At 41.0% G+C, this 121,908-nt stretch overlaps 2 protein-coding genes across 3 annotated transcripts; one reads left to right on the top strand and one right to left on the bottom strand.

The window, feature by feature from the left end:
• Positions 1-9,349: 9,349 nt before the first annotated feature.
• Positions 9,350-31,038, bottom strand: aimp1a (aminoacyl tRNA synthetase complex interacting multifunctional protein 1a). The gene is made up of 7 exons (XM_072677087.1): positions 30,966-31,038; positions 25,878-26,011; positions 25,582-25,695; positions 21,176-21,340; positions 17,406-17,611; positions 13,720-13,888; positions 9,350-9,665 (listed from the first exon to the last, which is right to left on the bottom strand). Coding segments are annotated over exons 1-7 (957 nt in total). The 5' UTR covers positions 30,968-31,038; the 3' UTR covers positions 9,350-9,498.
• Positions 31,039-32,671: 1,633 nt separating this feature from the next.
• tbck (TBC1 domain containing kinase) lies at positions 32,672-108,837 on the top strand. 2 transcript variants are annotated; one of them, XM_072677089.1, is made up of 26 exons: positions 32,672-32,784; positions 34,026-34,255; positions 36,505-36,577; positions 37,750-37,864; positions 39,603-39,676; positions 41,440-41,581; positions 41,761-41,821; positions 42,646-42,707; positions 42,845-42,906; positions 43,236-43,384; positions 44,403-44,541; positions 45,951-46,050; positions 46,156-46,205; positions 46,333-46,462; positions 48,375-48,473; positions 51,136-51,198; positions 51,532-51,658; positions 52,666-52,716; positions 52,833-52,916; positions 53,321-53,406; positions 59,629-59,665; positions 61,392-61,553; positions 84,499-84,698; positions 100,522-100,697; positions 105,823-105,982; positions 107,189-108,837. In XM_072677089.1, the coding sequence occupies exons 2-26, from the start codon at positions 34,063-34,065 to the stop codon at positions 107,297-107,299; spliced, it is 2,706 nt and encodes a 901-aa protein (XP_072533190.1). In that variant the 5' UTR covers positions 32,672-32,784; positions 34,026-34,062; the 3' UTR covers positions 107,300-108,837. The 2 variants fall into 2 exon arrangements, with proteins under 2 accessions (XP_072533190.1, XP_072533189.1); XM_072677088.1 differs by having other exon boundaries at positions 34,029-34,255.
• Positions 108,838-121,908: the final 13,071 nt, after the last annotated feature.

Raw genomic sequence — 121,908 nt, forward strand, 5'->3', positions numbered from 1 at the left:
TTTTACAGTTCTTTATTACATTTAGTTCTTTTTTTAGCTTATTATTCTTTATTCTATTTATTGTTAAGTGTATTTTTTATCTCTTAGTGTAATACCTGTTAACAGCTTGTTTGTTTGTTACATGTCATTCTTGTGTTGCTCACATCAAGTAAAATTCTTTGTATGTCTAACATACTTGGCGAAATAAAAAGATTCTGATTTTGATTCTGATTCTGACACACAAGGGAAGTTAGGTCAGGGGAAAGACAACACAAATATGATCAGTAAACAAGGTTGCACAGACTCAACAAACACTTCTCAAGTAAATCAGACAAGTCACTCTTCACTGAAATAATTCAACTGACCCAGATTTACTCATTAAATGCATTTGTAAGTTAGCCTCACATTTGTTAGCCTCACATATGTCCATTCTTTTCCTGAGTGTGCATTGTGCCTGTACAGGTAGTGAAATTCCTAACAATGACTAGCTAACAGGCTACCGTCTAAATTGTGTCTGGGAAATCTAGTCTATTTTCTCGTATCTGGTCCCTCAAAGTCTACTAACACGACCTGACCTTTAGGGTGTAAAGTTCTGTTGTTGTTCGGATATATTCTGATCTCAAATTAGATGTTGGCATGTAGTATCCACTCAGAGCACAAGCCATTCACTGAGATGTGAGGTGGAAAAGCCAGCAGTGAGAAATCCCCCTCAGGCCTATGTTGGTAAACCTTAAATTGCAGGGTTTGGCTGTGTGTGGGCAGTGCCTCAAACACAATGGCTGCACTGGCAATCGTCACCATTCAACGTCAACAAGAATGAGATGTTTCTCTTTAATTAACAATGTCATTGCACAACGGTCCCTTTTGTTATGCATGGATGATACAACGGAGATCATTTCAAGATTTGAGTTGTTGATGTCGTTATTCAGTTTGCGCTGTTGAAGTTGGAATGCTCAGGGCCTCGTTTCATTGAAGCTGAGAGTTTGAGGGCATGGAAATAATGTGGAATGCTGTTTCAGTTTTGATTTTGCTGCTTATTTTCCATTACATCAGGCAGACTCGTGTGGACTGTAGGGACAGCTGTGAAAACCAATGAAGGGCTCATGCACCTTCTACAGTCATAGCCTATAAAATCTGTATTTGTACTGCATATACAGAACTTCTTGTGTCATCTGTTGGCTGATATTGAGGATAATAAGTCATGGGAGTAAAATATAACAGTTAACAGCTCAATTACAGAATTCAGTCTAAAATCGAAAGATCAAGCTACAGCATCTCAATGGCAGATGTGCTGGAAGATATTGTTTCCTGCTGTTCCCTTCTTCAGGATGTACAAAAAAGACAACAACAAAGAATGGATCAGCACTAATTTGAGTAGGGGTTTCCCAAAACACCATGAACAAATTGAACAAAACAAGGCTGTCGTATTCATTTTGGCAGCTTGAGATTGTGGGCACCGGTAACTCTCCCTTTTGTTTATGGTTTAAGCAGCTGTTCCACCGGGCACAGTCACTGTAACGTAAGACAAAGCCGAATTTGCAGGACAAACTCCACCAATATCACTTACATTTGGCTGCATTATGGTAATTGGTGGCAAGCGCATTTAGAAATTACTTTCATATGAGAAGTCTATCTTCGGAAAGCCCCGTCCAGGAACTTCAAACGGATCCTGGGGAATGACAGACAGTGCAGCGGCGTAATTCGAATATCTTTTTCCCAGGTCCTCAATGATTTGCTGAGGTCGCCTGCGTACCGTCCCAGCCAAAATGCACTGGGCAAACCTGAGAATGCTTCAAGCAAACCAGCGGTGCAGTAACTGGCACTTTTGGTTGGAGTTCACACAAAAAGGCTGTTGAGACGGCTGAAACCTAAAACAGACCAAGGGTGTTAAAGTTAAGCCTTAATTTGTCCGAAAGCCATCTGTTTACCCCTTCAGTTGGGTTTTGGGTTTCACTCTGGAGATCTCTGTGGGACAGTGATGTCCTTGTCTTCTGCTAATTGTGGTCCTCACCTCAAAGTTTCCCCTCCGGGGACTTCCCCACCTTGGAGACTCAACACCTTTGCTGAATTCAGTCACAGAGGGCTTTGGGTGGAAAGAAGATTAGATACATACAGAACCCTCTGGCAGATAGTCGTGAAGCCTCATTCTGGAGCAGTGGAGAAGGTTGGAAATTCAACGAGCCAGAGCACAATACTTGATCCACCTGAAGGACATGGATGAAGGTGGAAGGTGGACATTGGAAAACTTTGTGCTTGCTGCAAATCTGCAAACGTCTGCATGAAGTTGAAATGAGACGATTATAAAAATGCACATGCTGAACACTTCATGTGCATCTTTATGTCTTTGGTGAAGAAATGTTGCACGAAACTGCGGCTTTGGATGGGCTTCAAACACAAGTGCAATAATTAATCTCGGCCCCAATAAAAAGACACTACTAGAAAGAACCACACTTGTCAGAGAAGATGTTTTTTTATTCGCCTGATTGATGTCCTTCATGATATGAGAGCCTTTCCTGCTTGAGACATCATTAATGGTAAGGTTCTGCCCTCCTGTGGTCATCCTGGCTACCCAGGTGTGCCTCAGTGTGGTTAAAAACACCACTGGTAACACCTACTGACTTGCCGTAACTGGATCTGCCAGGAGACGAACACTAAGCATGCAGAAGGCTGTAACAGCATGACTTACAACCCCTGTTAAGGACTAGTGATGAGTGGCTTGACTAATTGGTGCATGTTGGCTGGTTTTGTGGTGCTCTTGCACCGTGCAACCAGACAGGGAGGAATGACGACTGCTCGTGAGCTCCGTTAGCTCTGTTCTGCAGCTGTGTCATGCTGAATGGTGCATGGAGCTCATAAACAGGCCCCGCTGCAGTTGAGAAGCAAAGAGGCTTGATGAGTCTGTGTTTCATGCCACCCTGAATCACAGACCAATTCAAAAGGGATTATTTAGCTGTGTGACTCTGTGGTTGAGTCTGTCGATATGAATTTCATGTGGAGAGGGATTCAAAGCTGGGGTCACAACGACATGGTGGCTGAACTCTTGAGGCTCCATGTTTCTGCCAAATCCACATCACATAGAAACACAGAAGTTCTGAGGACTTTCTGCAAACATGCAAGCATGTGTAAGTGCTCGCTTTGCAAAGAGCTTGCTTCAGACGCCGCCTGAGATCTGAGACTTGGGTTTTCCTTATAGTTTGCTTTTGTCTTTAGCTTGTTACACTGACAAAATGATATTATGACATGAAAACTGTAGAAATTGAATTGGATTATTAAAAGCTTATCAAAAGGAAAAACCCAGTCACCAGGACAGATCAGCCTATGTTAAACACTGTAATGCAGCTCTGTATACTTTCCTAAGGCCAATAGGGGAAAAATGCCCATGTACTCTAACCCATCCAACCCTAACACTGTACTAATATTGAGAGTAAGGACTCCCTTCTCTCTAAACACCTCCAGGTCTGTGTGGCATGGATCCCAATAGATGTTGGAAACATTCCTTTGAGATTCCGATTCATGTTGACACGATTGCAACACACAAATTCCTGCAGATGTTTCAGCTCCTCTTTCAAGCTACAAATCTCCAGTTCCACCAAATCCCAAAGGTGTCTATTGGTTTCAGATCCAGTGACTGAACTCATTGTCACATTTATGAAACCAGTTTGACCCTGTTTACACCTGCTCACTTCATGCATCTTGAGAATCAGGATTATATCTGGATAAGGCCGAGCCACATAAAACTGCTACAGTAAACACACCCAAAAGGCATTTAAGCCAGATACAAATCACATCGCTCAAACCACTTCAGGAAGTGGTCTGAGATGTATTTGAGCCACATGTTTTAGCAGCGTAAACGCATCCATCTTTCCAAAACACATTCTACTACCAAGACCTCTCCCAGTACAATGAAACATCTCCCCTTGCAGAGCGTTGCTGGGCATGTGATCTGTGTCTGTGGGGAGGATAAGTATGGAGGATGATGTAAAATTGCGTATTTCAAAACACAGCAACTATCTTTAGTACAGCACAGAAAGGGCTGAACAGATAAACAACTGGTTGCAGTGAAATAAAGACATCTGCATAATCCGTCTCACAAAGGATTCGGGTTTCAGTCTGACTAACTGGAGACACATTTGACTACCCAATGTAAATACACGGCTAAAACCTTACCAGGATACAATCCGGATACTAGTCACATAAGCTGAGCAGGTATTAATAAGGTCAAATTGAGACACCTTTTAAATATGGGTAAACTGCGGCCATGAAGAGATGAACATGGTCAGCAACTGTACTCAAATAGGCTGTGACATTTAAGCCACGTTTTTTTTTTTTTGTTTTTTTTTCCTGCTGCAGCCTCAGCTTTCTGTACTTGGCTGACAGAGGTGGAACCTGACTTGGTTCTCTGCTGTTGTAGCCCATTCACCTCAAGGTAGGATGTGCTGTGCATTATGCTCTCCACAGTTCAACACGGTGGGTATCTGAGTTACTGTAGCCTTTCTGTCAGCTCCAAACAACATGGACATTCCCTGTTGAGCTCTCATCAACAAGGCTTTTCCATCTAAAATTGAGCTCAAGCCAGCCCTTCTGGCCCCAACAATCATGCTATACTCAATATGTTTTTCCTCATTCTGAACATGACCTGAAGCTGTTGTCCCATACCTGCATGATTTTACTGTTCTGCTGCAGCATGATTGGCTGATAACTGCATGAATGAGTAGATGTACAGGCCTTTTAAAAAAATGCATCTTCCTTATGCTAACATGGAAACTTGGTGGACAGTCCTATACATGAAGGACTTACATGATAAAACATTTTCCATAATGGACTGAAAACGTGTGAAACTGCAGGTAAAGCATCCGACAGCATGTTCGACATCTTCTTCCAAGGTCATATATGAATGACCTATTAGTTATACCCCAGTAAAGTAATTCCCCTGTTCCAAAACACTGAATTATTCATGGGAGGATTCATCTAATTCATTTCACTCAATTCCCGGAGAAGCCAATCATCGCTTGTCTTTGAAAGCACATTAGGATTAGCATTTTTGTAACGGTTTTTCATTTCTCCTCAAGTCAGTAACCTGAGAGATGCTGTATAATGACTGTAACAGTCCTCACACTGTGAGAGTAAAAGATACACATTGGAAAAGAGGCTTTTACACTGCACTGAAATGTGCCTTTTTCATTTTTAATTTAAGCTTCTTGTGAGCAGCTTTGTTTGATCTGGGCCAGACAAGTGGTAATAGGGCTAGTTCATTCAGAAAGGTTTAGTGGCCTTTTCTTATATTGAGGTGAGACATGATACCATACACACCCACCAGCATCTTAAAGCTTCCCATCAACTTGCCATAGACTTTCTTTCTCGACTCTTCCAGCATATATAACAAGGTTTCTCGACTGCAATCTGGAGGACCAGTATCTAACAGTTTTTGGTGTATTCTGTGCCAGACACCCATCATCTAGGATTGGATTTGATGACTCCTTGTACACAGAGTTGACTCACCTTGAGAACCTGTGAAGACCAGTTCCAGCAGACTCTGTTTACAAGCTGAAGCTGAATTTTAGGCTCTGTCGTCCAATGGTCTATCTCTGGTGTTTCCTAGTGCTCGTTTGGAGCTGAAGGTTTGGAGTATATCCTCTGGCAGGGCAGTAGAAGCCTGAATGATGTAATTATTCAGTGAGCCATTGTCTTGAGTAATTGATGTTTGGTCAGCAGTTCTGTTCCTTTGAAGAATTGCCTAAAAGGCTCCTTAGAGCTCACTGCCATGTATTATGTGTTTGTCAATCCCTCTGTGCGTATGCAAGAGTCCCAGTTATGCTTTGAAGGGATTTGTTTATATTGTAAAGCCTTTTTAAAATCAATCGCCCTTAAGAGCTCTGTTTTGTCAGCTAATTATTTCAATGTCACTGCGAAATAGGAATTCAAAACAAAAGCCGTGTTTGCCTTAGTTTAAAAGCGATATGGAAAATACTATCCTTCAAGGTTGTCACAACATTCAACCACATTAAGGCCCAGAAAATGTGTTGCAGGTTTTAGATCAGAGACAAACTGTAAATCAATAAGCGGTCATTATTGTCACTCACACTTTTTGAGGTCTTAAAAACCTCTGTTGTATTCTGTCGGAACCATTTTCCAAGTCATGCAACACCAAACCACTACATTTATTATTTTTTTTTTTTTTAAATACAATACAAACATTTAATGAATGAATACCTTTCATGTTCAAGAAAGTCATTTATTAACTAGGGGGAACAGATTCTTCAAGTATTTTCCATTAGCAAACTGTTAGGTACCTCAGCCACCAGCGAGGCAAAAAGTGGTTAATAGGTATTTTTGGGAAGCCACAGAAGAAGCTGCAGGCATTACCTGAAGAACCACATGTAGGAAAACTAACCTCTCCCCAGAGTAATCAACACATTAAGTGAAACACTTGATTCCTGGATGATGTGGAAGATGGGTTACAGTTTGAAAACACATTCATCACAGTGACATGGTATACACTCCCCCCACACATTCCTCAAGCGCTCCAGGCCGCAAAACCAAAACATACCCAATTTTGAATGATGCTGCACTGACATTGCAATCAAGCGAAAATTGTGCTCTAAACACTTCAGTACTCGCTGAGCTTGATCTGTTCTTGTAGACTATATATTGTTCAAATTGAACTGTCGCTACTGTATGTCTCCCCAGCAACACTTGAACTACTCGATGTGATATTGGTTGAGCTACGACCACAACTACAAGTGTTTAGAGGGTATTTTGTTCTGTTGACTAAACATTTCATGGTATAACTATAATAATCTATAGAGATATTATTCAATATATATTATTCAAATACTGTGTTGGACAGTTAAGCATGAAGCTTTACAGAAATTGTAGGATAAAGCACTGTGTAATTTGTGAGGCATTGTTCTGTCAATATGAGATCTATACACCTCATAATCAGCAGCTACATCATTGAGGAGCCAGTACCCGTGGATGCCATGTAAGCCTTGGCCCTAAATATTCACACCATGTTCTGGTGAGAGCATCGGCTATTTTGGGCACAAGACCTTTCTCCAGAACTCTCCAGATGTTTTAGGTAACTTGGCCATCTTGTTTTGTGGCTAACCAGTGATTTGCATCCTGCAGTAGCGTCTTGCAGCCTCTGTGTTTGAAGTCTTCTGTGGACAGCGGTCACTGACAAATTCACATCCAGCTCCTGAAGAGCATTTCTGATCTGTTAGTCAGGTTTTTGCTCTTTTTCATTATGGTGGCAATTCTTTGGTCATCAGCTGTGGAGGTCTTTCATGGTCTACCAGTCTCTTTATGGTTACCAATTTCACCAGTTCTCCTTCCTCCTGATAATGTTCCAAACAGTTGGTTTTGGTAAGCTACCTCTCACTTTCTTTTTCTTGTTTTTTTGCCCTCCAATGGTTTCTTTGGCTTCTATTGGCACAACTCGGGTGCTTGGAAGAAGAGGCCGGGTACCCACCTGTGCCGAACAGCATCACATTGAAGTGGTTTGGAGAAAGAGAGAGAGCCATAGACCCACTCGGAAACTGCAAGGCCAATTGTGCCCTATCGTGCTCCGGCTGCTGATGACAACTTGTCTAGTCTCTGTAGAGAAGTACTACCAATAGAATAGGACTCCCTGGATCAGATAAACAGGAACCTATTGGCCCCAAATGCCAGGCATGAGCCCTCAGGATTGAGCTGTGTAGCAGTGGAACTGCTGGAACGAAGGTGCACCATCCAATACTTTTTGGATGAGATGGGGTAGTGATCATCCAACATCCTGACCTGACTAATGCTTTTGTCACTGAATGCAATCAAATCCTCACAAAAAACCCTAACCCAGAAACTGGTAGAAAGCCTTCCCTGAACAGTAGAGACACTTACGCCAACAAAAGCAGAATACGCTCTAAACAAGCTTGATTTGGGAGGAAATAAGGAATGAACAGGCATCCCAATACTTTTGTCCAAGTGCGCATATAATGTTTCAAATATAATGGTCCCTAGAGATGGGGGAGAAAAGCCATGTATAAAAATCCATCTATCTATCTTTTTTTTCTTCTATATACATATTCTCTATGGCTCTAACTGTTGCATATCGTTCTTTAAAGACAAAGAAAATGGTTCTATATTGCCACAATAAAAGAAAAGGCTGAACAATAGTTACAAGTCAGAGAAGCCTTTTAGCTAGACTAGGCTTCATTTCAGGGTTTGGAAGACACTAGAAGACAGACGAAGATGTGTCCAAGCATGACACGTGGAGATGACTTTTTAATCTTCCCTAATCACAGTGCTTGTTTGGTGGCTAGAACTCGGCACGAGGCTGGCAATCACTCGCCCCCAATTACCGCTCACTTATGGCTCATCGCCGCCACATCCAGACATTCGTCTGCAAAGCTGCCTGGAGTCTAGCGCTGTCTCAGTACACTTATAGGTTTACTAAAGAACATCAAGAACATGCTGGCTAAGGCTGCAGGGTTTCCGAACGTCAAGGAAAATGTGAATTTGAAGCCAAACATTCATAATGGAAAGTCTGTAACTAGAAACTACATTGATTTATTATGGAAATCAGATATTTTGCAACTCTGCAACAATTCACTTTAAGTGTTTAAGGGTTCCCTTTAGGTTATATTCTCAGAAGTAATGCTGAGTCACAGCGAAGTGTTTTATTCCCCTGTTAGTTGACCCACTAACTCTTGGTGAGGTGGGCCCAACCCACCACGAATTAATGACCAGCTACACTAAAGCATGTGTTGCTTTATTGTTTTTATGATGAAAAGCTGCCTCCTAAAATCAACTATTGAAAAATGTATTACAAAGAGGGCTATTTATCGAACAGAGAGTATTTCACAGTGGAGACTGAGCAGAATATGAATGTGATCCTTGATATTACAAGGGCAACACTGTTTATCTTCTGAGGGGAAAAAAACATTGGTGGTCTCCTGAGGTGGACGGTGTCCAAACTAGGTCAGGTCTAATGAAGCGATGGTTATAAAACTGTAACAGGCCTCCGCTAAAAGGCCATAATTTGTATCAAAACAAGACACCAGCCATGTTCAACTCAGCACAACGCAGCTACAGATGTCGAGCTAAAATCATGGCCTTAATTACTGTTGACGTAATCGGGTTTGTAAGGAAATATAAATCCGTCATCTTAGAATGTTCAGCAGGGAGCGACACTTCCTGAGGGAAAACTCCACCATGTTCTTCTCAAAAGGACACTAAAGTGTTCGAAGCTTAGGATGGAGAAAATGAACCCATATAGTCTTCATAAGGACTTTGAGAAGATGCACTGAAACTCAAGGAAAATCAGTCAACCCCTTTATTGTTACCAGTACAATCTTCGTTTCCATTAAAGAGATAAAACTCTACTCTGGTATAACAATGTTCAAAAGCTTTATTATCATTTTCTCCTTCATCAGTGCCATTAGAAAGATCTACAGGGGTCACAGACTCAGTCCTGGTTAAATTCACCAAGCCTTGGTCAAATTCCTCTGGCAGACTGGAGCCAGTAATTGCTCAGGTGCTTTATTTGATACCACTGTTGCTCATGGTCTGAGCTTTGCAGACTCCTTTTCCATCTACCTCAAAGGCAGCCCCCTTGTAGGTGGCCACACACTGGCCATCGGTACGCAGATCGGGCTGCACCTGCTCCCACACCTTCTTCTTGGGGTTTAGCTCCTTGTCAGGCTCACCTGGATCAGACAGCAGAAAGACACAAGCATGATCCTCTTCGTAGAACAACAGTTGAAATGAGTCAATGTGTCACTCTATCCAAAATGAAAAGTGTATCTTTTGTTATCTCTTCAGTACAATTCCTATGAGATGTTTTTATGGGCTGCTGAATCAAAGATTTCTTGAGTGCATTAGGGTGGACCGCCAGTGTAGGTATGATGGGTATTGGAGTGAGGGAACATTGAAGGAATGAAATACAAAATCCAAATCCATGAAGTTGAAGAACACAATGTATACAGTAATGAAAAAAACATCCCATGAAGATCTATTTACCCATATGGACAGGGACATTTTAGCAACATTGAGAGATGGAGGTAATATAACTAAACACAAAAATGTCTTTTAGTGCCGTGACAACATCTTATGGTCTGCTCTTGGGCTGAACTTGCCAGGACTGCCTGACCTGGCCACATTGACAGTTCTTTTAAGTGTTCTTCACTTTTTAATTATTCTGTGGACAATGGAATTTGGGCAGTATAACCATACTATTTAAAAATGACAACTAAATCTCAAAATTGTAAGACGGTATTTCAAAATTATGAGTCTGATGTGTCAAATTTCTGTTCTGTGTCTATCTTGTACACAGCCAAAACAGCTCATTCATTCATGTGCATTTAAGAAGGTTACAGGGTGGCGGAGCTTTGCGTTGTTGTGAGTTTAGCGACTAGTTTGAATGAAAGGGAAAGCAAGTAAACCTGGAAGAACCAGTCTGCTAAATGTGCATGAAAACACCCCTAAGATCATTCACTCGACGTTGTGCTCTCAGATCTGAGGCTTTATCCCATAAACATGTTCGATTTAAGCTTCAGTTAGCTGGAACACAACCTGTGCTGTAGTGTTTAGCCTGTTAGCTTACATGTCTAAGCCTCGATGGCCGGCTATGAGTCCAAACGAGGCAGACCCTGCCACAACAACGGCAGTCGCTTGAAACTGCTCTCTCGGACACAGGTTATTATTGTCAAAACTTGTGTCGGTTAGTCAACAGCAGGTGCACCGAGCTGTCTGACACATGGTGTGTCTGTAGCTAGCCGATCTAGCAAAGCAAAGACTAGCTTAGTGAGTGGGCTACAGAACAGACATCACAGGGAAAGAAAGCTTTCAATTTCAGCGTTCTGTCCTTTCAACAGCAGCTGCTTGGTGCGGGTCATTCTCTGGGTCTCAGTCAGCCAGACCTGAATTTGTCCTGTGGTGAGCAGACAGTTAACCTGCTAACTAAGACTAACCAGCTTCTCTCTCCTGATTCACAGCAGTTTAACAATTGTAGCTGTTGTAAGACTGACAGTTTAACATTTATTGGATGACCTATTTAAATGTGTGCACTGTGTTCACTTAGTCTGTGACTCTGTGAGCAAACTGAACTTTGTATTTGGTCGTTTTTCAGTAGTACAATAACGCAGGATGAGAACAAATGGAAGCCACATAAACCTAAAATCACCTGCGCTACCCCTACCTCCGGTAACACTGTATACGGTCATAATATTTTGAGGTGGTATGATGGTATGGAAAAAAGTGGATATATCACAACCCTAGTTTTCAGACCCTTTTAACCCCCTTCTCAGACTCATCTGCATCTACAACCTTGTGTCTGAAGGCCCCCCATGCTGATGCATTCAGGTAATTGCAATTCTAATTCTAGCCATTTTAAGTAGTAATAAACGTAAAAATGCCCTAATATTGTCCTTACAATAAACCTGCATTTTTATTAATTACATTTTACAAACGTGTATTAATTACATCTGTACACCTAAGGAAATGTAAAGACATTTCTTCGGTTGTATGTGTTTAGTAATATTACTTCTACTATTATTAGTATTATTTACATAAATATTTACTAAATATTGTTAAAATATTAGGGACAAATGTGCACATGTCCAAAAAGGGTTTTCATGGAGTGTCCTCATGTTTTCATGAACGTACCATGACGTATATTAAAATGTACCTGCACACTACAATTTATTTATTTATCTATTTATTTTAATGCACAGGATGTAGACCTTAGTTAAAAACAACCGCTTTTCACGTCACACTGACGTAAAACTAAATTCTATCAGAAGGCATTTCTTTGCTTGTTACCCAACTTCAATGGAAACCCTAAGAGCTGTAAAACGGAGCAGCAGCATTTACAGAGGCGCACACTGTTTTGATGGGTAGCTTAGACATGCCTTTTGATTCGTAACATGCCACCAGGCACCAGCCAGTAAGTGGTGAAGTAACATGTAGTAAATTCCAGTTCCAACAACAATGCTGTGCAAGTTCAGCATGAACCTCATGTTACGATAGCACTCACTGAAGGCAGCCTCGAGATGATCACTGGTTTAGCTGGTGTATTTACTTTTTTTTTTTTTTTTTTGTTTATTACTTTTATAAAATATCCTCTGGGCTTTGCGTTGAGGTTTAAAAGATGTAGGGAAAGGACCCTGAAGATGATCTTGGACAGAAAAGGTTCTCACGTTCAACTCCGGACAGCAGCCACTGAGTTCATGCTCTTTGCACATTCAGCACATTCTCTTCTCAATCTGTCTCCCTAATCTCACGGATGGGCCCTGGCTTTTGTTCCCATCCAAAAATCTGACATGACACCTCGTAAAAACAGAGAACAAGGAAGAAAGCGGAGAATGAGACAAACACTGTTGTCCATTACTTTTCACAGTAAACATCCTGCTGATGGGGCCAGCTCTCGTTGTCTACTTGTTTAACGACCCTGCGGTCCGTGGAGCAGATGGGGAGAGGTGACGAAGACTACTCGCACCGCCTCACTTTGGACAGACCTGAGTGCCGATTCCATCCCAGTCATAAAAACGAGCTTTGCTGTTTGGCTGGCTCAAGATATGCCATAAAGCAACAGCTGGAAGAAGAGCCATGAAGGGGGAAAGGCAGGGAGATGAAAGCCCAGCTGAAGTGACAAGGGCCTGGTGGAGACCACGGGATGGAGTCCTGCTCCAGGCATAAGCAACTCCCTGGAAAACTCCCTGTTTAGTTATTGTGCATTTAATCAACCCCTGGGGGGGAAACCACCTTACTTTTTGCCGTTTTGTTTTGGAAAACTGTTCGAGGAAAGCAGCAGGACTATGCTAACAAAGGTGGAGCAGCCTTTTCTTAGCCAAGACTAATTTCAAAAGCACTCTCTGCCTGAGGCTGGCCGTTTGTTTTAGCAATAAAACGTATGCATTCTATGTTGACTCAGAGTCGGAAAGGCAAAGGGACCGTATGCTGTGCATATCTAGCCACCCTTTCCCCTCAGGCCACGGCTGGATACACACTGTCCTATCTCCCTGATTAGGCTGTCACCCAATTAGCAGCCACAGGCAATTTAGCCCTACCAATAAACAGTGTACATGAAGTTCCTGAGTAAACAAAATGGACTTTGTGATTACTCCCCATCAAAGGTGCGAGGAGCGCAGTCAGTGTTGTTCTTGGTCTAGGAATTCCCATTTTAATCCCTTTATTTCTGTGGTAAGTTTTGCCGGTAAGGAAAAACGTCAAACCGTGCTCGTTTGTCTGGGCAATTTACTCCTTTCTTGATGTGCTCGATGTTCAGTGGTAACAGGATAGTGGGACTCTCACACTTTGTTTAGGCAGTGAATTAGTCATTTACGTCACACTGATGAGATTTCAATGAGGGATGAAACGTGTGAATGAGTCCGAAATTAAGAGGGTCTTCAGTACATGTCCTGACAGTGAGTACTGAAGTGTTTGGATAAGCCCACCTTTCATCAGCAAGGCTGATGTGCCTTGTCTATAATTAATTAATGTATCAACTTAACAAGCCCTTATGCCTTCTGCACTTTCCTCCTGCTTTCTCATCAACTAATCAACTTTGTTGACGAATCATTCCAGCCTTCTTCAGCATTTCCTTGCTCAAACACACTGTCTGTTAATTGCCAGGTCTAGGAGGTGTGCTTGAATCAACAAGTTCCGCTGGACACTGGTCCTTCAGGACTGGAAAGATGAACCCTGGTCCACAGGCATTAAGTGTAGATGGAGTGTGGCACGGTTTTGCTGTTGGTGTTTTACCTGGAAAGCCCTGGAAGGTGACCCGGTCTCCTGGCGCTGCCCCACTGGGTGGGTCCAAGATTTCCACCTTGTCTGGGGAGCTGGCGCACATGACCATCGCTTGGGACACCACACCCCTCATCTTTGCTGGCTTCAGATTACACAGCAGTACTGCCATGCGATTTTGCATCTGTGGACACAACACTGACAGATTTATCAAAGTATCACCTGGATTATTCTGGTTATTCAAGAAAAGTCCCACACATTCTTTTCTGTTAAAGCAACATTACGCAACTTGTTATTATGAATTTATACGATGATTGTGATGCCCCACTGACTATAATAAGGAGAACAGTGTCTTGGTCTTGGCCACTTTAGATTCAGCATGCTGCTAACTGAACTATGCAACTTCACGCAAACTGTAACGCTGCTTAACTGGAGTCATATTAGTGTCAAATCTTAAAATTGAGGAACTGAGGGCTGGAGTCCAGCACAGTTTGCTGATTTCCTGCTCTAACACACAGACTAAACCTGGTAATTAAAATCAGAGTCGATTCAGGTGTGCTTGAGCAGAAAAACCACAAAACTGTGCAGGAATCCAGCCCTTCAGGACTGAAGTTTCCCACCCTGCTCTACTGTGTCAGCCCATATGCTTCTATCACTTTTTGTGATGGTTCTGGATCGCTCAGCTTGTCCAGCTTGTTCTTTAGGAGTATTTCAAATTTACACTTCCAGACTGTAGAGGGAGCCCAGGAGCAAAATTCTGAATTAATGAAGGCACACAACCAAGAAATTTATAATTTGTTTAAATTTATGAAATGTTCTGACATGGGCCCACGTTTCAAATCCCTTACTTTCATTCACCCCATTCCTCTCCAAAGCAAAATTCTGGTCTTATTAATTAAGTTCCTCCCAAGGTTCCTCAGGGAGTTTTTTTTCTTGCCACTGGTGCCTTTGTCTTGGCCACATGGGGTTCCATGTGTTTCTTACTTTAATTTGGTTCGTTATTTACAATTTCTGTAAATATGTTTTGCGACATCAGTTTTTAACAATTACTATTCAAATTAAGCTGGTTTTGAAAAACCGAATGAACCCTGAAATAAAGCTTTAACAGGCATCTGAAATCTCATTCTGTCTTTCTAAAACATTCTAAAAAAAAGATAGAAAAGCTAATTTACACTCTATATATAGATGGGCAGGCCTTTCAACTCCTTCCAAGCTAAAGCTAACCTTCAATCGCATTATAATTACACAATGACTACTTTTTAAGGACATGGAAAACAGCAGTTTTGCGCCGACCTCAAATTCAGATTGCGTTGTTTAAGAACGGTCGATTCTTTCCAACTCAGGCAAGCACTTCATTACTGCAATGAGAAGCCCTAGGAATTTATTTTTTTTTTACTTTGATGTTCATCTTCAGGATACAGTTTCTCAACAGGATGGTAAATGTTAAAACTGTCCCAGAAATTAGAGAGAGCACTTTAGGTAATTCCAGCTCTGCCATCTTGGAATAATGTTTGTTCTACAGCACTTTTAGGAAACTCTGCCCTGATGTTTGGAGAAGGAATGGGCAGAGCAGAGTAGCAGAACACTTTGTGATCAGGCATGGGTAACACTAAACCTGCAAGCTAACAAAATGAATTCCGCATTTCCATTCATCATTTCTTACTTCTGAAATAAAGATTATTTAATAAACAAGAAAGTTATGTTGTGGTCACAGTGTAATGATCAGTAGCATTTGGACAATACGCTACATGTTTACTTATGCATTTATGTAATCAAAACTTTTACCTTTTTTAGTAGTCATTTCCAATTTTCAGTCAGTAGTTAAACCTCCCATATCACACAATGTTACCACTGCTCTTCTTAGTCAAATGAAGGTTGACCGCTGCTAAAGCAACAAGGCTGGAGGAGAATGCTACCGCTGTCACACTGAGGGAGAGGGAGGGCCATTCTACCTAACCAGAGAGTGTGGACAACTGTGCTCTCTGGAACCCCTGGCCAAAGACGGGCGTGTCATCAGCAAGGATCGAACTGGTGATTTCGCAATTTTGCCAACGCTTCCTGCAAATTCCTGACCAAGGTAAACAATCATGAATCACTTTTTAATAGAAATTATAAAGAAATATAGCTTTACTCATGTTAGTTTATGTTCAGATAAGATGTGTTTCCGGGTACGACAAGCTTTCAGTTGACCACATTTTGTCAGGTATCAGATAAGCTAGCTTGCAAGCTAATGTTTAATTTATCATCAAATCCAGTTGGATAGGATTGGTGTTGCAGGGTATAACTAACAGTATTGATCAAGCTTTGTACTGACATATGTTGATGTTATGCCATGTGAGTTTGCAAGACAGGGAAGGTTTACAGTTACTTACAGCCTGAACAGTTTCTGTATGTTTTGTAACACGAGTCAAGGACATTCCCAGTGATTAGGGCTCTGAGCCAGGCTCGCCTCCTAAGCTTTGCTTATAAATGTAGGAATTCAGTCTATAGTAAATGCAGCATAAACAAATGTAGATGGTGTGCTGCAGACGTGCCATGTCAGGACAGGCTGAATTCTCTGTTCTTACAAACATATGTCAATAGTACAGTAACTGTGCTAGTCTCTTAAACGAATCGTAAATTAGAGGCGCTGGAAAGCGAAACATGAACCGGTTTAGTGAGAGCTTTGTGGAATAAGAGCGTAGACCACGGCGGAACACAGGATTTATTAGGTCTAATAAAACTAAAATATCCCCCCCTCGACCTGCTCTGACGTTTAGCACCCAAAACTCCCGCAACAAAACATTAATTTTTCTGAAAAACAAACAACTCCTGTAGCGATGATATATTGCTGTGCACAGCAATTTCATGACTTACTCCAAAGTAAACATCTGCAAATAAAACCATCTTGAGTCATGGCTTTGTGCAGAAAAAAAAAAAAAAAAGACTTGATTAAAGTTAAACTTTGCAGAGCTTTCTTCTCAAAGTGCATGATCACTAGAGTTCAGCCAGACAGCGAGGCAATGAGGCAGCTAGATGTGGCTCTATGAGCAATATAACAGTGTTTAACTGTGTGTCTAAGTCCTAAATCAACAAATGCCTATGGACGCTGGGCTGGCTGTACTTTTTTTGGCTGTGTTCTACACACAGCCCATCAAGAGTCTGGGGAGCTTAATATATTTTAACTTAATTTATAATTATTAACAGTATTTCTTAATGGGAAAATAAATTAGAAAAGGCTGCAAATATATATAATAAAACAACAACAATCCATTCTGCCGAAGTAGCCATTGCCTTTTTCTATATCAGAGCGGATATCAAGGTCATAGCTAGTAAAGTGCCGTGGCATGCAGAGGAGCACAGGCCACAGCCAGGAAAAGAACCTTTTGGAGGAGCACAGCCAGCAGCCATGGAAAGAGACCGTTCTAAAAAAGCACCAAAAAGCTAAACCCTAGCCAATCAGGTCAACTCTTTATTTCTGATCGTGTCGACAGGACAGCAACTCTATCTGGTAAAAATCAGAAATAATTGCTAACAATAATTTCAAGAAAAGAAGGCAAGAACCGTCTATAGCAGCACAGGCAACCTAGATGACCAGCCACAGCATCGTTTATCACCACTAAGGACTTTTAATATTCTGCCGTTCAGTTCACCCAAACGGCGAAGCACATTAACACCTTTTCAGTGCTGGGTCAGTAGAATGCCCAGGGCGGGGTCAGTACCTGCTCCAGCGGGACGTGTTTGACCAGGCCGCTGACCACCGTGCGTGGTGCTGCTTCACCCACATCCACCTGCTCCACATAGAGGGCGTCTGCGTCTGGGTGCTTCTCGGCTGAGATGATGCGTCCAACCCGCAGATCCAGCCGGGAAACGTCCACCTTGGCGTCCTCTTGAGGAGGAGCTGCACCCTTCTTCTCCTGCTTCTCTCCTGTGGGTACAGAGAGGGACAAGCTGCTTTAAACACTGAGCAACTTATAAAAGGAGTTAAGAACTGATGCAAACATTGAATCTGGTGGCAACAACAGCAACTGACAATAAGTATGTTCAGACCTAACGCCATTATCTCTATTGATTATAACTTCTCTAAAAATGAAGCATCTTAGCACAGAGACAATTCTTAAACTGTCAAGCGAGCATCACACAGACCACTCTCGTATCTGTTGAGAAGATCTTAACACCAAGATTCTTTGGGGGAAGATTCTGGGCCTCAGCTCAATCATTTAGGTGCCAAATTTACCATCAGGACCACCACATTCTAGCATGTCATTCTAGATTTTACTCCGGTGCCCACCAGGGGGAACCGGGCTTTTACTTTCCACAGTACTTTAACCCAGTGGAGCCTTATTTTTAGCGCTGTTCCCTCGCGATACGTTCCACGCTTCACACATGGAAACTATGCAGGCCCCATCGTCTCTGTTCTGATCCCAAGTCGTCTCACTCCCAGAGCAAAAGCAAATCTACCAACAACAGCCACCGCATGGCATTTCGCTCTAATCACTCCAGGCATTCCAAAATAGGACATTACTTTTCCACCGGCTCCAGACGCTCATGCCGGGGGACGATAAACTCAAAAAGCAGCCTTCAAGTCTTCAATCCACTTTCAAGTCTTGAAAACGTTAACTTTTAGCAGATTACTACACAAAGTTAAAAGCAGGAGAGTTATTTCGAGATGAGGACACACATCTGCAGCAAAAGCAGTACGACCGTAAAAGTAAAAACTACTTCAAATGTTCCCTCCCTCACTTTTATTGGTTTTCATTATTGTCTTAAGTATTTATCTGTAATTAGATTAATTAAAGTAGAAGTCCAACCCATTTCACTTTATTTTAAATAGTTTCTTATAATTAGAATAATTAGGATAATGAATCCACCCGGCCTTTAGAATAGTTTCTGCAGTACTTAACTGTTACTAGTTTCATTAAAGCAAATGTTTATTTTTTTATTTGTCCGTTTTAAAAGGAGATTAAACTACAGGGTGGTTCAACGATCTAATACACTACCACTATGGCCCCGGAGGCCCCAAGTTTGAATCCAGAGCCATGCCGCCTTGCCATCAGTGGCCAGAGTTCGAAAGAGCACAACTGGCTGCGCTCTCTCCGGGTGGGTAGATGGCACTCTCTCCCCTCATCGCTTATAAGCGATGTTGGTCAGCACTGGCGTCTGTTAGCTGGGGCAGGAGAGCAGAGGACCAGACACTTTCCTCCAAGTGTGTCGCATTAGACAAGGACGTAATAAAATATTAAATATATTTTATATTTAAATATATAAAAGCAGAATTCCCAAATACAGACAGTTGCTAGGCTGTTACTAAGTGGTCGCTAGAGTAGAACTGGTGGTAGGTGGTAACTATGGTACTCTGGTGGCTGCCAGGGTGTCACGGTGGTATTTCAGGTGGTTGCTCAGGTGTCCCAGGTGGTTGCTAAGGCATTGCTAAGTGGGTGCTAGGGTGGTTACGCAGGTATTTTAGGTCTTTGCTATGTAGGTGCCTAGTGCTTCCTTAGGATGTTACGAAGTGTTTGCTAAGCAGTTGCTATGGTATCCTGGTGGCTGATATATGATTGCTAGGTAGTTGTAAGGTGGGTTGCTCTGGTGTTAATAGTTGCATGCTATGGTATTCCAGGGGGATGTTAGGGTGCTGCCAGGTGGTTGCGATGGAATACAGAAAAAAAGTCACATTTCCCCTGGCCCTTTTTCTGTAGTTCTTATCTGTAATTAAATGAGACTCAGTTGGTGTGTAATGTTGGTTTGATGGCTGACGGACCAATCAGTAGTAACGTGTCTCTTGTGCTGAGTGATGGATGCCTGCAGTGTTTTTCACAGGTTTGAGCCAGAATTTCACGTTTAATCAAACATCATCTAGATCAGCGCAGATAAAACTGCCACATATTTGATATTTATAGCACAGTTTTTAGCACCAGGAACACAAACTCACTTAGACACAGAAACACCATCTAGCAGGTCATTTTTCAGCAAAACTAGCCCATCATAAATAAACCCTTATAAGTGGATCACCTGAGCAGATGGGTCATCTAAGCAGACGGATCCTGAGTTGGAAGAATCACTGAGATTTATGTTGAGAATAATATTCTTAATAAACAGCCGGGCACAGAGGTCTGCTGATTAATTCCGACAGCTGCAGTTTTACAATGAGGAAAAAAAAAAAAATAATAATAAAAAAAAATAAAATCAACACCATCTTGAGCACATGACACATCTGTAAAAAAAATTGCTCCGGCTTTAACTTGTTTCCCCCTGCTGAGAAGTGTCAACAAGACACAATCCATCGGCTGAAGTTTGCTTGCGGTCTCTGCTTTTTGTCAACACCTCCGGCTTACACTGCTGTCACTCAGTAAAGATTTAAGTGTGTTTATTAGAGTGTATGCATTCTGTTATGGCAAATACAAACAACAATGCAGGGAGGAGGGGTTGAATCAGATAGGTAATTTTATACCCTACATATTTTTTGTATTTCATATTTTTTTGCTGACATCAACTTTTATATAAAAGATAATTAGAACCGATTTTTATACGACTATTGTCCATCCCTTAGAACTAATCAGGTGGTTTCTGTTACTGGGCATATAAAATAAATGAGCTCTGTTCTGATTGGCTGTCCTGTATTGTGTCGCATTTAAAAAGAACTCCTGAGAACTGCAATGTGGATGATCTAAGATCATTAGAACAGCGATGGGCAGCCACCTCAATGCCCAGGCAGCATTTGGGTGTTGGGTGCCTTAATCATGGGAACCTCAGTGATACGTGCTAAGGGAAAAGAAACCATTGTTCCTGCTGCTGTTGTGACCTTCTGCTCAAGGTCAAGGCTGCCCTAGTAGGGCCACCAGTACTTTCAGGAGTACAGATAAACACTCTCCGAGGAGTACAAAAGAGCTGCAAAGCTGCATGCCCATGTAATTACATGCATGCCAACAGACACCACCCTTGGCAAATTAGTTACAGGACTGGAATACCAAAAGTAGTCCAGTACAGACTGATTCAGCTATCAAAAGCAGAAGAGCTGCTGTAGCGCTGAACCCAAGGAAGGAAATCTTTCTAATTTGTCAAACTGTGAATATTTAGAGATACACACACTTAGTCTTAGTATTTTATTAATTACTCATAAAATCGCTTTTAAATATCAGGATTGACACAAACTCTACCTAACCTATTGTATCAATGCATTGTTAACAGCTTTATCCAACAAAGGTGGACGATGGAGATGTTAACGAGTTGGTTCTGGTGATTTCAGAGAAACAGTAATTTTAGAACTGGCTATTTTTGCCAGACTGAAACTTTAAGTACATGTACGTATTACTTCAAACCTCTTTATTTAAGTAAAATGAGGGGAATGCACTTTCATGATATGGACCCTTTAAAAAAATAGTTTTTCTAAGTGAACACAATTATAACACAATCACATTATAATGCAATTTGTCTAAATCGTGGCGAGATTAACTAACATCGACTAACGTAAAAATAGGCATCAAAACCTCACCTTTTTTCTCTGCTTTCACTTTCTTCTTGGCCTCGTTGTTGCTAGGTGGAGCACCTTTAGTAGCGGGTGTTGGAGCAGGAGCTGCAGGTGCTGATGGCTGTGGCACAGAGGGCTTTGATGTACACTGGACAGAGGAGTCCGCCGAGGGCATGACCACTTCTCTCACTGTACATAAAAACACACATACACACTTATTTAAACCGCAGAGAACTTCTATGGGCTTACATGGGAAAACGGGCATTATAGAGAGAGTCTAGACTGAAGCGTCTACCTACCATTTAGCCATAACTGCTAAGGGCACAAATCACATCCATTACTGAATATATTTTATATAGCAGTCAGGGAAACTACAGGAGAATTACAGGAGAAAGAGAAACCTTCTTAACGGTCAATGGACTTCCACTTTCGTTTTGCGACAAGGGTTTCCACCTCCACACCTTCCACTAAAATGAAACTTGTTTGGTCACTTTCAGATGGTAGATGCTGTACTTTATCATCAACAAAACTAAATGTCATCACTGGATCTACATGTAGCTCTTCCCACAGTTGAAGAATTTCTAACGTATCTTGCAGTCTGCTTTTGGGCTGAGCTTGCTAGGGCGGGCTGACCTGGCCATGTCGGAAGCTGTTTTAAAAGGCTTCCAGTAGCAAATTAGTGGAGAGGAGTTGCTGATCTCTAATTAAATTCCTTTTCCAGACTCCTACACATCTACAACCTCTTTTGTGGCCATCTAGCCATCGCCTCAACTATCAACAGCAAACCAGACTACATGTAAATGAGGTTTAAAGAAAACAGGCTCTTCCAAAAACCTCTCTACCCATGTTGTAATCATCTGCGGCTGATGTGCTGCAACTAATTCTAATTCTAGCCATTTTAAGTAGTAATAAATGTGGAGTGAACAAATATTTGTAATTTCTAAATATCTGTAATTTCTTCAGTTTTTATGTGTTTAGTTATATCACCTCCATCTTCTAATACTGTTCAGATGAAAATTGACTGTACTGGCTCTTTATGGAAGTCTGCTAACAGGGGATTATGCTGCTTTACACCCTTTATATTCAGTTGTGTTTTTTTTATGTTTCTCTGTGATTGAGATTTCATTAGCATGCATGCTACAGACCCCTGTAGTAGGACACATTAAATCCACCCCTGACCGGAAAGGAAAGACATTGGGAAGGTGCGTAAGGGTAGTCAGGATAATGAACACCAGCTCCTCTTGGACTCTAGTCACATCCTACAGTTAATTACTTCGCCAAACCACAAGACCTCACATCAGGTCCCGTGCCAGCGCTTCAGCAAAGAATTAGGGAAACGTAACTTGATGGATCTTTGTTGTACGCTTAATGGAATTCAGCAGCATAAGTCAGCTAAATGACACACTGAGAGATTATTTATATACTCTAACGGAGGATTGGCCCCTAATCCAAATGAATTCAACAGGAAAAGTGGGCCCATGTGAACAGGGCAAAAAAAAAAAAAAAAGGGGAAAACAATCCTGTCATCCCAGACAGATAGGCCAAACCCTGAGAGTCCACTGTTGGGCAACAGTCTGATTGCATTGCACGGGTCAGGACTTCCTGAGAATGCTAAACACGGCTGATGCAGGGCAGGCTGTATTCTTTGTTAATTACGATAATTCTGTGTTTATGTACGTTAACAATAGGCTTGTGTTCCCAATATGTGTTAACCAGGCATTTGCTGAAGGCCTTTCGAATCAGGCTCTGCAAAGTGCAGAGAGGCAGTGCTTGCGGTTCTCTCCAGTGACTCAGCTCGCCTGCTTTCTTAGAAATGAAGAATAAAGAGCATGGCACGACGCCTGATCACAGCGCCATTTAAAGTTTCCACTTGATCTCTGATTAGGCTCTTATGCTCGCATTAAGCGGTGGAAAAAAATGTAAAACATAAACACCATAACAGGACAAATGGAAAAGCATAATCCTGCATTATTTAGATGCTCTCCATGTCCAAAAATAACAGGGAACAGTGAAGCCTTTTGAAGAAGGCTAAATTGCCTATTTGTACTAATCCTGCACATTTCCCACCTCAGTGCTCTGGAAAGCATTACTTAAGTGTTAATGATGGGAAGGCTGCTCTTACTTGTACGCTAATGCATGGCAGAGTAGTAGAACCCCAGTGTCTCGGTGGGGCAGTCACACAAACCAGCCATCCACCTCCATTAACACGCTCACTTCAGGGAATTCTCCACAGCCACAATTCCCACAGCATATGAAAGTAGGGCTGCAAATCATTATTTCTTTACCCTATTTGCTGTTATTTGATTAGTCAACTAAGCTAACTCTATTGTGCCTTCTGAGACAGCAGTGCTTCTTCTTTTATAGAACTGCACTGCGACAATTCCCATATCACCTCCTATCAGAGATGGCATATTGGTATTTGTATCAGAATTGGCAGATCAGCAGAAATGTTGATAACATGTAGCTTGAATTTGTAAATAATCACATTTGAAGCAGCAATATGTGATCTTTTTCTTTCACTTCTTGGCTCCCCCTAGAGTTGGGGAGAGTAATTAATTTTACACGACTGCTGTGTCTATAAATTGCGGTATGAGCTCCGGTATGTCCACCTCATGGACAGCTGTACATAGGCATTTGCTGACAAGCTGAGAGATCCAGAACCGGCATCTGGACTGAGGCGGTACAGTAATCTTACAAGATTTTACATTTTTCACAGTTCTGGCAAGAGGCCGCCACCAAAGCATCATAGTGTAGTAGCAGGACTCAGGCCTGGAATGATGACGACAGAGACGCCATTCTCACCTTGGATGTTACATAATCTTTTGATTTAAGTAAAGTGCATCAAATTATAATTGCAATTTGTTAGAATGACCATCAATATCATATGTTTGTTTGCCTTGGTAAGTATGTATTGTTTGTAGCAGTTCCTTCACATCTTCCTTCTCACTGGTGGAATCAGTTCAACCTGGTTGACCAACTGGAGGGACTGACGTCAAGATGAGATGTCAGGATGGCTGCCACATACCACTTATATATTTCAGACTGTGCTATGCTTCCTGCTAGACGTATTTTACATACATTTCTAAGATGGTTTGTATGTTGAAGACTACTGCCTTAGCCATTACAGAACTTGACTTTGCTGAGTCTGTAGCTTTAGGCCTTGGGAAACATGCAGTTTAGCCTGGGCATACCATTACATAGTACAACATCAGGAGCCCCTTGGTAAATACAGCAGGTATATGGGTGGGCCTTGCATATGTATATTTTGCTAGGATTTATTGTATTTATGCAAAATGTCTTTCATTTAGCTTTAGGTTGGTAAACTAGTAGCTCTTCAGGTTGCTAAATTTGTCTGCATGGTTTCTCTTGTCTAATGTAATGGAAAATACACTTGGTTTACGGCACAATATTGTCCGGTATCCTTAATTACCCTCTTCCTCTACTATCCCTTCCACACCTGCTGCATGTCACAATACAGACCGAGTGTTTGCTTTAAGTAAATTACACATCATCAACAACAAAACGCCATGTCAGTGTTTTTTTCCCCTCATGATTAAAGTCATTAGCTTTGTGACTAATTGTTGTAGGGCTGAGCTTGGATTAACAAGGGACAAGGGAAAAAAAAAAAAAAAAAAAAAAAAGCTGACAAAAGCTGATTGCAGACCTGTGATCTGACTCAGAGTCAGAAGTCCAGATGTACAGTATTATTGCTGTACAAATGACTCTCCAGTCTAATGATGGCTGATGTTCACGATCTGACAGGTTACTGAAGGTAACAAAGAAGCCATCAGAGCTTAATGCACAAAATGCTGAAACATGTCATAACTGACCAAATATAAAGGGAAAACTGTTTATTTAGGTATTTAAATTTTAAATCATTCATTTATATCTTATATAGAGTACATGGGGTACCACAGACAACCATGCACTCACACTAGTGCAATTCAGCATGGCCAATTAACCTCCCATGTGTGTGTTTTTCCTCTCCCTCTCCCTCTCCAATTTAGCTGAGCTTTAGCTACCCTGCCCTCCTTAATTTCCCCAATCACTTACAATGCTCCCTACGCTGGAAAGGTGAGGACAATCACGACACCTCCGATAAATGTGAAGTCTGCCACCGCCTCTGTTCAAACTGCTGCCAACGCAGCATCACTTGGAAGCTAACAAACTCGGAGGAAAGCACCAGATCCCCAGCTCTGATACATCATGTGCCAGCCAGCATCACAATGGGAGTGATGAGGAAAGAGAGTGCCATCTACCCACCCAGAGAGAGCATGGCTGACTGTGCTCTTCTAGACTCCGGCTGCTGATGGCGAAGCACACAGTGTCTGCCTTTTAGTCTGCTGTGGCCCTCACCTGCCATGTGTGTTTGTGGAGGCAAGACCCACAAATATGAGCAAATATGAGAGGTGCACTTGGCCATACTTTACCTCCTCTCCTTCTTTCCTTCTCGAGCAGTTGTTTCTTCAGATCCTCAATATCCTTCTTCAGCTTGGCATTCTCCACCATCAGCTTCTTTTCTTCTCTAACACTCGTCTGCACAACTTCATGTGAAAAAGACAACACAGACGTGTTCATTGGACATCAGTGACCATGAGAGGGATGCAAATGTGTGAATTTAACCTCAAGCTGCCAGGGTGATCTAGCTCTGATGTAACCTTGGACCTTGCATAGTGTTTTAATCAATAGCTCAGGAGGCTAGACCCCAGCCCCCACCCCAACTCACTGGCTTTCTCTTTCAGCAGCTGGACCTGCTGCTTGAGGTATTCAATGATCTGGTCAGCCTCTGCTGCCCTCTGTTCCAGCCTCGCAAGTGCGGGTGTGTGGCCTGACATCTTGATGAAGGAGCGCGCCAGGAACCTGAAAAACAAGCCAACAGCGAAGATCAAACTCAGCGGAAACTCTTAGTCACTTGTAAAGACGTCTTTAAAGGCAAACTCAACAGACCCTGGAAGACACTCTATCCGTGTTTGGAAATATGTCGTGATTCAAGCATAGAGAACCTGTGATGCAAATCTGTGGCGTTTTGGCAAAGATAGCCCTGGTCTCCAACTTGACATTTAGACTTATGTTGCCAGGCTCACCGTTTTGTCCCCATCACCTAAGCCATGGAGAGGCTTTCAAACTAAATGACCTGCACTCTGCAGCTGTCCAAACACTGGACCAGCTCCTCTCTAAATAACACACACGCACACATACACCTTGAATCTCCAAGGATAACCAACCATTGTTATATGCTAAATATGAATGATTAAAGCAGCTGATCCCATTTATAGTCACACTTCAAGGCCTTTGGCCTGAGAAGAGAAGGTTCTGAACACCAGCTGCTTGTGAAAACCTCAACTGGCTTGACAAGTTCCAGGTCAGGTTGGTCAAACCAAACTCTCAAATGACGGAGGAGGAGGGAAAGCAAACCATATGACATTTAAATGAAATAAGCTGTCTATCTTATTGCGTTCTCTTGTCCTCACTTTCTTCTAAGCAGAAATATTTAAACCGTAGGCCCGGCTAGGCTGCCTGCACACCAGCACTGATCTATGTGAGGTTACAATACTCTTCTTGGCTTCAAAGGGCCCGAGGAACAATACAGCACTGCTCCACCACAAAAGCTGCTAGTCAAATCCCATCATCCGCTCTTAGCAACAATGCAGACATGACAGATTTTGCTACAACTCATCTCCTGAAAAGGCAATCGGGGGGGGGATCGTAACAAGGCACAGGAAAGAAGAACAAAATGGCTTAACACATAGTACAGGGTGGTGCTGGAAAACAACAGCTGGCGATGGATGAAAACAAAAATCGCTCGGATGAGGAAATTAGAAACACAAAAAAGCTGGAGTTGATAATATCACGGATCAAAGTCTCTTGTTCTTTGGAGCCCTTGCATCGATTTAACCGGGCCTGTGGTGGAAGAATTTATGAGCGTCATGATAGCGCTGTTTTCATTTGCATAACCCCTGAAAACAGGCCTCAGGGGTTGTGCCGGTGCCTTGCGCTGCAGAGCTCCAAAAGCCGCAAACCTCTTTGCTCCACTGTGAAGTCCTGCAGGGGTCATCTCATCCCATTACAACCAGCAGGACAGTCGCAACATTACTTTGACCCGGGCTGGAGTCACAGCCAACCTGTAAGCAAGACATGTGCGGCTCTTTGGCAGGCGAGGTCTGAGAAAAAGCCATGCTGTCCTTTGAAGACGCTGAGAGCCAAAGCTGCATTTCGCTAAAGTGCAACTCATGGAGTAAAGGAGCCTGAACAGCTTGTGCTAATCTGGCAGACAGTAGCTGTCACACTCCCAGTTACTGGACCAAGAGTGTGCATGTGGGTAAAGCTAATGCTGGGTTTGGATGGAAGAAGAAACAACTGCTGCGTGAAAAACGACATTTCCAATACAGCCGTTTTCTTAGGCCCTGGAGATAATGCTGAAAGCCCTTTGAGGCTGATGCAAATGCAACAGCTTGCACCGAATATGGTTTTAATAATAAAACGAGGTTCATTACAATTACAATTACTGTCAACCATGGAGTGCCAACAGGACCACTGTGAAGCTATTTGAAGGAAAAGAATTTAAGTGGTTTTCCATATTTTCCCTCCGGAGTTCTTTGAGGGATGGAAGCCACTGGCGTGTACGAACGAGGGCATCTTTGCGGACTGCGGGCACCGTGTGAGGTTTCAGATCTGCAAAAGGCTTTTCTCTTACCACCAACTTGGTGGTATCGTGTGAACACTCATCAAGGCGCAACTGAACATGTCACTCTTTCAAACTGCTGTGAGTGTTTAAGTCACAGCGGCGAAGGCACGGGATGAAACACTCGCCTGCCAAGCCAAATGAAAACAGTATGGTCCACAGCTGGCACTGGGGATCTGGGTGTTTTACAGTCAAATATACCATCAAACTAGTGGGGAAGGTCCAGATTTATGACACTCAACAATGCTGAGGGTGAACTTTTGAAGATAATTTCCTCACATCAAGTGAATCATCAGTTTTATTAGCACAAAGGGCAGATTTTCAGAGTTTTTAACAGGCAGAAGCGGTGACAGAAGCTTTACAGTAGGGGTGCCAAGCTCTGGGGCACTGGAGGGCCTGGTACTGTGCATTTTAAGACTCAGCTTGGTCTCTAACCTTTCATTAATCTCACAGTTGAAGTGGGCAACTAATTTAATAGTCGACTGATTGGTGACCTCATTGCGCCCCCCCTCCCTCTAACTAACTAGGAGCATAACCATAACAGTGTGAAACAGAGTTTTACAGAGTTTTACTTCTTACAGTAGTAATCTCCTCAACCTCAACACAGAGCACGCACCGCTGCTATTATAGCTGCTACTCCTGTTCCATTATTACATTTCTTACAATTCTTTTCCTTTGTTTAGCAATTGTTTAAGCTTCTCTGTCATTTCTGAAGCTATTGCAATTTTATTAAATAATTAAATAAAGAAGGTTAACGTGTTTTGTTTCTACATAAGGTTTTGCTTTTCTTTTTTCTTCTTTTTAAATGTTGTCACTTCCTTCTATTCCCTGCAGGTTATTTTATTTTTTGTGCTTTATATATTATTTTAACCTTTTTAATGTATTTATTTAAAAAAAGGCAAAAAAAGCACACACACAAAAAAAAAAACCCAAAAAAACAACAAAACACTGGAGCTTCGAATATTCGCTACCAATCAGTGCCGAGGGGTCAAAAATCAGTAACCGGGCCAGCCCTAATTTTAGTTCATTAAAAAACAGAATTTCTGCATAAGGTGTTCATATTTATTCTCTTTACTGTTAATTAGCAAACATTAAATAAAACAAATAAATTATTTAATATTATTTATTATTTTACGTTAATTGGCGAAAATCTGCAAAATACACTTTCAAAGCACAATTTTGTACAATAATTAAAACTTTTTTGCACGGTTAAAATGTGGACATACACACCACCTCAGCTCCGCTGTACCTATTCACACCATGCTTGAGTTCAGGTTAGTGGCAGTGAGAGAAAGGCGAAAGAGCTCTGCTGTTTGGATACATTTAGGCATAAATCTTAACAAGACCACGTCCGTGAACCTTGCGCCCCACAGTGCCACGACAAGTCACTAAAACAAGTATTCTTATTTGATGGTGAAAAACAAGACCATTACAACCACGTTGATCCAGTCCAAGCACATTTTTGGACAAGGCCAGAACCTCCCTGCTACCACAAACAGTAGACAAACATGTCTTCTTGGCACACAAAATGAAGAGGGTGCAGTTCTCCCTGCAGTCAAATTCAGCTTGATTGCCATTTATAGACTAGTAATTTTAGAGTGGGTCTGTTTAAAGCAGTGGTTCCCAACCCCAGACCTGGAGGCCCTGGAGACCCTCTGCCCTGCACATTTTCTGTTCACGCTGCTCAAAACACCCACAAACCAGCTAATCAGCTAATTCACAAGCCCTTCCTGAGTTGAAGGTAATGTGTGAGAGCAAACAACCACCAAAATGTACAGGGCAGGGGGTCCTCCAGAGTCAGGATTGAGAACTACTAGTGCAGAGCAGGAGCCCGGCCCCCTTCCCTATGCACCGCCAGGTCTAGTTTTGATCACAGAGAGTTGTTTGTAAAGGTGCACGTATTTGTCACTGTACACTGTACAGCGAAATGTGTCCTCCGCATTTAACCCATCTGGTAGTGAACACACACTCACACACACATGTGTTAGGGGCAGTGAGTACACACACACACACCCAGAGCGGTGGGCAGCCAACTCCAGCGCCCGGGGAGCAGAGAGGGTAAAGGGCCTTGCTCAAGGGCCCAACAGTGGCAGCTTGCAGAGCCCGGGAATCGAACCCACAACCCTGTTATCAATATCCCGGCGCTCTAACCGCTGAGCCACCACTGCCCCTGTAATACCACTGTAATAAGAAAGCTTGAGGGACACTGTTACTATCAACGGTTCAGGATACTGCAGCTTATACAGTAACATGGTGAATAAACCATTACAACAACCTCCTAAACCAGTTTTAATCTGATGACAATCTGACAGAGAGCGTAATTAAGGTTATAAGGACAATCTTTATCCAAATAGATGAGAGATCCTGCTGGTACCGACTGCACAGGCCTAAACTACTCAACACTGTAGAAGGGCCAGACTCAGACTTTGACAGTAGCGGGTATCTATTTGACAGTATCTTTTGTAACTCGGCTGAATTGTTCAGTAAAGCGCGTGAGCCGAGGTCCTGTCAGACCAGACCAGCCTGGGTTTCTGTGTTTAAAGGGTCTCTACTCATCCAGGTAGAGAACAGAGAGACACACGGCACAGGTTTCTTCACCTGCAGGCTGGTCCTGGAGAATCAGCTTAATATCCTGCACTGAACATCTCACTATAATAATAATAATAATAATAATAATAATAATAAACAACATCATCATCATCATCATCATCATCACCCAGGGCTGTGCTCTATAGAGAACTGTGGAAACACTCCCACATTCCTGACTGGGTCTGTCTGTTTCTAAAAACAAGTGAAAGTGAAACCTGACACCTTCCTGTCCCATCGCTGCAGGACAGAGATCCTCCTGAGATTTATTAGAAAGCCTCTGAACATGAAGGACACATGAAAACCTCTCAGAAAAAGAACAGAGGTGATTTAGAGAAATCAGACAGACAGGCAGGCAGACAGACAGACAGACAGACAGGCAGACTGACAGTAAGACAGACAGACAGACACCTCGATCAACACGCGCACATCCACACTTACTCTAATATACCCGCGAACACTGAGCGAGACATACTCATATTAAACACACACACTAACACACACACTAACACACACACTAACACACACTCATACAGATCCACTCACATTAAAGTCGGTCAGAACCGGACAGCGAACACGCGCACAGCAGAGACCGCACAGGGTTGTCGCCGAGTGATGACGCGGCTGCAGCGTAGCGAAGATTGTCCTTTGGACTTTTATTATATTATATTATATTATATTATATTATATTATATTATAATCTATTATATTATATTATATTATATTATAATCTATTATATTATATTATATTATATTATATTATATTATATTATATTATATTATAATCTATTATATTATATTATATTATATTATATTATATTATATTATATTATATATTTATTATATTATATTATAATCTATTATATTATATTATATTATATTTTATTATATTATATTATAATCTATTATATTATATTATATTATATTATAATCTATTATATTATATTATATTATATAAAATTATATTATATTATAATCTATTATATTATATTATATTATATTATATTATATTATATTATAATCTATTATATTATATTATATTATATAAAATTATATTATTTTGTCCTTATTTACTTTTATTTTATAATTAATTCATAATTTAATTTTTTTAAGAATTATTATTTATGTATTTTTGTGCATACAAGTGCATACATGAATGTCAGAGTGGAAAGAGGTTAAAAAGACTGTAATAAGATCAAGCTTATTACAGCTGACTAGTGACAACAGAGACTAACATAACATTAAAAAGCCATAAAAAAGGAACAATTATTCTTCATGTCACATCTGTCTATTAAAGGCTTAATTTGTCAAATGAGGCTTTTGATTAAAATAAAAAAATTCTCAGTTTAATGAGATATCTCACCACCATTGTGTTTTAAATATAAGTATGCATCTGTAAATCTGATTCCCACAACTGTAGTTTGAAATAATGAATCTTATACATACAATTTTAGCTACACAAATCCAGGATTATGCCATTGACTATTCACTTCAGGCTGTGTTTCATCAATGTGGAAGTTGTTGCTGATTCTGTAAAAAAATTGCATGATAAAAATATGGACCTCTTGTTTTAATTAAATTATTTAATTAGTTGAATGATTAATAACTAAGAAAAAAACCTACCTTGTTACTTGTATTGTATATTGTATTATTATTATTATTATTATTACTACTACTATTAGTAGTAGTAGTATTAGTATGTGTTTTAATATAATATTACCCTTCACATTGTGTAATACATTTATTATAAATGGTCAAAAAAGGGCCAAAATACATACATTTATTCTAACATGTTTATTCAATGAATTCACTTGTTTGGTGTAAGGTTTTGTTCAGAGAGCAGCGGTACACTCGTAAGAAATGTACTTTTCTTATCATTTCTTTCTTATTTTTGATATCAGTGTATCTTTATATCTGCAAAATAAAAACAACAAAATAATAAAAACAGCATTTCAAAACTATTAAAACTATTAAAACTATAAAAAACAATAAAAATGGGACAAAAAATCAGAGACAAAACAAATGACAGGACAAACATGAAGAAATAAAGAAATACACTAGAGGGCGCTAAAAACTACATCTACATCGATTTGAGTTATAGACATCTAAATAAATGTATTATAAAATGACATTAAGAATGTATGAATGTTTATTAAAAGTGTGGTATTTTGGTTTTATAAACATTAAGAAGTGTTGTGTGTGTTGCGAGTGTTGTGTTTGTCGCTTAGTGATGACGCGCCCGTCACGTTCTCGTATGTGTTTTTGAGCGACTCCGGAAAAACCGTCCCGCTGTTTTACTGATGGAGGAGCAGAGAGATAGGAGTTACTATGAGGAGCTTCAGTAGCGAGGAATAAACAGCAGACGGTATGTGGCTGTGAGCTCTGCTGATATTCATTTCTCCTGGTCGTTTGGGTGATAATTATTAGAGAGAGAATCTGACTGGGCGAGTGTTCAGGCTGTTCATTCATCAGCTGACCAGCCCAGTCCTCAGCCTGCCAGACCTCTGTAGCCCTCTGTAGACCTCTGTAGCCCTCTGTAGCCCTCTGTAGACCTCTGTAGCCCTCTGTAGCCCTCTGTAGCCCTCTGTAGACCTCTGTAGATCTCTGTAGATCTCTGTAGCCCTCTGTAGCCCTCTGTAGATCTCTGTAGACCTCTGTAGATCTCTGTAGCCCTCTGTAGACCTCTGTAGACCTCTGTAGACCTCTGTAGCCCTCTGTAGACCTCTGTAGACCTCTGTAGATCTCTGTAGACCTCTGTAGACCTCTGTAGATCTCTGTAGATCTCTGTAGAACCTCTGTAGACCTCTGTAGACCTCTGTAGATCTCTGTAGACCTCTGTAGATCTCTGTAGCCCTCTGTAGACCTCTGTAGCCCACTGTAGACCTCTGTAGCCCTCTGTAGCCCTCTGTAGCCCCCTGTAGCCCCCTGTAGCCCCCTGTAGCCCCCTGTAGCCCCCTGTAGCCCTCTGTAGATCTCTGTAGACCTGTATTCCCTGAATGGCCTTTTATTGTTGATATTATAGTGATATTTATTGATTTGTAAAAATGTAAACAATATCAACACTCATTTCCATGAACTGTCAAGTTGAAGCTGCTTATTGTTATATGCGAAATATTAGTAATGCAAGGAATTTATTAGCTGCATGCTGTTTCCTACAGATCTTGGCTCTAAAACCCAGAGACAATACAATAAACACTGACTACTAAACAGAACCAGAGACAAGACAAAGTTAGCTAGTTCATATCAAGTGTTTTACAAAGTTATTCGTCAGTTGTCTCGGCTGAACAGTCCAGCTGAAGACCAGCTTTTCCTGGTAGCCAGTTTAAGATGGTCTTATCTGGTCTTTGATGACCAAGATGGTTGACTAGCCTGGTAATGTTGGTCTTTCTTTCTTTTTTTTTTTTTAGAGATTACTTGACCAAGCTGATAGAGTTTGTCATACTGGTTTTCTTGTTTGGTCAAGTTGGTCATACTGATGCACCAGCATTGCCAGGTCAAATTAGTCATGTTTGTAGACCAGCTAAACCATCAAACCTAACATTAACCATCGCTCTGTAAACACTACTCCCTGTATGGATTCCTCACTGTCTCATCTCTGTCCCTAAGCAGTGTGTGTGCCGACCAGGTGAAGGTGGGAAAGGCCATGCAGCCCCTGAGGGACGCTGAGCTTGGGGCGTTCACCTTCTTCGCTTCCCCTCTGCCTCATGATGTGTGTGGCAGTAATGGGCTCCCCCTGACCCCCAACTCCATCAAGATCCTGGGCCGCTTCCAAATCCTCAAGACCATCACCCACCCCAGACTGTGTCAGTATGTGGACATCTCTCGGGGGAAACATGGTAGGGTGGTTTTTGCCTGTTGTTTTCAGAATGGCACAGATTGTAATGCCATACCACACCCATCAGCCATAACATTAACACCACCTGACTTTCCTTTTGTGAACCACTGGCCAGGTTGTGTTTGTAGATACTGACCAGTGCATACTAGATAAACCTCTTGTCTAGCCATCGCAATTTCAGATTCTCTGATTTTTGTGCTTGCCCATTTTTCTGTCTTTCAACGCAAACATCACCTTCAAGAACTGACTGTTCACTTGCTGCCTGTAGATAATCAATGTGGTTCACTTCACTTGTCAGTGGTGTTAATGTTATGGCTGATCGTGTGTATGTTCTAGTTTGATAAGGTCTATGTATATTTAACACTAGCACTGCAATCTAAAAAATAGATGCTACAAACGGTCCCATAAAAGAACCACTTTGGGTTTCATTAAGAAGTATGTGTGAAATAGACATGTGTTAGTATGAAGAAAATTTTTTTATAGGCTCAATGAACATTCCCCTGATATAGAGGTTCTGTATAGTCTGTTCACACTGACAGATCTCTACAATATGGTTCTTTATGAATCCAAAACTGGTTCTTCTATGGCAGTATTTGTCAACCCTGGTCCTGGAGGCACCCTGCTGTGCACATTTCAGTGGATTCCCTTTGTTAACACACCCCCTGCTACTCTGAAAGAGCTTGAATCAGGTGTGTTGGGACCAGGGGCAGCACTAAAATGTGCAGGGTCGAGAAACACTGTTCTGTGGCATCACTCAAAGAACCATCCATAGCAGTCTAAAAGACCTGGGAAAAGTCCATTTGAGAGTTGTCCTTTTATCATGCAGTAAATGTTTGATCAGAAGAGTACTAGAAGTCCAGTGTTGTTTATAGTTTACAATATCTCAAATACCTAATCAGTGGTTTGCTAATCAGTGAGTCATTAACCCTTGTGTTGTCTTAGGGGTCAAAAATGACCCCCGCTGTGTTTAACAGCAGAGAAAATCCCCTAAATGATCTTTTTGCTTGAAATGTAAAAACATTCATAGTTTTTGTTTTGTGCTCCTTGAAATCTGTACCACCCGAGTACCACATAGATTATCTTTGGGTCATTTTAGACCCTTAGGACAAAGGTAAAGGTGCACGTAAACGTGTTCTCCGCATTTGACCCATCTGTGGTAGTGAACACACATACTAGTGAACTAGGAGCAGTGAGCACACACACACACCCAGAGTGGTGGGCAGCCAACTCCTACACATGGGGAGCAGAGAGGGTAAAGGGCCTTGCTCAAGGGCCCAACAGTGGCAACTTGCAGAGCCCAGGTATCGAACCCACATCCCTGTCATCAATAGCCCAGTGCTGTAACCGCTAAGCCACCACTGCCACTACTCCCCAGTATACTCCCCAAGGGGGAGGGGTTGAGCTGTTGGTGGATTTGCTATGCAGTGACTGGCCCACCTGATGATTTTTTTGGAGGACATGGATGACCTTCTGAAAACACACACCAGGTCATAACCTTATTAAGTTTGCAGAGAACAGTTGAGCTCCTGTGGGTTCTGTAGTGTAGTGGTCATCTGGTCTCACATGCATGGTTTGAATAGTACCTGGTTTGAAATGGGGTAGAAACAAGCCTTGTGTTTGGAGCTGCAGTTCAATTCCACAGTCCCTTTTCTACAAACTCGGTTTACTGAAAAACAAAATGCTTTAATCCCCACTTGAACTCAGTATTCCATCCGTTCTACACGTCTCTGAATAACTGAAGGCTCAAAATTATTACAGCTCCCTTTTTTTGGAGGCAAGGGAGAACTAAGATGCACAGCCTGTTTCACTTTATCCAAATATATTTCATCGTTTCCAGTCTGGTGATTGTTTCCCCAAAAGAGCTTCTCAAACAGCTAAAATAAATTGCTTTGTCCCAGTTTTAAATAATGTATTATTGAAAAATGGCCTGGGATGTAAGAGTGCAGCCGATGCATTGTGATGCATGACTATGAAGGTGATGTTTCGACTGCAGTGTTGTTACATTCAAGTCTGGTTTTGTTCTCAGTGTCTTTAACCTTACCATTTGATTCCAAAAGACTTAATGCACATTTGAACAGAGATAGGCCAATTCATTTATTATGCCAATTTAGATCATATTTTAGCAATTATGGTATTATCTGTTATGTAGTATCTTCAGTTGGACTCAACTACTACAGAGTCTTAGTCTTGTCACATGTCACTGACTCTTCACTGGTTTTTCATTATAAATCTGTTTATTGTTTTTTGCAGAAAGGCTGGTTGTAGTGGCTGAGCACTATGAACGCAACCTCAAGGACCTTCTCAAGCAAGACAAACCAATCAGGTAAAATATATATAAAAATACAGAAGCGTTATGCATCTTAATTCAGTAGCTTGTTGTGATAACTATCAGTTCCCTCAGTTGAACCTTCTTATTAAGAACCTAATGGCTCACAGGTGTACTGGTACTTTACCACTATCTAAACTGGTCCTCGCCTATTGATTCTATTGAGTCTATATTACTGAATCCAAATATCCTCATTGAATCAAAATGAGCTTCCTGTACATTTCTCTAATTCAAAACATAATACAGATTCAGATTACAAGTATAAATTTAAATTAAACATTGGGGAGATTGAACAGAACCTTGAGAGGGGTCAGGTAGAATAAAATGATAGATTTTGATGTTTTAGAAGCTTGTTATGATTTCTAGTGCAGTGTTCTCTTTGCTCAAGAGGGGTCCTGCCACTAACTAAAAATAATGTAAATCTATATAAATATACTTGGAACCGCCAAAGGTAATGGTAATTAGCAGCTTCCTTCTTTCAATTTTAACAGTTCATGTATAGCCAGCTGTTGAACCAAAGTGTTTTATGAGTATAACACTTAAAAAAGATGTTTAAATAATCATAGAACTATTGTAGTTCATATTAATAAATGCCATTTTAATTGTATTAAAACATTATTATTATACCATATTATGGTGGTGTCTCATAGTGTCTCATTTGTCATAATTTAGTACTAAATTTAATTATTAGGGTGGGTTATCATTTTTGGAGGAATTGTAAACCCCTATTGCCACCTCCTCATATTTGCACATATGGTACAGATGAAGTTTCATTTTATATTGATGCCAATTAGCAAGTGCATTCAGAGTGGAGCAAGTCTTTAATATTTTACATATTTTCAAATAATATGATTTGAGATTTAATAACCATAGTACATTGGTGTGAACATGGGCTGTGTGATATTGCTGGGCGATAGTGAGTTAATTTAGTACATTTACTAAATTAAACAATGTATTTATATTAAAACTTTACCGTACCTGACCTTTGAGGTTAAGGATCATAATAATGTTATGTTTAAATAAACAGTAATATATAGTCAATCTATTATTTATTTTTATTTGACAGAAATGGCTGCAAAATTTAAAGAGTCTTATCTATTGTTGTTGTTGACTAGCAGAATTAGCCACTTCTTCCTTCTTAAAGCTTGAGATGTTTGTCTGTGTTCTAGCTCGGACAGGGTGCTGCAGATTGCCTTTGAGGTTTTGGAGGGGCTGGTGTTTATGAACAGACATGGCCTGGTGCATCGAGCCCTCAGCCAACAGAATGTGCTCCTAGACTGTAAGGTACAGTAGACACCTGCTGAAATACTGGATTTTATAGTGTGTATTTCTTCTCATTGGCTACCTGTAAAACGGGATCAGTGTGTTAAAGCAACACTGTGCAGCATTTGTACCTTAAAATAGCAGCTTCCAAATCATTGCGATGCTCCACTGACTGTAATAGGGAGAATAATGCCTCTGTCATTGCTACTCTTAGCTCGGCCAGCTGCTAACTTCACTGTGTAACTCGGGTAAAGTGGGTAAGACAATGCGTAACCTGAATCATATTTGTGTAAAATCCTGTAATACTACTCACCATGCCAGTCCATATGCTTATTTACCTTATAGTGACAGTTCTGTGTCTATCAGTTTGTCCAGAAATGCATGTGTTCCCTTAGTGTCAATCTTCTCAGGCAGGGGTTATAATAGCCTTCTGAGATTACTGTCAATTTTAGTCTTTTAGGTCTTCCACAAACTGAGCTTACTTTCAGCTATAGTTTGTTTCTACCATTTCCAGCATCTCTCCTGCAGTTTTAGACTGAAAATTAAGATTGAAGTCTAAGTGTTCCGTCTTGCCTGTTGATCCAATCACACACACATTTGGATTTCCAATGCACCCTACAGTTGTCATACTGAATGTGAGTGTCAAGGCTGTGTTCTCCTTGGACAAAAACCATAGACTTTGTAGAAAAGTGGACTACATCAGACAGGAATCTTAAGAGATTGCCTTAATTCTTTCCTGGTTCCTACCTTTGTATTTATTTGTATTTACTGTACAAATAATGTAAAGACAGGCCACCTTAAAATGAAGCTCTCCTAACTCAGTTCTGTTTAGTTCTGCATCTCAGCTTGGTCAACACTACATTCTGAGTTGAGCATTATTGTTAATTCCCATCTGCAGGTTAGGACTCCCTCTATCACATGACACCCCCAGACTGGGAGGCTTTTGACAATTGAGTGCTGAACCCTTGCTGGGATTTAAACTTTTGATTTCCTCATACTTGATAAGCAAGCAGTTAGACTGTTGTGCCACTTTAGAGCTGTAAAATTACACTGCATAAAAACACAGGTATAATTGAACTGGCTAACTGCCTGCTTGTCAAGAGATGGGAGATCATACTTACTAATGTTTGTGTTGTCTCAACTTAAAGCAACATTATGTAGAATTTTACCTTCAAAAAAGCTTCAAAATCATTTTGATGCTTCACAGACCTTTAACAGAGAGACAGATTATTTATATTATTGTAAATCCAGACTCAGGACACTGCTAACTGCACTGTGTCCCGTAATAATGTCCTACCACATCGGCCCACATACTACTTTCACTTCAGAGGCCTGTTCTGTATCTCTCAGCTCGTCCAGAAATGCATGTGCAGTGTTCGTTCTTTGTGGCTCAAAGTGTGGCTCAAAGAATGATTTACACTTTCTGACAGTAGGGGGAACACAAGAGCAAGAAACTCCAATTCTCCTTAATGCTGCTTTAAAATGTATTTTTGACCAAACTGAGATGCAGAACTTTGAGTTAATGTAAATTAGGAGAACGTTTGACTAAACTAAGTTGAGTTAACTCCAAAAAAAGCTCTGAAATCAGTTACTTTATCATTATCAAGTTGGCCTGACTGTATAGTTTTTACTGTGTGGATAGCTCTTACCATACTCTTACCAGTGATGAGTTTCTTTAATGCAGTGCTCCCTGTTGTTCTGACGGTGTGGATATTGTTTTCATTGGACAGTATTTTTTTCTTTTTCACATTGTGAACAGGGCAAAGTTAAGCTGGCCAAGTTTGGTCTTTATCATATGACGGATCACGGAGCAGATGTGGATTTCCCTGTCGGGTAAGTAGTTTTCTATGCTATAATGCTTTTTCCCTTGTCCCACACTCGGGATGTATTCTGCAAAATTCAACCCGTATGATTTTTTTTAGTTGCTCGGAGGACACAGATTTTTTTATGGATGCAGATGGAATCCCATTCATATTCCCATTATGTAAAAAGCTCGAGGGAACCTTTAAACTCGGCATGGTTCTCGCTAAAGATGCATCATGGCTCTGATCTGAAACGTCAGCGTTTCATGAAAAGGAAAGATCAATGGCGTGTGCTGTGCTCCCATAATGAAACAAGATGAGCTAATATGAGATGTGTGTCATCATGGTCCATCTTCATTTTGATCAAAAACGTGTCTCAGATATCAAAGCAAACTTCCTCTTAGGCAGTCGTAAATAACAGGGCTATGCGGCAGGCCCTGCTCTCTGAGGGTTTGCCTCCTAATATCCGGCTGGAGATTGCCTTTTTCGGGCAGGATGATGGACGCACGGAGTGGATGCTTCTGACCCCGCATGTCCTTTCCTGTCGGCTTTTGCTGCACAGCCACATCTGCCCAGAAAATGTAATAAGCTTATCTGACTCTGACTTTGATGCCGCTGCAGTGATTCTCTGCGCTTGGCCTTATTGTGGACAGTTATGTGAACAATATGAGCTGGTTCTGATGGAATCAGTAAGGTATGTTTTCTCTGTTCCCTGCAAATACATATTTATTCATACACTATATGGACAAAAGTATTGGGACACTTCCTTATTCAAAAAATGAGCTTAAAAAAAAAACCTTCTGTACCTTAAATTGAAAGTCAAGGTTTTTTACTTGTTGCCATTTTGGCAATTCAAGGTTTTTGCATGACCGCTATGTCATGTTTCTTTTATTAGCAGTGTTGTTTTGGTGCAAAATGGTGCAAAATCACGGGTTTGAGCCACAGATTCTAAGATTCTAAAAGTCCTGTTTGGTAAAATATGACAACAAACAAGGAAAAACATACATCATAAATATTAAGCAAACAAAACATCAAGGGGGTGTTAAATGTAGCAATAACATCCACCTACTGTGGCAGGACAGAAAAAGTAAAAGTAAAAGCATCCAGATATATAGGCAGTTTCAGTGCTGGACACAAACTGTTTTGCTTCTAAGAGTTGATGATGATGATTATTTGAAATAATGCCAGAGTGCCAGAATTATCTCCCTATAATCAGTGAATGAGCCTCATTCAAGTCATTATGAAATATTGATGAGTGCATTCTGTATTAATGTGCTCCAGTTAATCGCAGCTACAGCTGTGATGTTTAAAATGCTGCCCAATCCATACAGACCAATTTCAGATCAAATCCGACTGCAAGAACTGATGTGTAATTCATAGCCATCACAGAATAAATAAACCTTTAGATTGATAACTGAAAAGTATACCTGCAGTTTAACTGGTTATCTGATTATTGGAAGTAATGGTATAGTTTGGTCTTGTCAGAATTGTAGAAAGAGTCATTGTCTAGTCCAGGGTTTAAACCTCCTGCCTGGAGGAGCATGGCACTCTGTGGAGTGACATTATCGCTGTTTTAACATCTCTGACTCAGCTCTTCAGCTAATAATCAGTCCTTCAGCATTACCAGACAAGCTGAGTCAGGGGGGAAAGCATTAAACTGCACTGGAGTTTTATGTCCTTAAACTAGATTAATCCACTGTAACCCTCTGTCCTTCTGTCTCCACTGAGTGTTTGATTGTGCTCTGTCCCTCATTTCTCTCTCTTTCTCTTTCTCTCTATATCTTCTCTCTACAGATACCCATCTTATCACGCTCCAGAGGTGATTGCACAGGGTTCGTTCCATTCCTCTGAAGGCTCTCTCGGGGAGCCCCCTCTGCCCTCTGGGCCTAAAGCAGACGTTTGGTCTCTGGGGGTGCTGCTTTTTGAGCTGTGTGCTGTATGTACTTTCATTTCTTGTAAGATGAAAGCCATAGCTGAGATAAATAGAAGGTTTTGTTTTTTGTTTTGTTGTGTGTATATATGATGTCACTGGCCTTAATCTTTACCACTAAGCTAAATATGTGAATGTAAAATGAGTAGAAATGCAGTAACTATGATGTTTGTTTTGTTCACCAGGGGAGACAACTTTTACAGAATATTGAGATCAGTGAGAGACTGAAGTTCATTATTACTTTAGGTGAGTTGAAATTGCAGTATGGAAATATATAGAAATAATAATAACAAAAAGTTATTATTTTTATATAAAAAGAGTTCCTCCAACTATTGAAAGGTGTCTAGGCCTTGAGGCAGAAAAAGCAACCCAAACCATGATTCTCCCTCCACCATACTTCACAGTTGGGGTGAGGTTTTGGTGTTTGTGTTCAATTTTCTTCCAAACATAGCTTTGTGTGTTTGGACTGAAAAGTTCCACTTTTGTCTCATCTGTCTGTTCAACATGTTCCTAGGAGCATTGTGAAACATCCAGCTTGACATGGCTCACAATTTATTTGACTGCAGTGTTTTCATGCTGTGCTTCTATTAGCATCATCAATGTACTATTAGAAGAAAGATTTTTGTAGCGTCTTCTGTAGGTATTTTACTGTTACCAATGGTTTCTTTCTCACCTCTTTCAGGGTTGCCTTTTTTGCTGTTGTAGTGATCTTAACAGGACACCTATGTAGACAATGTGTAGACATTTTAATTGTGGATTGATTGACACATGAGTTTTATGTTTTGAACACTTCTATAGCCTTTTCCAGCTGTAACACATTCAACACATCTCAGTCTTGAGAAGAGCTAAGAAGAGAAGATTTGTCAGTAATCAGTAATCACAAGTAATTATTTAATGGACAAAGCAGCTGTAAAACCTACACTTGCAATCTGATCTCTCCTTAATCTCTCCTTAATCTTAACCTTAAATGAAACTTTTGGCAATTAGCTCTTTTACACTGTTCAGAGTTCACTTACTTTTTCTAGCCTGCAGCGTCGAGTGAAATACAGTTATTTCTGTTTGTTCTGCAGGTTGTATGGATGACATAGTTACCGTCCTTGCCGAAGAACATGGGTGTCTGGACATTATTAAGGTGAACCTGTTGTAGCTGTGCCCCAGGCCTAGTGGAGTTCTTCAGTACCACACAGCATGTCTATACATGTTTCTTTATGTTGTCTATAGAGCAATAAATGACTGCGTTACTAATGTTATAATCCATGTGCATTACAGGAGCTTCCTGAGAATGTGCTGGCTTTATTGAGGAAATGCCTGACTTTTCTGCCCTCAAAAAGGTAACCAGCTCCATACAGTCCATCATTTCTTTATGGAATCATCTTCTATGTTACTAAAGCTCTATTCACCACGCTGTTCAGTGGGACAACCACTGTGTGTTATTGTTCTTGAGAGAAGCTACAGTATTTAAAAGAACCAGTCAGTAAAATGAAAGTTTTTTTTTTTAATCTTTAAGAGTAGGTCAGAATAGAATTGGCAGATTTTCAGAATGTTAAATATGTTATTTTATATTCAGAAACATACACAGAACCCCAAACATCAAGAATGTGAGTGACCGCGAACTGCTTAAAGCATAGTAGTAAAAAGTTGATATTACCCTCTGGCTCAGGCCCACACCAGCAGAGCTGCTGAAGGATGCAGTGTTTGAGGGTGTGTCCTGTCTCTACACGCCCTATCAGAGTCCAGTGAGTCTATTCTCCTCCTCACTGCGCTGTGCTCACCTGGAACTGCCTGAGGACATCAATGAACTCTGCAAAGGTCTCAGTACTACATCAATATAGTGTTATCTGTTTTTCTCTGTTTTATCATTTTATAATTATAAGTATTGAAATATTTCTGCATTTGTTGTGGTATTTCTGTTAATATGATTATACTGTTCGTTCCCTTAATCTGGTTTTAGTAACAGAGGATTTAACTGTAAACAGTGGGACAGTGCCCTTATAATGTAGACTTCTCTTACTATACATAATTCATTTAATTTTCTAAAAATATATATGTGAGTAAATTGTACTAGAAATATGCCAGTTATATTATATAGGGTTAAACATAATACACACAGACACAAAAATATTGTAATTACTGATTTTGAATATGTCAAAATATATACTACTATTCAAATGTTTGGAGATAGTGTTCACATTAATATAAACGCTGTATGGTTGCAGAAAATGTGTAGAATAATATCCAGAAGGGCTGGTCAATATGCCAATATTTTATTGTATTGTGATCTGCTACAGATGCATTTTGTCTGCAGGTCAAAACATCGCAATAAATATTGTGTATTATGAAAATGTCTCTAAATATTGTGATATAATATGATTTTTATAGTTCCCGTATTGCCCAGCACTAGTATTCAGTGATAAATAGAGCTGTAGCTAAAATGTTTCTAAAGTTCTAATATTAATATTGCTAATGCCTGTATTTCAGAAGTGATGGTCAAATCTCCCAGCAGATAGCTTGACAAAAATGTCCCCTCAGTAAATTAATACACCATATTATTCATCCTTGAATTTATGCTTGCAATGTTGACTGAAACATCCTAACATATATTTGGTTGTCCAGTGTAGAATATGTAAACATACAGTGTATATTAAAATAGAATAGTAAGTATGATATTAATAAGAATAATAAGAAATGTTAATATGTTAATATTCATAACTTATTATATTGTAGTTTACTATGAAGAAACCATTGCATGTATTTCCCAGCTCTAATAAAAAGAACGTATTTAATCATAAATCATCTTAACTTTAATGGCTCTTTATAATCTGTGCAGTTGATGGGGAGGACTTCCTGTCGGAGAGATCTGTGGATGAGGTCTACCACCTGTGGTGTCTGGCAGGTGGAGACTTGGAGAAAGAACTGACCAACAAAGGCATCATCCAGTCCAAACCTCCAGTCTGCACCCTGCCCAAGTACATACACACCCACACACCCAAACACACACAGTGTCAGAAATTCTGGACAAGAAAATGCATGATATTAGTTATATATCACTCACATTTTATTGTTCTCAGATCCAATCTGCACTCTAAATGAGCGAGAGCGTACGGAGTGTATAAGCCTCATTTTTTATACAGCAATAAAAAACATAGTTGCACACAAAGTTGATTCTGCTGGCTGATCTATTTTAAAATGTGCATAAGTAACATTCAGGCATTGTAATGTCTTTAGTGAAACATTTAAAGCAATGTTATGTAGCAGCTTTACTCAAAATAGCTTCAGAATCAAGTTGACTGACTGTAATAGGGAGAATTACGTCTCTGTCATTCTTACCCCAGGCCTTACCCCAGATCTGTAAATCCAGAACTGCATAGACTGTAGGGGGAGCCCAGAAGCAAAAAAAAAAAACAATACTAGTTCTCGAATAAAGCTGCTTTAAACCACAGTTTAGAAGAGTGGACTGGATGACAGTGGTTAAAAAGTGAATCCAAAACATCTCTCACGCCCTCTGGTGGCTGCCTGCAGTGCAACTTTTAAGCCCCCGCAATCCCATTTAAACAGAGCAGAAAGGAAGCTTTAATTCAAAATGACACTTCCAGTGTTTTAACCTGTGGTGTTGTCAATTCTGCAAGCTTCCCTCAATTGAATACCCGCTCAGTGTTTTTCTTCATAATTAACTCATTTATAGGAGTTATTTAGTGATGGTTAAATACAGAGGTTTGGCGATGGAGGTGAGCGAGTTGATACACAGCTAATACTGACCATATGATATTGTGAACACAGAGATATTTCAAGACAATTAGAGGCATAGTGGAGTGCAGTTGATTGAGTCTCCAGTGTGTAGTAATCGTGTTTGCTCATTTCTAATGAAAGTCAAGTTCAGTGGCTGTGCATGTCCCTGGTATAGAGACAGTGTGAGGCCTGCCACTTAGAAAAATGGGTGGGGTTTGTGCGCTACTCTACTGTGCAGTCTCTGGCTCCAGTTTTCCCCTACTGTGCATGCACAAACAAGATGCCAGCTTCCAATTTAGCCATAAAAGGTCAGAATGAAAGTTATATGTGACTCTTATACAGTGTATGCTTTAAACCAGCAAAAAAACAACAACAACAAATGGCCACAACAGGGCCTGCAAAAATAGACCATTAGACTGGACATTACAAAAACCTTTTTCATATTGAAATGAGACTAAGCTGGGTTCTTGGTGTATTGTTTTTGCAGATCACACACACACTCTGAAATATCATTGTTAGGTCACACAAACACAGCACAGCTCTTCTTTTTCAAATGTTCCCATTTTTCAAATATCGTCTGTGACCTGTATGTGTCTAGTGTAAATCTTGTTCCTGCTTTTGATAACTCTGAATATTTTCTTCTCTCTAGTTTCATTCTAGAAGATGGAGAGTCTTTTGGCCAAAGCAGGGACCGAAGCTTCCTCCTGGATGACACCACTGTGACACTCTCCCTTTGTCAGCTGAAAAATGTGAGTGTGACCATGTCTGCATGTGTGTGTGTGCTTGTGTCCTCATCAAATACTTTACCCTTGTAAAGTGTGGGTACTGAAACATTACTAACGCCCCCATCTCAGAGGCTGAAGGATGTGGCAGGAGAGGCGTACTACCCGCTGCTGGAGGATGAGTAAGAGCCGCTTTTCTTTTTCTCCTGAGCGTAATAATTGCCCAATCTCCCCTTATTGTAACACTGGAGAATTTGACACCAGTGAGTGTTGCTCCGATAGCAGACTGGAACCCTCTGTGTCCCGCAGGCAGAGCTCCCTGCCCCAGTCCAACAGCAATAACGAGCTGTCCGCTGCCGTCACCCTGCCGCTCATTATCCGCGAGAGAGACACCGAGTACCAGCTTACACGCATCGTTCTCTTCGACAGGCTGCTCAAGGTGAGGAACACACGCACACACAAAACCCCTTACATACACACATGAAGACCAAGAAACACACACTTTTTTTTAATGATAGCACAGATGCCATGTCCTTTTGCTGGCACACTTCATTGTTTATAAAGAAGGCTTTCCACCAATGTGAAGAACCCTTAAACCAGGGCAAAGAACCATTTTGCTGTGGTGGCTCAGTGGTCAGGATATTGGTCTCCTGGTTGTGTTCAATACCTAGCTTCACTATCTGCCATTGTTGGGTCCTTGAGCACAACTCTTAACACTCTCTGCTCTTAGGCTTTCTGACCCTGACTTTCTAAAGCTGGCATGTGCTGAGATATACATGAATCAGCCATAACATTAATACCACCTCCTTGTATTTACACTATTACATTCACATTTATGGCATTTAGCAGACGCTCTTATCCAGAGCGACAAACAAGGTTTTTCATATCACAGAGGTGGGCCAATGTAGTGTTAGGAGTCTGGCCGGGACTGAACCCGGAATTGAACCCTGGTCTCCCACATGGTGTTGTAACTCAGTGGCAGGTAGTGGTGTTATCTGTTGCACCACACCAACCACATTCATTTTGCCACTATAAAAATGTATTTGACCACTATTAACTATCATTATTCTCATTACTCTGGCCATCACTGCCATGACGGTTTGTAAGGTTATACTACACCATGATTAATATATTATGATTATGATCAGAGCAGTTCAACAGTATAGATGGTTTGGTAACTTTAATCAATAATTTCTAAATAGTTCTGACCAGAAAAGGATGGGGACCCTTGTGAGTCTTGGTTCCTCTCAAGGTTTCTTTCTCCAGCTCTGAGGGAGTTTTTCCTTGCCACTGTTGCTGTTGGCTGCTCATTGGGGGTCTTAGGTTTTTTAATGTCTTTTTATGCTATTTATTTTTCTTTTTTTCTATTTTTTACTAATTACTGATTGTGTAAAGCTACTTTATGACAACAGGTGTAAAAGGTGCTATGCAAAAACATTTGACTTGACTTGACACTCACTGTTCATTATACTACAGTTTGTAGTCCATCTGTTAAACTGCATACTTTGTTAGCCTTCTTTCACCCTGTTCTTCAAAGGCTAGGACCCTACAGGACCACCACAGAGCAGGTGTTATTTGGGTGGTGGGTCATTCTCAGTACTGCGATGACACTGATATGGTGGTGGTGTGTTAGGGTATTAGACACTCCTACCTAGTTGCACTCCACCCTCTAGATGCAAAATCTGTTGCTACATAGTTTGTGTTGGTCATCATCTAGTCCTTCATCAGTGCTCACAGGATGCTGTTGGCTGGCTATTTATGGTTAGTGGACTGTTCTCAGTCCAGCTGTGATGCTAAGGCTGTCTAAAAACTGATCTACTCGTACCACCAACACACACTACTAACACATCACCACCATGTCAGAGTCACTGCAGTGCTAAGAATGACCCACCACCCAAATAATACATGCTTTGTAGTGGTCAGTCCTGTGGGCTACTGACCATTAAAGAACAGGGTGAAATGAGGCTAACAGAGCATATAGAGAAACAGATGGACAACAGTCTGTAATTATAGAACTATACAGGGCTCTTGTATAGTATGTGGAGCTGATCAAATGGACAATGAGTGTAGAAACCAGGAGGTGGTGTAGATCTATACACTGCTACATACTAATGCTAATATTACCAATGTGTTAACAGAGGTATATATGTCACATGATTATGAATGTTGCTGTTATTGGCATTGGTATCTACCTTTTAAAGATCTTAAGAACCTTCACTTGATGTAAAAGTTTTTCACCAATTTAAAAGGTTCTTCACATTTACACATCTCCATCACGTCTCTATAGAATGTATTGGTTTGCCTTGCCTTTAAAGCTGAGCTGAATGTGATGATTGTATGCTGTTGTTCAGGCATATCCATACAAAAAGAACCAGGTGTGGAAGGAGGCCAGAGTGGACATCCCCCCACTGCTTAGGGGACTGGCCTGGGCCACTTTACTGGGAGTTGAGGTGAGTGAAAACATAATCTGGAACCAAACCATTTAAATTTCAGCAGATATCCGATATCAACTATGTCAGGGGTTAGCAGTTCCTGGCCTGGGGAGGGCAGATTTCTGCAGTTGTGTGCTTTTCCTGGTATTGTACATCCTACCTGTTAATGGCCAGATTTGCCTATGTTGTATGATGAGTTTAGGACCAAGGCTCGCACTTACTGGCTTTTTACTTTTTGTAATGGTTTTAAATGGTTTATTATGTACAGTACACCGCTGCTGTCCGTTTTTGGCTGTTTTCAGTTTTCTCCATTGTTTGAACCTTGTAGCAGCTCTGTACACTGTGCAAATAATTCTGAATGGACCAATAGGAATAATCTTATTGGAATCCTATTGGAAATGCTCCAAATAATTTTGAATGGTTCAGCATTGAATGTAACGAAAAGTATAACATACAGAAGTTTTTCTGCTGCCATTTTGGAGATAAAAACATTTGAAAGGAATTTTTAAAAAAGTAATTCAGAGCATTTATGCTGGTCCATTCATCATTCAACTTTGATACAATGTAAAAAAAAAAACTAAAACAAAAAACATTTGCCTGATCCACAGTATGTAAAAAGGTTAAAAACTGTAAAAATGAAGATCAGTGATAGATGATGATATGCAAATATCTCACATAACTAAGCTGCAGCAGTAGTATTAGATTTTGTTTTTAATGGGTGTGTCTAAATGTTTCAACTTTAGTCATTTGCAGGCAGTATTATTTTAATCAGGTTTTCAAAGACCCGGCTTTAGCTGTTAACAAGTTGGCAGTACAGTATTTGTACATTATTCCTAATCTTCACTGCCTTTCTGCCCTCAATGACCTCTCCACATCCTCACCATCTGCCAGCTTCTCTTTTTCAGAGCAGTATTTATATAGAGTATTGATTGGTACTTTGCTGGAACAGCAGTGTTATAACCATCAAGGAGTATCGACAATCCCATTTCCATCTTCAGTAACCTCGGACCGTAATAGCTGAGTTTGTTGTCGTTCTTTCTTCCCCTTAGCTGGATGTTTCAGTGCAGAGGTTACAGTTTCAGCAATATTCGATTGGCTCTTAAAGGGAACTGAAAGCAGATAGAACTTTCTTTAGGCTGTGTCTTACAAATTTGCCAATTAAAATGACCGTCCAGGGTTTACAGTAGCCGATATCTTTTTAGAGGCAATTTCCAGGTTATTGACTTTTGCTTTTGGGTTATTTGTGCAATATGTTATCTCAAAGTACTGCATTAAAACATTTGAGCTTTCCATTTGCTGTGCTCACTTGCATTCTGCTATCTTCAATATCACAGTGAAGAACGACAACATAAAGCTGGAGTGCTAGGTGTGGAAATGGCAGCAATGGGTCATATGTCATCATCAAGGCAATATTGATCTTTAACTGGCAAAGCGTATTTGCCCAGCGACTGAAGCAGATGAGGTTTAGATGGAACTGAGTAAAATAAAATGAAAGATTGGAGCTTTCAGAATGTTTGCATGGGGCTCGATACCATGCACAGTCAGGCAGAAGGGAATTAGCTAGTAGCTGGCTCTGGTACAAAGTATCCTGTCTCTTTTGAGAGTAATGTTTATTGTGCAGTGATACCTGGCAGACTTAACATAGTACATTTAACTAAAGCAATGTTGATCTAAACCAGTTTGACGCTTGAATCTAAACAAGGCTCTAATTTCGAGTCAGGTTTATTTGTCATTTACTCCATGTCAGGACATGCATGCATTGAACTGCTTGTGGTGAGGCTCAGGTAATTAATCTACAGCAGGACGGCACTAATATGCAGAACTAAATAGGCAAAATATACAGAAATGTGAAGGTCCTATGTATGGATCTTATTCCATTGTACTTTGCAAAGTACACTATATGTCTAAATGTCTAAAACCTCTTCTAACAAATGAATTCAGCTGCTTTAAGTTGCACCCATTGCTGACACAGATGGGCAAATGCACACACACAGCTTGCCTAGTCACTGTAGAAGTATTGCCGGACCCTCTGGAGCAGAAAATGACATGAACCTTTTAGGCCTTTTAGAATGAGGTGGGGTGGTGATCATCCAACATCCTGACCTGACTAATGCTCTTGTCACTAAATTCAATCCAGTCCTCACAGTGATGCTTCATTTTCTTGTAGAAAACTTTTCCTGAATAGGAGAGATGCTTTCTAAATCCAATTGATTTTGATACTTTAGTCTATGTAGTGGGTAAAGTGAACCACCTAGATTATCTTCATCTACAGTGGTATCTGTCTAGTTGTGGCTATATTAGGCAGCAAGTGACCCGTTTATATTTGGCAGCAAGGTAAGGTTTGTGTTAAAAGCAAGAAAAATGGTCAAGCATGAGACTCTGAGAAGGGTCAGATTGTGAAGGCTAGACGACTGGGTCAGAACATCTCCAAAACATCAGGCAGGTCTTGTGGGTCCAGAAAGGACAAGCAGTCAACCAACGCCCCACATCACAACTTACAGTACTTAAAGGTTCTGGTAGTGCCAGATACCAATTGGAGTCTCGAACAGTCAGATTTTAGGCGGGTGGTGCTAATGTTGTGGCTGATCATACTGATCGCACTGTGCTTTTTCTTTTTCATTTCTAGTTTAGGTTTTATAGATACTGAATTTGCTTTAACTTTTCATTCTTGTTCTTGTAGGGGGACATTCAGGCAAAGTATGATGCCATCGACAAAGACACCCCCATCCCCACAGACAGACAGGTATCGCCACTGTGTTTGTTGTTGTTGTGCCTGTTGTGATTGTTAGTCTTTATCGGTCACTTAACTGATTGAAAGTAATCAGAGGTCTTGTATTATTCATAGGACTGTTTAATTATTTATAGGGCTTAGTGTGATTGTCCAGCTTCTCTCTAACGCTGCCGGACATTGAATATCTAATGCTGAATAAAGTGTAGTGTGCATTACTGTAGATTTAGCTTTGCTGAAATCGAAAGAGATGTGAACTTCATCTTTGCTTTAAAGCTTGTCGGATCTCATTAAAAAGTATTCACTGTTTTTCTTTTTTTCCCCCTCCCGTTCCTCTCTTTCTATCAGATCGAAGTGGACATCCCCCGCTGTCACCAGTATGACGAACTTCTGTCTTCACCCCAGGGCCATATAAAGTTCCGAAGGGTTCTGAAAGCCTGGGTGGTGTCCCATCCAGATCTGGTGTACTGGCAGGGTGAGAACCTAGTGCAGCACACCACTAGGGGGCTCTCTAGCTTCACACAGTGTTTCTACTGTAGGTTGATGGATATCTGCAGGATCTGCTGAGGCAAAGATTTTCATTAATAAATGAAGGACCACGGACCAGATCTTTTACCCTTTAAGACCTAAGCCAGGATGGGGAGCTTCAGTCCTGGAGGGCCAGATTCCTAAAGAGTTTTGTCCAGGACTCCAACGTGGGCGCTGGAGTCCTGGACACTGGCCTTCAGAAACCTACCACTGACCTTAGCCTGCATGTGGACACCTGGACATATATATTTTTTTACAAAATCAAGGGTATTAACAAGAGTTTATTCTGTGTAACTGTCCAAGGAATTGCTGTGAGGATTTGATTGCATTCAGTGGCTAAAGTGTTACTGAGGTCAGGATTGTGCACAATCACCACTCTACCTCACCTCCATCTCCCCAACTTTTTCCAAAAAAATAAGACAGAGCAACCAACCATCATTCCAGAGAACACAGTTCCACTGCTCCACAGATCAATGCTGGTGGGCTTTATACCACTCTAGTCCACATCTGGCATTAAGCATGGTGCCAGTGAGTTCATGTTTGGGGTCATCTTCTCCAGATTCTCCTTTTCTATGGGCTAGACAAGCTGTGTGTGTGCATTTGCACATCTGTGCACAGTTTGCACAATGGGTACAACTTAAAGTATCTCAATGCATTTATTAGAAGGGGTGTCCACAAACATTTGGTAATGTAGTATATTTCTGATGTATTTTGTTATTATAGATATTAGGTTTTTTTATTAGACTTGACCACTGGCCATTGTTCTGTCCCTATCATGACCTAGTGGATATGTAATGCAGACGATTTTGCGGGTCTAGTGGAATTTGATGTTAAGTTACAGACATTGTGATGTTCACAATGTGACGACACATTCATTCTGAAATTGGTAAGAACTGTTTTTGTTCTCTTTAAATTTAGAAGGATAAAAGGTTTTTTAATTGGTTTTCTGTTCAGGCTTGGATTCGCTTTGTGCTCCTTTTCTGTACCTGAACTTCAACAACGAAGGTAGGACTTTGTTTCTTATAAAAGGAGAACTTCAGAACAAATACATAGCTCCTAAATGCATGATTTTTAAATGCATTCAATTAATCTGGGATGTTTGTGCCCCTCTCTCTCTACAGCACTCGCGTACGCCTGCATGTCTGCCTTTATCCCCAAATACCTCTACAACTTCTTTTTGAAGGATAACTCTCACGTCATTCAAGGTGAGGCTTCTGTCTCTGCACGCTAAAACGCACGTACCTGCTGTACTCTAAAACGTTCATGAACTCTGCTAGCCTCAGGCCGTTTTGTGTCATTTTAACACTTGCCAGTCAAAAGGGAGAGACGGTGTACGTATCCCACAGTTGGTGTTGTTGTGCTGTTGTGTGTGGCTGTCGTCTCCTTCGAGACTCTTCTTGAAGAGCTTTCACTGTTTGGTTTCTTTTTTTTGTATGGCTGGCCTCGTTTATTCTCCCAGCTGTCTGGCTGCCTAATGTCCACAAAAGGTTTCCCATTCGTTTTTGTCTGCTGACCCTGTTTGTACCTGTTTATACGACCCTGTTAAAGGAAATATTGAGTCCACTGCAACAATGCCAATACCCCTCCCTCTCCTACTCCCCTGTTTCAGAGTACCTGACCGTCTTCTCTCAGATGATAGCCTTCCACGACCCAGAGCTCAGCAACCACCTGAATGAGATCGGCTTCATACCAGATGTAAGTGCTTTCTGATTTGATAAATGTTTTAAAGCAGAGCTCCCCCGCCCCCCAGTTGTGAGACAACTTTAATAAGGATCAAGTGCTTTCTGAAAGGATTCCATTCTGAAGTTATGTTGGGTTAGTCCTGCGTTTCATGGGCATTTGCACTGTGATGAATAGGCAGCCTCTATTTAGTAAGGCTGCAGAATATGGACAGACTACTGCTTTCTAATGGAATTGCTACATATATTTAAACTAGAGCTGTCAGGTCATTTAATTATTATAATAGACAAATGTAATTGTAATCACAATTAGCTTATATTTGACCCTATTCCGAAAAAACAGCCTATTTTGCTGTTACTATACATATACTTTAGTTATTACATGGTTATTAATCTGTGTATGTGCAGAGTCTGATCAAACTTACTGTGTAAAAAATATACAGTTTCCAGTGTTCATCACTGTTGTCTGGTAAGAACGACAGTGGCTGCATGTTCAAACCAAATGACTGGATACTCCATATAGTTGATGGTTCAGTTTCTTCGCTGTTGTAGCATTTGTAGCCTCTTGCACTTGCTCTCGTTCATACAGCTTGTGGATTCTTGTTGCAGTGGAGGCTCTCGAGGGGAACTGGAGCTCCACTTTGCTTGTCCTTCTGTTAGTTTGATACTGGTTAATTTATTCATAGATCTTGCACAAGCGCTGTCCAGCGTAGTCTGCTGAGGGTGCTGAAAGTATCACTTTACATTTATGCAGTTAAATGGACTTGCTTGAAACTTTGTACTTTACTGAGAAAAGTCCCTAATTCATTTTACCCTTTTTACTTCATTAAAATTTTGTTACTCCTTTTGTATATGCTCTTTTCTTTTAGTGTTGCTGTTCTTCACATTTCACACTTTGGAGCTTTGGAGCATTTTATTTATTTTATTACTTCCATCCAGTATCAGATTCTTCAAGGGTTCTTCAGTAAAGTGATGGCAATTTTAAGAACTATGATAACGCAAAGAACTGGGAATAGCAGGGATTGAGATTCGTCAGGCCAAACTATGTTTTTTCATTCTTCAACTGTCCTGTTTTGGTGAGCCTACGCCCACTGCAGCCTCAGCTTTCTGTTCCTGGCTTACAGTACTTCTACTTGTGTTGTTGCAACCCTTAAAAAGAGGTTCTTTAGGGAATGCAGTGGTTATATAAATATCCATAACAACTCAAAGAACCATCTAAATGGTCAAATGTTCTTCTCTACATTTGTAAAAATGTGAATGCCTCAGCAAAAATTGAGATTCATCAGGACAAGCCACATTTCTAGTCTTCATTTGTCCTGTTTTGGTGAGCCTGTGCCCACTGCAGCCTCAGCCTTCTGTTCCAAACTGTTCAACATTACCTCCACTTAAGTTGTTTCTAACCCTTATTACAGCAATATCAATATTGACTTATAAACAACAAATCATTCAGCCCCAGTGCTTATAAAGTTCACTCTTTCACACTAGGATGCATCAGATGCGTTGTGCACTCCAGTCATTGGCAGACATTGTCACTGATGCGGCTCTCATACACAGCTGACCCTGAGATTCTGAGATTTCAGCGCCAGCCAAGTTTTCCCTCAGCAAACATCAGTACGCTCACACACACTCCACTCACAAGCTGGTAATTCATTTCAAGTGTAATGAAGACTGGGCTCATCTCATTCTGGGACTCCCCCATGAGCTTTCTGTCTGTCTGGGTCTTTCGTTTTCTCTCGCAACCTTTTCTTCTTTTTTTTTTTTTTTCCTACTCCCTCGTTCTGCCCTTCCTTCTTCCTCTGAGTCCTTCCAAGGTTAAAGCTTCTGAGACTTTAGCAGCCCAGCCTGTCCTACACTGATGGATGTGTGACCTCTACAGGTTGCCCCCTCAGGAGACCGTAGACTTAGTAACCCCGCTGGTTCCCAAAACCCTCATTGGAGCAAAAATGGCATAGATCCATGACCTTGCAGCCTTGTCCGGGGTCTGTCAAATCCAAGGAGCCGGTGAAAGGCCCTTTAAAAGATGAAGGGAGGGAATTAACAATGAATGATTGCCTGAAGAGGGACATTGAGCTGATGTTCTTTTCGGTCCCTGAACAGCCGTCATTGTCCTCAGCACAATGCGACTACGAAGCCAGGCTGTACTATATGAGCATGTGTAATGTGCTGGCTCTGTTGGCAGTATGCTCTTTTTCCCTCACTTGCCATGAATCTCACATAGATTTCAATTGATTCTTCCTTTCATTGTAAGAGAACGTCACCTTGGAGACGTTTGCGCCGTTCTGCTCGGGTTGCTCATCCCACTAGACACACAAGACGTGGTTTCAAAAACAACTGAAGCTTTATTATCATTGTCTGGCTTGGATAATATTTGATATAGTCATGTTCAGTCGCCGTCTCATTCAGTCGTTTATAAAGCATGAATGCATTCCGTCTGATCTTTTGAGTTCAGTGTTGTTTCACAAAGCACTGGTCTTTTTTGGCTGTGCAAATGCTAATACTCCCTGGGAGATGAGCTGCTTTTATGTGGTCTCGCTAACATTGGCCTTTATATCAAACTGTGATGGCCAATATTAACTACATTTATTTTATTTATTTATTTTTTTAGTTTTAGAGCTTCACAATGAACTTCTATTAAATACATTGCATCAAGCTGAGGCTTTGGGAATATTTTAGAAGCCTTGCAAGAGGTCATGAATTTCAGTGTGTCTTTATGGCTTCAGTCCATCATTACTTTTGGCCCGGCCGGTCTCAACTTACTGTAGTTGTTAAACCTCAGTTTTTGTTACTGATGCAGTGGAATGAGTTGGAATGGCGTCTAGTCGTCCAAAATCAGTGCTTGGCCTCACTAATGCAGATCCTCACAGCAGTGTCTGAACCTCTAGTGTAAAGTCTTCCCACACTGGAAGACTTGGAGGTGTTTACTGCAGGAAAGCCTTCTGTGAGCCTTCTCCCATTCTACCAAATACCAAAGCGGTCATATTAGATTCAGACCTAGTAACTTTTGGTGCTGTGACCTGGTGCTTTATCATGCTGAAGCTAGCCATTAGAAGATAGAGAGTAAAGAGTAAATTGTGGCCATGAAGGGCTGCACATGGTCAGCACAAGACTCTCTCAGACTGACATTCAAGCCATGATTGATTGGTATTAACAGACCACAAGGTGTGCCAAGAAACTATCATTCACGTCATTGCACTACCTCCACCAGTCTTTACTCTAATGTCCCTTCAACTGCTTGGTCCTCATGTTATAAATAGTGTGTAAATAAATCATGTGACCCACATAGCAGCCCTTTGTGGTGCTTTATAACACTGCATAGAACAGCTCTATATCACTACATACAAAAATTCTGTGTACATAAATCCATGTACAAACGGTTAACCATCCCCATGAAAACCATGCAGTGCACCCAAATGGTTCTTTAAGTTATCAGTGCTGTATACAGAACCATTGCCTTTACTTTTGCACTAAAGTGAAAAATCATTTTCTTTAAGAGTGCAGCACTTCATTTAGTTTCTCTGTAAAGTGTCTCATTTCTTTCCGTTTTCTTGTAAAACCGAGAGGTCTCCATCTCCACCTGATGGATAAGTTTCTCCTCATTAATTTGATGTGTTTTGATGAACAGCAGATGGCTTTACTGCAGTGTTTGTTGAGGTGGAATCAGCGTGATACCGCACAACGCATCAACAATACAAACAGGACATTCATCAGAAACACTGACGCTCATTGAGAGATTTAGACTGCCTTGGTTGCTTGTTGTTAGGACAAGGTTTATGGTAACAGTGGATTTTCTAAATCACGTACTAACAGGCTTGATGCACACTTGTATGTCCTTCCAACTAATCATTGAAAGTCGATGGAAAAATTGTATTCCAAGTAATTCTGGAGCTTTTCTATTGGTCCATCCGTCATATATTTGGCATGATGTACTGCCGGATTCAAAATATGTAAAATGACATTGGAAATTTCATTTAATACATTTGGCAATACAAGCTTTTTGCATGACTGTGACAATGTATTAGCCAATATCAAATAAATTACCCATGTATCGTTATAGCTGAGGTTGTGTTTTCCTCCACCCTTGCTTAGTTGTAGAGCAAGGGGTGTTCAGCATGGCATTTGGAGTCAAGTCAAGTCACGTTTATTTATATAGAGCTTTTACCAGTCACAAAGCAGCTTTACAGTGATCTGGGTCCGAACCCCAAGTGAGCAAGCCCCAGTGATGACAGTGGCAAGAAAAACTCCCGCAGAGCAAAGGAAGACCAAGACTCACAAGAGTGCATCTTCTGATTGGTCTTCTTAATTCTGATTAGCTTCTTCATTTGAAATTGGCCATTGCGGGCTAATCCCATCAGGGTGAGCCTCGTTAATAAAGCCATGTGCTGCTGTGGGATGGAGCTGGGCCGTGCTGAGCTGCTTTGGCCAGACTATAAAGGCTGCAGCTCTCTCTCTCATTACTCCCAGCCCTTCTGAGCCTAGCCGAGAGGAAACGGCCAGCTTCAACAACCACCAATTAACTGCTGGGACTGAATCCACCCCTGCCCCTGCCTCCTCTGCTGAAACAGCTGGAGCAAGGATGGTGTAAAGGAAAGATGCTGAGGAAAGACGTGGACCTCCCATGTTATAAAAGGGTAGTATTTTATTACCCTTTATTTATGTGCTGCAGGGTCACTGAGCCATCATGCTGTGTTTTGGGGCAAGGGTGAATGTTTTGCCTGGATGAACACAGAATTATAATCTTCATGTTCTGCATTATTATTTCTTGTATTTTAAATGATGACATACTGATGACAATAGGGAGAATAGTGTTTCTGTCATTGCAACTCTGAGCTTCTACTGGAACGCTGGTACTGCACTTTGTGACTCTGGTGAAGCAGCAGGAGAGCTCTAGCGATGGCGATGCAGAACCCAGTACATATTCATGTATGACCCTATAATAACACTCTGCTGCGTGAGTCCACATACTTCTTTCACTTTAGATGCAAATCCTGTATCAACTCAGCTTATTAAGAAATAAGCTCAGTGCATGATTTGTATTTACTGCAGTTCAAATGAATTATACTCACCAACTGTAGAGGGAGCCCTACCAATTCTTACATAAAACTGCTTTAAGTTCACATATAACATTTTGTGTTTTTTATAGTAATGTATTATCATTTTTCTACACTTTAGTTTTTAAGACAGGCTTACTTAAACAGTGCGGATCTGTCAGTCAGACTGACCACACACTTGCTCGTTTAATATCCATGTACTCGTTTATGTAATTTTAAAGATATAAACATGAAAAGTTAGCTGTGTGATTATCTTGCAGCATTAAATGCATATTCCACCTTAAAATAGCGCTACATTTACGTGCAGAAGCCCCGTCTTCCGCACCATTTAAGCTAGGGTGGAATATTATGTCTTTAAAAACTATATTCTCAAGCATTTTCTATCAACGCTTCCCTAGTCCGATCCATTGAATACACGAGCCACAGTCATGAGGTATAAGATAACTGCTGTATTAATAAAAATGATTAATAAATCGTTTGCAAAATTACTGCCTGCTGATTTCCCACACCGCTCTACACATCTGAACTCCCCACCCTCCGCTCATGCCAAAAGAACTCACTCTGCGGACCGTCACAGACAGCCGTGACGTGTGGAATGACGCCGCTTATTGTGCTGCGGTTAAAGTGTTTCCAGCTATTTAACATGGCCTCCATCATGCAGCTATGCAACATTTAATTATGAATTATTATTTATTTATGCTTTTTTTTATTTATAAACTAAAGTAAGTCTATATATTATATCATAACCACGTCAGTTTGTCTATACAAAACAAATGTATGATCTGGATGCATTTTGAGTGGGTTGAGATACGATTTCGAGCCTGTATTTACAAAAAAATTTACAAAATATGGAAAGTGGTTCTGTTTCCTGTGACAGCAGCGCTTTAATTGTGTGGCAGAAGGGGGCGACGCCAGTGTGCAGTGGAAGAAGCTTGAATGTGTAGCCTTTCATTTCTGGGTTAATATCTTTGGTACCCAGCCTGGATTCCGGTCCCTAGCTACAGAGCCTTAATTGACTGCCACTCTGACTGATGAAGCCCTTAGAAACTGCCTTTTCCAAACACCAGAATTTGCATGTACAACTTGTTTCAGTTTGCAGCTGCTTGCATGCATTTATTTGCACCTTCTGATGTTATATTTAGAGTTGAAGCATTTCTACACCTAATCAAATTCTTCATTTGTTTCTGCAGCTTTACGCCATTCCTTGGTTCCTCACCATGTTCACTCGTAAGTATGCTTGTCCATGCCCTCAGCACTACAAGTCTCAAATAGTAATGAGTTGCTTTTGTTTATGGCCTCTTATTCATATTAGAATGAAAGTCAGGCGAAATACAATTTCTATTAAAATGCATAACTTTAACTCTCAGATTTGAGCTGTTGAAATATTTAGAACGCAAATATGGAGCTCAGTTATCTAGTTATGAGCTACAAAACTTCGTTTCTATGTTTGATAGTTATGATTTTTTAATGCCTCCTCTGTGTTTATAATTCTGGGAACCAAACTAAGCCTATTAAGTCGTTTTTGTCTATATGGAAAGTAAAGTTGTAGAAAGCTAAGAAAGCTCTTAGGACTTTTGAAAAGCTGCTCTGGTAATCGGAACGTCTTGCTTTATCCCCCCATTCATTTGATGTGTGAAATGTTGCTTGATATGTTTGATGAAAAGAGGATAACTAGGTCCATATCTTGTCTCTGCGTGTTGCAGTCGGCAGTAATAAGATGTTGTGAGATCTTTTTTTGTATGAAGTGCTTCTGAGAATGTGTATTTCCAAAACAATCCTCGCTAATGGGCCATTATGACCAATTGTTTCATCAGGCGTAGTTTCCATTATGCTGAAAATTGTTAAATAGCAATTTACACCCATGACCATGTAGTGTGAAAAAAATCTATTTCAGGCCCTCATTGATTTTTGAAATGTCTCATTCAGTGAGAAAAAATGTCGTCTAATCTCTTTCGATTGGGTTCTGTGACCAGCCTCTATTGGATGTCTCAGTGAAATTGTGGAATAACACCCTCCTTACATTGCATTTCGTGAGGGGAATGAGAAAAGTGCCAGCTTATTACTCTCCCTTCTAGGCCTCATGGTGTGAAACGTCACCCTCTGACCCCTGCTTTCCACTCTGTGTGGGGCCGAATGCCCCCGAGACTCCCCTGACTGATCCGGCTCTGCAGTCCAGTGAAACAGCTCTCAGCTTACTTTATAGACTTCAGCTTTCCCTTTTCATTTACAGACCCATGGGTTTTCAGCAACAGCCCATGAAGTTTAGCTTTAACGTCAGACCCACACAAACACACCCCACTGCGTTGCTCTCCTTTCCTGGACCATGAACCTTGAAAAGCACCTGGACGTCTTGCTGTGGAATGGAAGTGTAATTACTTTCTATTAGAGTCAGGCAAATGGACACAGTTGCACCCTCACCTAAATGTAATCAGTCAGCCCAGACGTGTGTATCCATCAGCTACTGTGTTCTGTTTGGCACTAATTCCTGAAGATGATGTTACACACTTCCGCTGCACAGTGTAAACCTGTAGTCTCCATCAAAGTGCATGCTGCATACGAAAACAGGATTCAAACATTTATTAGCTGACTTTAGAGCAGTTTTGACAGGCCTAACCTGCAGCTACACACGGCTGTAGCGCTAACCGTGCAGAGACGGACTGGCGGAGTGGTCAGCGGCCTCTATAAGGAAAGCTGAAGTTGCTCTCCCAGTTCATCCCCAAACTCCATAGCAACACAGAGTTCTGGTAGGCTGGACATAAGGCCAAACACACTCCTACTACATCATCATTGGGGGAGGGGGGGCCTTCCCTGTTGTCCTTTATAGATAACCAACTTATTTACGTCATCCAAGTGTGTGTGTGTGTTTTTTTTTTTTTTTGGCATATTTTACAGTGCTGCAGGATCTGAGTTTACATGGGTGACACGAAGGCTACATTTTCTGTTTTCCCTACAGATGTGTTTCCCCTGCATAAAATCTTTCACCTTTGGGACACTCTGTTGTTGGGGAACTCCTCTTTTCCTTTCTGTATTGGAGTGGCTATTCTGCAGCAACTGCGCGACAGGCTTCTTGCCAATGGCTTCAATGAGTGCATTCTGCTCTTCTCTGACCTGCCAGGTAAAATACTTTTTTTATATTCCGCTGAAAGACACCTATTAAAAACACTCAGTCGGCTTTTTGGCTCTGTCAGTGATGCAGTAGCTCTCTGCAAGTGTGTTTTCAAAAGCCTTGCCAAAGGTGTGACAGAATGCTTCCCAGCTAGTGAATCTGTAAGTACTTTGCTGATGGTGATGCTTTAACTGAGGGTGTAAATCTCTGAGCTTGCGATGTAATTGCATTGCAAATTTTTTAATAAACAATTCACTGCATCGTAAAATATCAAATTACACTGACAACTCAACTTTATTATAAGGAATTATATTTAAGAATTATATTTAGGATTTATATTTTAAGTGCCCCGAATGTGGTCTGATCATTATCTAAGTCACAATTACAGACAAACACAATCTAGCTAAATTAATAACATACACTTTGGCACACAGTACTGTTTATGTTTTTGTTGAGCACTTTGAGGAAACATGTACAGTGCAGGCTAGAAAAAGTAAGTGAACCCTTGAATTGAATAACCTGTAGATCCCCTTTAACAGAAATCACCTCCCCCAATCATTTCCATTCCCAAATAAGATTTGCACAACATTGAGGAGAATTTGTGGATCATTTCTCCCTGCAAATGTGTTCTAATTGCATCAACCAACATACGTTCCAAAATCAATGCAGTTGACAATCTGACTGACTGTTTTAACACTGATGAATCAATGCATTTTTAGAGCCATTTGTACACACAAGTACACTCTGATACTTTACAGATGCCATTTTACAGACTATCCACTACAACCACATTTTAGCATGTCATAATGTGGCTTGGCCCAGTTTTACAGCACTGCAAAAAAGTCAAAGTCAGGCCAACTTAAAATGACACAGTAACTGATTACACAGGCTTTTGTTTTTAGTTAACTCAACTTGGTTTAGTCAAAAATCCGCCTAACTCACATTTTTCACATTGTTCTGTATTTCAATACATGTGGAGTTGAGCCCCAAATAGGGCTGGGCGATATGGTAAAAATATTATATCACAATATTATAAGTCATTTTCTCTGTACACTATATTAATCGTGATACACAACTCAGACCAAATCCATCAATAGCACCAGATTCTTATAATATATAAATATATATAAATATATATATATATACAGTGAGTCCAAGAAGTATTTGATCCCTTGCTGATTTTCTTTGTTTGCCCACTAATAAAGACACTATCCTTCTGCACTTTTAATGGTAGATATATTCTAACATGGAGAGACAGAATATCAAGACAAAAATCCAGAATATAATTTTAAAGAATATATTTTAATTAATTTGTATTTCAATGAGGAAAATAAGTATTTGATCCCTCTTGCCAAACACACTCAATACTTAGTGGCAAAGCCTTTGTTTGCAAGCACAGCGGTGAGACGTTTGTTGTAGTTAACCACAAGTTTAGCACACACACCAGGGGGAATTTTGGCCCACTCTTCTTTGCAGATCCTCTCTAAATCATGAAGGTTGGTGGGCTGTCGCTTGGCAACTCTGACCTTCAGCTCCCTCCATAGATTTTCGATCGGATTGAGGTCTGGCGACTGGCTGGGCCACTCCATGACCTTAATGTGATTTTTCTTGAGCCAATCCTTTGTTGCCTTTGCTGTATGTTTAGGGTCGTTATCATGTTGGAAGACCCAACCACGGCCCATTTTCAGATCCCTGGCAGAGGGGAGGAGGTTGTCCCTCAGGATTGTGCGGTACATGGCTCCATCCATCTTCCCAGTGATGCGGTGAAGTAGCCCTGTACCCTTGGCAGAGAAACACCCCCAAAACATTATGCTTCCACCTCCATGCTTGACGGTGGGCACAGTGTTCTTGGGGTCATAGGCAGCATTTTTCTTCCTCCACACATGGCGGGTGGAGTTGAGGCCAAAAAGTTCAATTTTGGTCTCGTCTGACCACAAAACCTTCTCCCAATAACTTGGTTCATCTTTCAAATGATCATTGGCATACTTGAGGCGCGCCTCCACATGTGCTCTCTTCAGCAGGGGTACCTTTCGGGCACTGCAGGATGTGAATCCATTGTTGCGCAAAGTGTTGCCAATTGTTTCCTTGCAAACTGTGGTCCCAGTTGCCTTCAGGTCATTTGCTAACTCCTGCCGAGTGGTTGCAGGACGATTTCTGACTGTTCTCAGCATCATTGCCACCCCACGAGGCGAAATCTTCTTTGGAGCACCGGGCCGAGGTCTGTTGATTGTCATGTTATACTCTTTAAACTTTCTGATAATTGCACCAATAGTTGTTACTTTCACATCCAACACCTTACTAATCTTTTTGTAGCCCATTCCAGCTTTGTGAAGGTCAACAATTCTGACTCTGAGGTCCTGTGACAGCTCTTTGGTTTTACCCATGTTGGAGACTTGAAATCTGTGTGATCTGTCTGATTCTGTGGACAGGTGTTTTTCACACAAGTGATTAGTGAGAACAGGTGGCTTCAGGTCAGGTAACAAGTTGATTGGGAGTGTCTAACTGGTCTGTAAAAGCCAGAACTGCTAATGAATACTAAGGGATCAAATACTTATTTCACTCCATGAAATACAAATCAATTAATATATATTCCTTAGATTTATTTTCTGGATTTTCTTTTTAATATTCTGTCTCTCCATGTAAGAATACATCTACCATTAAAAGTATAGAATGATCATGTCTTTATTAGTGGGCCAACGAAGAAAATCAGCAAGGGATCAAATACTTCTTGGACTCACTGTATATATATATATATATATATATATATATATATATATATATATATATATTTTTTTTTTTTTATATTGTTGTTTTTTTCAATAAGACATAGAATAAACAAACACAATGACACACCACAATGAGACTGAGAGAAAAAAAAATAATTAGTATTTAAATAAATAAGAATACATTAAATGAGAGTGAGATTTAAAAAAAAAACTACTATTCAAATACTCTCCCATACTTAATACAGTTATTTATTTTCAATACCTGCTGCATTGCACCCAATTAAAAGAGACTAATGACACTGTTCGTAATATAAAATGCAGTTAATCAGTGCCCTTTAAACACTGGCGATACCCTCAATATGCTTAGACAAGCATATTGTTCACCACAATATCAAAATGTATAATTTATATTCATAGATATATTATGATTTATAACTTTGTAAGATTGTTTGCCTGTGTCTCTCCCTTTTCACGATGGAGCGCTGAGCCCTTGCTGGGATTTGAGCGTACAGTCTCGTTACACTTGATAAGCCGGCAGTTAGACTGCTGTGCCACTCGATAGCTGTGAAATGACACTATGTTAAAGCGCAGTGCTGAATAAACCTTTCTGTTCTTTCTTAGCTAGAGATGTGTACATGATCTTACAGCTCTAAAGTGGTACAACTGCCTAAACTGCCTACTTGCCTTCATGTTCGGGGGTCTGAGCATAGGAAGGCCTCCCCCCTATAATTCTTCTAACCTACTGGTTGGAATAAACTGTAAACAAATTGAGGACAAGGAAAACAGACTAAACATCTTACACAACATTTAATCAATTTCAACTACAGCTTGTTTACTAATGAGGCTAATGTTCATCAGCTACTTTATCATTTAAAGTTGGACTGCCTTTTTACAGTGTGTGACACAATAGTTCATATGTATGTGCTATCTGTACTATATGTACATAGCACAGGCATGTTCAGAAGATTTCCTAAGCTGTAAGCCATGCACTAGATAGAAATTGTCTTTGTCCAGCTGCAGGCTAGTGATTAAAAGCTGACACAACTCCGAAATAGACATGTGGGCACAAACATATGTTTTGATCAAGTACTGCTGGAGCTTCTGCAATATGAGGGGGCAGATTGTCCATTATTACTTGTTTGTAATGGTTATTACTAAGGGAGTGAAGGATCTTTGTGTGTGTGTGAGAAGGCAATTTTTCTTCACAAGAGGCCTCAGAGCTGGTGTGTGGATGGCAACAGTGGCTTGAGTTGTGATGGGGATGTAATTCAAAGTGAAGGAGAGTGGCCATCCTGCTGACTGATTGTGTGCAGGGTTCTGATTGCTGTGGCTGGGTGGTGCTGCTCATTCTGCTCGCTTGGCCAGTGATCCCCACTAGCTTTATTTAGGTTTTATTGGGATATAAGATTTTACTGGGATGTGAAAGGCTTAGATTTGCATTTGTGGCATTTGGCAGACAGATAAAGCCATGATACAGAGGTAGTCGCATGTAATATGAGCAGTCAGTGAAGAGCGACGTTATTGGTGGAGAATTGAACCTCAGTCTGCCACCTAGAGAGCAGTACTGTTATCCGGTACGCTTTACAAGCCTATACCACATAATAGATATTAATTAATAGATATAATAATAGATATATAATAGATATAATTGATAATAGTAATATCTATTTCTCTGGTTCCTTACATGCAGTTCGAGGTGCTTCAGTGTGAAAATAGACCATAATCATGAATAGAAAATCTTCACCAGAATTTGATTATGGTACACATACTCAGAGCTAGAGCTGGGCAATATGACATTATTTTATTGTATTGTGATAAATGTTGTTATCGTGATACAGAATATACTTTCGAAGCATATCGAGGATATTGTCAGTGCTTAACGAACACTGATCAATATTTCATGGCAATGATCAAAAGCCGGTCCGCACCGAGAGCCCTTCCAGCTTCAAGTACGGCCTGGCTTGACCCGCCATCCCTGAAAATCCACGAAAGACAAGCGCCCAGGCCTTTTCTGTCCTGCCACCAAAGTGGTGGAACGAACATCCCCTGGGTGTCCGAACGGCAGAGTCACACGCTTTCTTTAAACCCAGACTGAAGACCCACCTCTTCAGAGAGTACTTGGGTGAATAGTAGAGTACTATGGTCTCCATATTGACTTGTGTTTAGTAATGTCTATAGTCTATAGTCTTAGTCTATATTTAAATTAGCTGAGATTATTCTTGAGTAAATAGCGAGGAACTTTTGTAAGCCGCTCTGGATAAGAGTGTCTGCTGAATGCCGTAAATGTAGTATTTTTACCATATCACCCAGCCCTCATCAAGACCAACTTCAAACCAAAAAAACATTTTGACCTTATTTAAATCTGGTTGTAGTTTTTGTTTATGATGAATGCTCCAGAAGGACTTTGAAAAAAACTAAACATCAAAATGAACTTAACTTTCTTGAGAGGGAGACATTTCATAGTTCTTTAATGTGTAATGAATTTGAATGAATAATTAATTTCTGTAGCATTTTCTGTTCAAATAATCAGCTTTTAAATCATGATGATGCTCTTCTGACTGTAACAGGGAGAGTAGTGCCTCTGGCATAGGTACTTAAGGCTTCATGCCAAAAACTGCACATTATTGCTTTGGCAACTTGGGCAGGACCATGCAGGCGAGAACTGCTGCATAGCCCGAGTCTTGCTCATGTAAAATCCGGTAAACTTACTCTCCCGCGTTGGTCCAAATGCTTCTTTCATTTCAGATGCCGGTTCTGTATCTGCTCATATTGTTAAGTAATAGCTCAAATCGCAAATTCCACTTCCCATCTGGTAGAGCCAGAAATGCCAATTCTCGCATAATGCTTCTTTAAATGTGGTACATTTTGCATCATTTAGAACCTTTTATATGGACCTGGTTGAATGTCTCTTACTGGTACTCTGATGGATTGATTGTCTACAGTTATTGAAATGAATGCGATTAAGTGCCTCAAATTAGCATTTTCAGGAGAAAATGGAACATCTGCTTGTCTTTGCACATGATTCTTGGCGACCGTAGACAATAAACAACACATTTGTAAAATATCAGATTTTTTTAATTATCAAAACTATACCCACATTGTTTGGGTGTAGAAACCATGACTGTTATGATGTAGTGCACCATATAGGATTTAGGGAGCCATTTGAGGCACGTCTCACAGAAGGGATACATGATGAAATATTCAGTTATATTTTCGGAAAAGTGAAAAGAGAACAGACAGTTTCATTAAACTTTATGAGCACTCTTGAGCAAAGATCTGATGTCTGTAACTCAGTTTGAACTGCCTTTGAGGTGCTTGCACTATAGACACTTTCATGACACAAAAGCCATGCAATCGGTGGCAGTCTAGCAAAACTAGGCTTGCCTAGGATTGTCTTGCTGAAAATACATGAAAAGCTTAAATGCAACTGGTTGCATAGTAGTGGAATATAGACCTTTGAACATGTTGTACCCAGTCTTTTTTTATTTATACACATGAATATTGCCTGGACATTTGATTTTGACCAACAAAGTAGTGTATAATTTGTATTATTCAAATTAATTATAATCTGCACTGATATTCCAAGATTAATGCTCTTACACTGCTTTATTCATCACTATGCATTGATTCATATTAAACCCCCCTAATACTGAAAGTCATAAAAAGACAACCTAATAGAAAGCTGAGGTTTTGGGCTGTCAGCAGATGGTGTCTGATGGATCTTGGAAAAACACTCCTGATCTTAAAAGCCTACTAAAATAAAAGCTGCTTTATTTTTTACTCCAGGAACATCCAGCAAGGCAGTGTTTGTGACCTTAAGACCTTAGCATGTCATCGAACTTTAAGGCATTAAATCGGCTCAGTTCTGTCTATGGCTTGAAAGAGACTGCCTCAGTCCCCCTGATATTTAGAAGGCCAAACCGACCATCATCTGTCTATCAGCGAGTGGGTGCGGCTTTTCCACCACTCAACTCTGGTGCCCGAGGAACTCTCCTCAGTCTAAGGGTCAGCTTGTCTACATAATTAAAATATAAGCTCAGGGTCTGCTCTTCCTCACGGGGGTCCACCAGGGCTATTCTGTCTGTGTATTTGATAGGCCAGTTCATTGCTGCTGCTTGTTGCTCCCTGGTACGCATGAAGAAGGAGGGGCACAGCCTCAGGACACCTCTGAGGAACTGATGTCTTCTTTACGAGAGCTGAAAGGTTTCAAGAATGTAAGGAAGAAATGTGTGAATGGGGGCTAGGGCTGCTATTGTGTTTTAGGTTTGTAGACCAGAGGCTGAATTTACAAAAGCTTTCCATAAAAGAATGATAAATTATCTTGAGAAAAAAGGTTTAGGCATTTTTTAATTTGCGCAGCCTCAAATGTTGGTAACCGATAATGTGCTCAAGTGCTCGAGCTGAGTCACTGTGTTTATTTCCCATTTACAGAACCATGGCTGAGTAGGAACACCACACTTTTTTTCAGCACACAAACAGGCCAGAAAGTTATTGAATTGAAATTGTCTACAGTGCCTTTAGCTGTTTTGAGGTAATTAAAAAAAAACGTATGTAGCCTACTCTAAACAAACATTTCTTGATATGATAATTGCTAGTTGGCATTAATATAAAAAAACATATATTTTATTGAGTATTTGTGTATTTAATGTGTTATATGTTGTTGTTGTGCTATAAAAGAACAAGTAAGGGGGTTGTAGGACATCCACATGTTGGATGTTGGAGATGTTCAAATGTTTGTGGACACCTCTTCTAATGAATGCATTCAGCTTCTTAAAGTTGCACACACTGCTGGCACAGATGTGCAAATGCACACTTACAGATTGTCTAGACTCTGTAGAGAAGTATTCCCTATAGAATAGGACTCTCTGGAGCAGATAAACATGGACCTGTTCACACTATGCCTAATACCAGGCATGGGCATTGAGCCGTGGAGCTGTGGCACTGTGTTCTCTGGAATGATGGATGGTGCTTCATTCAATATTTTTGGGATGAGTTTGGGAGTTATGGGTGAAATGGGGTGGTCATCATCCCACATCCTGACCTCACTAACGCTCTTGTAATGCTGAGTGCAATCAAATCCCCACCGCAATGTCTCTGAATCTATTAGATAGCCTTCCCTGGGCAGTAGAGACTCAACAAACTCAAACTCTTACTCAAGCAAAAGCAGGATAAACTTTTTTTAATAGCCTTGATTTAGGAAGAAACAATGAATAAGCAGATGTCAGCAAAGGTCAGCCTTTCTAGACCGGACTAATAGAATGGCTACAGTGTCAGACGTTTTCAATGATGGTTGTGTGAGGGTGTGTGGTACAACACACATTTTGGCGCCCCCTGCTGCGTCAGTCGGTGTACTCATGCTAACTGCTATTGACTATCGGAAGCACCTACAGTGGACACATGAGTGTCGGTACTAGATCTTGGAGCAATGGAAGGTCACCTTGTCAGAATCCTGTGTCCAACATACAGTGCTCATGCACCTACAGTGGACACATGAGTGTCGGTACTAGATCTTGGAGTAATGGAAGGTCACCTTGTCAGAATCCTGTGTCCAACATACAGTACTCATGCTAACTGCTATTGACTATCGGAAGCACCTACAGTGGACACATGAGTGTCGGTACTAGATCTTGGAGCAATGGAAGGTCACCTTGTCAGAATCCTGTGTTACAACATACAGTGCGGTGCCCCCTGTCAGAAGCACCTACAATGGGCACATGAGTGTCGGAACTGGACCTTGAAGCAGTAGAAGAAGGACCTCTGCTCAGATGAGTCCTTTTTAATAATGGCTATGTAAGTAATGTGTTGCAACACATGACGTGGTGCCCCTGCTGCATAAGGGACAGTATAGCTGCAACCCAGCCAGAGTGCCCATGCTAACTCCTGTCAACCATGTGTCAAATCACACAAGTGTCGGAAATGGAAGGAGGTCATCTGCTTTGACGAGTCCTGTATTTTTGTACATCACTGCTAGCTTACCTGTGGGTCTCCAGCTTAACACTAGAGCACTAGAATAATAGAACACAAGACGTTAGTAGGAACAGGAGAACTTGCTAACATTTTGGTGTCGCAAGTTCTAAAGCTGTTTTGGTGGAAATTAGGCCAACTGCATATTAGTCATAATGTTTTGGCTCATCGTGGTACCTGTGTGTATATGTTTATTCTGTATTTTATCAAATAGTGATCGGAAGTCCTTTTTGTTTACATTATTGCCACTATGTGTGAGTGCCTGCTTAGCCATGCACCTCTATTCCATACCTCTCATACTCTAGGTTGCAGCCATGAAGTTATTTTCCTATTGTGACGGCACGCAATCCAGCTGCAACCGTCCGTGACGGCCCCAGCAGCCGTTACAAAACAGCCTCTGTGAAGGGATGAGCGGTGCAGTAGCTTTCTTCCTGATGTCCTTAAAGCTGACTGTCAGACTCTCTCTCAGCATCTGAGCGTTTGATCCCTCTGAAGAAGCTGAAGCTCTGCGCTGGTGCGGGCTTCGGGCCGCATGGCAGTGAGCACAGCCTGTGAGACTGTGAGTGACGGGACTGAAGGCGGCGTCTTCAGCGCACGCTGAGAGCGGCAGCTGGCAGTGTCATGGGCAGGCGAGTGGTAGCTGGCTGGAGGTCCGCCAGACCCAGCCAAACACCCCACCCCCTCCGTGATTCACACAGGTGGCTGTCAGCACGGTGTATTAGCATGCAGTTAGAGCCACGACTGAAGAGATGGATGATGATTGAGCCTAATGCGGGGGAATTAACTGGGAGAATGCAGGACTGTAGGGCAGCTCTGACGGAGTGTATGCTTGGGGAGAAGAGGGGAAAAGACGACATTGTGTTGCTGTGGCAGTTCAAGCGGGAGCTTTCAGCGCTGAGGCATAAGCCTAAACATAGCTGTAAATACGCTTTTATAAGGGTGTCATCTTGATTGCTAATTCTACGTTAATATATCTTCTCTAGAATTCAAACAAAGTGAAGGAGTAGATCATCACGACTGCAGTGCCTGATCAGAACTGTGACCACTCGGTGAGCTGCAGCCATATAAACAAATTCATAAGATCCACCACATTACACAAACATCATTGCTTGCTAAATTGCTAAATTAGATGCCACACTTAAATGGTGCTACAGGGAACTAGGGGATGCCATCAGCCCAGTCCAACGAAAAAAATGCCTTTGCATTTCATTAGTTATGCTGTGGAATGATTGGAACGACCCGCCGCCAGGGTATATAACACTTTATTTATATGAGATTACTTGTCACATTTTAATTATGTAGATTCAAAGTGACATTTCTGTCAGTGTATTAGCATTGTATTAGCTGCCACGCACCATCAGTGTTCCCCTCATTTTTAAAATATCTGCTACACCTCTGCGGCTACCATCATAACTGATGTTCTGACTCTGCGTTCACACCAGCAGCAAAAAGACAAGACAAAGAAACCTATAGTCATTCGTTTTCACCGAAAGCCAGCAATTTAAGGTGAACATTAGCAATGCAAAGTAGGAGTAGATGTCATGACTAGGAATGTCCCGATCCAATCCAGTGGTTTGGGAAAGGGGCCGAGCCAGGTTTTTTTTAATGGATTATGTATCGGCTATTTTAATCCTAATCCAGTACCAGGTATTTCTTTCAACCATAGTGTTCAGAGCATGGTGGTGGCAGCAGTGTGGATGCTCTCCTCAGTTTGAATCGCCAATTACCCAACCCAAGGTGAGGACCGAAACCCGGCCCTGATGCAGCGGCTAGCAGACGCTAGTGTTGCCTAGCATTGCACTGGAGTGATGTTGGGGGAGAGTGCCATCTACCATCCCTGAAGAAAACAAGGCCAATTGTGCACTCTCTGGGCCCCGGCTGCCGATGGCTAGCAGCATGACCCAGATTCGAACCAGCAATCCTCTGGTCGTAGTAACTGCACATTTATTTCCGCTAGACTACTTCGGGCACTCCCTTTTTAAACCAGTCCAAAAGGGTGCAATCAGAGCCTTGTGGAGGCTAACGCTAATGCTAATACACACATGCTATAGAAACCTCAATCACACACCGCACATTCACCATAGCATTTTTGCTTTAGAAAAACAGCTTTAAAATCATTGAGATGCGCCACTGACCATGATTGGAAGAATAGCATCTCTGTTGTTGCTACTCTGGACTCGCCAAGCTGACGACTGCACTACGTAACTCTGGTGAAGCAGACTCTATGCTCTAGAGGCTCTACTTTACTTAATCTGCCGGTTTCTCTTCAGGATTTGTATTTCACATTAAAAATGTATGTGGTTTGTTTTTTGTACACAGTCTGCTACAACTATTGCCAGTAAAGTTTTGTTTTTTTTTTTTTTTGTTTTTTTTTTTTGGCCTCAGTGAAACCATAGTAACCGATACTCAGCTTGAGTTAGGAAAAACTCGGAGGCAATGAGCAACCAATGATCTGGGCGACGAGAGGCGAACAGTTGCTGCCGGTGTGAATGCAGAGTAAGTGCTGTGAAGAAGCACTAATGAAAGATCGAGCAGTACTGAGCGCTCTTACAGTTTTCATGAGGATGAAAGATATCTGTGCTGGGAGTCTAAAAGGGGAATAAGAAATTAAGACTCTCTTAAGAATCTGAGCTTAAAACCTCATTATGCATCAGTGTTCAAATACGTTTGATAAATTGAAATAAATGAATAATCAGATCAGAATCATTCTTCTTTTTCCAATCCAGAATTTTCCACTGATCCACTGAGTCCAGAGCCGATACCCATCGATACCTATATATCTTGTGTGGTGTGGCATACTCACTGGAACTCAATCAGGCAAAGAGTAGTGGATGAAAAATGAGTCCTGCTCAACTCAAATCCAGCAGGGGAAGCATAAACACAGCGGTTTCTCAAACGAAATGCAGACTTTGCTCTTGCAAATGCTCTGCAGCTAATGACAAAAAACATCTTTTGGAAATAAGTTAACAGGCTCTTTAAGTCCAAAAATGAATTTTCATAACTCGTTTTCATAAATCAAAACGCTTTTATTATATCATGGCTATAGACAAATGTTTGATAAGCAAAAAGGCTTTTTTAAGTGTGCATATGCATCTGAGAGGGGGAGAGAGACGGAGAGAGACACAGAGATAAAAAATGACCATCAGAGCAAAGTGACAGATCTTAATCTCCCCATTCCGTTTGATTTATTAAGCAATAGATCTACGTCCTGGTTTGAACTGCAGTGAGGCAGCAGACGAGATTGCAGCTTGTTGTCCCTCATTCTTACTCCCATTACTTCTCTCAGACCCTGTCAGTGGAGTAAAAGACAAACACTCTGGTCCTTCCCGGTTTAACCACTTCAGCCAGAGTTCAATTCAGTTCTTACTCATAACTACATAATGTGTATTAACTTTATCATAATAATTAGTCAGTCATATGTAGTAGATGCTGAATAGTAAGATTAATAACTAATAAGCATGCAGATTAAGGTGTAACTTTTTCAACAGTAAGGCCTCATACTTCTGTTCATCACTCCCCTCATTATAGAATTTTACAGATTAATTTCATAGTAGTTACTGGATGAAGCCATACGATTATTAACAGAATAATTAACTAAAAATTAGTTGAGTTATTATTATAGATTTTAGGTCCATTACATCTTGAACATGTAGTTTTATAAACTGCAGTTATAAAAAAAATTAAATACACTACAGAATTGCTTGTAAAAATAGATTGGTGTCATTGTATTAATAATTAATAACAATAATTGTATTGTATTAATAATTTGTATATTTAAATATTTTTTTTAAATCTGAATCTGTATAATAAATAAATAATACACTGACATTCTAAATGTATAATTAATTGCCTAATTAATAACCTTTCAGAAGCTTCTTTTGCCGCATGTTTTATGAGAAAATACAAAATGGACAAAAATATTGGGACACCCTCATATTTATTGTTTTTTCTGAAGTCCGAGTTTATTCTGCTTTTGTTGGAATAACTGTCTCCACTCTATTCTGAGCTTAGAGGTATCTTTTAGATCATAGCCAATCCAAAACAAACTGGCTAATAGTATTTTCTGAGTAAACAGTAAAGCACTTTTGTAAGTTGCCCTGGATGAGAGTGTCTACTAAATGTCTTAAATGTGAAATGTACGGTTTTGGAGCATTGCTGTGAAGATTTGATTGGATTTAGTGGATGCAATCAATGATGATCACCACCCCACCTCATCCTTAACTCCTCAACTCATCCCAAAAGTATAGGATGGATCCCCAGAAAACACAGTTCCACTGCTCCACAGCTCAATACTGAGGGGCTTCATACCCCTCTAACCCACGCCTAGCATTAGGCATGGTGCCAACAGGTGCTCCAGAGATCCACTTCTCTACAGGGATTAGACAAGCTCTATTTATGTGTGTGTGTGCATTTGCACATCTGTGTCAGCACTGGGTGCAATTTAAAGTAGCCGAAAGCATTTATTAGATGAGGTGTCCACAAACATTTGGACATATAGTGTATTTTTATTCAGTGTAAAACTATAAATATTGTGGTTATACATGTAGTTATGCTGTATAGTCTGTCTTCATATTTAATTAGATAGTATCTGATTTTGCTGTGGTTCATTTTAATGTCCATTGTTTGTCTTATTGTTTGCACTCTTATTCCAGCATACGTAACTCACAGATTAGCTTAGTTTCAGATTCCCAATCATTTAGAATAGTTACAGGATAATACACTTAAAAATGAGTCAATAAATAATAACCCTACAGTGTAAAAGGTCACCTCCCTTTAACCCTGCAGTCTTTGTGCATTTCTGAAATCCAGTGTAGTAGCAGTAGTAGAATATGAGCCATGCTTGCACTGTGTGGTGAAACATACAGAGGTCATAAAAGATCCTTCTTATGTTCTCAGCTCTTCGTCGTCTTGCCTCTGGCTGTCACGGCACTAAATGGTAATATGTGCAGTGTTTTAGCTTAGGAGCTGAAGGACAGATGACTTTGTTTGCGTTTTATGCTCGAGCTCTCTGACCTGAACGCTCTGTAGGGGCGACCGGCGTCTTCCATGGCCTGTCAGCTTGGCGGCCTCCCCACACTGTGAGTGCTGTAATTGACTCCACGGGAGGCTGCCGTCTGGGGGGAAACGCAGGAGAAGATGCACTTGTGTGTCTGAGAGGCCCTGGCTGTCTTCTCATATACCACACACAGAGTCATTCTTGAACGGCCCCTGGTGCGTATTTCGGATTCCTCCACAGCTCCCCCCTCTCCTCTTCCCTCTCCTCGCTGCTGGGTCGCCCTGTTGCACCGCGCTTGCTTCAGCAGAGTATCACTGACAGCAGGCTTAAGGGACATCCATAATATATGGCCATTATCTGCCATCTGGGGAATGTTTCAATCGCTTGCTGTTTAAATCCCCCTTCTCCAAGCCTTCCCAAACAACTATTACCCTTTCATGGGGAGGGGGGGGTGAGTTTCGTTAAAGTTTCAGAACATGAGCAGATGGTGGTGCTGCGTCCAAATGGGGGCGCTGCTCTGCAGTTGGTGTCTAGGCAGTGAACATTTGTGTTATTTTTGCTGGTGAAGTTCAGCAGGACTGCAGAGAGAGAGAGAGAGAGAACTCCTTATAAAGGTAAAATATGTTTGCTTGGTGGTTGTGCACTCCCACTCATTCTCCTTCTCTTCTTCTCTCTCTCTCTCTGTCGCGCACACACACAAGCATACAAAGTTGTTTAAGAGAACTGGCATAGTTCTTTTTTCTATACCTCGCTTCTCCAACGATTGTCTTGATTGCTTGCTAGATTAGATCTGCTGAGATGCTGTTCAGTGTACACAGTGTACTAACACAGTAAACCACAGGTGGCGAGACTTTGGCCCCCTTAACTCTGTTTACATGAGTCTGAGGCTTCTCCAGTATTGCAGAAAAACAAATACAATATCTCAATGTTTTTAAAAATAAGAGTCTGGTGTAGCATCTAAACAATATTCAGGCCTCAAAATGTACCATTAATGCCCCAGTCCATTCACTTCATATATGGAGGCTAAGCTGCAAAAACATCCCCTCCAAAAGCCATCGAATGTATTGTTTTTTATTGAGTATTTATTGTTATTGCACAAAAAATGAATAATTTGCATACAGTGCCAGTCAAAAGTTTGGACTCATCTGGTTGAATGTCTGCTGATCATCATTTAAAAAAAAAACCCCATTTGATTCAGATGCTAGATTATAAAAGAGGACACTGAGGCCACGCGTGGGTATCCACCGTAGTTAAAATGTCAAGGCTTTGGTGTTTCAAGTAGGCCTAATTTGGCAGTGTGTGTGTGTGTGAAGGTGGGAATACCTCCCAAACCATGCAGCTGCAGTATGTTAATGTAAATGAATGTAGAAGCATTTATTCCTGTACCATGACCAGTAAATCACCTTCAGCCCACAGCTGAATAGTCACAGTTAGTTATGAGTTGGGGGTTCAGCTCAGCCTGCTTTTTGAATGAGCCTTTTGCCATGGCTCTCACAGTCCCTCACAACCTAAACATCATCAATAATCTTAAGATAGGCCTTCAAGGGGCTCAGAGGTCTAATGCGCTACCACCCTGGCCTGGGGGTCGCAAGTTCAATTCCCGAGCCATGCTGCTTTGCCATCAGGGTCCAAAAGAGTCCAATTTGGCGTGTTATCTCTCGGGGGGGTAGATGGCGCTCTCTCCCTTCATCACTCTTAAGCAGTGTCGGCGTATGTTAGCTAATGTGGTGGAGCCGGGGACCCAGCGTTTTCCGAAGGTGTCAGCTGCCCGACAGTGCTGCATCGGTGGCAGTTCGGAAAGAGGAGGTGGCTGGCTTTGCAAGTCCTTGCCCTCCTACTGTCGGGAGCTTTGCTAGTGCTAGATATGAGGGGGAGATACAAATGGGTGGGTTATTCCTCAGAACCAAATTGGGAGAAAAAGAGAAAATATGAACAAAAAAGATTAAATAAACAAATAAATAAATAAATATAATCAATCTGTGGGAAGAACTCAAAAGAACAGTGTAGCAAGACGATCCAAGAATCTCACAGAACTAAAAACCCATTGCAAGGAAAAAATTCCCCAGAACTGAAAGCTGCTACAAAAAGCGATTACAAGCTGTGATACTGGCCAAAGGGGGGTGGTGTTAAGCACTGACCATGCAAGGTGCCCAAGGCTTTTGTCTTTTTGTTATTTTATAATAATAAAAAGATGGAAATATGTAGAAATGTTGCTCTAATCTTTAACTGTATGCCTTTCACTCATGTCACTGTTCACAGTGTTATTATTGTCTTTTATTTAATTTTTGACTCGCTTTTTGCGTGCGTGTGTCTTCGTGTGAGAATATCATGCAGAGATGTTAAACTCATGTGCACAAACTTCTAAAGTGTTCTAGCTCCAGGTGGCATTCTTATCATCTGATGCTGCATGTGCCAAGTAAATCTCATCAACTCCAAGCAAATGCTCCGTGCTTGCCAATAGCAATTACCCTAGCTGTTTTTTCCCCATTTCCCTCAGGTTACCGATTTAATTGTGAAAGCTGGATGGATCCCAGTCAGTATAGGTATTTTAGGGCAGAAACTATTTTGTTGACTCCTTGCATTATCCTTTCTGTTTATTCATTCTGTTTAAAGTGTTAGTTTTGGTTAAATGAATTCACATAGTGTTCCCTTTCCTCACAGTGCTGTCAGTCAGCCAGGATAGGTTTACTGTTAGTTAGTTTTGCACTGGAACCTCAAGCAGGACTCATGCAGGTAAGAACAAAATGTAAAGTTTACGTACACATATCATGGACATACTCTATATGGACAAAAGTATTGGGACACCTGCTCATTCATTGTTTTTTTCTGAAAGCCAGGGTATTAAAGAGTTTGCAATAAACCAATCAAATATGAATAGTTTAAATAGCTTAACACAACTGATTACAAGTGATTTCTATAGATTCAGCACAAACAAAACCACAACAACTGCAGTCTTGTAATTATTCAACCCTTTCATGATACTAATTTTTAGAACTTAGAAGAGCACGCTTTTGGTGTTATGACCTGCTGCAAATGTGATGCATAGTCAGACATTAGCTTTGGGCAGCGTTCTTGACGAGTCTTAGCCTTTTCCCCGTGAACAGTGGCCTCTAGTTCATTAACATTCTTGGTTTTGATGCTGCTGTCGCCTCTTCAAATCCCTCAAATCTTTTCAAATAAAGATTTTCTATGGAGTTCAAGTCAGGCGACTGTGACAACCACTTCAGAATCTTCCAGGACTTCTTCTGAAACCAAACCTTGGTGGACTTTGAGGTGTGCTTGGGATCATTGTCCTGTTGGAAGGTGCAGTGATGCCCAAGCTTGGGTTTCCTCACAGAAGGCATTAGGTTTACTCTCCGAATCTCCTAATACTTGCATGAATCCATCTTGCCCTCCTCAAGCTGCAGGTTTACAGTGCCAGAAGAACCAAAGCAGCCTCAGAGTGTCTAATAGCTACTGCCATGCTTCACTGCTTTGCAGGGATCCAGAAGCCTGAAAAGGTCCAAGGTTTCATCGCTCCACATCGCTCTGCCTTTGGCTGTTAAAATGCTATAATTACCAAATAATTATGTGCAAGCATGAGACCCTTCCCACCATACAAGATTCAACGTCTGATGCTCAAACTTGAATCCCACTGTAGTTCACACTTCTGCTTCTGCTTCATAGACTGACCGCATCCTTTAGGGTGTAAAATCGGAACCATTGAGAGAAGGTTTAGCTCACCATTTCCCTGAACCGAGCCCGTTTTCTTCTTTTCTTCCCCTAAGACGAGATTTACTGCCTGAAAATGATAGCAGCGAATAGACGGCTGAGATGAAGCCATGAAGCCGTTTTTTTCTTAAATGACCCAGGCACTTTTTTCTCCTTTTTGGCCTCCTTTTTCCTTATGCTTTGTGAACTAGAATGGAAGCACTGACGTTAATCCCCACTGACAAGCCTATTACAGTCAGACCTCAGGTAGGGAACTCTTGGGGCAACGGGAGTGCACCTGCTCATGCAAATGCGAGTCCTCTGTCAGGAACGATGCTCATAGGAAAATGGACTCCGGCCACAGATGCAACCTAAGCAGGCAACCCACATACTGAGCCGCTCCTTCTGTCTGGTTCAGGGTGGTCCAGCTTCAGCCACAGTTCAGTTTGTGCAGTTTGTTGGTTTCCCTGCTCAGACTCATACCAGGGCTTGATAATTATCTGATTCATTGAAATATGTATTAAAGCAGGAAGATCCCCAGCGCCTGATTTGCACTCCAGACTAGCAATTTTATGCCTAATCGACTACACTGTGAGTTTACAGTGTCATTAATCGACTGTAGGTTTCATCACACATATTAAGAAGCAGATAATCTTGCTGTGATTTTGATAATGTGGCGTCTTATCACACTCGTTTTGCTGTTGTTCAGTCTCTCAGTCTTCAAGATTGCTTCCCTTTGAGTCTTGATTCCTCTCAAGGTTTCGTCCTCATCTCCATCTGAGGGAGTTTTTCTACCACTGTCGCCACTGTTTTGCCTAAAAGAGGTTTGGACCTGAATTTCTGTAAAGCTGCTTTGTAAAAACATCTATTGTGAGAATGCTGTATAAATAAATCTGAATTATCCCGAATTAAATGTTGCATATATCTGCCAGTTCTCCTCTGCATGTTTGGAGGCGTCAACTATCAAATAGTTTTAGCAGCATATCCTCTTCATTCCTTTAGCGATAGAGCAGGAGAAAATGGACTGGCAGCGATTTTCAAGGCTGCATACCCTTTTCAACTGCTCTTCTTGACGTACAGGGCAACCCACCAGGAGGATATGACAGTATCCCAAAACTGATCTGATAAGAGCAAAAAATACCTAAAAGAAAATCCTTTCATCTCAAGCTTTTCAAGTTTTAGCCAGTACTGTTAGAAGGTAGAAGCATGTGGATGCCTTCCTAAGAATGCCCTGACCCTGACAAGAATGCCATAGTGTGGGAATCTAGAAAGTACCAGCACCTCTGCATTACACTTACTTTGTAAACACCATTCGTCAGGAGTATATGCAGTAGGTGCTACAGTTTTGGCACCAGAAACACACTGCCATGGTAAGAAGTTCGGATCTGGGCCCTATGGCGATTGACCACATTCTCTCCTGTTTGTGCTCCAAATGAAGAGGAGTGTTTTCTCTGGCCAATCAGTCCACAGATTTTTGTAGGTTACTTTATTTAAGATGAGTCTCTCTAGGAAAGAGACACTTTTTCTTTAGGTAACTTAAACTGTGATTTAGGAAATTAGTCATCATAAAGGCTGGTTGGGATCTAAGAATAGCTATCTTTTGTTAAAAAAAATATATAATAATAAAATAAAACACCATTTGGAAATTATAAACAGACAACAGTGATAGTGGGGGGGCACCAAATAGATTTGGGCTGGAACTAATTTTACACACTAGGAATCCTGCTTAGTATAACAAAGGACAGGAGGTAACCATTTGGATTTCAGGTTAACTTAAAAAAAGAGTTCATTTAAACTGTCATAAAGATTAAACAGCATCGCAGTAACACTTTTGTAGCTTATTCATACACAAGAATTACTGCAATTTTCACTGTTTGTGTGATATCTGGCTTTACTGACCATTTTTGTTCTTTTCCCCACATTTAGTTGTGCAAATGACCAGTTTTCTCAATGACAGTCTCTGTTCTTCAGTATAGCATCAATTACGCTGTCATTTGTGTGGTGAATTGCTGTGGGTTGCAGTGTATTATTTTATTCCATTTACACAGCTTAGCCTCTTGATTTTAGGCCGCCATTGCCTCTTTCGGCTGCCCAGCACCTCCAGCTTTAATGGCTAGCCTTGTGCCTGGAGCTGCAGTGTGTTTGGTGTTTGCCGATGATTCAGTGGCACTTGCCTTCATGCACCATTTAGCTTCAGACAGAGTGGAATTCTGCTGCAGCTCTCAGGTTTATGTAAACGCTGTAGAGAGTGGAGCTGTGCCCAGTGCCCCACTGGCATCTGATGGTGAGATGTTTGTTTTTGGGAAGAAGTCAGATCATCCCCTGATGATTAATGAAATGGTGGAGCTTGTATCTTTTAATCTGTTGGCCAAAATGAACGTTAGATCAGCTTTGATACCTTCCTTTAAAGTGTCATTTACTGTATGCTCAGGCTGCAATGATAAGTCAACCGTTAGTTGGTTAGTTAGGGATGATGAACAAAGTAATATCACTTATAGAAACACTAGAAGCATCTATAATATTCATATGATTGTGATACACTGGAAATTCTTATATGGCTAATATAAGCAATACTGTCACAGTAGAAATGTAAGAGGAAATAGCAAAATGGTTATTAATATGGAATTTAATAGGTTGATAAGTCAATGAGCCAGGTAGCAGTCAATAGATGAATATGTCATATCTTGCGTAGTTGGTTAAATTAAATAATAAAAAAAGACTGACAGTAGGGAACACCAAGTAAACGGACTTCTGTGGGCTAAATAGATTAGAACTGATGCTAATTTTAAATAATAGGATGAATTCTGCTAAGGATAACTGGGAACATGAAATAACCATTCTCAGGATTTCAGGATAACTTTAAAACATACTGGACCAGATGAATAAAACTGACATTTAGAGCAAATAGAATTGTGCTCACGTTTATTTTTGCTGAAAAACTCTTCCTCATAAATTGCTGCAATTAACAGTAGATCGGCTTTGACACATCTAGACCACGGTTTCATTTCACTACCTGGAAAAGAACACCACCCTATACTAATAAGAGTGTCTTAGGTAAACCTCCTAACTCTACATTCTTCTCATAGTAACACGATTAAATTACATGTTGCTCTGAACAAGAACGTCATGAAAGTAATTTTATGTAAAATACCTTTAAAATAGAGCTGCTTTAGATCAATCTTAGTACTCTCCCCTTTATCATTACATGTATAGCTGCCAACAATGGTATGGTGAGGACTGACACCTGCCTCCTCTGACACAACGTCAGCAGGCAACCATCACTCTCGGAGGAAAGTACAGAGCGGCCACCTCTGATGATCAACTTGCAGGCACCTATGCCGACCAGCGTCACACTGAAGTGATGTAGGAAGAGAGAGCATGATGGCAGGCAGCATGACCCGGGATTCAAACCAGTGATCCACGGGTCAGAGTGCCTCATTATTCTGTGATGGAAAGCAAAGCAGTACAAACAGACCTAACAAAATCCCTCTCCCAGTGTCACTATATATATATCCAGGAATGAGGCTAAAATATATGAATATATGAAATGGCTGCTTATCTGGGCAGTGGAAGTTCATTTACTTGGTAAAACACATTCCTACAGAAAGTCGCGGTTTTCCATAGCTGTGTTCATTTGAACATCTCCAAAGCTCTTCTCATTGGAGTATTATTTACAATTATCATCCAATACCTGGTTTGGTAAATCAGTGCTTAATGATGTTAAATCAGGTGAGCTGGTAAAGCTAGCTTATAAGATCTCAACTGCTTTCTTCAAAATGGGAAATTCTTGTCATTTCTGACTGTATTTACACTTGCTTTCATCTGTTTTAATGTGATCTGGAGTTTTTACAGATCTTACTGATAAGAGAAATGCTTTAAAATAATGTGTTTAGGTGCCTAAAGCTTCTGCCCAGTATTGTATAGGTCTAAAAAACGTAGGTGTTCCCAATCTTTTGCCATGGAGTGTATTTATAATTCCTCTTAGTTTTCTCTGTAGCTGCTTCAGACTCTAGCTGCTTTTCCCAAAAGCCTCGTATCGCAGAGATCATTGAGACGTCGGGAAACAGAGTGTGACTTTGAGCGCTCTCTATAATCATTATGATTGTAAGACTATGATGCTTTTGGGACCCCAGTTCTTGGCTGGGACGTTTTTGCTTGGCACTTGGGTCATCATTCCCGGCCCTAACCGATGGTGCGAGAGGAATTTAGTAGTCTGTCAGAAAACAAATTCTTCGTATGCAGTTTTTTCCCCTTTCTATCCATTCTACCGGTTTCAGCTCGGCAGTGACAGCCTCTGACTAATGTCTCAAACTAATACCATTTAACAGACTCATTTTTAATCTGACGTGGGATGCATAGCTGGATCTGTGGGCTGATTGGATGGCATCTGTTGGAGCTGCATTGGCAGCGCTGGTGCGGCGGGCCGGGGAGAGTGATTGCATGCAACATTCATGAGTCAGGGGAGTCGGAATGTCTTCTTCGGTCTCCACTCGCTCTCTTCTCGACACTTTTATGTCTCTGTCTCAGCGACACTCTACCCTGTTGTCATTCTCACTTTCTCTCTCTCTTTCTCTCCACCCCCTCTCGAGCCAGGGATGCATTCCTTCTCACGTTCCGTCCATCTATTTTTTCCTTTACAGAAGAAAGTGATGCTGGAAGTGAAGTCCGGTGTGACCAAATAACTGAACCCGTCTCTTCGCAAAGTCCCTTGAACAAATTGAATGGCTTGAGCGGCTGAATTGCTGGTATAATTTGAATACCGGTCGAGTCATGCTGAAGCAACTCATTAGACATACTTGTCATTAACTGGGGAGAAAGCGAATGAATCAGAGTGTCTGAGAAGGATTGGAATTCCTATTTTGTTTATATCCGCTGCTAATCCAATGAATCTCTTTATTCTAAGCCACCGTTTAAAGCGCATGACTTGTGAGAGGTCATGATGTATTTGGAGGAAGCAGCTAATCTCCCCCTGTCCCGTATAATCCCCCATTGTAAGAGCGTGTAAGTGTTGCTGACTGTGAGCTTTTACCAACGTCTCTTTTCAAAAAAAAAAAAAAAAAGCAGTCTTCAAACTGTTGGGATTGAGAATTGCGAAGAATGCTTTCCGCAGGTCATGCAGAGGTAATTGGCAGCACCACCACATATTTTCTCTGCAGTGACACCCACTTTGTGCATGGTGCTTTTAAGATGGTAATTAAAACATAAATAAACTTTTTAATGTATTCTCCTTTTCACCCGGTTTAACAAGAGACAGTCTGTCGCTGCATCTTTCCAGCTCCACCAGTCGCACAGTGCTGCCAATTGTCTGGGCAATCTTGGAGGAAAGTGTGAGGCACTTCAACACAGACAGTACTGCTTTATGGGCTTTTTATTATTGATTCTCCACTGGGGATCCTGCTTTATGAAACGCAAACACAGAACGTTGTGTTTTTATTTATTTGTTTCTGTAAATAAAACTTGCTGGATCATAAGGAAACTTTTGGGTCCTCATACAGTTGGTCTTACAGTTTTCTTGGAGAAGAAACTTTCACTAATTTCTTTTATGCTTGTTTGCTTTTTTCTTCTTTTTGCCCTCTAGAGATTGATATAGAGCGTTGTGTCCGAGAATCCATCAACCTGTTCTGCTGGACCCCTAAGAGCGCTACGTATCGGCAGCATGCCCAACCCCCAAAACCTGCAGGTGACAGCAGCAGCAGCAGCAGCAGCAGCAGCAGCAGCTTTGGAAAATTCGCCACCTACTACTCATCAGAGTACCAGGACCTGCCTAACACAGACCTGGTGAGTCTGCTTAGTATGTGTGCTGAGTGCATAGCTCTCAACTGGGAACCAGTTCTAAGAGAAAAACTTTAAAGGGGATATACACTTTATGCCCAAATGTGGACTAGAGGAGTATAATGCCCCCCAGCATTGAGCTGTGGAGCAGTGGAACTCCAGTGTTCTCTGGAATAATGGTAGTAATCTAATACTTTTGGGATGACTTTTTTTCCTGATCTCACTGATGCTCTAGTCACTAAATGCATTAAGATTCCCATAGCAAAGCCTTTTCTGGACAGTAGAGACCCCAACAAAAGCAGGATAAACTTGTTTAATACCTTTAATACCAATAAATAAGCAGGTGTCCTAATACTTTTGTCCATGATGAATGTAAAATGAAAAAATCTCTTTTTAGTGGACATACATTATCTATCGCATCTGGAGTGCCCACCAACCCACAAACTGTGGAATAAAACGAACCTGTCAGCTTTCTGTGGGCTGCCCAGGTCCTAATATTTTGCTTCAAAACTCCATTTATATTTGGTTCAGTTTTTTCTTTACATTTCAGAATCATACCACCCTCTCTCTGATATCTGACTTTTTTAAGGATGTTTAGCATTAGCTAATTAGCTGAGGTAATATGTATAGGTAGTTCTAGTTTTTTTGTTGAATGTCAGACCAGCTGAAGTTGGCTTATTGCTTTAATAATAATAAGGCTTGTTATGCGGATCTTGTTGATATAAGAAGTAAATCCTCTAAGACAAACACTGCATTTATAAGAAAGTCCAAAGTCCAAATCTTGTGTAAAAAAAAAAAAAAAAAAAGGCATAGGAAGTTCTCTGAAGAATGTTGGTTATGTTGTAAATAAGGCTGATGTTATTGTAGGAGTAAGAAATTCCTCCAAATCCCATTCCGCATTGAATTGACATGGTGTCCAAGGGCTTATTTTTTTTTTACCTTTTTACAGGTTCTGTGTTGTTATTTTATTTATGTCTGGATAATTTAAGTGGGTTCAGTTTAAAATTACAGGCTATTGTGTCTTCTGTCTTTCACCAAACAGCATCACACTGATCATTTTAGTCCAGTCTTGAGGCATCTTACATCTGATTTTCCAGGGAAACACTGCTTGATTTAATTTTATTGCAGATTGTCCTAATAGAACTTTTGATGTAATTGCCCCTCTGTTTATAAAGTTTGTCTTAATAGAAAAGAAAAAAAACCCTAAATAACCATTTATGTAACTTTTTTTTTAAGTTACTGCTGGAGTTGTTGCTTTTGCCACTTTCATGAGTTCTCATATGGCCAGTGAGAAGAAACACTTTACTAGGGCTCTTTGATGGACTGGCCACCATAGCACCACAAAAAAAAATGGGTTGGTATGTAGCACCATCACTTAGACCACCTCTTTGGCTCCAGCTCCATACTGCGAGTGTAAAGCGTATTAAGGAGTTTACGCTTGAGTTTATTGTGGACCTTGTTAAGAGGTTTAATAAAAGGCTTATTGAGGCTATTACCCACAGTCAATAAAAGCCTGGGTTTCTGGACACAAATTAAGACTAGTGCTCAACTAAATTGCCATCCTACTCACTCAAGTTCACAGTAGAAAATCTAATTTAGCCCATGACTGCGCTCTATCGGTGTCTGGAGAACCGTCACTAAGAGATCTGCATGAAATTTGCAATTATAAAAGTGTTATCAGCCAGTGGTAAACCATGCTCCTTAATATGTCCACAGGGATCATCTGAACCACACACTTTCAATATTCTGACTTAAGAATCAAACCTTTACCCCTACAGGTTAATAACAACAGGCTGCAGTACTTGTACTTGCAGACTGTGAGGCTGAAATCTTACATATGGGAAAAATATATACAGTCAAGTGAATAATTAGGACACCCCATTAAAAGCTTTGTTTTACATATTTAAACATGGACTAATTGTTCTGGGCTGTTTTAATTCCCCTTCAACAACCTTCTTTCTAAAGGCTTTAGAGAACTTGGATCTGGCCATGGTGATCTTCACCACTCACTTCAGCAATCAAGGGCAAACCAGACGAAATGTCTCAGGTTTAAATAGGACAGGCTCCTCCAGAATCTTCTCTAACAGCTGATGTGCAGCACATGATTTGACGTTTAGGCATAGTAGTCTTAAAGGTGGGACTTTTTCTTTACAAGAAAATCACATTTACACATTTATAATTACAGTAATTACAGAATTACAGAAATAATAATTATTTTAATTAAAAAATAAAATAAAACATTTAAGCAGTTTTATGTGATCTATTACATCCACAATTATTTGTACAGTTGTCCCATCTGTTCATCGCCACCCATTCAAAGCCAGCCACCGTCTCTTTTTAAACCACGTTTTCTATGTGACACTGCGAGGGCAGCCGAAACGCTTGCAGCAAAGTGTCAGGTCCCCAGCTCTGCCACACCAGCTTACAGACACTTGTGCCAACCAGCATCGCTTAAGAGTGTTGAGGTGAGAAAGCACACAATTGAGCTCTTTCAGACTGGTGGCATAGCTCGGGAATCAAACTTGCAACCCCCAGGCCATAGAGGCAGCACATTAAAAAAAAGTTTTGGCATTGTAAAGTACAGACTGTGTGCTCAAATTTGGCTTGACAGCCAGGATCAGCCCTGGCAAACAGGTCAGATGCAAATCACTCACAAATCTGTAGCTTCTATTTTTCTTCAACCTACAGTTTAAGAACTTTGTGATCTTTCTGTGATCTTTCTGAGAGTTTGGTAGGAGGTTTCTGCAGGTTACAGCCATGTATGTAGGTTAAATAGAAATTTTTTAAAGAAGTTCTTTTCAAAGAAATGTTATTGAGTATTTTTGTAGAGCCGGTTCAGGTTGGATTTGGATTTCATCGTTTAATATTTCTCTGAACCAAAAGCAGACCTGTGAATTACTAATGTGTTTGCACAACCTTGATGTGGTTCAAAGGTAATTACTGATCCAACTATGACCCTTGTGGAACACCATCCGGTTCTTGCTAATGAAATCTTATGCCAAGTGCATCTGTTAATGAGGTGTGACTTCTGAGAACTACATGGGGGTCGGCATGGTCAAACCAAGCCGTGCTTCACACCAATAAATCTCAGCTCAAACTTTCTTGGGTAAGTAAAAGAGGTGGAAGCCATACTGTGCTTACAGTTCTCAGTGTCAGACTAGCCTTGGTGTTATTACACGCCGAAGTCAGAGCCTTTTCCAGTGCCGGTGATCTTTGCTGCTCTTTAGCAGAAGGTGCTATATTTTTTCAGTGCTGTTTAGCCTCAGTGCGCTAGACTGCCGCCATTAATCTGCTGGTGAAAGTCTAAATTTATGGTGGAGTTGGAGGAGGCTTCCAGATGGAAGCAGGGCTCAGAGGCTTGTTAACGTTTACACTGGGGGCTTAGGCCTCCCTCATAAACATGTCCAGTTTCTCGTCGCCTACCCAACCTCCATCATGTCTGTCTGGCAGACTCTACTCAGACTGTCTACCCAACTCTGCCCACCCCTAATCAAACTTTGCCCAGAGTCTACTAAAAGCTTTGCTCAAACTTTTAGTTTTAGTTGAAATTTAGCAGAGATTACACTACTTGAACCCCACCCAAACTCTGCCCTGACTTGGCCATGGTCGTCTAGACAGAATCTGCATTTAGAAACATGTTAAAATTCACACAAGGGCATAAGATCTTCCTCATGAACATGTCAAGCTTCTCAGTTCTTAACCAGCCTCTACTACGACTGTCTGTCTGACTATACCCAGACTCCCTATACTCAGACACTAATTAAACTCTGCCCAAAATCTACTGAAACTTGAACCAAACTCTGCCCAAACTATGCCAAGATCTGCTCAAACCCCTATTAAAATCTACCCAACCTCTACTAAACCCTGCCCAAAGCCGTCCCTGCCTAAACTCTACTGAAACACTATTTAAACTCTACTCTAGACTCTAGGCCAAGTTCTGCTCAGATTCCACCTAAAATCTACCAAACATCTACCAACTTCTGACCAAACTGTTCTCAAACTCTTTTGAAAGCCCACTCAAACTCTACCCTGACTCTTCCAAACTTTGGTCAAACTGTCCTCAAACTCTACTGAAACCCAGTTAAACTCTACTTAAACTCAAGATTCTGCCCAAACTCTACCAAACCTTACTCAAACTCCGCACTTAAACTGCTCATATATTTCCCCCAACTGTGCTAAAATGCTACTCCTCAAAATCTTACATACTTTTATTTCAGTAAATCTTCAGTAATCTTTTAACACGTTCGCATGGGCTCAACAGTTCTTACGACTTAATGGTATTCAGTGATACATAATACTAGCGATGCACCAATCCGATATTAGGATCGGATATCGATCCCGATATTAACACAATTAGCGGGTATCGGATAATTAGGCTGATCCTTTCACTTTAATTTGTTGGTGTGAGGCTGCACTTAAATGTTTACATGTTCACAATTTTTGATTGCTGGTTGTATGTTTGACCAAGTTACTTACCTGTTCTCAGGTTCAGCTGCTATATTTTATTTTGAATTATGCTAAATATTTAAAAATAAGATTCTGATTACTGATTACTGTGTGTTTGACAAAGTGAAGCTACTCATTTTCAGTTTTGTCTGATACATTTTATGTATTTTAATATATTTTGTTTTGACTTATTTTGAATTTGAATGCTGTGTCATGGTCCTGCACCATTGTTTATTTTAGTGACAAATAAACAGCAATTTAGTACATTTATATCTATATGTTAATTTGTTATATTTTGTTGTACAAAGTTAGTAAAGTAATGTTTAAGTCAGTCCTGATGCCTTAAGTCTCTCCCACATGGTGAGGTTAACTGTTTATTAGTTCAAGAATGGTATTGGATCAGTATTGAGACTGAAAAAGCCGGATCAGCGCATCCCTACATAATACCTTGTTCTGATCCTTGTTTCATATGTTGTACATATTGTAGTGCCTTACATACAGCAGTACCGTCATATTTGTTGTATTTTTAAGTGAGGCCTTTTGTCTCTGGTCCATATGGTTTTCTCAGTACTATAGAACTCAGTTGACCAAGTTGTAGAACTTGGTGAAGTTGTTGAACAGTGGTTGTGTGTGGATGTGTAAGTAGGGTCTCCAGCATTACTGTCTACCCTATTTACTTACTTTTAAAGGACCGTGTCCTTACCTCTTGCTATGCTGTACCCCAAATACTAATCCAACTAAACTATTTGGTGAAGTCTGTTCCATTTTTACCTTTTTACAAGAAACCAGCTCTGAAAGTTGCTGTATCTAGTTACAGGAGATCTATACTGGGAGAATGTGACTCCAATTTCCAGACTCATTTGATGTTCCAGAGACAGAGAATGCTTTTATGTCTGGCAGGTTTGCAGGGCTGCTGTTTGCCTTCCATAGGAGGCTGCCCCAACCTCACTCTGCACTGCACAAACACTCTTGTCTGCTCATCTAATGTGTGCTGAAGTGATTGGCCTAATCTTCTGCCATTCTGCGGCTGAACACAGCCTGATGGCTGGAATTGCACTGCGGCAGTCATCCATGGCCACTTCCATCTTTTGGAGAGCTGTAAAATGTCAGTCAGATGGAGGAGATTTGTCTCACACTATACCACAAACTCAACTGCTCTGAAGTGCACATTCATAGCACTAGTGCTTGAACCCTAAAAGATCATGCTTATCAAACTTACCAGAGTAGGACTGCTTTGCATTTTACATCCTAATGGACACAGTAACATGGATTAAGGCTGGGCGGTATATTGTTTGTTATTAGTTATCACAATATTGGCCTTGTGAATTTTGCAGAATGGCTTCTGACTCTTGACGTCTCTATATGACTTTCCAAAGAAGCCAGGGTTGCCGCTTCAGGGTGGTGGTGGCAATGGAGCAAGCACAGCAATTTCCACCAGCTCCTGCTGGGGGATCCCCAAGCGCTTCCAGGCAAGCCGGGAGATATTATCCTTCCAGCGGGTCCTGGGTCTTCCCCTAGGTCTCCTCCCAGTTGGGATCCTTACAAGATGCCTTAACCACCTCAGCTGGCTTCTGTCAGTGTAAAGTGCAGTGGTTCTGCTTCGAGCCTCCCCTGGATAGCTGTGCTCTTCACTCTATTACAAAGAGTGAGCCCAGCCACCTGACGAAGAAAACTAATTTCAGCCACTTGTATCCGTGACCTAGTTTTTTCAGTCAGTACCCACACTTTCTGACCATAGGTGAGGGTGGGAATGTAGATCTACTTGGTCAATTCGAGAGCTATGTGTTTTGGCATGGGGTGAACCTGGATCCACCTGGATGGAGCATGCCATCCTTTTCTGGGATGCTACCATGGCCCAGTGTAGGTTATCATACTGACCGCTTCACACTCCAGGGTCAGTACCTTCTTAATAATTTCACCAGCGCACACTGGCACATTGGGTTGCAATAGGCCGACCTTAAGGATGTTACTCATTAAAGATTCATTGATGTGGTTCCATGGTGGTTAGAGTGGTTATTGATTAGAGGGTTGTTGGTTCAATATGCAGATCTGCTAAGCTAAGCTGCCGCTGTGGGGCCCTTGAGCAAGGCCTTTAACTCTCTCTTCTCCAGGACATCAAGATGAATAGAGGAGACATGCCCCTTGGGAAGTGCTGACTCATGGACCCTGCACTTATATAAATCAATTACTCACACCATGGCTTCTTCCAAGTTCTGAGGAGCACAAAGTGACGTCTTTGCAGGCTTGAGGACTGTTTCGTGTGCCATCGTCTGACTATCAGAAAAAAGAAGAATTTCATTCTACTGTACAAAGTGCAGAAGTATAATGACAATAAAGGCACAATCACCACTCTGTGCCACACACCCTACTCTAATATACAGTTCTGTCTCAACCAAAAAGGCCAGATGTGAAAGGTACCTCGGCTCACCATTCGGACCAATGGCCCAAAATGTGGGTCGCCAAAAAGGGGTGATCTTGGTCCAGACTGAACTGAATCATGTTTCGGTTTGTTTGCAGTGTGAAAACTTGGATGAATCTTGGATGGTTCTGACTTTCAAGCCAATGACAGGAAGTTGAGGCAGGCTATCACCATCCTTTAAAAACCATAGAAGTAGAAAAAGAACCAGTGAAGAAGTAGAAATGGACGGCGGGAGCACACAGATGCGATTCTGTCTGTCAGTGATGATATGATGGTTGCACAATGAGCAATCATATGGTGAATCAGAACTGGCTGTGAAATGAATCGTCTGTTCATTCATTTTATCTGAGAAAGGCGACATCAGACGCATGCCCTTCTACAAACCAATCAGTTGTAAGTATAGGGAGACAGTACATGATGACGGTGGTGACGATGGGTATCATTAAAAGTTCTTTAGTGCACTCGCTAAATTACAGATCAGATGTACACAATGTAACAAAAACATGAACCTTGGTGTAAAAAAAAAAAAAAAAAACACTTTTAAGCTCAGGGTTGTCAAGTCAAGATTTATTTGTATAGCTTTTTACAACTGTTGTCGTCACAAAGCAGCTTTACATAATTAGTGATTAATAAAAGACAGAGACAAAGAAGAGGAAAGAAAATAACATAAGACACAATGGATCAAAGACCCCCAGTGAGCAAGCCAACAGCGACAGTGGCAAGTAAAAACTCCCTCAGAGCTGGAGGAAGAAACCTTGGGAGGAACCAAGACTCACAAGGGGGACCCATCCTCCTCTCGTCAGAACTATTTAAATATTAATGATAAAAATTACCAAAAAAGGTATGAGATAGTTAAAAACATGGTTTTAACATGGTCACTAAACAGGTAGCAGTGGTAGGCGGGTGAGCCGCTGATCTGCTATGGGTGGTGGTGGGTGGAGGGCCTGCTGGTTGGACCGGTAGGTGGCAGCTGGTTTAATGCAGGTAGAGGGGACCTCAGCGGGCAGTCTTCCAGCAGGTTGGGCCGGGTGGCCATTTACTCGGAGAAGGTAAAAAGAGAGGGTTAGTTCTGAGAGGAATTTTATGGAGAGCAGAGAATGTTGGGCAGTATCAGATTGTGTCTGACTTCTCCGGCAGGTCTGACTATAACAGCCTAATTAAAAGGAGAAAGCCAGAAGGTAACACAGACACGGGAGTACCCTGGAAACACCAGCATCTGCTCCACCGTCAACAAACCTGAGTGATCGCGCGTAAGCAGCGAGACAACAACTCCAGCATCTTATTGTACTACAATTCCCTGGGTCCGTGAACCCCTGGACCTGCAACCTTTATCTAAGGGGAAACATTAATTACCAAAAGCTAAACTAAACATATGAGTTTTCAGCTTAGATTTAAAGATTGAGACTGTGTCTGAGTCCCGAACATTATCTGGAAGGTTATTCCAGAGTTGGGGGACTTTATAGGAAAAGGCTCTTCCCCCTGCTGAGGTTTTCTGAATTTTGGGAACGAGTAGGAGTCCAGCACCCAGTAGTCTTGATGGTTCGTAATATGTAATAAGATCCCGCAGGTACTCAGGAGCGAGGCCATGTAGGGCTTTATATGTTAATAGAAGAATGTTGTAATCAATACAGGATTTAACTGGGAGCCAATGAAGTGCTGATAGAACTGGACTGATATGGTCAAATTTTCTAGTTTTAGTAAGGACCCTGGCTGCAGCATTTTGAACCAGCTGAAGTTTATTGAGGTTCCTGCTGGAACAACCTGACAGTAGTGCATTACAGTAATCTAGCCTTGAGGTAATAAAAGCGTGTACTAGCTTTTCTGCATCTTGTAGTGATAGGGAGTTTCTTAGTTTGGAGATGTTCCTAAGCTGCATAAAGGCTGTCTTACTAATATTGGCTATATGCTGCTCAAATGATAAATCTGAGTCGAATGTGACGCCAAGATTTTTAGCTGCTAAACCAGGAATGATGGAAGAATCAGCCAAGTCTAACATTAAGTCTGATAGTTTATTTCTAGTGTCTTTTGGACCTAAAAGGAGAACCTCGGTTTTGTCACTGTTGAGGAGAAGGAAGTTATGTGACATCCAGAGTTTTATATCCTTTACACAGTCCTCCATTTTCTGTAATCTAAATTTATCGTCAGGTTTGGCTGATATATAGAGCTGTGTGTCATCTGCATAGAAATGGAATTTAACGCCATGTCTGCTTATAACTGAGCCCAGTGGTAACATGCATAATGTAAATAGTAGCGGTCCTAAAATAGAGCCTTGAGGAACTCCATATCGTACTTCTGTGTAATTTGAAGATAGATCTTTTATCTTTACGAACTGATAGCGTCCCGTTAGATATGATTGGAACCATGATAGGGCTGTGTGGGGCCTGTGATTTCAAACATTTTCTCTAATCTTTCTAGTAATATTGTATGATCTATTGTATCAAAGGCTGCACTAAGGTCTAGTAGGGCTAATAAAGATACATAGCCTTGATCAGAGGCATCATTTGTAATCTTCACTAGGGCTGTCTCTGTGCTGTGATTGAGTCTAAATCCAGACTGGAATTTCTCATACATGTCATTCTTACTCAGGTATAAGCAGAGTTGTTGGGCCACAGCTTTTTCTAATATCTTGGATACGAATGTTAAGTTGGAGATGGGTCTGTAATTAGATAATACACTGGGGTCTTGATTAAAGGTTTTATGACTGCTAATTTAAGGGTTTGGGGTACATGCCCAAGGCTAAGGGATGAATTTAGAATTGTTAAAAGAGGGCTGATTATAATTGGGAGTATTTCTTTTAGCAATTTAGAGGGAATTAGGTTGAGTGGACAGGTTGTACAATTTGATGAGGAAATAATTTTTTCTAGTTCAGGCTGTGGAAGTGGGTAGAAGGCTTCCAGCCTTTGTTCTACAACTAAGTTATGTTCTAAAGCAGCTCCACCAGGTGACGGCCATGTTTGATTTAATAAGCAGGGTTGGATTTGTTGTCTTATATTTTCTATTTTATTATTAAAATAGGGAAATATTAAAATATTATTAAAACCAGGGTCTACTGTTGGACCCTTAGAGAAGGCCCTTAAACCCCGGCCCTCTTCTCCAGAGGCACTGTAGTGTGACTGAGCCTGTCCTCTGACCCCAGCTTTCTAAGCTGGGATATGTGAAGAAAAGGCTTTCCTTCTTCTGTACAAGGTTAGAAGTATAATGACAATAAAGGCATATTAATCATCAGACTCCATATTGTGCGACATGAATATGGACTCTTACTGACAAAATCAGTTCATAATTGAGTTCATAAAAGTCCAGTGCTAAGAATACGTCCTCTTAACTGAGTGAGTGACATGGGCTCTGTGTCATACAGGGCAGCAAAGGCATTTTGTGTTAAACAGGATCTTAATTAGAGGAAGTGTTCGTTTTCTTTTGGTCAGAGCATAGCACACTAAACAGTCCTCAAAGCCTGTAAAGAAGTCAGTCTTTGGAAACCTGCCTGTTGATCAGAATTGCAGCCATGGTGTGAGTAATTGATTTATATTAGAGGTCCATGAGTCAGCACTTCCCAAGGGGCATGTCTCCTCTATTCATCTTGATATCCTGACTAACGTTCTGATATCCGCTGAGGCGTCTCCAGCAGGGCGGCAGGGAGGAGGGGGAACGGGAGGATTAGGAACTGCTCATGTCCAATTAGATGACAAGTTTATTGACCAGCGGCAAGGGTGGAAATTATGCAAGTCATTTGCACAGATGTTTTAATATTTCACAGATGGCCATGAATACCGTCAAAGAGAGACTGGTTCAGATGTTCAGTGTCCTGTAAAGTACAAGAAATGTTATGTTTACATGAATGTGTTGCTTCCTTGATGATTGATATTATCATATTTGTTGATATACAAACGTGTGTGTGTGTGTGTGTGTGTGTGTGTGTGTGTGTGTGTGTGTGTGTGTGTGTTATGTACTGTATGCAGGTATGTATACAGTATATTCAAAACTCGGACATCTGAACACAATGAGTTTATTTGTTAATAACAAACACAGAGAGAGAAAAGGCAGTACATTGTAAGGAGTGATGTGTGTGTGTGTGTGTGTGTGTGTGTGTGTGTGTGTGTGTGTGTGTGTGTGTGTGTGTGTGTGTGTGTGTGTGTGTGGATGCTACTTAAAACAAGAGGCCCAGTATTTGATTCCCATCCAGTACCCAGTTTATCAAATCAGTCCTTCATGAAGAGTAAATCAGGTGTGCTGCTGGTGGAACTGCAATAAATCTGTGTAGTGGCAAGAGTTCACAGAGATGATCAGCACCCAAACCTGTGTTCTTCTCACTGTGCTTCTTACTGTGTACTTCTTATCACATATTATTAATGCCATATAGAAATATAATTGGATATGTTTATTTATTTTATGTCGTTATGCTCTTAACTGTGTGGAAGTGTCCTCTCTGTAGAGAACGTAAACGTATTTGCAATTATTTTTCCAGATCAATGGCACAGGGGTGCCCAAACTTTTGCCCATACTTTTGTTTTAGATACCTAAAAGTGTGTGTGTATGAATATGTATGTATGTATATATGTGAAATGCAGATTAAATCTCATAACTCTCATTCTCTTACTCTCTCTCTCTCTTTCTCTTTCTCTCTCTCTCTCACACCCACTCACTTACTCACTCATGCACACACACCATGCAGATTCCTCTAACCTGTTTATTAGAAATGTATTTGTTGTGCATCCAAAAATTCACTTGTGATTAATCCTAATTAATCACAGAATATTGTTGTGATTAATACCATTAAAGTTTTTATGCAGCTCTAACAGCAGGTTTGGAACTCGGCAGTTGTTGAGTCAGCAGAGCACCAGAAACTTTTATGCACTATGCGCCTCAGCACTTGGCAACCCCGCTTGAGTGTGTGTGTTTGTGTGTGTGTGTGTGTGTGTGTGTGTATACAGACAATTGTGCTGGTCTTAGATTAATACATTTAAAAACTACAAAATAAATACTTCTTTCAATAAGAGGTTCAGTTTAAACCTTTTGAAAACCTTTCATCTCCATTTCTGCATGAATTTAATAACCTAAAATGATGACTTTCTAAACCATATTGAAAATAGTTGTATTCAACAAAGTCGAGATTAATAGAAAATAGTATCTTGCAGATCTTATGATAAGAGGGTAATTCCACAGTTTTGGCTACATACTCTCGCAAAATTATTGTTCAAGTGGGCTGTGTGGCTCAATTAAAATCTATTGTTGAGGACCTTAAAAGAAAAGGTTGTTACAGCCAAGACGTTTACAAACGGAAGACACTCTGCACCACCGCTACTCTCCTTACGAGTGGGCGTCCTGCAAAGATCAGTGCAAGGACACACTGTCGAATCTTCAAATAAGCGTCAGTAAACCCTGGGGTGACAGCTAAGCATATAGGCATCTTTTATCATTTATTATCTCGCCTGATGTGTGCGTTTATACAGCTCCCACAAGACAAACACTGAACATGAGAGGTTACCCTAGAGGCAAGCACTGCTTTCCTCAAAAGAAAAAAAAAAAACTGTGATACCGGTCTCTGACTACCTGGATTATTTTTTGCAGTGCTACTGGAAGTCTGTGGGTAGATGAGACGAGACATTTTTGTCAATGTACACAGAGTTATGTTCAGAGAAAAAAACGTTACACTAAAATCTCATCTATGAAACCTGGTGGAGGTAGTTTAATGTTTGGGGCAGTTTTGCCTCTGCCTCAGGGCTTAAGTAGCTTACAGTCGCTGAGGAACCAATGAAATTCTGCAGGAGAATATCAATGTCTGTGCACTTTTGTTATACAACATGATAGTGGTCCAAAATACAGAAGCAAAATAATGAAAAATTGTGGGATTAGGCTCTTGACCTTATTTGCACTGAAATGCTGTAGCACGACTGTAGCATCCAAGAATATAGGTTATTTGATGCTAAGTAATGCCTGAAGATGCCAAGCAGGCGTACAGGGTTGACTACAGCTTTATAAAGCATTTGTTTGAGGTTACTGCCAAAAGCAAAAGTTACTAGTTACTACATCTAGAAACTACTAAGAGTTGGCTCATTCAATCAGTGACTATAATTTATAATAGTATTTGTTTAACTAACAACTTTTATTTTATTTACTTTTTATTTTTGTATTACACTTTTTCCTGACCCTTAAACCTCTGATCCCTCTAAAGCTGCACATATTCAGTGTAAAGGCATCTCCTGTAATGAAAAGAGATCTCACTAGCACACTGAAAAACCTAACACTGCACTGCACTACTTACTGAATTAATTAAGTTAACATAAATACTACAGAAACCTGGGATCACTTCAGCTGATTAAGTCAAACTAACAAAAATGAATAGTTAAGATACACCATTTTAGTAATTTATATACGATCATTTTGGGCATATTTTGAGTTAATGAATTTGTTTAGTTGAGTTATACTGACTGAGTGAACTGAGTGGTTTCAATGAAATATGGTGACCTTTAGCATGTGCCTTATGTTTGGCCAGTGCAACCTCGATGAGTAAACTCACACCTTTCACATTGGCTCCTGTCGCCATCTGTTTGCATACTGGCTGTATCTCCTTCCCCCTACATTCACTCACCATCACTGTGTAGTGTTTCCCCCAGGCTACAACTCCATTCATTTACTTACCTACATATAACACTTAACGAGTGCATTGTTTGTACTAGTTGTTATTATAGTTTGTACTAAATTATTATATATAGAGTCATTAAACTGAAATGTTTTAAAGCAATCACTTTCCTCAGACCGTTTGAGTTCAGATAAGTTCAGGTGTATGTTAACCTTTCTGTATATAAAATGCACTCCTTTAGAGCAGTGTGAGGGTCAGTCCACTGCCCTGCTGCCCTGAATATTCAGCATTTCCTTCAGGTAGTGGAGTTTGCAGGTGATGTGATGCATGATGTGAACAAGCTGCTTCATGTTTCTGAGCTTTTCATTTTCCTTCTGGAGCACCTTCTCTCCTTCCTGCTGGCTGACATCATCCAGCTCGCTGATGATGCAGTGTGTGGCGTGGCTATAAATCCACCTGTCCCCTACCCAGCCAGCCCTGAGACACAATTACACCCTGCACGTCCATCTCTCTCTCTCTCTCTCTCTTTCTCTCTCTCTCTCGTTCTCCTTCTCTCTATCTCTCTCGTTCTCCTTCTCTCTCTCTCTCTCTCGTTCTCTTTCTCTCTCTCGCTCTCTCTCTCGTTCTCCTTCTCTCTTTCTCTTTCTCTCTCTCGCTCTCTCGTTCTCCTTCTCTCTTTCGTTCTCCTTCTCTCGCTCTCTCTCCTTCTCTCTCTCTCTCTCTCTCTCGTTCTCTCTCTCGTTCTCCTTCTCTCGCTCTCTCTCCTCTCTCTCTCTTTCTCTCGCTCTCTCGCTCTCCTTCTCTCTCTCTCTCTCTCTCCTTCTCTCTCTGTTTCCTCTCCTTTTCCTAACTCTCACGTCTCATTTTCTTTTATATCTTCTATCTATATCGTGTATGTTTTGGAATATAACTATATTACAGTCCTGTGAAAATGTTAGCACACCCCATGAAAACCTTAGTCTTTTTAAACCCATTTAAACATTTGATCTTTATTTGAACAATATTGAGAAATGAAGGTACTTTAACTAAACACACAGAACTGAAGAAATGAACACCCCCACATTTATTACTACTTAAAATCCCTAAAAATAGAAAACATTGGTGTCCTTTAAGGATGTGTTAGCTAGCATTTTAAGAATATTGTTGTGATTAACGGTATTAAACACTTTTAAATACATTGACACCACTATATCCTGTAGTATTTTTCTCAGGCTTTACAGTGCATTGAACACAGCAGTGGAGCTGGGACAGGTGTTCAGTAACAGAGTTCAGATTCCAGTGCTAAAGAGAGTGCACACCTGTCCCTGCTGCCCTCTGGGTCCTTTCTCTCAGGCTACCGTGGTGTTGGCCAACTGTGGGCATTGTTGGCTCTCAAATAAACACCATTAGGCAGCCAACAGTCTCCTGCAAGCAAGCCCCACTGGCCTGTCTCAGCGGTACCTGCTGGCCTTCTCACGCTGTATCACTCCGTATTGGGTGTTGTTGCACAGAACGTGGAGATTCTGATAGCAAGTTGGAATTGGTGTTGTTTCATAGCCAAAATCCTAACTGTCTTCTCAATATGAAGAAAGTCACAGTGTGTTTAAGGGGGTGTGCAGGTAGGGGGGGGGGGGGATTGGGTAGGGGTGTAATGATTTTGCTTGATGTTGATTATTGTGTTGTACTGTGCAGTTAATCATTATTTATCAGTAGTAACTGATGTAAATGACATCTTTGCTTGTTTTTGTGTTCTGAATTGATCTGATTTGATTGTTTTTCAGTCTGTTCCTTCAACCGGTTTAATCATTTAGTATGTCCCTTCAGTAAGCTAGCTCTCTCACTCTCTCTACATATATACCTCTCTATCTTTTTTTCACTCTCTCTATATATATCTCTTTATCTCTCTCACTCTGAATCTATCTCACTCTCTCACGCTCTCTCTCTCTCACGCAAACTGTCTCTCACTCTCTTTCTCTCTCACTCTCTCTCACTCTCTCATTGCATCCTTCAATCTCACTCAAATTATCGCTCTTGCTCTCTCACTCGCATTTTCTATCACTCTCATTCTCTCGCTGTCTCACTCTCTTATTCACTCATTTTCACTCTTTTACTGTCTGACTCGCTTTTACTCTCGCGCTTTTACTTTTACTTTCCCACTGTTACTCTCTCACCCTTGCTGTCTTTGTATCTCTTTTGCTCTCTCAATGGATCACTTTCTCTATTTCACTCACTCTGTCACACTGTCAGTGTCACGCCATCTCTCGCTGTCTCACTCTGTCTTTCACTCTCTTGCCATCTGACTCACTCTCACTCTTTATCTATCTCTTTCATTCTCATTCTCTTTCGCTTTCTCAGTTTTTTACTTTCTCACTCTTACTCTTCCAATTTTTTCTGTCTCTCTCTATCAGTCTCGTGAGCCACTGAAGCTGTCTGAGCTGAAGGCCGAGGTTTCTCCACGTATCTCCGCTGAGGATCTGATTGACCTGTGTGAGCTGACCGGACCTGCTCCTTTTAAGACTCCTGTAAAGAGGCCTAAACCGGTCAAAACCAAGATTGTGGCTGTCGACATTCGGAGCTCTGAGGAGTATCCTTTAAGCACCACTGCTGAAAATTCCAGTTTCGGTCTGACTTTTACTGTTTCTTCTTTTAATATGTAATATACACATATCAGTATAGCTTTGTATAATGCTAGTTAATGCTCGTATGACACACATTTGTTCTGACAGATTGCAGTTCACTACAGGAAGCCCAGGGGGCGATAAGGCTTCTGTTCTTATATCGCACAATGAAAGGAGAAATTACTTTTGCATAATGGGGACAAAGTGGGAGGAAAGCTCAGAGTGGTTTAATTAGTAAGACAGTCAAATAATAGTTAATTGAAAAATCACTCATATGAATAATCATTAGTTCAGCTTTAGTATAAATTGATGTAATCAGAGATTTGAATCTGGACACTGGTGCTCCTACAAATATACCCCTGTCAACACAGAACTCCAGCCACCACCATAACAACTAACTTCAAACTCAAGCGTTTGTTTTAAGTGAGAAGCTGAAGACATGGCTCTTCCCTGGAGAATGGGCTTGAACAGATCAGACAGAAGCCAGTGGGCCGTGAGATATGTGTTACTGCCGTCATGCACCACTAGCTTTCTTAGCTTCACCTGAAGGAGGTATGGAAGGACCTGGCTTCTACGCAAAACACCTACACAGCAGCTTACTTACTCTGCTGGACAGTGCCGCTGGACAGCGCACCATACGTCATGCTCGTTATTATGCAGCTATGTCTTTCAATGTGAGGACCAGCAACGAATAGCCTAATTAATTATGTCCTCACATTTTTTCCTACAGTCAGTTGCGGAAGTTCAGACACCTCTGGACAAGTGACATGTTTTGCGTTGCAGGGCAAGACCAGCATTTCTAATGCTGTGATAGTGACACTGTGGAATGCTGTTTACGGAATAATCTCTGACTGTTATGTTGCTTAGAGACATAAGCCTCTCATTAACAAATTACATGGGAAAATATCTGAAATTCACAGCCAGTGGCTTGTAACTATCACTTGCTTATACGAGCAGATGTCGTCGCCACCTTTCGTTTTTACTCTCTGTTGCCTAGGAACGAAACTCACAAATAGAGCTAGGCGATATGATGATATTTTATCATATTGTGATCAGTTTTGTTATCGTGATAACAGTTTTCCTTTCGAAGCATATCAAATATAAGATAAGATAATTGTGATAAATATTGTGTATTGCGAAAAAAAGTCTATTTTTACCATATCACCCAGCCCTACTTACAGTGCATTTTCTGCAACCCAGTTCTTGGTATTTGCTTGGTGAAATTACTTGATAATTTTCATTGTTTATTGTGTAAATAAAACACACTCATAGTATTTCCTTGTTCCAGTTTAGTATAATTACATTAGTTTTGTTCAATCAATCATTCATACTGTTCGCTAGGACGTAGAGCACGACAATGAGCCTCCCCTCTTTGAAAGACCAGCAGCCGTCACTGCACCATGCCCAATGCCATTTGGTACATAAAGGGGGTTAAAGGCCCGCAGCACTGGGCTGTGGAGCAGTGCAACTGACTTCTCTAGAGTGCTGGAGCTCCAGCTAATACCCCTGGAATTCGTTTGAGTGACATTTCTGATCTATAACTAATCATTCATTATCAATACCTGACCTCACTAATGCATAACCATATAATCTCATAGCCAAATACCATCAAATCCTCACAGCAATGTTCCGAAATGCAGTGCAAGGCATTTGCAGAAGAGTCGAGTCTGTTACTGCAGCAAGGAGAAAACATATTATTGACTCCATATTATTGCCCTCGATTTCAACAGCAGGTCTAGAGTGTCTGGAGGATCAGGTGTCTGCAAACATTTGGACATGTAATGTACATTCTGCTACCTTAATTGGGTGGACAGGTCTGTAGAAAGTGCACTAACCCTCTGAATCAAGACTTTTCTGCTATGAAACATGCCCTTTCATTTTTTGCTCATTAATCTTAGCCTGTAGTTTAATGTGATTTAATAATCTAAAAGCTTTAAGGTGTTAGACAAGGCTCTGCCTTTGTGCTTTATATGTGTGCAATAATGTGATTGTGAGATCTTCGTGCTTCTGAGTGAGCGACTGCAGCTCTCTGAGAAGTCACTTCATGACGCCTTTGTTAATGGATGTAGTAGAAATTGCTAGTGATTACAGCTCTTCTGCGGAGACAAGGGAGTTAAAATGAAGGATTATTCAGGTATATCAGGCTCGCTCTCTTTCTCCCTCTCTTTCTCTCAACACTTTTTTGAGTGATTCAGCACGTTGCTCTGCTGCTCTTCTCCTCTCCTGTCTTTAGGATGGCTCCCTTATTATGTCAGATTTTGCACAATCCCGTCCTGGCTGCTGCTCCCTCGTCCCAAGAGGCCATGTTATTGCTTTCATTTGTCTCCATCTTGGTTTCCCGCTGTCCTCCATGCATTCATTCCCATGCCACCGTTACTTTACAGTGGAGCTGGAAACTTTCCGGAAGCTCTGTCAGTCTGTCAGGAGGCTGACGTTTTTCTGTAGACGTTTTCACACACAGTCAGGAGACCGTAAGGCGTGTGGTGTGCTTACCTCAGTGCCATTTTTAATAGGCTAAACAGGTGCAAATGAGCTGAGGCACAAACTGCAGTCACAAGCAGTATGTATAATTAGGCAGTAATACACAAGAGGTCGTGCTATACTGTGAGACATTGGCACTGGTGTGCTGTGGTTGTGGGCCCGAAGGCCAGTGGATCAGCAGTGGTCAAGGGAGATTATACTACATACTACTGGGACTTCGATCCAAACTGGACCTTTGCAGACAGAGGCATGTAGAGACAGACCTTCACCTGTCATTGCCACTCACTTGGTTTTGCTGTATGAGTAAATTGAGTTCCCGTGAGTCTCTGTTTTTTTACAGGCTCCTTACCTGTGGCTCATTACAATTTAACCCTTTTGCAAGTGAGTTCACGCTGTCTGAGTTCTTGTATTTGACTGTTACTTATCAACTCAGCTCTACGTCATTTCTGGGGGAATCAACAGGCAGTAACCGTATAGAGCTCCGGGCATCGATAACAGGGTTGTGGGTTTGATTCCCGGGCTTGGCAAGCTGCCACTGTTCGGCCCTTGAGCAAGGCCCTTTATCCTCTCTGCTCCCCGGGCACTGGAGTTGGCTGCCTACCACACTGGGTGTTTGTGTACTCACTGCCCCTAGTTCACTAGTGTGTGTGTGTGTGTGTGTGTGTGTGTGTGTGTGTGTGTGTGTGTGTGTGTTCACTACCACAGATGGGTTAAATGCGGAGGACACATTTCGCTGTACAGTGTACAGTGATAAATATGTGCACCTTTACCTTTAGATCATGAATACTGTTTTTTACTGTTATAGCCATTTTTGCCTATTTTTATACAGTAGTTTCACTTCATGACTTCGTTTCATGTATTCACTGGATCTGACTAATATATAAAAAATTTGAAATGATCATTTTAAAGATATAAACAGTGCAAAGTGTCTCGCATTTGCCTAATCTTGCAGCCTGAATCTGATTTTCCACCTTAAAACAGTGCCACAGTTACATTCTGTTAAGGTGGAATTAAAGATAAAAGCTAGAGAATAACTCCAGCCTTGTAAAGGCAGCCGTGTTTGAGTTCAGTGTCATAAATCGGCCCTATTTTTGCGCTGTTATAGGATACAACAATAGAAACGCATCAATTCAGAGTATCTTGAGCACTACGTTTAAATGACACAGAGCTTAAAACGAGGAAGTGTGTGAGCAGTATGACTGGCAAACTTATGTTGATTAGCTCAGGTGTCGCTGTGTTTCGGCAGTGTTGTAGAGACACGCTGTGCGCTGGGGGAAGCAGGTTAGATGAACTTGTGGATTTAAAGGCTATGGTTGCGTGATGACCACACCAACCAGGGACCAGCCACGGTAAATCCTACTGGTGGCACCGTACCAACCAGTGACCAGCCACTGCAAATCCAAGTGGAGTGACCGTGCTTGCTAAAGGGTTAAACAGCTTGCTGGCCAGTTCTAGGCGGACTGATATTCACATAGATGAGTTTGGAGTGCCGTTATTGTGAGATATTGTTTCCGTTTACGGCATTTAGCAGACGGTCTTATCCAAAAGTGCTTTAATGTCCATTATGGGAATAAATCCTAGCCAGTACAAAATAGGTTGGAGTCCAAACTACCCTTAATCTCAGACACTGCCTGAAACAAAACACAGTGCTGCTACCTAGAGCGATAGTTACACACATCATGCCTATAGAAAAGAACACACATCAGAAGTGCAACACTCATACAGTACATCTCCGCCAATCACATTGCTAGGATGTTGTAACTTAATGTGGTATGATTCAGCTTAAGACCTTACATCACATCAACACATCAAACAAAGTGGACAGAATGTCTTTAAGGGCAAAAATAAATTCTTTTCTCCTTATAAAACAGGTGAACACACACACTGGGAAGGCTTCTGGTGTTCTGGTGGTAAAGCGGCAGAAGGCTGTGCCTGAATGGTTAAATGAAGCCTGCCCTGTGGACCTGTATGCTATTAGGGTGCAGGAGAGAAGTGTTTTACTACCTAATTTAGAAGATTAAACACTCACACAATGCTCAGCCGGGTAACTCAGCTAAAAAGGTTTGGGCACATTTCAGAGCAAACCATGTGACAAAGACAAACTATTAATGTTACTGTGAGCTATGAAAAAAAAAAAAACTGTGTCTAAAATGGCTCCCACTTGGCATTCACAGGCACGCTGATGTTTTGTTTATTTTCATAGTTCACAGTAAGTCATTCTGTGCCCGAAACCACATTGACAAGTTTGTGCAACGCTAATACAGACCTGGATTGGGTTGAAAGAAAAGTGTGTGCATAATTGAACAGGACAGATTAGAGTGCTTCCTGACTTCTAGTGTTTGAATGTAAAAAAAGGTCCTGCCTAAAAGTGCACTGCATTGAAGTGTAACTTTAAATTATTAGATTAATTAATAGATCATTAGACAGATCTCTGCTTCTTGAGTCCAGAGATCTGTCTGTGACACTGATGAGACCTAACCGTCCGAGTGTGTATCTTCAGTAAGACTGTAAACACACTTTGTTATTAGGACTGTTTGTTTATCCTGCCTTGCTTCTGAGAGGCTGTAGATATTCACACTGTTGGTTTGTCCCTTGACTGCATGTGTGTAGCTTCAGCCGCGGTCACATCCCCGGCAGCATAAATATCCCGTACAGCTCAGTGTTCGGGCCGGACGGAGAGGTGCTCCAGTGCCCCGTGACCAACGCACTAATCGGCTACAAGGGCAGAGTCATTGTGGTGCTTAGCAACATCATGAAGACGGCAGCTACAGTTAGTAATTCTCTCTCTCTCTCTCTCTCTCTCTCTCTCTCTCGCTCTCTCTCGCTCTCTCTCTCTGTATGTTTCTATGTCTGTCTCTGTACCCCCTCCCTCCCTCTGACATTTGGAGTGTTTGCCCTCTTACCGAAACAGCGATCTCTAATCATAGTATCCTGGCCCTGTCCAACCCCTTTAATAAAACCAAGAATCAGAGAAATGAGCTTTCCCTCTCTGGCTGTGTTTTGAGGGGTCAGATGCTGATGACTAGGGAAGGATTTCAGTTCGAGCTGTACAGAAACTATAGAGCTTCAGACCCACCAAGTTAAATATGAAGGCTTAACAGTTGGTGACTAATACTTACATTTAGAAATATGCTTCTTATAAAATCCAGTTCAGATACATAGGCAAAGGTTTTTTTTCTCAATACAGAGCACAACAGCTCAAAGTCTGGTTATCTGGTTAACCCCTAAACAGCCTGTGGCCCACCGGCAGGTCCGAAGTGTTTAACCCAGAAGTGTTATTACAAACTTCTGTTTCCGAAGAATAGCCCCACCAGTTTGTACAGAAGTCATACACCTTACTGTGTAATAAGCCTTGCTGTATTAGGGGTTAAACGCTTCTTTAAAAACATGTCTTGTATAAAAAAATATATTGTATACCATTGCTCACATGCATAAATGGATCCAAAACAATCCAAAATGGAGGCTTTTATAGAAGAAGGAAAACTTCCATTGAAAGTCAGTATAAAAAGATGTTAGTCTAAGTCATTCTGACACAATGTAAACACAGTGATCACACTGGAACAAAAGAAATGAAGGGCTATTTCTATGCTGCATCAGTGCAATAATAATGTATTCAGGATTACTCTGGTATGTTTGGACTTCACTTTCTAGATCACTTTCTAGATCACTTTCAATGCAAGAAATCAGTTTTGGAACTTTTTAGCAAACAACAGAAGCTTAACATCAGACACAGAGGTTTGTGTTGAGTTTGCTTAAACAATAAACACCTTTGGTTTTGTGACAATAATCACCATATCACCAGAAACACTTTTGATTGACCTCCCGATTGTCCATAATGTATCTTTATACTCTTTGAGAAATGGATTCTCTATAGTACAAAGTAAAGTCAATGTCACGCAAAAATCTCCTATTTCCATTTTTGACAATTTTCACTTTTTGACATGATTTCTATTTCTTGTCTTTACCCTTTCCACAGTTTGCCACCCACTTGGTGAAGGTGAATTACCCTCGCGTGTGTGTCCTCGATGGCGGCATGAACAAGATGAAGCCCACCGGTCTCCTTACTGTGCCCTCCCCACAGATATAAAACTCCATTTGTTTGTTTGTTTGTTTGTAGCATGATGGACATTTTATTTGAGGAAAAGCTTTAGGTTACAGGCATGTTCAAAAGTTTGGACAACCTGGTCAAATTACAGACATTTTGATGATTTTCTAAATAAAAGAAAGTGAACAAGTCCTCCACAGACTTCTGGGACATATTGGGAAATGAGTAGAAATAAAACGTGGTGTGTAGACAGTCATGTTTATATGTTTTCTTAAAAAAAGGAAAAAATATTTATTAAATTAATTAATGCTATGAATTAAATATTTCCAAAATGGCAATTTGGTAGAAGTAACAATGAATGAAATTTATTTCAAGTAATTGTGTTATAATAAGCCAAATAGGTGCAAATGAGCTGAGGCACAAAATGCAGTCATGAGCAGTATGTAAATTAGGCAGTAATACACACAAGGTCGTGCTAAACTGTGAGACATTGGCACAGGTGTGCTGCGGTTGAAGCAATGGTTGTGGCAATGACAAACATTTTATAGAGGCATTCTTCATGAACAGACATGACCACAGAAATACACAATGCAAAGAACAACTGCCAGATTCAAATTATGTCAAAAAGTCCAAATCTGCAAAAATGGAGATGTGAGGTTTTTGTTGACAGTGGTGATAGGATTTGTTCACTTATTCTCTCATAGAAAATCAACAGCATGTCATTCGAGCTGGAAGCTCAAGCCTTCGCATATGACTGTATGAATACATTGTTTATTGATGTCTGAACTGATTCTTTGCAAACTGTACGGGCATTCCTGAACTTGAACATCCTCCGTGTTTTTGCAGTGAAGGAAAAATGTGAACTTTTTTTTTTTCTCTACTTCATTTATTTGTGCCAAAGGGAATGCATGTGTGTGTGTCTGGATAACTGTGTGAGGATAATGTGAATAACAGGCTCAGATTAGGATAGTGATTCATTCTGCACACTGTTAATTCCCTTCATGATCAGCTCTGTCCCAGGAGAATTCAGCTGCTGCACCATATCCTACTCCAATGGTAGAATATGAAAGGAGGTGCAGGTGTGGGAGGTTTGTGCTACTTGTCATGCTCTTGCCGTAGATCTGTTTTCTCTTTCTGTTTAACAGCAGCTCTGAGGAAGAGGCGAGCGTTCTGACAGTTTAACATCAGTCATGTTCTGAAGTTCAGGGCAGAGTTTAGGCACAAACTCAGTGAGTCTGGCACCTTCAGCTTTTCATTTCTGAAGTGTGATGTTTCCATTACTGTGCGCTTTCTTTGCTACAGCGTTCCGACAGGAAATTGGTGGGTGAAGACGTCCACTTCTGCCATGGAACAATCAATTTAACGTTTTTAAAGGGATACTTCAGTTGGACAATGCTAACGTGACTAATGTGATAGCGTGCTAAAAGGAATCTGCAGCCTTTGCAGTCTGTTAACCACAGTAGCTTTGCTTGGTTGAACTGCCCTTTTCATGTGCGTCTCTAATTGACTTCCTGGTGTTTTGGGTTTTTTTTTTTATTAAAGCTAAGAGCTCTTCACAATTATAAAACAGCTGTGATGAATCCCTTCTCTTTCACTGTGTGCATTTATTCAGTTTAAAAAATCAGGAGCATGTCTGTAAAATGAAAAAGAACTGTCACTTCCAGATGGTTATATATTCATCATAGACTGAGCAGGTTCTGGCAAGTATTTTCTACAAATCCAAATGTTTCAATCTGGTTTCATTTTTCAGCATTAGATGGTAAAATTAGGGAGCTAACCGTGAAACAGCTGGCCATTATTGCTTAAAAAAAGGATGATTATAAATTTAATGAGCTTCTGGGACCTGCCTTTATGAATTGACTTTCTAATCATTCTCCTCTTTCTAAAAACCCTCCCAGTGTAAAGAGAGTAGAGACCTTCTACCAGAAGTTCTACCACCCAGACCAAGCAAATAGTTGAGAAAGTTCCGAAGCATCCATGGTTTTACATATCAGAAAGTTTTTAATATGGGTGCTTGTGCTAAGAGACTTAATCGTGTGGGGAGCGGCGATCAGAAACGTCAACATCTGCCTGGAAAGTAATGATGGTCAACTTTACAGGAGAAGCAAAAACCTTTTTGACATTTCAAGTGAAATGAAAGATTCAATTCCAAGCCTTTGGAGCATTTCTATTGGTCCATTCATCATGACATTTTCAAATTATGTTGAAAAAACTGAAGATTTTGAACACTACTGTGTATCCAAATGAGACTAATATAATATGTTGTTGAACAGTTAATAATTTGCCATGTAAATTTATCAGGGGAGGAAGGAGAAAAACAGACGCGCCTGAACTGAACGGATATAAAATCTCAGAGCAGCACCTGTTCAAGAGTAAATGACCCGACGACCCCATGTCGTTTGGGATGCACTGTCCAGATTAGACTGATTATTTCCTAACCTATCACAATGTATGAAAAGTATCCTGATATCATATTAAGAATAAGAATCAGATAATTAGATATTACACGTACATGCACAGTAAATTTTCAATGTCATTATTAAATAATATAAATAATAATCATGTGTTTTATTTGAGGGATTTAGGGGGTTTCTGTGTTTGGGGAAAATGGTTTCTCATGACACTTTGTAGAACAGCACAGCAGTCTTTATTAATTCCTGTAAATACTGTTTGTTTGTTTTGTGTTAATGAGTGTCGTGTTGTTTAGGTGTTTGGGCTTGGTGGTAGAACCTTTAGTTAACTGCTTTAGTCCTGGAGGCGCCCTGCACATTTAAGTGGATTCCTTGCTTTAACACACCTGCTGAAACTCGGAAAGGGCTTGTTAATGAGCTGATTAGTTGTGCAAGGCAGGGTGCCTCCAAGACCAGGGTTGAGAAACATTGTTCTAGGTGGTATACAAGAAAAACACTGTGACCTTTACTGCCAGCTGTGAAGATGCTCAGCACAACAGCATGTGAAAACTGCTGTACAAACATCTCCTAAAGCGTGGTATTACAGTGTGACAGCGGCAGAAAAAAAGGCAGTGTTTATTATTAGCAGACAAGGCGGTTTGCAATTCACCTTCCTCTGTAGTGAGAAAAATAGCTTGAAGAACAGCTTGGAGCCTTTTTCCAACTTTGAACCCTTCTGAATGCTCCTTGACCCGTCAGACCTCATTGCCTTGGCCAAACTTCAGTAGATTCAGAAGTGAACTCGTGAAGCGATGTCCCGATCCCATGCCTGATACGTCGCCAGTGAAAGCCGGAAGTTGTTATTCCCTGCTTTGACGAACACATCCTGTCAGCGATTCAGCAGGTCTGTATAAACCAAGGACTGGTATTTCTTGCTCATGGGCTCCCCCTTAAGTCAGGAGGTGTAATTTGCACTTACAAACAACCCTAAAGGACAGTTTACGCTTTACACATGCATTTCTAGACAAGCTGAGAGATGGAGAACCGCCTCTGTCCTCATACTTCTTTCACCTTCAGAGGTAGAGACTCGTTATGCCGCAGTTACATACTTCCCAAGTTGTCCTGACCACTTCCTGACCACTTCACCAGAGTTACATGTGCAGTAGCAGTGTTCCGTGTTGCCCAGAGTGGCAAAGACCGAGACATAACAGGATCCTCACAATGATTGACAATCTGTTGTTTTAAAGTAAAAATGCTACATAACATTGGTTTAAGTGTCCAATCATTTTACAGATATATTATAATTATTTATTGTGTTGAGAGTTGCAGTTTCTGCTGCTTCATTTCAGCACATCTAGTCCAGATCATTTTAAATGTCAGAGATACACTTCCTGTTCTTATGATCTTTGAAATCAAGCCATGGTCATTATACTTGCTTTGGACAGCGACTACATCTAAATGTCAACGTTTAATGCTTACCTGATTAGCTTCAGTGTGACATTTATCTGCAAAGTGCAGTGTTTTTTTACAGAAAAAAAGGAAACCCAGTCATGTACAATAAAAATCATCCTATTTTGTGTTTGTTTATCATTTAAAAAATGTAATTGCATTGTAGATTGATACTCAAGTCATCCAAACTATGAAGAAAATATTAAATTATTTAGTAAACGAAAACATGTTAAACAAACCAGAATATGTTTTAGATTTTAGATTCTTCAAAGTAGGCACCTCTTGCTTAGATGACAGCTTTGCACATCTTGAAACTGGCTCTCATCAGGACCACCCCAGGAATGGAAGACCAAGAGAAACCTCTGTTGCACAGGATAAGTTCATCAGAGTTTTCAGTGTATTTTGGTTTGATGTTACTTTTAAGTTTATTACATGATTCCTTGTGTTAGATAAATAAAAACATTGAATGAGAGGTTGTGTCCAAACGTATGACTGGTTAAATATTTCAAACACAGACAGACAAGCAGACACACTAATTACACCACATTAGTGTTCAGAAGAAGGGGGGGAAATAATAAAAAATAATAACCATAATAAATAAATAAAATAGACTTTTTGCACTATACACTAACTTCACATTTGGCTAGACATGCCTTTAACAAAATCAAAAGCTTCAGACCACTGTTCCATAGTAACTGACCTTGTGTAATGTCCGGCAGCGACTCGCTCCAGCATAGGACAAACACAGAAACACAGAGCTCAACCCTAAATTATATGTTTTCTAGATTGTCATAATTCAGCCATCATTCAGAATCATCTCCAAGCAAAAACAGAGCTGAGAAATAGGAAGATCCTGATCCAACAGAGAAGATAACAAAAATAATGCTGTTCCCCAAAGTTTAACTGGATTAACTGGGGGACTCTGCCAGAAGACATGCACACATGTACCAGTGGCCCAAAAAGGAAAACCAGCCTATTTAAATTCAGTCCAATTCTTTTCTTTTTTTTTTGGCGAATGCCAAAGACATTTGTACACTGACAGAAATGGCCCGGCTGCCCGAGGAACCCAAGCACTACCTGAGTCACTAAAATACAGAATGATAAATATACCATACCATATCAAGTCGAAATGAACCAAACACTGCTTGAGATTTTGCAACTAACGGTTAAAGGCCTTCACTAACCTTCAGGTTCCTCTAACCGTGTATCTCAAACTCAAACCAGCTCTGACCACATCAGAGCTTCTCTTTGTGCCGAGAGCAGAGCAGAGGTCACTAAGTGTTCTGCAGTGAAAAACTGAGAAAAGTTAGAATGGTTCCTTCAAGTTTTGCTGTAAAATACAGTGCTTGGGAACTTCAGGGCTTCTCTTTTCTAGCTCACCAGTGCTCTTTGAGTTGATTCCAGACCTGACAGTGTTTTCTCAAAATCAGTCAGTAGTGCTTTAGTCAAGACTGTTAGATGTGAGTTGGAGACCAGATCTTCTCCAGAAGAATCCCAGTGAATATCAATACTCTGTAGTAGCACACAGTGGCAAATGCAGTCTTTCTGCTGGATCTTTATGTTAAGCTCAGTATAAATTCAGCCTGCTGACTGCAAGAGACCAGTCATCTGTGTTTCTCCTGTTTACACGTGCCCCAGCGGACTAAAGCGCTGTCACTATGATCAGAGGATCGCTAGTTCAAATCCTGGTCATGCTGCTACCCAGCGGCAGCCAAGGCCCCAAGAGAGCACAACTGGCCTTGCTCTCTCCAGGGTGGGTAGATGGTGCTCACTTTGCTGCGGTGCTGGCTGTCACTGGCATTTGCAGGCTGGCGTGTTGGAGCCGGTATGCAACGCTTTCCTCCAGGCCTCCACGCATTGGAGGGGTGCAAGTGTAACAGGTGTCCCAATACTTTTGCCCATATAGTGTACATTCAGATTTTAGTTAAGACTTGCTGTTGCAAGGCACATTTTCAACAGTTCTGTTTGTGTACAAGCACAGTATTAAAACTCTTTTTTTAGTTCCACATCTAGTAGACGTGAGGTTCTGCCAACATGACAACAAATAGCTGATTGGCATGGAAACCCAAAAAAACTCCCGTTGACATCCGCCCGTTAAGACGCAGAAATTTCGAGTTGCTTGCTGAAAATGAAAACCCAAGAGACTTGTTTCTCACATAGGTTATGCCTGCAAAAGACTGTGTATGTGTGTGTGTGTGTGTGTGTGTGTGTGTGTGTGTGTGTGAATGTGTGTGTGTGTGTGTACTTGTGTTTGAGTGTGCCTATGCTGTGTTGGGTGGTAAATGATGGAGGGAGTGGTGGCACTGATTGTCATCTGGTAGTCATTAGAGCAGGACGTGTCTGCAGGATAAAGCTGGTGTTTCTTTCACACTATCAGTCATCCCAACCAGCACTGGCAGCACTGCTCTCTGCCTGTGGGCTGAGCAGGAGGATGAGAGAAGGAGTGACAAATGGACATGCAGAAATTGAGTGAAAGAGAGAGATAGAGAGAGAGAGAGAGAGAGAGAGAGAGAGAGAGAGAGAGAGAGAGAGAGAGAGGTGGAAAAAAGTGAAGTGGGTCACCTCTGATGAAATGTGTCCACTGTTGGTCCTCAAGCCTGTACACATAAGTTTGAATCGATTGTGTGTGTGTGTGTGTGTGTGTGTGTGTGTAGAGGATCGACCATCAGGCTGATTTACTTCCTTGATTTTCCTCTTTTTGTCTTTCTTTTTATCTCATTTTCTGTTTCTTATATTAATCATCTTTGCCTTCTTTTGCTGCCCCTATACCGATGGTAAGAACTTTTGCAGTCTGATAGAGATGCCTACTCGACTTTCTTTCCTGTCTGGGTTCTCATACTTTTTGGCCTGGTGGTCTGAAATCTAATCTGACTGCGAAGAGCCAAAAATAACGTGGAGTTCTATGTGGAATTTGACTCAGATGGAGTCTGCTTTAGTGGCACTAGGCCTCCAGGTGACACCGAGATACTATTCAGACTTTAACAGCTGATAATGGGCTGTTTCTTGGTCAACACAGTGATGTACTGCAAGTGCTATTCTGGGTTTTGCGCTTCAGAAAATGTCTAGGATTCTGCAGCATTAACTCCTGCTAGTCCAAGCTTTTCTTTTGTCCACATAAATGATTTGCTGTTAGACGATAGATGTCAGAAAATGAAAACAAGAGCAATCACCAATTTCAGGCGTTTTTTGAGAGGATAAACACAAATTTTTCACAAGATTTTCACGTCTTTGTTTTGCAGAGCATTTATTTACTGACAAATTATTTAAGCCAATTTGCATATGTTTTAAATCTAGTCGTTAAAGTGGTTTGACAGGATGTGTACAAGAATACTGCACTTCACTTTCACTGTGGAGAGGGAACGCGTTTGCAGAAGGATCAAGCCTGTTTTGTTGTCTTGTGTCTGCAGTATGGTCATACAGTCTCTGAGAAATGTCTCTGTATGTCTCGTGTTGATGATGACATGGAAGTGTTTGTTCTCACATGAAGTGAAAAGGCTTCATTGATTTTGATTCAATAAAGAACCGAGATGTTACAAAAGACCTGTGTGAGCGTGAAGAACGTTTGAGTTGGAAGATTTACTGATGTTATTTGTATGTTTAGGACATGTTTAAGAAGCAAAATTAAGAAAGAATAAAAGTGTTGGTAAAATAGACTCAATAAATCAATCATTAGATCAATCAATCTGAATCCACAACATTTTCTTTTCCACACACTTATTTTATTCTATCCTTTACAGTATCTGGTTACATGGCTACATCTCTCACTACATGAGAAATGTGATGTATTGATGGAGAAGCTTAGAACTGTTTCATTATTGTTCTGAGATTTTCCATTTGAAAGACTTTCATAAGAAATATTACCTTAAATCCCTTCAACTTCAGTATTAGAATATGAGTATTAGAATGGCAGGGTAATAATGCTGGCTGCTGTAATCATGTCCAAGTGCCAGAGCTCTGCAGGAAGCTGAAGCAAACAAGCCCCTATGCTTTTAGTCCAAGAGCTTACATGAGTGTTTTATTTCCATTTTCCAGCCTCTGTTCTATTCTCTCATGGTTGACATTGCTCACTTACTGATGATGCGTGGCAGGCCTGTAAATTTATCTGTCCCCAACTCACCTAGCTCTCATGAATTCCCCCCTCCCCTCTCTTTCTCTTACACACATACACCTCTCTGTGCCTCAGGCATGTCTAGGACCATGCAAGGTTGTTGCGCTGGATTTATGCCAATTTTCTTGCGCACATCACTCCTGATGGAATATATCACACTTTTGGGCGACATGACCCTCAAATGTTCCCTTGCCCTTCAAACACACACACACACACACACACACACATCACCTCACGTTCACTTTCCTGCGTTCCAACTTTCTTTCATTGCTTCCTCCGCTTTAACATTTAGCTTTAATTAAAATCCTTAGAGAAGCGGATGCGTCGTCAGCCTATCTCCCAATTTACAGCGACAAACCCATCACGCCTTCTAGCTCAGCCTCACTCATTACTTTTGTTCAGGTTTCTTTTTTAGCATTGTTCACTCTTCCTTCTCAGACGTTTTTGCAATGAGTCAACTTTATGACTTTTTATCAGTCAAACAAAGCACACTATAAAAGAGTAAGGGACAAAGGTAAGTAAATGTTAACATTTTCGTTTAATAATATGGGGAACATGAAGAAGCAAAGCCACAGCAGTAACAGGTATCTGTACTAGGCTAAAAGCTAAAGCTAGCCCTTCATCATTTCTTCTCTCCAACGTCTGCTCCTCTGAAAACAAACTGGAGCTAAACACATGTCCGAAGACAATGTACCAGTATTTCTTTTTTTTTTTTGGCAAGACTCTAAAAAGGCAAACCCTGGGAAGCAAGTAGAGCAAGGCTGAAAGTCACAATCTCCACAGTTTGCTAACAGAAAACCTGAAGACAGCATTAAAAGAACAGCAACACTATCCGATAAGACTCTGGAATAGTAACAGTGTTTTTATTACAAGATTCAACTATGTTCAGTACCTTGGCAAAAGTTGGGGGTGGAGCTTCTGAAGGAGCACTGATATTTTGGAGATGTTAAAACCCAGTCATCTAGCCTAAAACTAAAAACAGCCAAAAATGAAGAGACATTTGTCATTGGACAGCGGCAATATATAGATTAAATATTGTGACCCGACCCCTGGGGAAAGGGGCATGACCACTGCAACCTGACTGACAGCGGGGCTCAGAGAAGACACAACACAGGGTTCAAGTGACACATACCCTCCACCACAACCAAATGAAAACTTTAACAAAACATAAAAGCCCAACCGGGGCTCTAACAGTCTCTACACACGTATGTACTCCGGTCTGCGCTTTGGCAGCTCAGGTCGTGCTCTCTCAGGACGTCTTCTATCCCATGAATGACTGAGCATTCCCTTTTATGCCGTTTATCACCTGGCTCATTATCCTGCACGGCCACAGCCACAGGCCACAGATGATCCTTTAAGTCCTGTATGTTGTGAGGTGGGTGGGCCCTCAATGCATCCCATCAGTGAGCCTTCGGTGCCCATGACTCCGACACCGGTTCAACTCTTGTCCTTTCTTTGACCAGTTTTGGTAGGTGTGGTACTGACCACAGCAAACCAGAAAAAAACCCCACAAAACTTGTCTGATATTTTGGGGATGTTTAAACCCAGTCGTCTAGCCATCACAATTCGGTCCATGTCAAAGGAGCACAGATTCTTCTCCTTGCCCATTTGTCCTGACCGTTCACTTGCTGCCTAATATGTCCACCCCTTGCTGCCCCTATAAACGAAGATTACTGGATTAAGACACGCATACAATTCTATGTTTTATGTAAATAATCTTCTCCGTATCTGAATGCTGAGCATTAATTAGAAGCCTGTCCCAGAATGTCAGAGCTTGGTATGCAAAATGCTTTTTCTCCCATATTTGCAAGACAGCAGAATCTCCTAACTGGACAGAGCGTCTCTAATGGAGGCTGCCGTTGCCCTAGTTTGCCATGAGGACAGACTGTAGCCTCTGGGACATGGCTGGCGAAATGTCAGAGCTAATAAAGAAAGGCCAGAGTAGTCTCTGCAGCTACATTCGCTGTGCCAGAAAACGGGGCATAGGGGCAATCAAAAGCCCTACAGCCACGAAGAACACCCTGGACCACTCTCACCCCGCATGGGCCATGGCCTGTGTTTTCAGAGATATATAGTAAGTGGATGTGCCCTGTGGGCCGCGTTGGAGCCTGATAAATTTGCTGTTTGCTCAGCTGTAACGAGCCTGAAGCTGCTAGCAAACAAAGCTGAATGATAAGCTAAGCTGCTAATGTATGTTGTATAGATTTGCATTTGTTAAAATGGACTGGACACTGGGACAGTACCCAGCATTTAAACTGCTTGTTTATTAGGTATTTTATACAGTTTTTTCCACTTTCTTTTTTCCTCTTTTTTCCAGGTATAAAAAGACTGTATTCCATCTGTTGCTGCATGATTTAATAGCCTTCCTCTACCGCATTTATCAATAGAAAATGTCCACTACCACACTACCACCATATAATCTGTGTAGATGACCATTATTATACACAGTGTTCCTGGGATTAAAATACAGTGATAGTTCTGCTAGCTGCAGAATAGCCCACCAACCACAAATGTCCAGCCAGTAGTAGTGCTGAGGTCAACCTGACCGCCGATCAAGGGCTAGAGGGTGACTAACACAAACTGTTCATGAGCTACAGTCTGTAACTGTACACTAGCAGGGTAGAGCTACAAGCTAGGGCTTTTACACCAGTACCACCACTTCCACCCCCCCCAGCCTCTTCAGATGATCTTGTGGACCACTCTACATCTTTAGGCCAGACAACCATTGGCAAACAGAAGGATTCTGTTGGTGTGCCTTAAGTGCACGTGACAGAGGAATGTACATTGTTAACACTAAGTTTCATTGTGGAATTTTTGGAGGTTCTTCAATTTCAAACTGTAGAGGAACCTCTTAAGGGGCTTTGAGGAACCTTCAATAAAAGTTTTTTTTTTTTAGAAGAAAAGGCTTCCTTGAAGGTTCCTCAAAGCACCTTAAACCTGGTTGTGCTACATCAAAGCATATTAACGGAAAGTTCCCTGGAAGGGGAAAATGTGGCAGGAAAAGTTGCACAAGCAACAGGGGTGAGAACAGCCTTGAACTTGGACTGATGCTGGTGTCAGTGCATCAATGGCCACCACATTTCATTTAGAAATCAAGGTCATAGAGTCTGGAGGAAGAGTGGAGAGGCACACAGTCGTAGGTCTCTGAAGTCCAGTGTGACGTTTTCACAGTCTGTGATGATTTTGGGTGCCATGTCATTTGCTGGTGTTGGTCCATCATGTTTTACCATGCTCAGAGTCAACGCAGTCGTCTACTAAGAGATTTTAGAGCACTTCATGCTTCCATCTGCTGACAAGCTGTATGGAGATGGTGATTTCTATTTCTCAGCCCCTGCCCACAGTGCCAAAACAACTACCAAATGGTTTGCTGACCATGGTATTATTGTGCTTGATTGGCCTGCCAGCGCTCCAGACCTAAACCCAATGGGGTATCTTCATGAGGAAGATGAGAAACACCTGCCATTCACACTGTTCTACAGGTTCTCCCTCATTCACACGTTCTCCAATTCTATCAGTTTGTTTTAGAACATTTGCCTTTATTTACACTGTTCTGGATTGTTCTTTCCCTTTCACTCTATTCTATTCTGTTAAAGTTATACATTCCTTGATGAATTAATGGAAGGGCTTAAGGTGGTTTGAGAAACCTTTAAGGGACATATTTCTTCTAAAAACCTCCCATGAGGGTTCCTCCAGTTTCAAAATCAAAGAACCTCCAAAAGTTCCTCAAGGAACCTATACGTTTAACAGTGTATAATGGTTTCCCTTTCTATACTGTTCTAGACTTCTCTCTCATCCACATAGTTATAGAGTGTGTTCTCCTGTGTCCCTATTGACCATTTACACTAAATCATTTGACTTGTCTGTTTTTCTGAACGCTGTTAAGACAGGATGTTGGGGTTTGTTGCAGATGTTTGGTGAGCTCTCTGGTCTTTAGAGCTCTGCCGCAGTCCCCATATGGGCCATTGGGCGGCATCTCACTCATTGGGCACGTTTGGTTTGATTTCATGGGTGGTGGCACTTGGCATTTAGCCGACTTCTTCTCCCCCTCTCAGCACGCCATTGCCCTTTCACTGCTGAATCACAGCGATGAGTGCTGTGAAATTCATGGCTGATGTGAAGAGCACCGCGCTGTGGGCTGATCTGCATGGTAATAGTTTTGGACAGTGCTGTGGTTTTCAGAGACCGAGCCTGACCTCACCTATAGCACCAGATCAGAGGCACAAAAGCAGAGGAACAGCTGTGTTCCCCCAGGATGCTTTAATGAATAATATGAATAATTTCACAGTCGAGTCTGACTCCTCATCACTTCACTGCATTCTCTTCCTCTCTTCTGCTGTTTCTCAGATGTTGTCCTCCTTTTGTTCTCTGAATTGTCTCTGCTCTTTCAGGTGCTGGAGATGGAAAATTAGATTGTTAGTCTCTCTCTCTCTCTCTCTCTCTCTCTCTCTCTCTCTCTCTCTTGTTTTTTTCTTTACTCTCCCTTCTCTCCTACTTTTCCTTTCTTTTGTGATCTGAAAGCAGAGATTTGTCTCAGGCCGCTTACACTGTTTATCTTTGGATGGTTATATTTATGTAGTTAGGTAGTCACTCTCGCAGACTCTTCATTAGTCATTTAGTAGGGCTGTCACTGTCGACTATATTCTATATAATGCTGATATTATATATTAGTAAAAAGAAAGAAAATGGACTTAAATAACAGACTGAATAGTAAGTTACCCTGCAGAGTCTTTCAGTGATTTCAAAATATTTCACCAAAGATAAAAAGGCTTTGAAAATGATTACTGTTAGAGAGAGCAGTGAGAGAGTCTAAAAATGCATTAGAGACAATCCGCAAGCAAATTCAAGTTAATGCCTCGCCATATTTTGGAGAAATGTATGAGAAATTTTTAATGCTGCTTTACGCCAGCATTACAGATACATTTCTTAACATGGAGGGGTTGAGGAGAACCTGGAACCTGGAAAAAAGCTTTGCTGTTCTATATATATATATATATATATATATATATATATATAGACACACACGCAGTCATATCAGAATATTACTACCTTTGGTTCACATTACACGACGTTGTGGTATGGGCTGTATTAGGTGATGGAAGGTGTTCATTATAGAGGTTAACTACTCTGTACCACCCGTCTGAGTTGTTTTTTCCCTCTGGCATTTATGGTATGATGGGGCACCACCATTATGCGTTGGGAGGCACTCAACGTGCAAGTCCATTCTCTGTTCTCCTAGAAAATCCAATGAAGTTAGCAATGTCTGAGATGCTATAACACTTCATCTACTGTCACAATGTAAAGTAAGATGTAAAGTAAGATGTAAAGTCAGGGACAGAATCTCATCATCTGTTGGTCATCCTCTAGTCTTTTACCAGTGGCTGGATATTTCTGGTTGGTGGACTGTTCTCAGTACACCCATGTATATATATAGTATATATACTATAGTATACAGTGCAGTATATATACATATATACTGTTCAACAAATGGCTCCCAAGTCAGCCATGAACATTGAGGCACTGTTCCTTCATGCCACATCTCTAACCTTTAGGCCACACCTGCCCTCCAGCACTGGTCATTTCACAATCGCCTGTTTTGTGGCTGTAATAAAAAGAAAATTCCTCAAGCAGGAGTGCTGATCCACAGCGGTGACTTTATGAATCCAGGATTAAAGATCACCTGAAATTTGAGGCTAATGCAGAGTGAACTCTAATTATTGAGCTGAGATTATTTCCTCGTCCCAGCGGCCGCTAGTTAAAGGTGCTCTAGGAAGCACTCTTATTAACGTATGTAGAATAAAACAGTTTAGAGACTGCAGCCTCTCAGATTGAAGAGAGCATTTAGGAAGAATGATTATTCCACATTGAGATTCAAACTCACCAGGGTCTGAAGGAGGGGTCTGTGGAGGAGATGAGTCAGGCTGGACAGTGGTTAACAGAGAGTGAAGGTAACTGACAGGGAATTTAATAAACTGGAAGACTTCCGCACCAGCTGGAAGCTGGAATTTGGCCTGGCCACTTTATTAGAAACTTAACCTTGCCGGTGTACAGTTAGATACCGTGGCCATCTGTCACTAGCCCTCCATCAATGCTCAGCTTCTGACCACAGAGCCACTCTCGGCTGGGTATTTTTGGTTGATGGACCACCCTCAACCTAGCAGTGACACTGATATGTGTATAAGCTCAGCAACACCACTGTCCCTGGTACACTCATACCAGCTTCATGCCTTTTATACTTATTTTAAGGTACTTGTGTACTGCAAATTGAATTCTATGATTGTCTGCTTAAATCAGCACCAATATCACCAGAGGAAATCATTACACATGCAAGTGTATTCAGCCAGCAAAGTGATTTTGTAGGTTAGTTTTGCAGAGAAGGGCCCATTGCGCAAAATGGCATCTCAATGGGGAAACAGAATGGCGTTATTAGTACACAGTCATAACAGTGTCTGCAGGAAGCACTTTAATATTCTGTAATGATCTTGTCTTTTTAGGAAGTGAGCTAAAACACACTTTTTAGAGGTCTGTGTGTTTCCTCTGTGCTTAGCAGATGATATAAGGAATGGATAAATAAAATAATTAGCATTTTATGTGCTTGCTTGGTGACAATCACAATAAACATTTGACTTATATCTTATATCTATATACATGGGAGCAGGCCTAGGGCCTGGTGGCCTAAAATGGTTACAGAAGTAGGCCTGTGACCA

Source organism: Salminus brasiliensis, chromosome 4, assembly GCF_030463535.1.
Source record: "Salminus brasiliensis chromosome 4, fSalBra1.hap2, whole genome shotgun sequence".
Lineage (NCBI taxonomy): Eukaryota > Metazoa > Chordata > Actinopteri > Characiformes > Bryconidae > Salminus > Salminus brasiliensis.

Excerpts from the sequence above, each read along its gene's own strand:
- tbck (XM_072677089.1), top strand. The coding sequence starts at position 34,063 with ATGCAGCCCCTGAGGGACGCTGAGCTTGGGGCGTTCACCTTCTTCGCT. Across the intron at positions 46,463-48,374 it reads TCTTCGACAGGCTGCTCAAG|GCATATCCATACAAAAAGAA; the intron begins GTGAGGAACACA and ends GCTGTTGTTCAG. Across the intron at positions 52,717-52,832 it reads CCTGAACTTCAACAACGAAG|CACTCGCGTACGCCTGCATG; the intron begins GTAGGACTTTGT and ends CTCTCTCTACAG.
- aimp1a (XM_072677087.1), bottom strand. Across the intron at positions 17,612-21,175 it reads AGTGAAAGCAGAGAAAAAAG|GAGAGAAGCAGGAGAAGAAG; the intron begins GTGAGGTTTTGA and ends CTGTACCCACAG. Across the intron at positions 9,666-13,719 it reads CACCTTCCAGGGCTTTCCAG|GTGAGCCTGACAAGGAGCTA; the intron begins GTAAAACACCAA and ends TGTCTGATCCAG.